Source organism: Coregonus clupeaformis, chromosome 9, assembly GCF_020615455.1.
Source record: "Coregonus clupeaformis isolate EN_2021a chromosome 9, ASM2061545v1, whole genome shotgun sequence".
In the NCBI taxonomy this organism is placed as follows: domain Eukaryota; kingdom Metazoa; phylum Chordata; class Actinopteri; order Salmoniformes; family Salmonidae; genus Coregonus; species Coregonus clupeaformis.
Genome location: NC_059200.1, coordinates 51,517,513 through 51,661,691, shown reverse-complemented (window position 1 = coordinate 51,661,691; position 144,179 = coordinate 51,517,513). Strand labels below are relative to the sequence as shown.

The window sequence follows — 144,179 nt, the reverse complement described above, 5'->3', positions numbered from 1 at the left end:
CCACACTGATTGGTAAAGTAATTTTAATGGTATAAAAAAAAAACTATTGCATTCACTGGTTTAAAAAAGGAAATGTTAACCGGTTATTTGGGGTGGGGTTGAACCGGTTCCAAACTTTATTTTGCTGGTCAGAACAATGGAACAACTTTTTTGGGGGATTCTGTACATTGTGAAACTATTGGGAAATAATTTCGGTTCCAACCCCTGGTAGAATGCATACTGGAGTTGCTTTGAGTTGGTATATTTGTAATGTTTTCGTAGGTGAAACAATTCATAAGCTTTCTACCTCTGTCGACTTTCCTAACGACTATAGGTTCAGATCGTTATGGCGATGGTGGTTCAAGTTTTCAGAGTACGACCGGGCACTGTGTGCACATGAGGGGGCTTCCTTACCGGGCAACAGAGACTGACATCTACAGTGTGAGCACCAGCACTAGTTACATAATATACACTCATCTGTTGACGGTCACTGATGGCAAGGTAAACTGGGAATGCTAATGGTCTCAATTTTCTCCCATGTAGTTTTTTTCGCCGTTGAACCCAGTGCGTGTGCACATCGAAGTTGGTCCAGATGGGAGGATGACTGGAGAGGCTGATGTGGAGTTTGCCACACATGAGGATGCTGTGGCAGCTATGTCAAAGGATAAAGCCAACATGCGTGAGTCTGCAGTAATTTGATGGGGGGGGGGGGGTCGTCATCATCACTTTTACATGATTTACTGTTCCTGTCTGGATAGTTGCATCCTAAATCCTTTGTCTTTTAATCCAATGAAGAAGTTTGAGGTAACTCCGCCCTCTTTCTCTCTTCCTCATCAGAGCACCGTTATGTTGAGTTGTTCCTCAACTCAACAGCAGGGGGCAGTAATGGAGGCTATGGTGGCCAGATGGGCGCTATAGGTGAGTATTTTCAGTTGGGAGTAGATGAAGGTATAAAAGTGCCTATTCTGGGCCAATGGGGGTAGAGTTCTCTGTGCAGAATTTGGCATTAATTGGACAAACACCATATTGTTAAGTTATTTTATTTGAGAGTTCTATTTTCCACAGCCAACCAATCTTCCTATGGAGGCAGCCAGCAGATGAGCGCTGGTTACACGGGGGGCTACAGCAGCCAGTCCAGCATGGGGGGGTACAATGATTACAGTAAGTGTCAGCTCTCTGCTGCCTGTCACAGGAGGGTTGTTACTAGGGCTGTTACGGTGACCTTATTACTGCGGTCACGAGTCACGACCGCAGTCAAATTCCACGTGACCGTTTAGTTACGGTAGCTAGGCTTCTCCAAGCTCTGCTGCTGGTCATTACTAGCCTACTAAACTTGCTAACTGCCGGGTACTCGGCACTGTTGTCCTGCTAATCACTCTGACATCAATGCAAATGTTTTCGAAAACATGCGCCACATTTCTATAGGTTATGCAATTGCGTGAGAACTGTTTTGATGGCCTCTATTAAAAAGAGGATCTCATCAGCTTTCTATAGGCTATTGATCAACATTCCTAATATTAAGCACATTGCTTTACAACAGGAGTATAGCCTACCTGGCTGGTATGGAAATGAACCATGGGAAAAGCGTCCTCCATTCATTATTTAAGTGCATAGATTACGTTTTTTTTTCTTCCCATGTCCCTGTTCCAAGACGGGTGCATGAAAATGGTCCATTCTAAATGAACACATTTCACACGTATATTATTTAGCATACAGTACCAGTCAAAAGTTTGGACACACCTACTAATTCAAGGATTTTTCTTAATTTTTTAAAACTATTTTCTACACTGTAGAATAATAGTGAAGACATCAACTATGAAATAACATATGGAATCATGTAGTAACCAAAAAAAGTGTTAAACAAATCAAAATATATTTTATATTTGAGATTCTTCAAAGTAGCCACCTTTTGCCTTGACAGCTTTGCATACTCTTGGCATTCTCTCAACCAGCTTCATGAGGAATGCTTTTCCAACAGTCTTGAAGGAGTTCCCACATATGCTGAGCACTTGTTGGCTGCTTTTTCTTCAGTCTGCGGTCCAACTCATCCCAAACCATCTCAATTGGGTTGAGGTCGGATGATTGTGGAGGTTGATGCAGCATTCCATTACTCTCATTGGTCAAATAGCAGTTACACAGCCTGGAGGTGTGTTTTGGGTCATTGTCCTGTTGAAAAACAAATTATAGTCTCACTAAGCACACCAGATGGGATGGCGTATCGCTGCAGAATGCTGTGGTAGCCATGCTGGTTAAGTGTTACCAGCAAAGCACCCCCACACCATCAAACCTCTATGCTTCACGGAGGGAACCACACATTTGGAGATCATCCGTTCACCTACTCTGCGTCACAAAGACCCAGAAGTTAGAACCAGAAATCTCATATTTGGACTCATCAGACCAAAGGACCGATTTCTACCGGTCTAATGTCCATTGCTCGTCTTTCTTGGCCCAAGCAACTCTTCTTTTTATTGGTGTCCTTTAGTGTTTTTTTGTTGTTGCAGCAATTCGACCATGTAGGCCAGTTGATGTTGATTCACGCAGTCTCCTCTGAACAGTTGATGTGTCTGTTACTTGAACTCTGTGAAGCATTTATTTGGGCTGCAACCTGAGGCTGGTAGCTCTAATGAACTTATCCTCTGCAGCGGAGGTAACGCTGGGTCTTCCTTTCCTGTGGCGGTCCTCATGAGAGCCAGTTTCATCATAGCGCTTGATGTTTTTTGCCACTGCACTTGAAGAAACTTTAAAAGTTCTTGACATTTTCCGTATTGACTGACCTTCATGTCTTAAAGGAATGGACTGTCGTTTCTCTTTGCTGATTTGAGCTGTTCTTGCCATAATATGGACTTGTTTTTTTAGCAAATAGGCCTATGTTCTGTATACCCCCCCTACCTTGTCACAACACAACTGATTGGTTCAAATGGTTGAGAGAATGCCATTAGTGTGCAAAGCTGTCATTAAGGCAAAGGGTGGCTACTTTGAAGAATCTCAAATATAAAATATATTTTGATTTGTTTAACACTTTTTATTTGGTTACTACATAATTACATATGTGTTATTTCACAGTTTTGATTTCTTCACTATTATTCTACAATGTAGGAAACAGTAAAAATAAAGAGAAACCCTGGAATGAGTAGGTGTGTCCAAACTTTTGACTGGTACTATATGTAAAGACAACATTCAATTAAGAATAGTGTGATGGGTGACAGTATTAGCCTATCACTTGTGAATGATGTATTATCACTTTTGAATGATGCCCAATGTGTGCAGTAAGGCAAACAGCTCATGCCTTTTTTTGCGACTTTCAAATCATAGTCACACGCATCATGTAGTCTAGTCCATAGGCCTGTATGTTTTGATAAGGTTTATCAGAACTAAAGTGGCCAAATAACTTCTTAAAATTAAGCACATTAATCCGTTTTACAGCCGGTGTGGAGCCTAACTGGCATACATACATACACAGCATGTGAGTCAAGTTTGGGGAAGATAATTTTAACAATAAAAATGTACCTTTTATAATTAAGCATACATGCATAATAGCATTTGCGGTGACTTTAGAGAAGTGTTTTCCCGCCAATTGATTGCATTTTGGAACATTCGTGCTTACAGCCTACTGCCGTGTGCGTATTGCTGGCTTATAATGTGAAGAAATGGCCTAATAGTTTATAAACACTTTAAGCTAAACGTTCTGATCTGTTGCATCAGCCTCATTGCTTTTAAAAGGTTTTTTAATGCGTGTGGTTGTATTAATTTGGGTTCTATCGCCAGCTGTTAATGCTTGACAATCACCGGCTGAATACATTTTATGCCACCACAGCCCTAGTTGTTACAAAAATTAAGCCCTAGTTAAACTCCATAACAGATGAGAATAACTCCTGGCACTACATAGTTCACTATTTGTATCTCTTACCAAAATACGTGGTCATATCGTTTGGAAAGTGGAGACATCATAGAACATCAATGTAAACATTGACACCTTCCTGTTTTTGAGACAGCGTCCCGTTTGCTATCAAAGAGATTTGCGGTCGGTAAATAACTGAATTGTTTCGCCCTATGGTTAACCAAGAAAAGTACCGCTGCTGTGTCAATGTCTCTGACTTTGTCTCCCACCTTGTTTACATTTGACCATTGTGATGTGCATCCATGCGTGTTGTTGCGTAGTTTTGTATTGGAGAAGGTAAGCCTGCGTCGGTCCTAATGTGGATATTTCTTTCTCCTGTTAGGTAATCAGAGCGGGATGAGCAGCAGTTACTATGGCAGCAGCCGCGGCTCCATGGGCATGAACGGTAGCATGGGAGCCGGATGGGGCATATAAGAGTTCCAGGGGGGTGCTCCGCTGTTGGCAAAATGTTTATTTTTTTGAGATGGTTACAGATTTTGTACAGATTGGGGTGGTTTAATTCTAATGTATGAAAGATGAGGGGAGGACACGTTTTTACCCCAGCCTTTCTTAAACTTATCATTGGAGCCAGTGTGTTATGTTTTTGGTATTGTGAATGAGATGGCATGGGGTGACGGATTTTGGTTCCACCCTAGTTATACCTGTAGTTCAACTCTGAATGACTGGATGCTGTTTGTGAAGCCACGTGTGCTTTTGTAAATATGGTAATCATGACTGCTTGTAATTACTCCTCGGTATCTGCAACAATGTTTTGCTCCTTTTTCATGGTTCCTATACACTTGGTTTGAGCCAGAGGGATTTTTATAATAAAGAGCATGTTGAATTTGCCTCTTTTTATAAACAGGATATTATTTTTGTTGACTCACTACAAATTGCTAACTGTTTTAAACATTAATGTCTCATCCCCGCTCACTGTTTTGATTCTGCTAATGAGATCGTTAATAAACATTTATTCACTGATTGATTATTTTGTCTCCTTATAAAGCAATATGTTTTGGGGCATTATATGGTGGTGTAGGACTAAACACCATGGGCTGGTTTCCCAGATGCAGCTAAAGGCTAGTACTGGAATAAAAAGGATGCTCATTTGGCATTCTACTGTTAGATTTTCAATTGGCCGAAGAAAGGCCTTTGTTCCTGTATCTGCCCCATTCTAACACTGGGTGGTGCTTTTGCCCTATTTTCCTCAGTTGCACTTTCTAGGCTAAACCATTCCCTAGGGCCATAATTCGACGCTATCTTACGCACATGTTCAAGAGTTTAGGAATACCATTCAGTAATGCAAGGTGCGTACCACCTAACACCTATCAGAACCTTGCAGAACACCTAAGCCTACAGAACACGCGCCAGTATTTGTGCCAATATCGACTGTAGGCCTACCTGTTGATGTGCCCACCTAGCTTGTCTAATCTTTTTGACTATTCCATCAACTTCTATCCTCAAAAACATTTAAAGTCTTCAAATGTAGATTTGTTGACTGTCATGATTATTAGGTCTACTGTAAAGGATTCCTTTATTATAGGATAACGCAGCACGGTACCTGTCATTGCGGTGGAGGCTGCGTAATGTCAGAAGTAACATTTGAATGTCCACTCATTGAATAGGCCTATATGATACAGTCCATGACCAAAAGTATGTGGACACCTGCTCGTCGAACATCTCATTCCAAATTCTTGGGCATTAATATGGAGTTGGCCCCACTTTGCTATAACAGCCTCCACTCTTCTGGGAAGGCTTTCCACTAGATGTTTGAACATTGCTGCAGGGACTTGCTTCTATTCAGCCACAAGAGCATTAGTGAGGTTGGGCGATTAGGCCTCGCTCGCAGTTGCCGTTCCAATTCATCCCAAAGGTGTTCGTTGGGGTCAGGGCTCTGTGCAGGCCAGTCAACTTCTTCCACACCCATCTCGACAAACCGTTTCTGTATGGTCCTCACTTAGTGCACGAGGGCATTGTCATGCTGAAACTGGAAAGGTTTTTCCCCAAACTGTTGCCACAAAGTTGGAAGCACAGAATCGTTTAGAATGTCATTGCATGCTGTAGCGTTAAGATTTCCCTTCACTGGAACTAAGGGGCCTAGCCCGAACCATTATTCCTCCTCCACCAAACTTTACAGTTGGCACTATGCAGAGGGGCAGGTAGTGTTCTCCAGGCATCCGCCAAACCCAGATTCGTCCATTGGACTGCCAGATGGTGAAGCGTGATTCATCACTCCAGAGAACACGTTTCCACTGCTCCAGAGTCCAATGGCGGCAAGCTTTACACCACTCCAGCCGACACTTGGCATTGCGCATGGTAATCTTAGGCTGCTCGGCCATGGAAACCCATTTCATCCGATGATGCTCATAGATGTTTCCACTTCACAATAACAGCACTTACAGCTGGCCGGGGCAGCTCTAGCAGGGCAGAAATTTGACAAACTTACTTATTGGAAAGGTGGCATCCTATGACGTCACAGAGCTCTTCAGTAAGGCCATTCTACTGCCAGTGTTTGTCTATGGAGATTGCATGGCTGTGCGCTCGATTTTAGACACCTGTCAGCAACGGGTGTGGCTGAAATTGCCGAATCCACTAATTTCAAGGGGTGTCCACATACTTTTGTATATGTAGTGTATCTGCCATGAAATTCATACTTTACAGTTTAGGCTCTGCCTCCGTTATTGAAAGGTGTGGCCATGGGTCATTGGATGGCAACATACATAGGATTATTGCGCCACAGGGGAATGAACAGTTATTTTTCAAAATTGTGTGCCAAGCACTGTGATAGAGAGGCCACTAACTGAGAAGCAGCGACACCTTTCCTGGACAGAGAAACTTAAAAAGGTTTATGGAGCATTGAGTTTATTATCAGTAGCTCCAAAAAAACAGCCATGAACATTGTATATCTCATATTTGCGCTTTTTATCTTCCATGGATCCGTTGAGTTAGTTGGGACTGTTAAAATGTTGCAGCGGTCTGTTTATCTTGGTGTAGATTATATTATATAGCCCAGTCTATAGTCATAACAATGTATAGGCTAATCATGGGCGTATATTCTAGGAATATATAATATATGATATATATAAACATTTATAACATGATTATAAAATAGGTGTATAGCCTAGTATTAAAATGTAAATTAACTGGAGTCAGAGCATATGTTTCCTCTGACTCTTTTTGCCTTGACTCGGGAGGGATTACTTTGTGTGGCTGCGTTCAATCTTATTCCCTAATAGTATTAAAAAAAAAGTTTCCCCATGTGTGTCTCCAGTGTCTTTCAGGCTATCCAGTGGTGCCAATGCCACTGACAGGCAGGAAGATAAGTCTCCTGCCCAGATATCTGTGGACAGTCTCCTCCACAATGATAACAAAATAACCGACGAACAGGTGGAATATGACAAGGAGGAGGGATACTATTATGAACACGGTGAAGACGACCATCGGTCTGGGGATTATGGAATGCAATTTCCAAGAGGTACAGTAGTTTACCACAGTTTATTAATACGTATTCATCAGCCTCTCTCATCTAAAACGTTTTGTGGGAAACTGTTTGCAAAGATTCACATAGTTTAGTAGTAAACCTATTTACAATGTAAAGGGATCTTATATACTGAGTATACCAAACATAAAGAACACCTTCCTAATATTGAGTTGCCTCAATTTGTCGGGGCATGGACTCTACAAGGTGTCGAAAGCGTTCCACAAGTTGGCTGTATGGCCTTTGGTTTGAGGACCATTCTTGATACACGGGAAACTTTTGAGTGTGTAAAACCCAGCAGCGTTGCAGTTCTTGACACAAACCGGTGCACCTGGCACCTACTGCCATACCCTGTTCAAAGGCACTTACATTTTTTTGTCTTGCCCATTCACCCTCTGAATGGCACACATACACAATCCATGTCTCAATTGTCTCAAGGCTTAAAAATCATTATTTAGCCTGTCTCCTCCCCTTCATCTACACTGATTGACGTGGATTTAACAAGTGACATCAATAAGGGATCATAGCTTTCACCTGGATTTACCTGGTCAGACTATGTTATGTAAAGAGCAGGTGTTCTTAATGTTTTGTATACTCAGTGTATATTATATTGTATAAATATGTTGTACATTATTTTACTTTCCTCTCTCCCGCTTATCTCCAGTGGCATTTTCCACCCAACCGAAAGATCTGCCGGTGCCCCCCTTCACAGACAGGAGAAGGCAGGGCAAGAGAAAGGGCAATGGTAAGAAGAGGAACCCCTGTCTATATGTGGATATATTCAAATAAACAACAATTTTGTACTATTTTTCTGCTACTGTATAATACATTTCCTAGTATTTTTCTCAATTCCCCAATGTCAGGTTGTTACTACTACTGCTCTACATACAGTGGGGAAAAAAAGTATTTAGTCAGCCACCAATTGTGCAAGTTCTCCCACTTAAAAAGATGAGAGAGGCCTGTAATTTTCATCATAGGTACACGTCAACTATGACAGACAAAATGAGAAAAAAATATCCAGAAAATCACATTGTAGGATTTTTAATGAAGTTATTTGCAAATTATGGTGGAAAATAAGTATTTGGTCAATAATAAAAGTTTCTCAATACTTTGTTATATACCCTTTGTTGGCAATGACACAAGTCAAACGTTTTCTGTAAGTCTTCACAAGGTTTTCACACACTGTTGCTGGTATTTTGGCCCATTCCTCCGTGCAGATCTCCTCTAGAGCAGTGATGTTTTGGGGCTGTCGCTGGGCAACATGGACTTTCAACTCCCTCCAAAGATTTTCTATGGGGTTGAGATCTGGAGACTGGCTAGGCCACTCCAGGACCTTGAAATGCTTCTTACAAAGCCACTCCTTCGTTGCCCGGGCGGTGTGTTTGGGATCATTGTCATGCTGAAAGACCCAGCCACGTTTAATCTTCAATGCCCTTGCTGATGGAAGGAGGTTTTCACTCAAAATCTCACGATACATGGCCCCATTCATTCTTTCCTTTACACGGATCAGTCGTCCTGGTCCCTTTGCAGAAAAACAGCCCCAAAGCATGATGTTTCCACCCCCATGCTTCACAGTAGGTATGGTGTTCTTTGGATGCAACTCAGCATTTTTTGTCCTCCAAATACGACGAGGTTAGTTTTTACCAAAAAGTAATTTTTTGGTTTCATCTGACCATATGACATTCTCCCAATCCTCTTCTGGATCATCCAAATGCACTCTAGCAAACTTCAGACGGGCCTGGACATGTACTGGCTTAAGCAGGGGGACACGTCTGGCACTGCAGGATTTGAGTCCCTGGCGGCGTAGTGTGTTACTGATGTTAGGCTTTGTTACTTTGGTCTCAGCTCTCTGCAGGTCATTCACTAGGTCCCCCCGTGTGGTTCTGGGATTTTTGCTCACCGTTCTTGTGATCATTTTGACCCCACGGGGTGAGATCTTGCGTGGAGCCCCAGATCGAGGGAGATTATCAGTGGTCTTGTATGTCTTCCATTTCCTAATAATTGCTCCCACAGTTGATTTCTTCAAACCAAGCTGCTTACCTATTGCAGATTCAGTCTTCCCAGCCTGGTGCAGGTCTACAATTTTGTTTCTGGTGTCCTTTGACAGCTCTTTGGTCTTGGCCATAGTGGAGTTTGGAGTGTGACTGTTTGAGGTTGTGGACAGGTGTATTTTATACTGATAACAAGTTCAATCAGGTGCCATTAATACAGGTAACGAGTGGAGGACAGAGGAGCCTCTTAAAGAAGAAGTTACAGGTCTGTGAGAGCCAGAAATCTTGCTTGTTTGTAGGTGACCAAATACTTATTTTCCACCATAATTTGAAAATAAATTCATTAAAAATCCTACAATGTGATTTTCTGGATTTTGTTTTCTCAATTTGTCTGTAATAGTTGATGTCTACCTATGATGAAAATTACAGGCCTCTCTCATCTTTTTAAGTGGGAGAACTTGCACAATTGGTGGCTGACTAAATACTTTTTTCCCCCACTGTATTGTATGGTTTGAAACTTAACGTAATATTTTCAACTTATAATACAGTTATTCAAATGTAATAATAACCAGCAACATACATAGTTAAAAACTGGTTTTGATAAAAAAGTAGGCATGAAATGTCAAACTGAAATTAATCAATCTCCACTCTACAAAATGATGAAAAATAAAAGATAATCATGGCTGCCTCTCTCCTGCATGAAGTTACCACATACAATAAGCCCTCTAGACCAGGGATGGCAACATTGATGGGGTGGGTGCCACAAATAAATCTGAACTCATCACGAGGGGTTGCAGTGGCTCTTGGGTCTGCGTACCAACATACATACCCGCACATGCAGTCAGAGCAAAACATTTTAGCGGCCCCCCTCTTGACAGCGGAGAGAAAAATTGTTTTAACTGCAATATGTTACTTTTTGGGTGACTTAACCAAATTCACATAGAAATGTGAGTTATCGATCTGTCATTCTCATTGAAAGCAAATCTAAAAAGTGGTAGATCTGTTCTATGTGTGCTATTTCTATGCAAAATACATCATAAGGGTATGCTTGCCTTTAAGAGTTTTCCTTTTACGTTTTGTTTTTGCATCTTTTACTTTTGGTTTTGTACACCAGCTTCAAACAGCTGAAAATACAAAATGTTTTGTTATGAAAAATATATTTCACAGCGGTTTAGATGGTACACTATACTTGCTTGTTTTGTCACATAAACTGAAATTAGGCGAACTATTAGAATTTTAGCAACCAGGAAATGGTGAAGCGATTTCTGCATATTGCATCTTTACGTTTTATAGTTAATTTCCTGCAATTCTACATATTTTGTCATGCGGCTTAGAGAAAATGTTGCAGTTTTAAATTACGTTTGTTGCAATTCTACACCTTTTGCCATGGAGTGGAGAGAGGATTTTGCTATTTTATAACTCATTTCATGCAATTCTACTTATTTTGCAATGGGGCAGAGAGAAAAGTGTGCAGTTTTACAGCTAATTTCCAAAAATTCAACATATTTTGCCGTAGGGTGAAGATAAATTTTGCAGTTTTTAATATGATATCTGAGTGAGAGTTACTAACAAAATCAATGGGGCCCCCCGGGTCGGTAATTCGACCATGATTACTACAAGTTTAGACAGCTGGCTAGACTAAATAAAAAAACTGTTAGCTGACATGGGCTAATTGAGTGAATACAACCTTGAGGACAATGAGGAGAAGGTCAAACTGAAGGCAGATGCACATCCCTGAGAATCTAGTGACAGAGTGAGGGTCTTTCTATTACGCAACGATAATGGCCTGATCAACTTTTTATCAGGGGTGTCAAACTCATTTTGCCCCGGGGGCCGCATTCGGTCTTCAATGAGGTCCGCAGGGCTGCACAATTTTTTAAAAATATTTCCTTGCCGTCAAAATAAAAAAATTAATAGTCCTCTATCCATCGTTTAATATCACATTTACATAAGTATTCAGACCCTTTACTCAGTACTTTGTTGAAGCACCCTTGGTAGCGATTATGGCCTCGAGTCTTCTTGGGTATGACGCTACAAGCTTGGCACTTCTGTATTTGGGGAGTTTCTCCCATTCTTCTCTGCAGATCCTCTCCTACCGCAGCCCTCATACTCCACATACAACCCCCGTTCTGCCAGTCACATTCTGTTAAAGGTCCCCAAAGCACACACATCCCTGGATCACTCCTCTTTTCAGTTCGCTGCAGCTAGCGACTGGAACGAGCTGCAAAAAACACTCAAACTGGACAGTTTTATCTCCATCTCTTCATTCAAAGACTCAATCATGGACACTCTTACTGACAGTTGTGGCTGCTTCGCATGATGTATTGTTGTCTCTACCTTCTTGCCTTTGTGCTGTTGTCTGTGCCCAATAATGTTTGTACCATGTTTTGTGCTGCTACCATTACATTTTAGTCATTTAGCAGACGCTCTTATCCAGAGCGACTTACAGTTAGTGAGTGCATACATCTTTTTCATACTGGCCCCCCGTGGGAATCGAACCCACAACCCTGGCGTTGCAAGCGCCATGCTCTACCAACTGAGCTACAGGAGGCCATGTTGTGCTGCTGCCATGTTGTGTTCATGTGGGGTTGTTACCATGCTGGGTTGTCATGTGTTGCTGCCATGCTATGTTGTTGTCTTAGGTCTCTCTTTATGTAGTGTTGTGGTGTCTCTCGTCGTGTTTTGTCCTATATTTTTAATTTTTAAACCCAGCCCCCATCCCTGCAGGAGGCCTTTTGCCTTTTGGTAGGCCGTCATTGTAAATAAGAACTTTTCTTAACTAACTTGCCTAGTTATATAAAATAAAATAAAAAAAGCTCTGTCAGGTTGGACAGGGAGCGTCACTGCACAGCTATTTTCAGGTCTCTCCAGAGATGTTAGATAGGGTTCAAGTCCGGGCTCTGTCCCGAAGCCACTCCTGCAATGTCTTGGCTGTGTGCTTAGGGTCATTGTCCTGTTGGAAGGTGAACCTTCACCCCAGTCTGAGGTCCTGAGTGCTCTGGAGCAGGTTTTCATCAAGGATCTCTCTGTACTTTTCTCTGTTCATCTTTCCTTCGATCCTGACTAGCCTCCCAATCCCTGCCACTGAAAAACATCCCCACAGCATGATGCTGCCACCACCATGCTTCACCGTAGGGATGGTGCCAGGTTTCCTCCAGATGTGACACTTGGCATTCAGGCCAAAGAGTTCAATTTTGGTTTCATCAGACCAGAGAATCTTGTTTCTCATGGTCTGTGTCCTTTAGGTGCCTTGTAGGAAGAGTCTTGGTGGTTCCAAATGTCTTCTATTTAAGAAAGATGGAGGCCACTGTGTTCTCAGGGACCTTCAATGCTGCGGAAATGTTTTGGTACCCTTTCACAGATCTGTGCCTCGACACGACCTGTCTCGGAGCTCTACGGACAATTCCTTTGACCTCATGGCTTGGTTTTTGCTCTGACATGCACTGTCAACTGTCGGCCCTTATATAGACAGGTGTGTGCCTTTCCAAATCATCTCCAATCCATTGAATTTACCACAGGTGGACTCCAATCAAGTTGTAGAAACACCTCAAGGATGATCAATGGGAACAGGATGCACCTGAGGTTAATTTTGAGTCTCATAGCAAAGCGTCTGAATACTTACGTAAATAAGGTATTTTTGTTTCTTATTTTTAATCAATTTGCAAAAATGTCTAAAAACCTGTTTTCACTTTGTCATTATGGGGTATTGTGTGTAGATAGATGAGGATTTTATTTTATTTAATCAATTTTAGAATAAGGCTGTAACGTAACAGAATGTGGAAAAATTATAATTTCTACACAGTTTTGATTTGGTTTTAGTAATTTTGCCATGCGGCAAAATTTTAAAGTATATGGATTTTTTTTTCTTTTCTCAAAATGTTTTTTAATACCCTGTGGACTTTAAGAGACAGCAGAGGGAGCACACCCTCAGCCACATCGATGGGGCCGCAGTGGAGAAGGTGAAAAACGTAAAGTTCCTCGGCGTACACATCACTGACAATCTGAAATGGTCCATCCACACAGACAGTGTGGTGAAGAAGGTGCAACAGCCTTCTTCAACCTCAGCAGGCTGAAGAAATTCGGCTTGGCCCCTAAGACCCTCACAAACTTCTACAGATGCACCATTGAGAGAATCCTGTCGTGCTGTATCACTGCCTGGTACGGCAACTGCACCGTCCACAACCGCAAGGTTCTCCAGAGGATGATGCGGTCTACCCAACGCATCACCGGGGGCACACTGCCTGCCCTCCAGGACATCTACAGCATCCGATGTCACAGGAATGCCAAGAAGATCATTAAGGACCTCAGCCACCAGAGCCACGGCATGTTCACCCCGCTACCATGTAGAATGCGGAAACAGTACAGGTGCACCAAAGCTGGGACCAAGAGACTGAAAAACAGCTTCTATCTCAAGGCCATCAGACTGTTAAATAGTCACCACTAGCCGGCCTCTGCCCAGTACCCTGCCCTGAACTTTAGCCACTGTCGCTAGCCGGCTACCACCCTGCACCTTAGAGACTGTACATAGTCATGGAACACTGGTCACTTGAATAATGTTTACATACTGTTTTACCCACTTCATATGTATATACTGTATTCTAGTCAAGGACTACCCTATTTAACTATTGCTGTACATATACTATTCTATCCTACATAATCTACAGATATACTACATATTCTATCCATATACTGTCCATAATGTCTATACATCCCATCATATACACTACCGTTCAAAAGTTAGGGGTCACTTAGAAATGTCATTTTTTTTCGAAATAAAAGCAATTTTTTTGTCCATTAAAATAACATCAAATTGATCAGAAATACAGTGTAGACATTGTTAATGTTGTAAATGGCTATTGTAGCTGGAAATGGCTGGTTTTTAATGGAATATCTACATAGGCCTACAGAGGCCCATTATCAGCAACCATCAGTCATGTGTTCCAATGGCACGTTGTGTTTGCTGATCCAAGTTTATCATTTTAAAAGTCTAATTGATCATTAGAAATCCCTTTTGCAATTATGTTATTATTATTATAATAAGTTTGCTAATTTCTAAAAACAATTTTTTGCTTCATCATTATGGGGTATTGTGTGTAGATTGATGAGTGGAAAAAACGATTTAATCCATTTTAGAATAAGGCTGTAACGTAACAAAATGTGGAAAAGGTCAAGGGGCCTGAATACTTTCCGAATGCGCTGTATTTATATTCTGGACTCTGACATTAGTCATCCTAATATTTCTATATTAATTAATTCCATACTTTTTAGATTTGCGTTTATTGTTTTGTACACATAGCTATTACTGCACTGTTGGAGCTAGGAACATAATCATTTCGCTACACCCGCAATAACATCTGCTAAATATGTGTATGCGACCAATAACATTTGATTTGATTTGATTCACAGGCTGAGTGCACTACCATCTGTACCATAAAGGTCTTGCCCTCAAGGCAGAGGCCATAGTACTCTCACATACAGATTACATTTATTACAGCTTTGCTGATGCTGACAAACTATGACAGTGTGCCAACCATAAACATTAAACCAAATGTTTTTCATCCATCTGTCAAATAACATTATGCATAATAAAAGTACGTCTCTGGGCCGGCTGTGCAATGCAGGAAGGGAAGGCTACTTTTATGGGCGTGGTTTGCTGTTACGTTCTCGTTGTGTTCAACATGGCGACCCCCATAGATTTAGAGCTGAAGAAGGTAAATCATTTAACCCTCTTTTAATTATTTATATTAAATACAATTGTAGAATAATTTAAGTTAACGGGGACATGATTCAAGTGTTTTCAAAATGATGTATGTGTTATTTATAACAAAGCGTTAAGATGTGATTGAGTCATGCTGCATGGCTTGTGCGCTAAGGTTAGCTAGCTAACGTTAGCTAGCTAGCCAACGTTAGTTTCTGAAATCATGCACTGTCAGTTAGCTAGCTAAGCTCGTGGCAGTTAGGTTAGCTATCTAGCTACAGTGTAGATACTAACTAGATGAAAATGAGATTTGACACAATTAGTCATCACTTTAATTTTCATCAGCCAATATTAGACCTAGCTGGTCAAACAAAACTAATACAAGTAAAAGCACAAGGCTGTTCTAGCTAGCCTGGTCACTAACGCTAACTGTAATGAGCAAAGATGGTTCCTCAGTGATAGGACAATGGGATCATCAATAATTTTGACCAGACCTAGGTTCACTATTTGCAATCATTTCAAATACTTACTGAAGCTATGCTAGTCTTGAGCTTGCCTGTTGCAATAGAACCAATAGAAAAGTGTAAACCCCACCCACCGAGCACTCCAGGCAGCCTAAAGCAATTGTTCAAACGATTTTTAAGACTTCAAATATGTGTTGTATTGGAACTCCGGTATGATTTTGAGGTTTGAAATAATGCTGTCTTATTTGTTCATGCAGGCCTTTGCAGAGCTGCAATCGAAAATGATTGACACACAACAAAAGGCGAAACTGGCAGATCTTCAGATCGACCAGCTCACTCGCATGAAGAAACATGCCAACCTGACACATGCAGAAATAAAAACCCTACCAGACAACACCCGCATGTATGAAGGAGTAGGACGCATGTGAGTAGTATTCTCTGGCTGTTTACTATCAGAATTCACTAAGAGAACACTTCCCATGAAGAAACATAGGTAACACTTTACTGTAGGTGTCCTTATGTATGCATTCATATAGCCTTTATGACAGATATATTACGCACTATAACATTTGTCATAACCTGTCATAAGTAGTTATAAATAGTTATGAGTAATGACATGAAATGGTATTTAAAAAAACTAGTTATAATGGGTGTTGTAGATCAGGGGTTCCCAAATCTTGTTGGTGGAGAGAATTTTGCACGTTTAAAGCGTATTTCCTGCAATTCTACACTGTCATGGGGTGCAAATAATATTTTGCAGTTTTATAACACATTTTCTTGCAATTCTAGGGGGCGAGCCCCACAGTTTGGGAACCACTGTTGTAGATTACTTTTCATCTTGTTGTCATATACTCTGCAGGGGTTCCCAAACCTTTTGAGCCCACGACCCCATTTTGATATCTGAAAATTCTCGCAACCCCGACTAGGGCTGTGGCGGGCCATGAAATTGTCAGCCGGTTATTGTCATGCAAAAGAAAGCCGGCCTCACGGTAAATGACAGTTAATTAACATGAACACGTTTAGCATCTCCAGGCCTCTAATGCACGCCTTTGGAACATCTACATAAAAAAAACTCTTAATAAATCAATTTAATATACACCATCACAATAAATCCATGATTTATTTTAGTCAGGTCTAAAGAAACATTGTGATATGAAGAAAATGTATTTCAGAAGAACAGAATATGAGTTGGCCTACTGTATGTTAGTTATCTGGCTATGCTCAATGCCATAGGCTGTAGGCTTGTTCATTTAGCCGACAAGATATGCTTATAAGTCCCGTGCCATTGTTTTATTTTATATGATTTTATAGTGAGAAGAATATAATTGAACTTAGCTGAATAAAATAGAAAGGATATTTGTCCCATTACGGAGCGAGTGCGCATATGAAGTGAGCGTAAAAGTGATCATTTGAAACATATATGCTAGATTTAGAGTTATTTGGCAACTTTAGTTGTGAATGATACAAACCTTAGAATGTCTTAGAAATCAAAACATACATTACATGACCAAAAGTATGTGGACATCTGCTCTTCGAACATCTCATTCCAAAATCATGGGCAATAATATGGAGTTGGTCCCCCCCCTTTGCTGCTATAACAGCCTCCACTTCTGGGAAGGCTTTCAACTAGATGTTGGAACATTGCTGCGGGGACTTGCTTCCATTCAGCCACAAGAGCATTAGTGAGGTCGGGCACTGATGTTGGGCGATTAGGCCTGGCTCGCAGTCGGTATTCCAATTCACCCCAAAGGTGTTCGATAGCGTTGAGGTCAGGGCTCTGTGCAGACCAGTCAAGTTCTTCTAGACCGATCTGGACAAACCATTTCTCTATGAACCTCGCTTTGTGCACGGGGGCATTGTCATGCTGAAACAGGAAAGGGCCTTCCCCAAACTGTTGCCACAAATTTGGAAGCACAGATTTGTCTAGAATGTCATTGTATGCTGTAGCGTTAAGATTTCCCTTCACTGGAACTAAGGGGCCTAGCCCGAACCATGAAAAACAGTCCCAGACATTTTTCCTCGTCCACCAAATTTTACAGTTGGCGCTATGCATTGGGGTAGGTAGTGTTTTCCTGGCATCTGCCAAAACCCAGATTCGTCCATCGGACTGTCAAATGGTGAAGCTTGATTCATCACTCCAGAGAACGTGTTTCCACTGCTCCAGAGCCCAATGGCGGTGAGCTTTACACCACTCCAGCTGACGCTTGGCATTGCGCATGGTGATCTTAGCCTTCTGTGCGGCTGCTCTGCCATGGAAACCCATTTCATGAAGCTCTCGATGAACAGTTATTGTGCTGACATTGCTTCCAGAGGCAGTTTGGAACTCGGAGTGTTGCAACCGAGGACAGATTATTTTTACATGCCTCAGCACTCAGCGGTCCCGTTCTGTGAGCTTGTGTGGCCTACCACTTCGCGGCTGATCTGTTGTTGCTCCTAGACGTTTCCACTTCACAATAACAGCACTTACAGTTGACGAGGGCAGCTCTAGCAGGACAGAAATCTGACAAACTTACTTGTTGGAAAGGTGGTATCCTTTGACGGTAACACGTTGAAAGTCACTGAGCTCCTCAGTTAGGCTATTCTACTGCCAATGTTTGTCTATGGAGATTGCATGGCCACGTGCTCGATTTTATACACCTGTCAGCAACGGGTGTGGCTGAAATAGCCGAATACACTAATTTGAATTTAAAGGTCATCTCATCCTCTCCACAGATCCCTGCATAAGTCTCACATCACAATGTGAAAACATTAGCCTGGATGTCAGGGGAAACCCACAACACATAGAGCCCTGAAGTCGCTGTGGTAACCGCTTAATGAAATGACCCTCCTCATATCCATGCCCTTGCGACCCATGACATTTCAGATGGTGATGGGGTGTGCAGAGAGGGGTTCTTACTCAGTTACCCATGCCACAAACCCTCATTCACGTTCACTACCTGTGTGTCTGTGGTGACCCTCAATTGGTCTCAATTCCCTCTACTTCATCAATGTCCTTTGTTGAGACTTGTATAGTTAGTGTACTGTCTTATCACTAAACCAGGGAAATGCACATTTGATGGGGATCGGGGTCACAAAAAAAACTGCTTGTGTGTCTGCGTACCCACATCCATACCCCCCTCCCACCTTGTGAGCAAAACATTTTAGTGTCCCCCTCGTGACAGCAAAAAAAAAAAAAAAAACCTTTAAAGTTGATTTTCTGCAATTCTACACATTTTGCCATAGGGTGGAGGCAAATGTTTGCCGTTTTTAATATGATAACTGATGATCAATGGGCCCCACCACGGTCGGTAATTCGACCATGCTTACTACAACTTTACATAGCTGGCCGCTAGACTAACTTACCAATCTAAAACAATTTAGCTGACATGGGCTAATTGAGTGACTGCTGATGCACAACCAAATGTATATTATTCTAACTCTCAACAGTAAGTTGAGACCCCGACTGAGTTTTTATTGGTCCTACAAAAGGGGGGCTGCGGGCATTCAATTGCCCATCCCTGCCCTAAACAATAGCACCTCAGTTCACCATTAGGCAACATGTTCACAACATTTTACTTCTCGTTTCTATTTGTGACCCAATTTATCTGGAATTCAATGTGTGTTGTTATTCCCTTTTGTTAGCATAACAAGGGTTTACGTAATTTTTTTCAAAATGTTTCATTGTTTCATTCGTGTGAAAGGCTTCTCCCCTCGCACCCTAGTCTCGAAAACCCGCCCCTAGGCAACAGCGGAGACTAGGGTCTGGTTTCAATTCCGGACTCTTTTGGCAACTTCGATAAGGGGAAGCAATTTTTTCCGGGGTGGGCCATCACAACAAATCACAAGGCAGAAACCAAAGTTTGCAGGCAAAACCTTTGCAGTGGTTTTAGTGAAGGTAGTTGATGCAAACTAGCCACTTGCAAAATGCACTCATTAAAAATGACCTCTGTGATCTCCATCGTGCTAGCTACTATTTGGTATTTTATTCAAGTGGATAAGGTAGTGACGTGAATTAGTTCCTCTATGCCAGGGGTCTCCAACGTTTTCTAGCATGAGAGCTACTTTTTTTTTTAAATGAACATGTCGCGAGCTACTAATTTTCTCTACCTTTCAAGTAGGCACATTCTTCTCTTCTCCTCTCCCCTGCAACTCTTCCCCGGGTCCTTAGTGTACAAGAGAAATTAGTGCACAATTTTTTCTGTCAATATACCTGGAAATAAATGGTTAATAGCAACTCTAATCGGGGCCCTATAAAATATTTGATTTTTTTCTTCTCCCAAATTATGTTTGATGTTTTTATTTTTCATGGTTTTAGATGTGTTTTGTTTTTCACTCAAAATTACAATTGTTCATAGAGAAAAAACTAAATAGGATATTCTGAGTCGTCCATGTCAATGCTTAACCCTCCCGTTGTCCTAGGGTCAAAATGACCCACCACTGTGTTGAACCAACTTTATTTAATTTTTATATTTTTGGGATCATTTGTGAGAAGGAGGCAGTGATACTTTCTTTAAAGTCTCACTGCCTCCTTCTCACAAATGATCCCCAAAATATAAAAATTAAATAAAGTTGGTTCAACACAGTGGTGGGTCATTTTGACCCTTGGACAACGGGAGGAATCACATTAGAATACCGTTTTTTAGGTCTTGAAGAAAACGAAGATTGCTATTTTTTGGTGTGTAATTCCCCTTTAAATGTGCATCTAGCGAATAGAAATGTGCCGGTCAATGGTTCTGTACGGCTGCTGCTCATTTCATGGCTAAGTTAGCAAATAACAAATAGTCGATACAAATGATATACTTCTGCCAGGTGAGCCTACTTTGCACTTAACATTTAATTGTTGTTTAAAGTATCACATCAACTGGCTACACACGGAGTGATAGACAAACGCATACACCACAGACGGGCAAAATTGCCGGAAATTAATTAGCAGATATTGTGTTATGTTTGGCTTTTTAAGCCAATAGTGGCTAACCAGGGGTGGGATAATATCAATGTTGCGTTGATTAGATAGTAGCTGGCAGCTTGTGGTGTCTGATACTTGTGAGATTTGTTTATAACAGTTTGCGGTGGAAAACATGAAATATTGCATGTACTTTCTGAATTGTTTGGCGAGCTACTCGTATGTGGGCTGAGAACTACTGGTAGCTTGCGATCGACCTGTTGGAGACCCCTGCTCTATGCTAAAAGAGACCGTCATTGAAACAAACCAGACCCTAGTCTTTGCTGTTGCCTAGGGTTGTGTTTTCGAGACTACTCGCACTCTGACTTCATGCTCTTCTCTCTCTCGCTCTCTCTCAGGTTCATCTTGCAGTCTAAAGAAGATATCAACACACAGCTGACTTACAAACAGAAGACAGCAGATGAGAAAATTAAGGAGCTTGAGGTATGCAGTAATATTGACACAGATAGGCCTATGTGTGCACACAGATCCATACACTTTTGAATATTTAAAAGGTTCAAGCCTTTATCTCTCCCACTTTGCTTAATGGTCTTGTAGTGTTGGGATCAATTCACTTTTAAATTCACTCAATTAAGGAAGTGAATTGAAATGCAACTCATGAATTGCAGTTTTCAATTAGGATTTTAAAATACACAAGTTGAATTTCCAGTCACTTTCTGAATTGACCCAAACCCTACTGTAGATGTTGTAGTCAATGCACGGTGTGTCCTAAAACCAGTTCTTGCATTATTTCCATTTGTGGAAAGCCGCTCTTTAAAAAAAATCAGAGACGGATGTTTGTTTTCTCTCTGCGGTCTCCAATATACCCTGTAGCATTTTCTGTACCATGTATGCCATTCATATTTGAGACCAGTCTAATTCAAATGAATCATGGCTTAAGGGCATTTTTATATCGGGTTGTAACAGATATCTGAAAAAACAGACTTCTCATGTTTGCCAAATACAAATGGTGCAAATAATATATAATTAACTTCTAAAATATACACGTGTTCTTCCCTTATGAAGTCTGTGGCTGTGTGAACGGCCCTGTGTCTATTTTAAGCAACTTGACAGTGACACTGGGTTATCAGGCCATGAAGGAAGAGACTGAGAAAAGCACCTCTCTATCGCAGCATGCATGGAATTCTCTCCCCTAAGTGTGTAGATATACAAAGTGACACCGAGACTTAAACACTCCCACAACTTCTCTGTAGCATCTTTAAGTGGAACTCCAAGAGCTGATCCTTACTCATGTTTTAGCAGACACAAATAGCTTTTCCTGGGTATTGAGTTGGGGTTTCATTCCAATTTCTCTATTTCTGAAGTACATAGAAATGCACTCCTTATTAGACGTTTAATGACCAATTCAACTAACATGGAATTTATTACCCTAACAACTAGTGTCAAAGACCTTGATTGAACCTGTGGTGTGAGATGTATGATGTTAGGGTGTCAGAATGACTTTCCAGCCTGGCCTGTCAAGAACATGGCCTGTGGGGACAAAACTCCCATACACCACCCTGTACCATAGGAAATATTGGTCACAAAGAATGGCGTCCGCTGGAACTTTTTTAAACAAATGCTTCTCACTGGGGTCCTTTGTCTGCAATCGACCAGAAGAGCAGTTCCTAGTTTCCTCCTTGTGGAAACAAGCATTGGGTTCAGTGGGATTTCCCTTTGTTATATCAATCAGCAGTTGGTTTGGTGCCACTTGTTGTTGGATCAATAGGCACCTTTCCACTCTTCAATGTAACATAAGTGCAAAGTTGAATATAACTGTATATTTCAGGGAAGGGATGTTGTGTCATGTGCTCCATTGGACCTTGTGTATCAAAGGACAAGGAATGATCATACAAGGGAGCTACTGTGGTTGTGTTCTACGCAAACAAAGGGAAGTGTAACTTCTGTGGACACCTGGGAGGTCCTGCTCGAAACAGTTGAGCCTGTCTTACTCCACACAGACCTCCTATGCCCCAGAACAGGAGCAGGATGACACAGGGACATGTCTGGGTATAAAAATATATATATTGCACTGATTTATAACTGTGGTTTTGGGCTCATCTGTGTTGATACAGTGCATTCCTAAAGTATTCAGACCCCTTCCTTTTTTCCACATTTTGCTATGTTACATCCTTATTCTAAAATTGATTAAATAAATAAAAAATCTCAATCTACACACAATACCCCATAATGACAAAGCGAAAACAGTTTTTTAGATATTTTAGCAAATGTATTACAAATAAACAACAGATACCGTATTTACATAAGTATTCAGACCCTTTGCTATGAGACTCGAAATTGAGCTCTGGTGCATCCAGTTTCCATTGATCATCCTTGAAATGTTTCAACAACTTGATTGGGGTCCACCTGTGGTAAATTCAATTGATTGGACATGATTTGGAAAGGCACACACCTGTCTATATAAGGTCCCACAGTTGACAGTGCATGTCAGAGCAAAAACCAAGCCATGAGATCGAAGGAATTGTCCGTAGAGCTCCGATACAGGATTGTGTTGAGGCACAGATCTGGGGAAGGGTACCCAACAAATTATGCAGATTGTTTTCTACACACAATCCCCCATAACGCTTGGCATTCAGGCCAAAGAGTTCAATCTTGTTTCTCATATTCTGAGATTCTTTAGGTGCCTTTTGTCAAACTCCAAGCGGGCTGTCATGTGCCTTTTACTGAGAAGTGGCTTCCCTCTGGCCACTCTACCATAAATGCCTGTGCTGCAGAGATGGTTGTCCTTCTGGAAAGTTCTCCCATCTCCACAGAGGAACTCTGGAGCTCTGTCAGAGTGACCATCGGGTTCTTGGTCACTTCCCTGACCAAGGCTCTTCTCCCCTGATTGCTCAGTTTTGCCAGGCAGCCAGCTCTAGTAAGAGTCTTGGTGGTCCCAAACTTATTCCACTGTCTTCTTGGGGACCTTCAATGCTGCAGAAATGTTTTGGTATGCTTCCCCAGATCTGTGCTTCGACACAATCCTGTCTCGGAGCTCTACGGACAACTCCTTCGACCTCATGGCTTGGTTTATGCTCTGACCTTATATAGACAGGTGTGTGCCTTTCCAAATCATGTCCAATCAATTTGAATTTACCACAGGTGGACTCCAATGAAATTGTAGAAACATCTCAAGGATGATCAATGGAAACAGGATGCACCTGAGCTCAATTCTGAGTCTCATACAAAATTATGTGGACACCCCTTTAAATGAGTGGATTCAGCTATTTCAGCCACACCCTTTGCTGACAAGTGTATAAAATCAAGCACACAGCCATGCAATCTTCATAGACAAACATTGGCAGTAGAATAGCCTTACTGAAGAGCTCAGTGACATTCAACGTGACACTGTCATAGGATGCCACCTTTCCAATAAGTCAGTTCGTCAAATTTCTGCCCTGCTAGAGCTGCCCTGGTCAACTGTAAGTGCTGTTATTGTGAAGTGGAAACGTCTAGGAGCAACAACGGCTCAGCCGCGAAGTGGTAGGCCACAAATGGCCACAGAACGGCACCGCCGAGTGCTGAAGCGCTTAGCAAGTAAAAATTGTTTGTCCTCTGTTGCAACACTCACTACAGAGTTCCAAACTGCCTCTGGAAGCAATGTCAGCACAAGAACTGTTCGGCGGGAGCTTCATGAAATGGGTTTCCTTGGCCGAGCAGCCGCACACAAGTCTAAGATTACCATTCGCAATGCCAAGCGTCGGCTGGAGTGGTGTAAAGCTCTCTGCCATTGGACTCTGGAGCAGGGGAAACATTCTCTGGAGAGATGAATCACGCTTCACCATCTGGCAGTCCGATGGACAAATCTGGGTTTGGCGGATGCCAGGAGAACGCTACCTGCCCCAATGCATAGTGCCAACTGTAAAGTTTGGTGGAGGAGGAATAATGGTCTGGGTTCAGGCACCTTAGTTCCAGTGAAGGGAAATCTTAATGCTACTGCATACAATTACATTCTAGATGATTCTGTGCTTCCGACTTTGTAGCAACTGTTTGGGGAAGGCCCTTTCCTGTTTCAGCATGACAATGCCCCCGTGCACAAAGTGAGGTCCATACAGAAATGATTTGTCAAGGTCTGTGTGGAAGAACTTGACTGGCCTGCACAGAGCCCTGACCTCAACCCCATCGAACACCTTTGGGATGAATTGGAACTCCCGACTGCGAGCCAGGCCTAATCGCCCAACATCTGTGCCCGACCTCACTAATGCTCTTGTGGCTGAATGTTCCAACATCTAGTGGAACGCCTTCCAAGAAGAGTGGAGGCTGTTATCGCAGCAAAGGGTGGACCAACTCCACATTATTACTCATGATTTTAGAATGAGATGTTCGACGAGCAGGTGTCCATATACTTTTGGTCATGTAGTGTACATCCCCCTATATGCTGATATAGGCCCATATGTTTCTGTGGAGCATGGCTGACTAGGTAGTAGTAGTAGCACTCTTTATTATCAATTGACTGGCTTTAGGCCTATAAGTTCATATAAACATAAATGATGTGCCCAGTCTAGAGCGTTGCTGTGTCAGTGACCATGTATTGAATTAATCCTAAACTATCAGTGAATGATGCTGTAAGTCCCTTTATGGCAGTGAGGCTGCCTGAGGGCGTGGGTTTATCTTGGCTGGCTGGTAGACTCTACGGCCGACTGGCTCTATCACTGGGTGTTTCACAACCACACTCTCTGACATTCTCTGACTCGCTCACCAGTTGTCCACACACCACTTAGATCTTAATGTAGAGTCACTTTTCATAGAAACTAGCTCCAGGAGTGGATATTTGGGTAGTTCTTTGTACAGAATGGGTAGTTCTTTGTACAGAAAGGTTTAAATGGTATTCCCCTCGATTTCACTTCAATTTCAGGAAATCCTATTTAGGATGTGTCTCTGTATGTAGGTCTCTTTGTGTGGGCATGTTCATGTACATGTATCCATTTCTGGTGTTCCCCAGTATTGTGAAGAGATCTGCCATCATCTCCAGAAATGAAAAAGGGAAATGATCCCTCTGAGGTCATGATGGGTAATTGAGTGGTTGACTTAATCTGTCCTCTGTCCTCTCCACAGCAAAGGAAGACATACCTGGAGCGCACCGTGAAGGATGCTGAGGACAACATTAGAGAAATGCTCATGTCTAGGAGGGCCCAGTGAGATATAAACACCAATACAAACTCATTGACAAATGCACACCTTCGCTAATTTGTGAATTCCCTCTGAAATTATGTTTATAACCGGCTACAAGAACACTTAAAAACTGACCAAGCAGGTGCTATTGTCCAAATGGAGTCTGTAGAGTTTTTCTGGCTTCTGTAACATCTGCCCTGTTACTTAAGATATACAATCTGAAGGGACTGTATCTTCACATTACCTTAGGCAAGTTAAATCATCCGCTTGTAAAGTGTCTTGCAATGTCATTTTAACTTCTCAGCTGTTTTTGTTTGTTACTGCTGCAGTTTGTTGATATGATAATAAAAATGGGTATTGTAACGAGAGGATTGTGCCATGTGTTTATTGTACTTCTTGGCTGCTGGTGTGACTGTTTAATCTAATCAGTCAAGGGTAGACTTGTTTGGTTCCTGTGTGCGTGTGTGTGTGTGTGTGTGTGTGTGTGTGTGTGTGTGTCCGCGTGCACGTTCGTTTGTTTGTTTGTTCCTTCCCATATGTCACTGGTTTCCTGTCAGGAGGTTTTGGGTTCCCTGATATCCTGTCTGCTCTCTCCATCTCTCTCTCTCTCCTTGAATTGTCCTCTTGCCCTCCTCTCCCCTCCCCCTCTCTCTGACATCACCACCCCACTCTGTATCACTCACTGATTGTGTGTCCGTCTGTCTGTAGGCGATGTCCTACTAAGGGTCATGACCTCCGTATTGGCAAGGTCTGCTCCAGATTTACCCTTTGACTTCCTCCAGACAGTCCTTCCTGTGTCAAGCCAGTCTAGTGGGTCCGTACACTTGTATGAGCAACGTGTGCATGTGTGTCTCTGTTTGTGAAGGTGTGTGTGATGCACAAGGCCGGGTGTGTCTTCTTGAGTAAAATCATGATTTTTAGAGGATGAAATGCATAGCTGTGTCTCTGGATTGTACATTCCAATCAAGATCAAGGGATACTTTACCTTTTCGATAAGACGCAGCAAGGCAATGGATACAGCAATGTGCGGTATGATTAAGCCCTTACTCTATTATAGAATATGAAGTCATGCCTTGGTGTCTCGACCTCTTGTGGTTGGTATGAGTCATGAGAGTTTGTGTAGTAAAAATAAATAAAAGTCCATTCATTTGTTGCCAGGTGGTTATTTTCCAGAATGTCTGTTTTTTGAACCCCCCCCACCCCCCTTCACCCACATACTGGAAGGAGTTAAGCATTCTGGATTTTATACATCAGTCTTCCTTATAAGATCTCATTATCAGTGGTGGAAAAAGTACCCAATTGTCATAATTGAGTAAAAGTAAAGATTGGTGGTCCTCTGTAGCTCAGCTGGTAGAGCATGGCGCTTGTAACGCCAGGGTAGTGGGTTTGATCCCCAGGACCACCCATATGTAAAAATGTATGCACACATGACTGTAAGTCGCTTTGGATAAAAGCATCTGCTAAATGGCATATTATATTATTATATTATATTCCATATTAATTACTCAAGTGAAAGTCACCCAGTAAAATACTACTTGAGTAAAAGTCAAAGTATTTGGTTTTAAATGTACTTAAGTATCAAAAGTAAATGTAATTGCAAAAATATACTTAAGTATTAAAAGTATAAATCATTTCAAATTGCTTATGTTAAGCAAACCAGACGGTACAATTATCTGTTTTTTTAATGTATGGATAGCAAGGGTCACACTACAACATGCAGACATAATTTACAAGCGAAGCATTTATGTTTAGTGAGTGCCGGATCAGAGGCAGTAGGGATGACCAGGGATGTTCTCTTGATAAGTGCGTGAATTGGACCATTTTCCTGTCCTGCTAAGCATTCAAAATGTAACAAGTACTTTTCGGTGTCAGGGAAAATGTATGGAGTAAAAAGTACATAATATTCTTTAGGAATGTAGTGAAATAAAAGTTGTCAAAAATATAAATAGTAAAGTACAGATACCCTAAAAAATGACTTAAGTAGTACTTTCAAGTATTTTACATCACTGCTCATTATTACATCAAATGAGACTATGGCAGTCTACTTGTATGTAGTCCATGCGGTCATTTAATTTTTTTCTTAACACCTTTGTGTAAACAGTTATAACATCAATGACAGCAACACTCAAGGACAAAGCCTAGATCAGGGGTACTCCAATACTATTTGAGAATGTCCGGTCACACAAATTTTTTTAGGTTGCAAAGGTCCAAATGGATATTGTAATTTTTCACCATAGTAACAAACCCTCACCGTTCACCCCATGCGACCCCAAACTTTTGTTGGCGGAGAGAACATTTTGTAGTTTTAAAGCTCATTTTCTGCAATTCTACACATTTTGCCCTGTCTTTTGTGTGTTCATGATACCTGAGGGACTCAAAATCAATGGGGTCCCCCTGGGTGTCGAGGCCATAGACAGTAAAAAAAAAAAAACAGGTAGAGGGCCCTGGGCATGTAATCTGGCCATGATAACTACAAGATTTAGATAGCTGGTTATTTACCTACCTAGCTAACATGGGCTAGTTGATCAACTGGACATTTCTGACAGGTCTGTCAGTGAATGAAATGACAAGAGGAAAACTGCCCATGCGCTACCAAATTTCTAAATTGCACGTTGCGCATTCCACTATTACAATTCTCAACAGCAGTATGTTAAAAGCCAGATTTTTTACGTAACATACAGTACCAATCAAAAGTTTGGACACACCTACTCATTCAAGGGTTTTTCTTTATTTGGACTATTTTCTACATTGTAGAATAATAGTGAAGACATCAAAACTATGAAATAACACACATGGAATCATGTAGTAACCAAAAAAGTGTTAAACACATCTAAATATACAGTTGAAGTCGGAAGTTTACATACTCCTTAGCCAAATACATTTAAACTCAGTTTTTCACAATTCGTGACATTTAATCCTAGTAAGAATTCCCTGTCTTAGGTCAGTTAGGATCACCACTTTATTTTAAGAATGTGAAATGTCAGAATAATAGTAGAGAGAATGATTTATTTAAGCTTTTATTTATTTTATCACATTCCCAGTGGGTGAGAAGTTTACATACACTCAATTAGTATTTGGTAGCATTGCCTTTAAATTGTTTAACTTGGGTCAAACATTTTAGGTAGCCTTCCACAAGCTTCCCACAATAAGTTGGGTGAATTTTGGCCCATTCCTCCTGACAGAGCTTGTGTAACTGAGTCAGGTCTGTAGGCCTCCTTGCTCACACACGCTTTTTCAGTTCTGCCCACAAATGTTCTATAGGATTGAGGTCATGGCTTTGTGATGGCCACTCCAATACCTTGACTCTTCGGCTTGCAAGCTACCCCCTTTTTCCTCCAAACATAACGATGGTCATTATGGCCAAACAGTTCTATTTCTGTTTCATCAGACCAAGAAGTACGATCTTTGTCCCCATGTGCAGTTGCAAACCGTAGTCTGGCTTTTTTATGGCGGTTTTGGAGCAGTGGCTTCTTCCTTGCTGAGCGCCCTTTCAGGTTATGTCGATATAGGACTTGTTTTACTGTGGATATAGATACTTTTGTACCTGTTTCCTCCAGCATCTTCACAAGGTCCTTTGCCATTGTTCTGGGATTGATTAGCACTTTTCGCACCAAAGTATGTTCATCTCTAGGAGACAGAACGCGTCTCCTTCCTGAGCGGTATGACGGCTGCATGGTCCCATGGTGTTTATACTTGCGTACTATTGTTTGTACAGATGAACGTGGTACCTTCAGGCGTTTGGTAATTGCTCCCAAGGATGAACCAGACTTGTGGAGGTCTACAATTTTTTTTCTGAGGTCTTGGCTGATTTCTTTTGATTTTCCCATGATGTCAAGCAAGTTTGAAGGTAGGCCTCGAAATACATCCACAGGTACACCTCCAATTGACTCAAATGATGTCAATTAGCCTATCAGAAGCTTCTAAAGCCATGACATCATTTTCTGGAATTTTCCAAGCTGTTTAAAGGCACAGTCAACTTAGTGTATGTAAACTTCTGACCCACTGGAATTGTGATACAGTGAATTATAAGTGAAATAATCTGTCTGTAAACAATTGTTAGAAGAATTACTTGTGTCATGCACAAAGTAGATGTCCTAACCGACTTGCCAAAACTATAGTGTGTTAACAAGACATTTGTGGAGTGGTTGAAAAACAAGTTTTAATGACTCCAACCTAAGTGTATGTAAACTTCCGACTTCAACTGTATTTTATGTTTGAGATTCTTCAAATAGCCACCCTTTGCCTTGATGACAGCTTTGCACACTCTTGGCATTCTCTCAACCAGCTTCACCTGGAATGCTTTTCCAACAGTCTTGAAGGAGTTCCAACATATGCTGAGCACTTGTTGGCTGCTTTTCCTTCAGTCTGCCGTCCGACTCATCTCAAACCATCTCAACTGGGTTGATGTCGGGGGATTGTGGAGGCCAGGTTATCTGATGCAGCACTCCATCACTCTGCTTCTTGGTAAAATAGTCCTTACACAGCCTGGAGCTGTGTTGGGTCATTGTCCTGTTGAAAAAAAAATTATAGTCCCATTAAGCCCAAACCAGATGGGATGTCGTATCGCTGCAGAATGCTGTGGTAGCCATGCTGGTTAAGTGTGCCTTGAATTCTAAATAAATCACTGACAGTGTCACCAGCAAAGCACCCCCACACCATCACACCTCCTCCTCCATGCTTTACGGTGGGAACTACACATGCAGAGTTCATTCGTTCACCCACACCGCGTCTCACAAAGACTTGTGTTTCTTGGCACAAGCAAGTCTTTTCTTATTGGTGTCCTTTAGTAGTGGTTTCTTTGCAGCAATCCGACCATGAAGGCCTGATTCACACAGTCCCATCTGAACAGTTGATGTTGAGATGTGTCTGTTACTTGAACTCTGTGAAGCATTTATTTGGGCGGCAATTTCTGAGGCTGATAACTCGAATTAACTTATCCTCAGCAGCAGAGGTAACTCTGGGTCTTCCATTCCTGTGGCGGTCCTCATGAGAGTCAGTTTCATCATAGCGCTTGATGGTTTTTGCGACTGCACTTGAAGAAACTTTCAAAGTTCTTGACATTTTCTGTATTGACTGACCTTCATGTCTTAAAGTAATGATGGACTTTCTCTTTGGTCATTTCTCTTTGCTTATTTGAGCTGTTCTTGCCATAATATGGAGTTGGTCTTTTACTAAATAGGGCTATCTCCTGTATACCTCCCCTACCTTGTCACAACACAACTGTTTGGCTCACACATATTAAGAAGGCAGACCTGTTAATTGAAATTCATTCCAGGTGAGTACCTCATGAAGCTGGTTGAGAGAATGCCAAGAGTGTGCCAAGCTGTCATCAAGGCAAAGGGTGACTATTTGAAGAATCTCAAATATATAATATATTTAGATTTGTTTAACACTTTTTTGGGTACTACATGATTCCATATGTGTTATTTTATAGTTTTGATGTCTTCACTATTATTCTACAATGTAAAAAATAGAAAAAATAAAGAAAAACCCTTGAATGAGTAGGTGTGTCCAAACTTTTGACTGGTAGTGTATATTCATTTATTGACTTTAGTTGGGACCCGCAGTCCATATTGACCCTGTTCTGGGTCCAGATCCGGACCACTGTCCGCCTATTTAATATGGCTGGCCTAGATGCCACAACCTCTTCTGATAAAATTAAATGCACAATTGGTCACATATCTCCTCGCTCATCAACTCATCCTTGTCCGCTGGCTATGTCCCTTCCATCTTCAAGAAAGCGAGAGTTGCACCCCTCCTCAAAAAACCTACACTTGATCCCTCTGATGTCAACAATTACAGACCAGTATCCCTTCTTTCTTTTCTCTCCAAAACTCTTGAGCGTGTCGTCTAAGGCCAACTCTCCTGCTATCTCTCTCAGAATGACCTTCTTGATCCAAACCAGTCAGGTTTCAAGACTAGTCATTCAACTGAGACTGCTCTTCTCTGTGTCACGGAGGCTCTCCGCACTGCTAAAGCTAACTCTTTCTCCTCTGCTCTCATCCTTCTAGACCTATCTGCTGCCTTTGATACTGTGAACCATCAGATCCTCCTCTCCACCCTCTCCGAGTTGGGCATCTCCGGCGCGGCTCACTCTTGGATTGTGTCCTACCTGACAGGTCGCTCCTACCAGGTGGCGTGGTGAGAATCTGTCTCCGCACCACGTGCTCTCACTACTGGTGTTCCCCAGGGCTCAGTTCTAGGCCCTCTCCTATTCTCTCTCTATACACCAAGTCACTTGGCTCTGTCATATCCTCACATGGTCTCTCCTATCATTGCTACGCAGACGACACACAATTAATCTTCTCCTTTCCCCCTTCTGATAACCAGGTGGCGAATCACATCTCTGCATGTCTCGCAGACATATCAGTGTGGATGTCGGATCACCACCTCAAGCTGAACCTCGGCAAGACGGAGCTGCTCTTCCTCTCGGGGAAGGACTGCCCGCTCCATGATCTCGCCATCACGGTTGACAACTCCGTTGTATCCTCCTCCCAGAGTGCAAAGAACCTTGGCGTGACCCTGGACAACACCCTGTCGTTCTCCGCTAACATCAAAGCGGTGACCCGATCCTGTAGGTTCATGCTCTACAACATTCAAAGAGTACGACCCTACCTTACACAGGAAGCGGCACAGGTCCTAATCCAGTCACTTGTCATCTCCCGTATGGATTACTGCAACTCGCTGTTGGCTGGGCTCCCTGCCTGTGCCATTAAACCCCTAAAACTCATACAGAACGCTGCAGCCCGTCTGGTGTTCAACCTTCCCAAGTTCTCTCACGTCACCCCACTCCTCCGCACACTCAACTGGTTTCCAGTTGAAGCTCGCATCTGCTACAAGACCATGGTGCTTGCCTACGCAGCTGTGAGGGGAACGGCACCTCCTTACCTTCAGGCTCTGATCAGTCCCTATACCCAAACGAGGGCATTGCGTTCTTCCACCTCTGGCCTGCTGGTCCCCCTACCTCTGCGGAAGCACAGTTCCCGCTCAGCCCAGTCAAAACTGTTTGCTGCTCTGGCACCCCAATGGTGGAACAAGCTCCCTCACGACGCCAGGACAGCGGAGTCACTGACCACCTTCCGGAGACACTTGAAACCCTACCTCTTTAAGGAATACCTGGGATAGTATAAAAGTAATCCTTCAACCCCCCCCCTACCCCACCCCCACAAAAAATAAAATAATAATAATAATAATAAATATATATTAAAAAATGTTATATATATATATAAAACAAATGAAAATTAAAAATATACTCTAGAAATAAAAAATAAAAAATTCAAGATAAAAAAAAAGAAAATGTTATGTGTAAAGTGGTTGTCCCACTGGCTATCATAAGGTGAATGCACCAATTTGTAAGTCGCTCTGGATAAGAGCGTCTGCTAAATGACGTAAATGTACATGTAAATATATCTATAACTACAAATGTAACCCTTCCGATGTAGTTTTTTCTGATAGCTATCCTGATTCTAGCATACTAGCTCTCATTCCAAGAAGTGTCTTCTTGACCCCTGGGTCCTTTACCTTTAGGTTTACAGTCTCAGCCTCTTGATCAGCACCAGTGGGTAAAGTCCGCCTCTGGGGCAGATTATTAACCTGGCTAATCTGGTCCCCTCTATCCCCATAAAATGGGCTGCACTTCTCCTGTATAGGGCTGAGGTCACACGTGTTGAGTTGAGAGAGCACAGAGAGAAGCACCCTTACCCAACAATCCATCACAAGGACCTGATGAAGCAGATGCAGCACACAGAGACACAACCAGACCACAAGGTAAACTCTTAATTTACTAGCATTTCAATACATTGATGCGTTTAGTTTTGTTGTTAATGTTTGTAAGTATACATTATCTGGCCTGACAAGATCATGATTATGGGATGATTGAGTTCACGTGTGGTGTGTAGGTCATGTGTGGTGTGCTATGGTTTTCTTTCTGTCAAGTGTAAAGTTGAGCTTGTTCGGTTATCCTGTTACTTCATTATATTCCCACAGTGTTTCTGTTTACTTTTGGGGTGAAATGACCCTGTGGGAAAAACTGTTTACCATGCTCAGACTAGGGTCCTTACTGCCATGATGTCTGACTGACTAACAACTGAACTTGTGGAGGTTCTGGATTGATATCTGAAACAACGCTTTTGCAGGGTATTTGTGGCTATTGACATGGGGCAGACACAATACCTCATGGACACAAACAAACAAATGTGGATACACTGAATTGTGTTTTACTTCCATGGTGTATGAGAGCCTTTGTCATCGATTATTCCCAGTGGTTGAACACGTCTCTCTGCGTTCAAGATTTGTGAATGCCAAGTTGCCAACCCAATCCAAAATCAGTTTAGATGTGTGAATGTCTCTGTCCTCCCTCAGACTCATGATGTCCAGAGTCAGACAGAGGAACAGGAGCAGGGTGCGGAGGGGGGGAAACTGGCTGCAGAGGAGCAGCAGCAGAAACAGCAGCCAGGCTTTGACATGATCTACACCATAGAGGATGTCCCGCCTTGGTACCTCTGTATTCTACTGGGCCTCCAGGTACACACATACACTTTCTTTCACACACACCTTGTTTTCATGAATGGTTTCATCAATAGACTCCACCTTCCTCTTGCTCTTTTGTGTGCTCTCTTTTCCCATATGTCTCTCGCCCCACTCTCTTTCTCTCTTCGTCTTTGATCGCAGCACTACCTGACGTGTTTTAGCGGGACCATTGCTGTGCCCTTCCTGCTAGCGGAGGCCATGTGTGTGGGAAAGGACCAGTACACAGTCAGTCAGCTGGTGGGAACCATCTTCACCTGCGTGGGAATCACCACGCTTATACAAACCACCTTTGGAGTCAGGTGTGTGTGTGTGTGTGTGTGTGTGTGTGTGTGTGTGTGCATGTGTGTACATGTGTATGTCGGCTAATGCTTATCATGCACCCGTGTTTCATCTTCGATTTGTAGGTTACCTCTTTTCCAGGCCAGTGCTTTTGCTTTCCTCATCCCTGCTCAAGCCATCCTAGGGCTTGATAGATGGAAATGTCCCTCTGAAGGTGCGTCCCTCAATCCCAACCTGTGTGAAAAGAATAGGGCCCAGTCACAGACAGAACCTCACTAATGGGCTGTTGTGTCTGTCTGTCTTTCCACAGAGGAGATCTATGGGGACTGGAGTCTTCCTCTGAACACCTCCCACATCTGGCACCCAAGGATGAGAGAGGTACTTCCTGCTTCTTATCAGTGGGCCTCCATCTTGTGGTCCATCCTTCTGAACTGTAGCATCTCTCACTTTGATTGACATTATCTGAGACATCATGTAGACCTAACTAGGATCCATCGTTTTTCCTGGTCAGGTCACATGGTGGTCCTCCACATAGGCTGCTGCTACTGTCAATGATCTATTCTGTTGCCTAGTCACTTTACCCCTACCTATATGTACATAGCTACCTCAATTACCTCGTACCCCTGCACATCAACTTAGTACTGATGCTCCCAGTATATACAGTGCATTCGCAAAGTATTCAGACCCCTTGACTTTTTCCACATTTTGTTACGTTACTGCCTTATTCTAAAATTGATTAAATAAATAAAAATCCTTATCAATCTACACACAATACCCCATAATGACAAAGTGAAAACAGGTTTTTAGAAATCTTTGCAAAGTTATAAAAAATTAAAAACCGAAATACCTTGTTTACATAAGTATTCAGACCCTTTGCTATGAGACTCGAAATTGAGCTCAGGTGCATCCTGTTTCCATTGATCATCCTTGAGATGTTTCTACAACTTGATTGGAGTCCACCTGTGGTAAATTCAATTGATTGGACATGATTTGGAAAGGCACACACCTGTCTATATAAGGTCCCACAGTTGACAGTACATGTCAGAGCAAAAACCAAGCCATGAGGTCAAAGGAATTTTCCGTAGAGCTCCGAGACAGGATTGTGTCCAGGCACAGATCTGGGGAAGGGTACCAAAACATGTCTGCAGCATTGAAGGTCCCCAAGAACACAGTGGCCTCCATCATTCTTAAATGGAAGAAGTTTGGAACCACCAAGAATCTTCTAAGAGCTGGCCGCCTGGAAAAACTGAGCAATCGGGGGAGAAGGGCCTTGGTCAGTGAGGTGACCAAGTACAGAGAGATCCTTGATGAAAACCTGCTCCAGAGTGCTCAGGACATCAGGACAACGACCCTAAGCACATAGCCAAGACAACGCAGGAGTGGTTTCGGGACAAGTCTCTGAATGTCCTTGAGAGGCTCAGCAAGAGCCCGGACTTGAACCCGATCGAACATCTCTGGAGAGACCTGAAAATAGCTGTGCAGCAATGCTCCCCATCCAACTTGATAGAGAAACTCCCCAAATACAGGTATGCCAAGCTTGTAGTGTCATACCCAATTAGACTCGAGTCTGTAATCGCTGCCAAAGGTGCTTCAACAAAGTACTGAGTAAAGGTTCTGAATACTTATGTAAATATCATATTTCCGGGGGGGGTGGTTTCCGCACTGTAGCCATGTTACTTTTACTAGTTATTGTTATTTATTATTTTCTGGGTATTTATTCCTTGTGTCACTATTTCTATTTTTATTAATTTTTTTATCTTTAACTCTGCATTGTTGTAAAAGGACCCGTAAGTAAGCATTTCACTGTTAGCCTACACTTGTTGTTTATGAAGCATGTGACAAATAACATTTGATTTGATTTGACATATCTAATGATAATAACAGTCGGTCTCTCTCCGCTGTAGATCCAGGGTGCCATCATAGCATCCAGTGCCGTGGAGGTGGTTATCGGGCTGGTGGGTCTCCCTGGTATCCTGCTGAACTACATTGGGCCCCTGACCGTCACCCCCACCGTGTCCCTCATCGGCCTGTCTGTCTTCCAGACCGCTGGGGACAGAGCCGGCTCTCACTGGGGCCTCTCAGCACTGTAAGAGCACAATTCATCCTCTGTCTATTGAATTCACTCCTTCTCTGTAATGTATCCTCCTACCTGATTTCCCTCTGCTCTTTCCATCTGATCCTCTTCACTCATGTGTACACTTGAGATCCAACAATGTTTTCTGAGTTGTATTACTCTCTAGGCCTAAGGCATGTTTTTCTTACCTCTGTTCCTCGCTTCTATAGTAGAAATTGATTATAATAATAATAATATGCCATTTAGCAGACGCTTTTATCCAAAGCGACTTACAGTCATGTGTGCATACATTTTTACGTATGGGTGGTCCCGGGGATCGAACCCACTACTCTGGCGTTACAAGCGCCATGCTCTACCAATTGACTTCGACTAGGGCTTGTGACTCTTTATTGTTTTAAATCCAAGGTCATTGAAGCTATTGAATTTAATCACATACTATTAACGTAGCCCTTAACACTCGTACCCATATACAGGTTGAAAATGCAGATTTGGGCACTGATAAACGCCTAAATTGGAACGCAGTGGCTGCACAGTAATGTGCTGTACATGACGTCAGAGCTCTGGCTCTACGCTTCCCAGCACTTCCCGGTAATTGGGCAACCTTTGCACATTTTTTGTTGTCTGAGTGAGGGAAATGCTGTACATTAAGATGAGTGTATGTATTTTGAAAGATAAGACGTTGAGGGTTATAATAGATACCGCTTTGATATCATAAAAGCTGTGAGTCCAAATGTGCACTTCACATTTCCAAATCATAAAACTCATGTCTTATACAGTACAGTGTCAACGTTTATGATCACTGTGCTTGATGTACCCTGGCGTCATACCCTGGGTTGTTCTGAACAGAATGAGCCTATGTTTGTTTATTGTGAAGAAAATTAGCCGCGGCACACACACACCTGAATGCACTCATGGCTCCTTTCAATGCACAGCAAAATTACGATCTGTTTCTCTGAATTGCCTTGTGAACGCCTAATACTGTAAGATCGTATTTTATAACTTAGCTAGTCATGTTTGCAATAGAACAAGCTTTCAAATCATGCCCACCTGACCCAGATTGGGATGTATAATGGACCGTTTTTGGATCACGTAAACAACAGTAATTGTGTGATTGCAGGGTTGTGTTCCTAACGAGTGTGCTTGTCTCACCTTTGGTCTAATAATTTTCCCATTATCTCCAAACTGTTCCCTTTCAATTGCTACCATGGTTATGCATTTCATATTTATTCTGTAAGAAACATTTCATTTTAGCCTTATCCATATAGGCAATTCCCACAAGTGTAAAGGGTTAATTACCTTTTCCCTGTTTGATGTCTTTGATTGGGTTATGTTGTAGCTATATCACTGCCTAACTGATCCTCTGTCTCTCCCCAGGTGCATCTTCCTCATTGTGCTGTTTGCTCAGTACCTGAGGAACTGGTCTTTCCCTCTCCTCACCTACAACAGGAAGAAAGGCTTCAGCACCGTCAGGTTCCAGATCTTTAAGATGTTCCCGGTTAGAACCAACAAACCACACATTTGTCTCACAGGGATGTTAAAAAGTCCTCCGATTCATACTAATCAGATGTTCCCATGTGGGGCATGAACTAATATTCATCAAATACACCAAGCTATTCATTCACAGCACTTATCATGTCATCCCAATCTTGAAAGGTATAATAAAGTCTAATTTTAGGCAGAATATATTGCATTTCCCTCGGTGTTACTGCCTTAATCAGTGCTGCCAGCCAGGTCATGGGGACACTGTCAAGGCCAGGCTATAGAAATGACTCACTGTGATAGATAGACACAGACCATGGGTAATTTCACCATAATGTTAATGCAAAGTATTAGCTTCCTGATGAAAAGGGCTGTAAGAATAGGTCTACATAATAAGCTCTATGATTACGTTGTATGATACAGTGGGGGAAAAAAGTCTTTAGTCAGCCACCAATTGTGCAAGTTCTCCCACTTAAAAAGATGAGAGAGGCCTGTAATTTTCATCATAGGTACAACTATGACAGACAAAATGAGAATTTTTTTCTCCAGAAAATCACATTGTAGGATTTTTAATGAATTTATTTGCAAATTATGGTGGAAAATAAGTATTTGGTCAATAACAAAAGTTTCTCAATACTTTGTTATATACCCTTTGTTGGCAATGACACAGGTCAAACGTTTCTGTAAGTCTTCACAAGGTTTTCACACACTGTTGCTGGTATTTTGGCCCATTCCTCCATGCAGATCTCCTCTAGAGCAGTGATGTTTTGGGGCTGTCACTGGGCAACACGGACTTTCAACTCCCTCCAAAGATTTTCTATGGGGTTGAGATCTGGAGACTGGCTAGGCCACTCCAGGACCTTGAAATGCTTCTTACGAAGCCACTCCTTCGTTGCTCGGGCGGTGTGTTTGGGATCATTGTCATGCTGAAAGACCCAGCCACGTTTCATCTTCAATGCCCTTGCTGATGGAAGGAGGTTTTCACTCAAAATCTCACGATACATGTCCCCATTCATTCTTTCCTTTACACGGATCAGTCGTCCTGGTCCCTTTGCAGAAAAACAGCCCCAAAGCATGATGCTTCCACCCCCATGCTTCACAGTAGGTATGGTGTTCTTTGGATGCAACTCAGCATTCTTTGTCCTCCAAACACGACTGAGTTGAGTTTTTACCAAAAAGTTATATTTTGGTTTCATCTGACCATATGACATTCTCCCAATCCTCTTCTGGATCATCCAAATGCACTCTAGCAAACTTCAGACGGGCCTGGACATTTACTGGCTTAAGCAGGGGGGACACGTCTGGCACTGCAGGATTTGAGTCCCTGGCGGCGTAGTGTGTTACTGATGGTAGGCTTTGTTACTTTGGTCCCAGCTCTCTGCAGGTCATTCACTAGGTCCCCCCGTGTGGTTCTGGGATTTTTGCTCACCGTTCTTGTGATCATTTTGACCCACGGGGTGAGATCTTGCGTGGAGCCCCAGATCGAGGGAGATTATCAGTGGTCTTGTATGTCTTCCATTTCCTAATAATTGCTCCCACAGTTGATTTCTTCAAACCAAGCTGCTTACCTATTGCAGATTCAGTCTTCCCAGCCTGGTGCAGGTCTACAATTTTGTTTCTGGTGTCCTTTGACAGCTCTTTGGTCTTGGCCATAGTGGAGTTTGGAGTGTGACTGTTTGAGGTTGTGGACAGGTGTCTTTTATACTGATAACAAGTTCAAACAGGTGCCATTAATACAGGTAACGAGTGGAGGACAGAGGAGCCTCTTAAAGAAGAAGTTACAGGTCTGTGAGAGCCAGAAATCTTGCTTGTTTGTAGGTGACCAAATACTTATTTTCCACCATAATTTGCAAATAAATTCATAAAAAATCCTACAATGTGATTTTTTTTTCTCAATTTGTCTGTCATAGTTGACGTGTACCTATGATGAAAATTACAGGCCTCTCTCATCTTTTTAAGTGGGAGAACTTGCACAATTGGTGGCTGACTAAATACCTTTTCCCCCCACTGTATGTCATGCTGTTCCCCTTCTCTGTTTAGATCATCATGGCCATCATGTTGGTGTGGCTGCTGTGTTACATCCTGACCCTGACCGACGTGCTGCCCAGTGACCCCAGCCAGTACGGACAGAAGGCACGCACCGACGCCCGTGGTGACATCATGACCCTCTCCCCCTGGTTCCGCGTCCCCTACCCCTGTAAGAGGCCAGCCTTACCGCCATTGTGTCTCACAATGTGGCAGTTTGGACACATGAGCTAGATCAAGGGTCAAGTTAAGAGAGAGGATGTCACTGGCCATTTATGATCAACTTTAGAATGGCCTTATACAGTTGAAGTCGGAAGTTTACATACACCTTAGCCAAATACATTTAAACTCAGCTTTTCACAATTCCTGACATTTAATCCTAGTAGGTCAGTTAGGATCACCACTTTATTTAAAAAATGTGAAATGTCAGAATAATAGTAGAGAGAATGATTTATTTCAGCTTTCATTTCTTTCATCACATTCCCAGTGGGTCAGAAGTTTACATACACTCAATTAGTATTTGGTAGCATTGCCTTTAAATTGTTTAACTTGAGTCAAACGTTTCGGGTAGCCTTCCACAAGCTTCCCACAATAAGTTGGGTGAATTTTGGCCCATTCCTCCTGACAGAGCTTGTGTAACTGAGTAAGGTTTATAGGCCTCCTTGCTCGCACACGCTTTTTCAGTTCTGCCTACACATTTTCTATAGGATTGAGGTCAGGGCTTTGTGATGGCCACTCCAATACCTTGACTTTGTTGTCCTTAAGACATTTTGCCACAACTTTGGAAGTATGCTTGGGGTCATTGTCCATTTGGAAGACCCATTTGCAACCAAGCTTTAACTTCCTGACTGATGTCTTGAGATGTTGCTTCAATATATCCACATAATTTTCCTTCCTCATGATGCCATCTATTTTGTGAAGTGCACCAGTCCCTCCTGCAGCAAATCACCCACACAGCATGATGCTGCCACCCCCGTGCTTCACGGTTGGGATGGTGTTCTTCGGCTTGCAAGCTACTCCCTTTTTCCTCCAAACATAACGATGGTCATTATGGCCAAACAGTTCTATTTCTGTTTCATCAGACCAAGAAGTACGATCTTTGTCCCCATGTGCAGTTGCAAACCGTAGTCTGGCTTTTTTATGGCGGTTTTGGAGCAGTGGCTTCTTCCTTGCTGAGCGGCCTTTCAGGTTATGTTGATATAGGACTCATTTTACTGTGAATATAGATACTTTTGTACATGTTTCCTCCAGCATCTTCACAAGGTCCTTTGCTGTTGTTCTGGGATTGATTTGCACTTTTCGCACCAAAGTACGTTCATCTCTAGGAGACAGAACGCGTCTCCTTCCTGAGCGGTATGATGACTGCGTGGTCCCATGGTGTTTATACTTGCGTACTATTGTTTGTACAGATGAACGTGGTAACTTCAGGCATTTGGAAGTTGCTCCCAAGGATGAACCAGACTTGTGGAGGTCTACCATTTTTTTCTTTTGATTTTCCCATGATGTCAAGCAAAGAGGCACTGAGTTTGAAGGTAAACCTTGAAATACATCCACAGGTACACCTCCAATTGACTCAAATTATGTCAATTAGCCTATCAGAAGCTTCTAAAGCCATGACATCATTTTCTGGATTTTCCCAAGCTGTTTAAAGGCACAGTCAACTTAGTGTATGTAAACTTCTGACCCACTGGAATTGTGATACAGTGAATTATAAGTGAAATAATCTGTCTGTAAACAATTGTTAGAAGAATTACTTGTGTCATGCACAAAGTAGATGTCCTAACCGACTTGCCAAAACTATAGTTTGTTAACAAGAAGGGGTTGAAAAACGAGTTTTAATGACTCCAACCTAAGTGTATGTAAACTTCTGACTTCAACTGTATAACATTTTGAATGGTTTAAATGATCTGAGTTGTCATCCATTGCCATTGCCTCTTCTCTTGCTGCGTAGGGGAATGATTCCGACTTGTTGTGTTTGTGTGTCCCTGAAAGGTCAGTGGGGGTTGCCCACAGTGACCATCGCCGGAGTGCTGGGCATGTTCAGTGCCACACTAGCTGGCATTGTAGAGTCTATCGGGGACTATTACGCCTGTGCTCGCCTCTCAGGGGCACCTCCGCCACCTGTCCATGCCATCAACAGGTGAGCATCAGTCTTCTACGCCAGAGTCTAGATTTCTAACATGGACCTAAGGCTCTGACATGAACCTATGTTTGAGAGTCCTCTATGGTCAAGCTTCAGTACCCTATTCTCTGTGTTGATGTATGTATGTGTCTGTATCATTCATTAACCTTCGTGTTATGTCTTTCCCATACTAGGGGTATCTTCACAGAGGGTGTGTGTTGTATTATAGCAGGACTGCTGGGTACAGGAAATGGCTCCACCTCCTCCAGTCCCAACATTGGAGTTCTGGGAATCACTAAGGTTAGGTTAGCCCCTCAGCCCCTCCCCAGTTTGTTTTCAGACATGTTGTCTTTAATCTATTTACATAAAACACATGAGTGTACATATGTAATCTCAGATGTTGTATTTATGTCTAGTTCAAGTTGGAATCAGCAATAGTACAGTGCCTTGCAAAAGTATTCATCCCCCTTGGCGTTTCTCCTATTTTGTTGCATTACAACCTGTAATTTAAATGGATTCTTATTTGGATTTCATGTAATGGATATACCCAAAATAGTCCAAACTGGTGAAGTGAAATGAAAAAAATTACTTATTTCAAAAAATTCTAAAAAATAAATAACGGAAAAGTGGTGTGTGCATATGTATTCACCCCCTTTGCTATGAAACCCCTAAATAAGATCTGGTGCAAGCAATTACTTTCAGAAGTCACATAATTAGTTAAATAAGTGTCACATGATCTGTCACATGATCTCAGTATATATACACCTGTTCTGAAAGGCCACAGAGTCTGCAACACCACTAAGCAAGGGGCACCATGAAGACCAAGGAGCTCTCCAAACAGGTCAGGGACAAAGTTGTGGAGAAGTACAGATCAGGGTCGGGTTATAAAAATACACTACCGTTCAAAAGTTTGGGGTCACTTAGAAATTCCTTGTTTTCCATGAAAACATACATGAAATGAGTTTGAATAGGAAATGTAGTCATTGACAAGGTTAGAAATAATGATTTTTAATATAAATAATAATTGTGTCCTTCAAACTTTGCTTTTGTCAAAGAATCCTACATTTGCAGCAATTATAGCCTTGCAGACCTTTGGCATTCTAGTTGTCAATTTGTTGAGGTAATCTGAAGAGATTTCACCCCATGCTTCCTGAAGCACCTCCCACAAGTTGGATTGGCTTGATGGGCACTTCTTACGTATCATACAGTCAAGCTGCTCCCACAACTGCTCAATAGGGTTGAGATCCAGTGACTGTGCTGGCCACTCCATTATAGACAGAATACCAGATGACTGCTTCTTCCCTAAATAGTTCTTGCATAGTTTGGAGCTGTTGTAGGAGGAAATTGGCTCCAATCAAGCGCCGTCCACAGGGTATGGCATGGCATTGCAAAATGGAGTGATAGCCTTCCTTCTTCAAGATCCCTTTTACCCTGTATAAATCTCCCACTTTACCACCACCAAAGCACCCCCAGACCATCACATTGCCTCCACCATGCTTGACAGATGGCATCAAGCACTCCTCCAGCATCTTTTCATTTGGTCTGCGTCTCACAAATGTTCTTCTTTGTGATACAAACACCTCAAACTTCGATTTGTCTGTCCATAACACTTTTTTTCCAATCTTCCTCTGTCCAGTGTCTGTGTTCTTTTGCCCATCTTCATCTTTTCTTTTTATTGGCCAGTCTGAGATATGGCTTTTTCTTTGCAACTCTGCCTAGAAGGTCAGCATCCCGGAGTCACCTCTTCACTGTTGACGTTGAGACTGGTGATTTGCGGGTACTATTTAATGAAGCTTCAAGTTGAGGACCTGTGAGGTTCCTGTTTATCAAACTAGACACTCTAATGTATTTGTCCTCTTGCTCAGTTGTGCACCGTGACCTCCCACTCCTCTTTCTATTCTGGTTAGAGCCAGTTTGCGCTGTTCTGTGAAGGGAGTAGTACACAGCCTTGTACGAGATTTTCAGTTTCTTGGCAATTTCTCGCATGGAATAGCCTTCATTTCTCAGAACAAGAATAGACTGACAAGTTTCAGAAGAAAGCTATTTGTTTCTGGCCATTTTGATTCTGTAATCGAACCCACAATTGCTGATGCTCCAGATACTCAACTAGTCTCAAGAAGGCCAGTTTTATTGCTTCTTTAATCAGCACAACAGTTTTCAGCTGTGCTAACATAATTGCAAAAGGGTTTTCTAATGATCAATTAGCCTTTTAAAATGATAAACTTGGATTAGCAAACACAACGTGCCATTGGAACACAGGACTGATGGTTGCTGATAATTGGCCTCTGTATGCCTATGTATATATTCCATAAAAAATCAGCCGTTTCCATCTACAATAGCCATTTACAACATTAACAATGTCTACACTGTATTTCTGATCAATTTGATGTTATTTTAATGGACAAATGGACAAAATCTAAGTGACCCCAAACTTTTGAACGGTAGTGTATATCCGAAACTTTGAACATCCCACGGAGCACCATTAAATCCATTATTAAAAAATTGAAATAATATGGCACCACAACAAACCTGCCAAGAGAGGGCCGCCCACCAAAATTCATGGTCCAGGCAAGGAGGGCATTAATCAGAGAGGCAACAAAGACACCAAAGACAACCCTGAAGGAGCTGCAAAGCTCAACAGCGGAGATTGGTGTATCTGTCCATAGGACCACTTTAAGCCGTACACTCCACAGAGCTGGGCTTTATGGAAGAGTGGCCAGAAAAAAGCCATTGGAATAGTTATGCACGCTCAAGTTTTCTGTTTATTTGTCTTATTTCTTATTTGTTTCACAATAAAAAATATTTTGCATCTTCAAAGTGGTAGACATGTTGTGTAAATCAAATGATACAAACCCCCCAAAAATCAATTTTAATTCCAGGTTGTAAGGCAACAAAATAGGAAAAATGCCAAGGGGAGTGAATACTTTCGCAAGCCACTGTATCTGTTTGAAACAGATAAAGCTTATTAACATGGTCTCTAGTGCAAGCCCTTTGCCACAATGGAAATCAATTGTTATTATTTCCACATAATTATTAACTAAGGGTCTACTCATCTTTACATATACTGGTATGTTAATCTAGTGTGGATGAATAATCAATGAACTGCAACTGATACTGGAGGTTGCACAGTTCACATTGAGTCATGTTGTACTATGTCCCTACACACAGGTGGGCAGCAGGAGAGTGGTGCAATACGGTGCAGCCATAATGTTCCTGTTAGGAACAGTGGGGAAATTCACTGCCCTCTTCGCATCGCTGCCTGACCCCATTCTAGGTGGCATGTTCTGCACCTTGTTCGGTGAGTCATTGGGAGAATCTCAATTGCATACTCCTCGTGTCCTTTCCCCTCGTGTCCTTCTCAAGGGAGGACACGAGGTGACCTCTGGTGACCTCTGGGTTTCTCCCACTGTGGTCTGTGACTTACTAAAACAGATTCCACACACAGCATCATCTCAGTCTCAGTCTCAGCCACCAGGGGGCAGTATGATTGCAGAAAGCTCACTATTTCAGAAGGGGGGTCATATTATGTTTCTAGCTAGAAACACGAATAATCAGTCAGAAATATGACAATAATAACCTTTTCAACCCCTCTGTTGTTTGTATTGACTATGCCCTGCAGGTATGATCACGGCTGTGGGCTTGTCCAACCTGCAGAGCGTAGACCTCAACTCCTCTAGGAATCTCTTTGTCCTCGGTTTCTCCATGTTCTTCGGTCTCATGCTGCCCAGTTACCTAGACTTGCACCCTGGCTGCATCAAAACAGGTGGGCTGCACATTTAAAAGGGTTTTATTGATAAGAAAAGACATCACAATCTGCTGAGGAAGTGTAGAAAGTTTAGAGTATGTGTACAGTTAGACTGGTATGCAGGTTTAGTATGGTTTTGCTGCTGGATATTATGTTGATGTTATGAATAATGATTAGGATCATTCATTTGTTAATAAATATTTCATTGCCCTCCTCAGGAGTTGCAGAGGTGGATCAAATCCTCACAGTGCTCCTAACCACTGAGATGTTTGTTGGAGGCTTTCTGGCGTTTGCGCTGGATAACACCATCCCAGGTATGCATGCTCTGTGAGAGTGCAACCTCATCTCATTAACAGATGTCAAATGTACAGAACCTCCTAGTCACCTCGTCACACACGGATCAAAGGGATCCGTTGCTTTGTGTTTGTTTACGTGTCACCACCATATCACTATGGGACACATCAATCCTTCAATTTAGCGCAACTGTTGCCTGTAACTACCAATGTTTGTTTATGTGGCATTGTGTGTGTGTGTTTTGTGCATGTACACTTGTGTGTGTGTGGTGTTAACAGGCACAAGGAAGGAGAGAGGGCTGTTGGACTGGAAGGCTGATGAGAGCAGTGGGGGAAGCTCAGCGAACATGCATACTACTTACGACTTCCCTATTGGAATGAGCTGCGTCAGGAAGATCAGCTGCCTGCGCTATCTCCCCATCTGCCCCAGCTTCCAAGGCTTCAGGCAGCGCAGACGGAAGGACAGCATGCAGGAAAACAAGGAGGATGAATTAAGAGAGAGGACTGAGAGTGTACGCATGGACACAACAATGAACTTGTCCTGCACCAAAGTATAGTAACAGTCCAATGATTCATCTTTATATTATTTTTATACTGAGCTGTGTTTTTCACAGCTATTTATTGTTTTGGACACTTACAGATATAATCGAGAAATTCAAGGTCTGCAATTGGAAATCAGGACCATGCACAATGATGGCGATGTTGTTTAATGGTGATGCATTGTTGTGACTGGAATATTATTTATTAGAGCACATTCCTCACCATTTATTTTGGTGGTTTGGTCTACCATCACCATTTTTATACTCACCACTACGTATTTACAGCGTCTTATGATTGATCTATGCTGAAGAACAAAGAGCCATATATTCAGAAGCATACTGACCCTTATGCTTGTATGTAGACTGTATCTGAAGAAGCAGAGACAACATTAGCAGTGTTTTTTTATTAAGTCTTTATTGTGTACAAAATGAACAAGTGATTATAGTGTATCTCATCTAATGATCTGAACACAAGCAAATCTGAGGTAATGCAAAACGGTTATGATATAAAATGAAAGTGTAATATATTAAAACATTCCTATTTTTGACTATGTAAAATGTTTGTTTACATTATTAAGGGATACAATAAAATGTTAAAACAGATTAGTGAGAGTAGAGCCGTCGATGAACATATTTACAATCTGACAAAAAACTGCTGTAAGAAAGAAAACCCACATGCTTCTAAGTCAAGTCAACATGGTAATTGTACTGTATTAGCTGAGAGAGACGGAACAACGACACTGCACAGATTGGAAGAAAAAAGGTGCAGACCAAGAGGCTAGCGTCTATTGATCTATCAAGGAAGTACAGGATCAGAATCTTTATGGCTGTTCAGTATTGATTTCAGCGTGACATGATGAAAGATGTTGAATTGAATTTCCCATCCACATTACAACCAGAGCCTTTGTCTGCCAGGGCCTCTGTCAATAGTGCCCATTGCAGTCTGCCCTGGCGATGAGTTTGTAATCTGATGACAGCTGCCCTCTCGGCTTGTTCAGGCCACTCTCCTCAAGTAAACAATGGTGAGATGGAAAAGATAACAAAAGCTTACAAAATAATTCACTCAGTGTAAAAAATAGCACCCACTCAAAATCTAATTTCTCCTTTGAAATTTGGAAAAGAAAATCTGTGTTTTTAAGAAAGTGTTGTTTTATCTATATTACACAACTAGACATGGCAAACATTATCACAAGAAAACTGTTTATGTTAGAAAATGAGATGATCAAGCATCTGCCCACAAAGACACAGTTTCAATAGGGAGGGAAGAGGAGGGTTCAGAGAACCACAGGTAAACACACTGTATGCATTTTAGTTATGGAAAACATTGCATACCTTAGCAGCCCTCTGTTCTCTCACACAAATATCTGACAACGTGAAGTCCCGGTAGTCTTAATGGGTATTGTCAGGAATTTTCAGATTCAGGTGAATCAGAGATGAGACACTGATTTTCATTACTATTATTGATACCCAAGATTTACTCAACCTGACAGTATGTAAGACACTCTGATCCATCGCTGGGTAGCCTTGAGCGGCCTACCCTCAGTCCTTACCCTCTGGACAGTGCAGTGTAGAGTCCTGTTGTAGTGTTAAGTGTTCTGCTGTTGCAGTCCGGTAGGCAGCAGTCTTAGGGCCCGGTGTGAGGCATCTCCTGTGGATGAGCCTGAACAGAGAGGCACTTGGGAGGGTACATGGCTGGGAATTGCAGTGAGTGGTAAGGTATGGCGCAGGACTGCAGTAGGCACCGTCTGCTGTGGCAGCAGCACTTCCACGTACTGGTAGGTCTCTGGATCGAACAGCATCTTGCGCTGCAGCTGAGGTGGAAGTTGGGCAACGTCGACGTAGAAACGTCTCCCCGTCTCCGGGTCCATCAGCATGTGTCGGGGGCCCTGTCCGTAAACCTGACCTCCAGCCATCTCAGGATATGCTAAGCCTGCACTGCCCTGCCAGTACTCTGTGCTGAACGGGGCCATGAAACCCTGTGTGCTGCACAGGTACTGCTGTTGTTGTGTGTCTGGGGAGGGCATTTTGATTTCTCCATTCCCTGCTGGCTGTGGGGTTGAGCATTTTTCTCCCCTCAGCAGTTGGACTGGCTGGTTTTGAGGTGGAGGCTGCATCAGGACAGGGGCCTGTATGAAACTCATCTTTCCAATGTGGGTTTGGATTGTCTGGTAGTTCATTGGGTTTGGTGGGTAGAAGAAGGGAGATATCAGTGGCTGTGGAGTCCCAGTGGTTTTCAGCTGTACACAGGCAGGGGAAGGTGTAGTTTGACCCTGGGATCTGGGAGGAGGGCCCTGGTTTTGGCTGCTATCCTTGGCACTGGAACACGTTGTAACTGAGGGCTGATACTGTTCTGGCTGGTACAAGTGTGCTGCTGATGAGTAATATGTTGGAACTAAAGTAATACTATTTGTGGCATTTGCTTGTGGTGATTTCTGTTTCTCATTGGTGGTGCCTGTTCTTTCACAGCGTTGCTGATTAGACTTACTGGGGGGCTCCACTGAAGACCAGGTCTGCCGAAGCTTCTCTGCTCTGTTTGGGTATTTTGAACATGTACTGGCACTACTACCCAGGTTATCAGACTGGTTGATATTGGGTTGGCTGCCTCTTTTCCCAATAGGCTTTCCAAGGCTTTGGGGTGTGATATTTGTAAATCCAGTGTTAGGAATTCTGTCTTGTGATTCATGGAGAGCTGCGGCTTTGGTTACATATCCCTTGGGGGTGGTGTAAAATGAAGCTGTATCCATGACCTTCAGAGGTGCCGGTGGGGACACTTTTTTCACAAACAGCTTTTCATTAGGCCCGGGAGCTCTGACCCCACAGGCTTCTCTGTGGCTGACCTGGTCATACGCAGACTGCTGATAGAAGGACAGGGAACTGTCCCCTTGTTCCAAAACAGTGTCCCCTGCATTTTTGAATGACAGGTTGTAGGTATTTTTCACCAGCCTCCTCACATCCCTCACCACATGTACTGGGGCCTTGGCTTTAAATGTCCCCTGTGTCCCTATGTTCCCAGACTGTCCCACAAACTTGACTTCTGCCCTGTCCTCCATCTCTATGTCCTTTCCTGAGACGCCTTCAGGAATTAGTGGCTGCTGACTGTCTTGACTGCCCCAGAGTGTATCAGTCCTCTGTAGTGCCTTAGGCAGGGGGTTCTGTTGTTTATGGACCCCTTGCCCCCTGTTGCATTCCTCTGGTGTGTTTTTCACCGGAGCCTGTTTGCCTCCAGATCTGCTTGAACCAGCACATGTGCTCCACGTTTTGCCCTTTGCTGAGTCACAGGATAGTCTGTCCCCTGGGCTCCGGTTAGCGTACGGCAGAACCCCATCCCTGGGGTTTTGCCTTTCTATTTCCTCACTCTCCAGAGTGGTGGCTATTTCAGCCCTCTTAGTGCTGGTGCTCTGAAACTCAGACCCTCCAAAGCTGCTCACAAGATAAATTGAGTTCTGTTTATAAAGTGGCTTTTGGTGTGTTTTAGTGCTCGCAACCTGATGGTATTGGATAGAGTGACTCTGTCTATGTGAATCAGCAGAGCTCATATCAGTTGTGTTGATCTCTTTGGCTGCCAGAGGGTTCCGGTGACAGTTCTTACCGTTATTCTGGACCTCTAGAGGTGCGAAGGCTCCTTCATTCACTTCAGAGTTTTGTAGATTCAGCTCACACTGCATCTTCTTTGACAGGACACTCTTGATGATACATGAGGCCATTTTGGTTTTTGTGGAGGTCTCGTCCAGGGACATCGACTTCTGGAGCCTCTGCTTTCGCTCGGCCTGAGCTGACCTGTTCTCCGACTCCATCCCATGTGACTCCTGGTGAAAGGCAGCCGGGGTGCTGTGCTGACGCATAAACACGTCCCTGCGGTGGCTGGCTGTACAGGGTGTACATTGGGCTTCATTTGTCACCTCTCCCTTATCGCTGTCTTGTGATTCCGCCGTGTTACGTCTCTTCAGTTGGATTTGCCTCTTGGGAACAGTTTTCGTTCCCCCTCTGTACACCTCACCCTGGTTTTCCATAACCACATCAATGCATTCGAAGCTGCCAGTTTCTGAGCATGCTGTTGTGCTTTGGATGTTAGCTGAGACAACCGAGGACAGCTGGAGGGAGATATCATCTTCTGACCAGTCGCTGACTGTGGACGGCTGGGTCAAGGACCTACAGCTGGAGTTGTAGACATCCAAGTAGTCTGCCTGGGGGCAGTAGTGTTTGCTGAAGGCCAGGTCTCTGTCTGCCTCATAGAACTTGGTGGTCATGGTGGATGGCTCACCGTTGTGTTGTAGAACCCCTTGGAGCCGCCAGGTGCTTCCACAGGGTTTCTGAGGGAGCGGTCTGGATCTCCAGGTGTCTTGCTGGCTGTCCGTTGGCAAGCTCTGGGATCCGGGAGGTTTCTGCCGTTGGTGTTGCTGCCCGGTTGCGAGGGAACACTCTGAATAACAACACGCCGGGATTCCTGACTGCAGCTCGCCGACTGTGAGTGTCGAGATGCAGCTTGCAGGCGCTTTTCTATTCCTGGCTCTGAGTGACAGCTCAGTCTGCTCCTCTCTATTGCTGGCCCCCATGCAGTCCAGCCCCAGCCCCTCACCCTCCTCCTCCTGACCACCATCCACGGGGTGTCTGCTAAGGAGTTTACTTTCAGTACCACAGATACTGGGACCCTTTCCGTGCTTTTTACCCTGTGTTGTGGAATCCTCATTTGGCTTTATGCCAATGTGTTCTCGTCCCCTGTCCTGGTTGTATTGGTTTACTTTGGGTCTGATCAAAATAGTATTGGAGGTGAATCTGGGTTGAGAGGTTCGGGGCCCCTCATTGGTGTCAGTATCAGTGAGGGTGCCAGTGACAGTGCCACTTAAGGTATCCCGTTTTTTGGGTGCAGAAGTTTTATCTGATGTGTCACCTGACCCGTCTGAACTCTTTCCCTCCTCTGTCAGGTTGGTTATACAGGGCTCAAGCAGTAGAGCAACATCACTATCTTGAGGTAAAGGTGGTGTTAGCGGGGCTGAGACTAGAGGTTGGGGCTCAGGACACGGTTTGTCATTTGGTTCTTCCACCTCGCCAAAATCACTTAGTGAACATAGGGCAGTGCAGTAGGAACTAGTCGAATCACTGACGTCATCAGTTGGCGTCAACATTCTATCCTCCTCCTCCTCGTCAATAATATCACATGGAGAGGTCTTTTCTGACATATCTCTACTGCCACAGTGCTGTATTTTAAATGCAGTGTAGGAGGTTGTCTTACTTTCTAAGTCACACCCTTAATAGTTTTTCAGGGTTCAAAGCTTGATTCAGTAGACATTTCTTTGTATCCTGCACCTTAATCAGAATTACAGAAAGAAAAAACATTATTATTCAGATGTTGGTGCCTTTGAATGAGATGTAATTACATCCTAACATGCAACTACATAGTTTTTAATCATGTTTTGTTTATGGGCAATTCAATGCTAACAGAGTGATGCTGTGACAAAGATTTTTCACTTTCAAATGTATGCCAAACAAAAATCAATGATTGCAAAGTTAAACAAACCATACAACTCTATGCAAAATAAATACTTGTAACTATTTCTACAAAAAAAAAATCCAAAAACACATTTACTTTAAGAACAGTGCAGACGCAAAGTTTGGTAACAACTTTGTGCTGTGTGTGCTGTCATTCTGTTACCAAACTTTGCATCTGCACTGTTCTTCAAGTAAATATGTTTTTATACCATTTTCTGTGGAAATGTTTTAAAGTAGTCCTTGTGCATGTCAGTATATACAGTACCAGTCAAAGGTTTGGACACACCTACTCATTCAAGGGTTTTTCTTAATTTTTTCATTTTTTTGCATTGTAGAATAATAGTGAAGACATCAAAACTATGAAATAACACATACGGAATCATGTAGTAACCAAAAAAGTGTTAAACAAATCAAAATATATTTAAGATTCTTCAAATAGCCACCCTTTGCCTTGAGGCCAGCTTTGCACACTCTTGGCATTCTCTCAACCAGCTTCATGAGGTAGTCACCTGGAATGTATTTCAATAAACAGGTGTGCCTTCTTAAAAGTTAATTTATGGAATTTCTTTCCTTCTTAATGCGTTTGAGCCAATCAGTTGTGTTGTGACAAGGTAGGGGGGTATACCGAAGATAGCCCTATTTGGTAAAAGACCAAGTCAGTATTATGGCAAGAACAGCTCAAATAAGCAAAGAGAAACGACAGTCCATCATTACTTTAAGACATGAAGGTCAGTCAATACGGAAAATTTGTGCAGTCGCAAAAACCATCAAGCGCTATGATGAAACTGACTCTCTTGAGGACCGCCACAGGAAAGGAAGACCCACCTCTGTTACCTCTGCTGCAGAGGATAAGTTCATTAGAGTTACCAGCCTCAGAAATTGCAGCCCAAATAAATGCTTCACAGAGTTCAAGTAAAAGACACATCTCAACATCAACTGTTCAGAGGGGACTCTGTGAATCAGGCCTTCATGGTCGAATTACTGCAAAGAAACCACTACTAAAGGACACCAATAAGAAGAAGACGCCTGCTTGGGCCAAGAAACACGAGCAATGGACATTAGACCGGTGGAAATGTGTACTTTGGTCTGGAGTCCAAATTGGAGATTTTTGGTTCCAACCGCCGTGTCTTTGTGAGACGTGGTGTGGGTGAACGGATGATCTCCGCATGTGTAGTTCCCACCGTAAAGCATGGAGGAGGAGGTGTTATGGTGTGGGGGTGCTTTGCTGGTGACACTGTCTGTCATTTATTTAGAATTCAAGGCACACTTAATCAGCATGGCTACCACAGCATTCTGCAGCGATACACCATCCCATCTGGTTTGGGCTTAGTGGGAGTATCATTTGTTTTTCAACAGGACAATGACCCAACACACCTCCAGGCTGTGTAAGGGCTATTTTACCAAGAGGAAGAGTGATGTAGTGCTGCATCAGATGACCTGGCCTCCACAATCCCCCGACCTCAACCCAATTGAGATGGTTTGGGATGAGTCGGACTGCAGAGTGAAGGAAAAGCAGCCAACAAGTGCTCAGCATATGTGGGAACTCCTTCAAGACTGTTGGAAAACCATTCCAGGTGAAGCTGGTTGAGAGAATGCCAAGAGTGTGCAAAGCTGTCATAAAGGCAAAGGGTGGCTATTTGAAGAATCTCAAATATGAAATATATTTTGATTTGTTTAACACTTTTTTGGTTACTATATGATTCCATATGTGTTATTTCATCGTTTTGATGTCTTAACTATTATTCTACAATGTAGAAAATAGTACAAATAAAGAAAAATCCTTGAATGAGTAGGTGTGTCCAAACTTTTGACTGGTACTGTACATTTTAAAGTGAAAAATCTGAGTCTCAGCATCACTCTGTTACCACCGAATTGCCCTTATCTAACTTTTGTAATCTATTTTTGTAAATTATATAAACATTTTAAAGTATAAAATAAAATGTATCTGGGTATTTAACAGTAAATGTATAATATCTACATTATCTTTGAAATCTCTATCAGGGTTGTGAAATTTTGTGAAAATTCATGTAGTTATTAGGTAAGTGAGATTCTGACGGTATCTGATCTGACTTGAAGGCATTCTCCAGTGACTGTGTGTTTATAGATGATAGTTCTTGTTGAAAGTGTCTGTAAAAGTGAGACCAACTGACACTTCCAGTAAGACATCTATGATCTACAGTTACCTTCATGTGAAGCAGAAGGAGGCTCCCCTCATGTCATGTCAGCCTGAGTCCTCTGACCAGATCCTAAAGCCCAGCCTGGAGAAAACTCTTCACACATCAACCACCACTCCAGTCAAATCCTCCTCCAACAAAACCTGAAACCAAAGAACCATACGCCTTTAAATGTCAAGAGATCTCAAATGTAACAAAAAATAGAACGAAAAAAAAAAATCACCAGGCCAACCTAAATAAATGGATGACTGGAGACTGGATGACTGCCTGACCTTCTTTTCTCTCCTCCTGAGGTTTGGCCTGGGGCTATGTGGTCCAGGCCCAGTGGGAGCTGAAATGACGGTGTGGCAGTTAGCTCAAGCAGCAGGTGGTGGTTGGGTTGTACTGGAGCTGAGCATACCACTGGAATCCACCTAGCATGGCCAGCGTACTCACTGTCACAGGGCTGGCTAAATATAGCCCCTGCAGCCCCATAACACTATCATCAGGGAGATAGGCCTGGGGTTCTGTGGGTGCGGTGCGCGGGGAAGTGCTGGGCCACTAAATGGCTCCTGTATATTGAATCTGTGTTATTTGATGGTGGGGATACTGTAGGTATAGGATGAACCTAGACGTTTCCTTAATAGGGTCGGACCTTTTGCATCCCTTTGATATTTTAAGTAGAAATTGTTCACCAATATTGAATTTGAAAAGGCTTTTATATTAAATGTAGTGCCCTTTTATACAGACCACATGTGTGTGTGTGGTGGGGGGGGGGGGGGGGTTCAGGTATTCAATTATTACTTTTTTTGACCAAAAATGTATTTATTTTGTAATTGTTTTCATTGAGGGGGTTACAGGTACATTATTTAAATTCATATTCCATTTATGGGCTTCCACTCAGAAGAAGAAAGAAAGAATAGAAAATAAAAAATACATTACAAAAAGTACATAACTACTAAGTATTGATCCTTTTCATCATATTTTAAAGTTGAAATAATAATAAATTCAGTATAAACAGGAAAAGAAAACTAAAAAGTGGGCCTCCACCCCCAACCTCCCATCCCATTTACCCAAACCCACCCAGCCAACATGTCTCCCCCCCTTCACTCACCACTCCCAGAAACCATGTGTTCCACCCCCCCTTGTCAGTCACCCCCCACCCCCCAGAGAAAACCCTCCCCATACCACCCCTTCCCCGTGGGCCTGAAAGCAAAGAAAGTAAAAAAATATGAATATACAGTACCAGTCAAAAGTTTGGACACACCTACTCATTCAAGGGTTTTTCTATATTTGGACTATTTTTTACATTGTAGAATAATAGTGAAGACATCAAAAGTATGAAATAACACATATGGAATCATGTTGTAACCAAAAAAGTGTTAAACAAATCCAAATATATTTTATATTTGAGATTCTTCAAATAGTCACCCTTTACCTTGATGACATCTTTGCACACTCTTGGCATTCTCTCAACCAGCTTCATGAGGTAGTCACCTGGAATGCATTTCAATTAACAGGACTGCCTTCTTAAAAGTTAATTTGTGGAATTTCTTTCCTTCTTAATGCGTTTGAGACAATCAGTTGTGTTGTGACAAGGTAGGGGGGTATACCGAAGATAGCCCTATTTGGTAAAAGACCAAGTCCATATTAAGGCAAGAACAGCTCAAATAAGCAAAGAGAAACAACAGTCCATCATTACTTTAAGACATGAAGGTCAGTCAATACGGAACATTTCAAGAACTTTGAAAGTTTTTTCCAGTGCAGTCGCAAAAACCATCAAGCGCTATGATGAAACTGGCTCTCATGAGGACTGCCACAGGAATGGAAGACCCAGAGTTACCTCTGCTGCTGAGGATAAGTTCATTAGAGTTACCAGCCTCAGAAATTGCAGCCCAAGAAAATGCTTCACAGAGTTCAAGTAAAAGACACATCTCAACATCAACTGTTCAGAGAAGACTATGTGAATCAGGCCTTCATGGTCGAATTGCTGCAAAGAAACCACTAGTAAAGGACACCAGTAAGAAGAAGAGACTTGCTTGGGCCAAGAAACACGAGCAATGGACATTAGACCGGTGGAAATGTGTCCTTTGGTCTGGAGTTCAAATTTGAGATTTTTGGATCCAACCGCTGTGTCTCCGCATGTGTATTTCCCACCGTAAAGCATGGAGGAGGAGGTGTTATGGTGTGGGGGTGCTTTGCTGGTGACACTGTCTGTGATTTATTTAGAATTCAAGGCACACTTAACCAGCATCGCTACCACAGCATTCTGCAGCGATACACCATCCCATCTGGTTCGGGCTTAGTGGGACTATCATTTGTTTTTCAACAGGACAATAACCCAGCACACCTCCAGGCTGTGTAAGGGCTATTTTACCAAGAAGGAGAGTGATGGAGTGCTGCATCAGATGACCTGGCCTCCCCAATCCCCCGACCCCATCCCAATTGAGATGGTTTGAGATGAGTCGGACTGCAGAGTGAAGGAAAAGCAGCCAACAAGTGCTCAGCATATGTGGGAACTCCTTCAAGACTGTTGGAAAACCATTCCAGGTGAAGCTGGTTGAGAGAATGCCAAGAGTGTGCAAAGCTGTCATCAAGGTAAAGGGTGGCTATTTGAAGAATCTCAAATATGAAATATATTTTGATTTGTTTAACACTTTTTTGGTTACTACATGATTCCATATGTGTTATTTCATAGTTTTGATGTCTTAACTATTATTCTACAATGTAGAAAATAGTATAAATAAAGAAAAACCCTTGAATGAGTAGGTGTTCTAAAACTTTTGACTGGTACTGTATATATTGTTTGTATGTAGGTGTTGGGCTTTATGGATTGTTTATTTGTATGTGTTAGGCTTTAGCTGAGATTATTCTTTACAGAGTTAAGTATATTTGTCCAGGCCTCAATTGTTCCTTGACTAGCACCATTCATTCTCGCTGTCGATAATTCTAATATTATAACTTCTAATAGTAACTGTATCCATTGGCGAATTGGGAGAGAGTGAGGTGATTGCAATATAAGAGCCAACATCTTTTTTTTGCGGCAGTGCTTGCCTGCCAGCAGTAATCATCTCTGATTCATTGAGAGATTCAAGGAGATATCATTGTTAAGTAACATAATAGATGCTAAGCATTGAATATTTACATTCATGCACTTTGAAATTATTTTGTAGCTTTGCCCTAGACGCATTTAACTGCAGGGCCCTCCCACATCATATAAAGAAACATGCCTACCTGATTTAGGGGACACAGTGATAATTTGGGAGTTGGGGCCAATTTAATCTTAAAACGTTTCCTTGGTGTTAAATACAGTCTGTGAACAAACTTAATATGTATAAGTTGATGGTTCGAATTATGGGTTTCCAATATCATATTTTTCCATATTCTGTTCCAGTTAAAAAGTTGTTCACATTCAATTTGATATGTGGACCATACTTTTTTAATGGCTAACTCAGAATATGCACTTTCCAAAAGTTGTTTATATATTATAGAGATCAGTCCTTTCGGGAGCCTAGATAATTTATTTATAAATCCCATCATTGGATGGGTTGGTAGTTGGTAGTTGGGCACAGCTGACCTAAGTTGGAAATAAAGGAAAAAAGGAGTTGCCTGGTAAAAAAGGAGTTGCCTGGTAATGTGTATGTATCTTTCAAATCTTGGAATGTTCTTAAACCATTACTGTCCATGATATCGGCAATGGTACAGAGTCCACATTTGGACCACTAGGGGGATACAAAAGGCCACCCAATAAATCCTCCGTAGCTCAGCTGGTAGAGCATGGCGCTTGTAACGCCAAGGTAGTGGGTTCGATCCCCGGGACCACCCATACAAAAAAAATGTATGCACGCATGACTATAAGTCGCTTTGGATAAAAGTGTCTGCTAAATGGCATATTATTATTATTATAAAGACTTGCTAAAGTGCCAAAATTCAGCATTTTGATATGTCCCTCCGTCAACCCTGATTCACTTCTAGGAAGATTTTAATACTGTTTTGTGGTGGAAAACTGAGCGGGTCAAGCGTAACACGTCAACCCTGTTACCCATAGATAGACAGGCTAGAAATGTTTTAACAATTAATTTCTGGGGGTGAAGCTTGCATTCAATTGCCACTCCTTGTTGCACACAACAAGCTTCCATTCTCCCTGTCATGAGGGGATTTATGGCCGATTTAAGAAGAAATCGTCAACCCTGTTACTTTATTTGGCACTTAATATGTACTTACTATAGTCATACGTTTTTACTTAACCTCTTGAGATGGGAATACCTGTTTTTATGAAGTTGAACATGTGCTCTTTATGACAGAATGTTAACATTTGTTTTAAAACGTTTTTTTTTTACCAAGTTACACTTCTCAAAAGGCACCGAATTGTTGGACGACCCAGAACAAGTTACATTTGTCAAAAGGCACCGAATTGGTGGAACGGCCCAGAACTTTGATTTTAAGTGTATGTAATAATTAGTAAATATATACGTAAGGACACAGTGGACACATAATAGATATATTAACTTTGATAGCTATAGTATAAGTGTTTATTTTTTGCACGTTTTGACTTCTTGACTGTTGTTGTAACAGTGCTGCTGTGGGATCATTAATCAGCAGCGGAGAAATCCCCCTGTGTTAAATTTGTCATGGTGCTGTGCCAAACGTCCATGCTGGGCCATGTGCCCGATGGTACACTACCATACCAACCATACCAAGAAGACAGGGAATGGACATATGGTCCAATTTACCATGGCAGCGCCAAATAGTTTGGTGGCATGGAATTCACAGCATTTCAAAGAGCGATCTGGTAGTGCTGTGTGTGCTAAAGACCCACTCTGCAAGATGTCTGTGGTGTGCATAGCCCCAGTCCCTGCAGATCAGCTGGGATCAACTGTAACACTATGGTGTTAACTTATGTGTTTGTATAAGGCTGTACCCTGTCTGGGGTGACTGAGGGGTCTGTATGTGGGAATGGCCCTGCAGTAATGGACAGGGTATGATTACTCCTGCATTCCTCACTCCTTATTAGTTTGCATGCACTCGTGCACTCTTCTAAACAAATAAAAACGAAAACAAATTGCATGAAATTATGCTGACCTGGTCAAATGGAAAATGCATGGTACATAACCCTACAGGTCATAAATGTTTAGGCTTATATGGCAACAGACTGTGCGATCATGGAAAATATGTATGTTGTTGCTGTGGAAATCCAAACAAATCAACCAGCCCACACACACACATACAGACACACACATGACCATTTCCTCAGCAATATCATGAAAGTATCTCTCTAAAAATGCATGACAGAATAAAGTATGTCCAGGATTATGAAAATGGATCCATGGCAAACATAGATTAGTTCATGTGCCACCTGTTGGTTAAATAGAGAAATGGCATAAGAATCACTGTGGTCGATGCCATTGTTCTACATACATGGTCTGATTGCATTGACACACTGATGCAGGTTTTGGTGTAATTCCTCTAGTTCACAAAAGATAGGATATAGATTATTATTATTATTGAAACATATTATTATGATAACTTTGTCCAGACATATAGGCCTACGACCTGTACCACCACCATTCAATAGCCTAATGTATTTTCAAATAGATCTCCCTAGACTATAAAACATGAAGTTCAAGACCTGTAACAATGTAGCCTACAAGTATGGATGTTACATAGAATATCCACGCTGTTTGAGGGCGCTTTCTTTATATACAGAGACCATTCCAGCTTTCCTCCATGCTAAGAGGGAGAGCGGCGTGTGGTTAGTTGTCTGACCGAGTTCCATTGAGAACAAGGATCACATCACAGGGGGCGAATGAAGAGGGGCGTAAATAAAAACAAACATAATTCAACCACAATATCCTGGTCTTTAGGTTTGAGACGATTAAACTAGGAGTTGGTTCTTTTGATGTTGTTGAAGGTGTTTAAATGTGTAGGGAAACTGTCGGCGAAGGATTTAATCTCAGATTGCGGTTGGTTTGAAACAAAGGGGTCGGGGGTTCCGGAGTGTTGCAGTGTTCAGTGGTAAAAGCAGGTTGAAAGGTAACGTTTAAGTAGATACTAGCCTACAATCCAGCATGTAACTAGTTTTGCACGTTGTAGGCTAACCATTCCAACAGTTTCCGTTGTACAGTCATGTTGCGTTGAACAATTCTCAGAAATATCCGATTGGTTGTTCATAACTTTCTAGCGGTTAGGTGAATTGCCACGCGTGGTAAATTAAAACAAGTAACAATTTATGTGAACGAAGCCGACAATTCACATGTATCTGAACATTAGCATACCTTTTGCAATACCGATGGCGATTGTGAGTGAGGTGCTTGGTTTTTAGATTGGCTACATATTAATTGAATTACCCAAGTGTAATGAAAACTGCAATCCGCTATAGCACCTGGTTGTCTCTGAACTCTTAACTCGATGACTACACACGTCCAACACACTACTATGACAGTTTGAGTGCATTATTTTGCTTCAACATCCAAATGATATGGGTACCACTGAAATAACGCATTAATTAATACAACAATTCAAGTTAAACTTGTCAGTTTCCCTAAATGTGCCTTGATGAATGAGATGATACCAGTGATGTAGATTAGTTGGGGCAGGGATCTAATCAGTTTCTGGGCACTGCTTGATGTTTTCCTCAGGGTGGACCGTGGGCACGACTCACTACTGGCAAGATGGAACGCGAGGGGCAGTGGCGGAAGAGCCAGCTCGCTGCAGATATCCACACGTCTCTACGAATAAAGGTGAATGTCTCATTCTTATGCTCTGATGGTTCTTGAAATCTTTTTCATCCGCAGTTAGTTGAATTACACAAATACCGTAACAATAACAAAAAACAAATTCCAGTAGTGAGCTCATCTATTCCTTGCTGTTTTCGATGCTAAGGTGTGAAATGTCACATGTCCCCCTGTAACGATTGAGTTGGTTATCCCTGTCTGGTCATCAGAACCTCTACCACAGCCTGGGACACATCTTATGTAAATGGTCAGATAGATGCACTTATATGACTCGTGTTATTCTATTTTGTAGACCAGGATTTCCACCATCTATCAGGGATTGACACTTAATCTGTGAACAATAATAAACCCCAAAACGTCTTGAAATAGAGATGTATTGATGGGTCATCATAATTGGTAATTAGTCAAATTGACAATGCGTATTGTGAGCAAATGCTGCGCATATGAGCTGATGCCTCCAGCTAAACTAAGAGGAGATCTGTGTGGTGGGCGGATGGGTGGAGGAGGTTTGTTCAGGGCAAACGCTGGGTTGTTGTTTGTCTGTGTTGACTGGATTAGGGAGGACAGAGGACCTGACTACTCCACTCTGCTGCTTTTCAACTGTAACACCAGTGTGTTACACTTAAGCAATAAGGCCCGAGGGGGTGTGGTATATGGCCAATATACCATCGCTAAGGGCTGTTCTTAAGCCGTGGTTTATTGGCCATGTACCACAAACCCCCGAGGTGCCTTATTGCTATTATAAACTGGTTACCAACGTATTTAGAGGAGTAAAAATAAATGTTTTGTCATACCCATGGTATACACTCTGATGTTATACTAGGGAAATTGTGTTTCAATAGCTAAGGCTGATAGTGAGGACTTGTGAAGAGCAGAATCAACAACCTCTGCATAATCAAAACAGTTGCTTTGTGAGAAGGTGTTAAAGTTCACAGTTAGCCATTGTTATGTAAATGCGGCTGAAAAGTACCAGTGGCCTTGCCTTGGCACCAACTTAGAGCAGGTCCGCCAGAGCCATGGCCCAGTGAGACACGGGTGCCGGACCGCGTAGATGGAAACAGAAAAGTCTAAGCCTTTTAAGTAAAACACCAGGGTAAATCCTCAGTGGAAATGCGCCAACATGGCTCGCTCTGGCTGTTTGTGGTTGTTTATGCCCCGGCTGTATGTCATGCCCACTTCCTGTAGGAACTGCTAAGTGGAAGCTCTTTGGCTGGACGTGGAGCGTTTGCGTTTATCCTGATTTCAGGACTACTCTCTTGCCAAAGACTCAACATTATTATACTGAACAAAAATATAAACGCAACATGTAAAGTGTTGGTCCCATGTTTCATGAGCTGAAATAAAAGATCCCAGAAATGTTTAATACGCACAAAAAGCTTATTTCTCTCAAAGTTTGTGCACAAATTTGTTTACATCCCGGTTAGTGAGCATTTCTCCTTTGTCAAAATAATCCATCCATCTGACAGGTGTGGCATATCAAGAAGCTGATCAAACAGCAGGATCATTACACAAGTGCACCTTGTGCTGGGGACAATAAAAGGCCACTCTAAAATGTGCAGTTTTGACACACAGCTCAATGCCACAGATGTCTCAAGTTTTGAAGGAGCGTGCAATTGGCATGCTGACTGCAGGAATGTCCACCAGAGCTGTTGCCAGAAAATGGAATGTTCATTTCTCTACCAAAGTCGTTTTAGAGAATTTGGCAGTATGTCCAACTGGCCTCACAACCGCAGACCACGTGTAACCACGCCAGCCCATGACCTCGACATCCGGCTTCTTCACCTGTGGGATCGTCTGAGACCAGCCACCCTGACAGCTGATGAAACTGAGGAGTATTTCTGTCTGTAATAAAGCCCTTTTGTGGGGAAAAACTCAGTTTGATTGGCTGGGCCTGGCTCCCCAGTGGCTGGTCCTGGCTCCCAAGTGGGTGGGCCTATGCCCAATCATGTGAAATCCATAGATTAGGGCCTAATGAATTTATTTTGATTGACTAATTTCCTTATATGAAGTGTAACTCAGTAAAATCATTGAAATTGTTGCATGTTGTTTTTATGTTTTTGTTCAGTATAGATATGAAGTCCCTCTCGTCCTGCCTGTTACCCAATAGCTAACCTTAAACACACTGATCTAAAACAGCGACAGATAATGGGGCTGAAGTGATGTATGACTTTATGCTGACATTCCTTGTTCATCGTGAAGGAATGCAGTCTCCAGAGCTTTGATGTTGACACTTTCTTACACTGCCCAAGTTTGAAATAATTTACACTCTGGCAACTACTTGCCAGATCAGATTTTATCACCAGGTATTCAGAAATAGAATGTGACAGGCATAACCTCACATACAGTATTTGCTTAATGGAATAAATACTTCAGCAAATGGATGCATCAGAGCTAAACCAGGTGCTTTTCACAAGGACAGTGTAAAGTGACGAATTACAGCTACTCTCGTTACTGTAATTACAGTAGTTTTTCAGAGTACTTGTAATTTTGAAAGTCAGTAATTTTACTTCTACTTGAGTAAAATTGTATGTAAGTAACAGTATTTCTACTTGAGTATGAAAAAAACAAAAACATGTATGCACTCAATAACTGTAAGTCGCTCTGGATAAGAGCGTCTGCTAAATGACTAAAATGTAAATGTAATATCTCAGTACTCTTTCCACCCCTAATTTGAATTGCTTTGAATGTTTAAACCCTGTGAAACTGCAGCAACCTTGTACTTGTTCATATTAATTATATTTTATAACTACACGTACAAAGAGAACTGCGATTGAACAATAGAACTAACAGGTCTGAGCTTGCTTTACGCAGGCTTGCATCGGAAGCCTTTGCATCTGTAATTAAAAAGTAACTCACACAATATGGTGTTGATTGATTAATTCCAGTCAACTAGTCCAGTCTAGTTTGGGATTGAAAAGGCCTAGGTAGCCTAGCCACCCGAAGTTTGAATATAAACCAAGTTTCATCACATTCACATTTTCTATTAGCACAAATAAATGGGCCTATTTTAGGCTATAATTACAGTACATAGCTTAGGCTATAAATACACGATGTTACCGCTTCGTTTCCACTGGCCAGAGGGGATCAGAGCGCATAGGCTTCCCTAGGCTACCTGCAGCTGTGGTTTGTATCAGTAATCTACAGTTGATCAGACTGAAGTAGAGGTTAATTGTGCACGAGTTGACAAATCATGAGGAAAATTCATAAAATTGAATGTGCACAATGCAGAATATGGTCTTATTGCGTATGACCACTAGTTAGCAATGAAGTTCTATCTACCGCAGTCATTGGCTGAATCTCAAACCGAACATTTGTCCCTTTGTCGAGTGGCCACTTGCTGTTGTATTCAATAGTGATCACTCGAGTCTGCAAGTGTTTTGGCCAAAATGAGCATTGAGATGATGCGCACTCGACGTCCCAACTGACACTTACCAATTTTCTACAATTCTAAATCGATTTGTGAACGTTGTCACCCACGACCTGTCACTCACTATGAAACACGGGCACTGGGGCAGACACAGACACTAGAGTCTGATAGACAGTGAGAAAGTAAAAACAAAACATCTCTCTACTGCTGTACCAGGATCTCAGCGATCACTGCCTTATTGCCTGCGTCCGTAACGGGTCCGCGGTCAAACGACCACCCCTCATCACTGTCAAACGCTCCCAAAAACACTTCAGCGAGCAGGCCTTCCTAATTGACCTGGCCCAGGTATCCTGGATGGATATAGATCTCATTCCGTCAGTAGAGGATGCCTGGTTGTTCTTTAAAAGTAATTTCCTCTCAATCTTAAATAGACATGCCCCATTCAAAAATATAGAACTAAGAACAGATATAGCCCCTGGTTCTCCTCAGACTTGACTGCCCTTGACCAGCACAAAAACATCCTGTGGCGTACTGCATTAGCATCAAATAGCCCCGCGATATGCAACTTTTCAGGGAAGTTAGGAACCAATATACACAAGCAGTTAGGAAAGCAAAGGCTAACTTTTTCAAACAGAAATTTGCATCCTGTAGCACTAACTCCAAAAAGTTTTGGGACACTGTAAAGTCCATGGAAAATAAGAGCACTTCCTCCCAGCTGCCCACTGCACTGAGGCTAGGAAACACTATCACCACCGATAAATCTACAATAATCGAGAATTTCAACAAGCATTTTGCTACGGCTGGCCATGCTTTCCACCTGGCTACCACTACCCCGGCCACCAGCTCTGCACCTCCGCTGCAACTTGCCCATGCCCCCCCCGCTTCTCCTTCACACAAATCCAGACAGCTGATGTTCTAAAAGAGCTGCAAAATCTGGACCCCTACAAATCATCTGGGCTAGACAATCTGGACCCTTTCTTTCTAAAACTAGCCGCCGAAATTGTCGCAACCCCTATTACTAGCCTGTTCAACCTCTCTTTCGTAACGCCCGAGATCCCCAGAGATTGGAAAGCTGCCGCGGTCATCCCCCTCTTCAAAGGGGGTGACACTCTAGATCCAAACTGTTACAGACCCATATCCATCCTGCCCTGCCTTTCAAAAGTTTTTGAAAGCCAAGTCAACAAACAGATCACCGACCATTTCGAATCCCACCGTACCTTCTCCGCTATGCAATCCGGTTTCGAGCTGGTCATGGGTGCACTTCAGCCATGCTCAAGGTCCTAAACGATATTATAACCGCGATCGATAATAGACAGTACTGTGCAGCCGTTTTCATTGACCTGGCCAAGGCTTTCGACTCTGTCAACCACCGCATTCTTATTGGCAGACTAAATAGCCTTGGTTTCTCAAATGACTGCCTCGCCTGGTTCACCAACTACTTCTCAGATAGAGTTCAATGTGTCAAATCGGAGGGCCTGTTGTCTGGACCTATGGCAGTCTCTATGGGGGTGCCACAGGGTTCAATTCTTAGGCCGACTCTTTTCTCTGTGTATATCAATGATGTCGCTCTTGCTGCTGGTGACTCTCAGATCCACCTCTACGCAAACGACACCATTTTGTATACATCTGGCCCTTCATTGGACACTGTGTTAACAAACCTCAAAACGAGCTTCAATTCCATACAACACTCCTTCAGTAGCCTCCAACTGCTCTTAAACACTAGTAAAACTAAATGCATGCTCTTCAACCGAACGCTGCTTGCACCCGCCCACCCGACTAGAATCACTACTCTCGACGGGTCTGACCTAGAGTATGTGGACAACTACAAATATCTAGGTGTCTGGTTAGACTGTAAACTCTCCTTCCAGACTCACATTAAGAATCTCCAATCCAAAGTTAAATCTAGAATCGGTTTCCTATTTCGCAACAAAGCCTCCTTCACTCATGCTGCCAAACATGCCCTCGTAAAACTGACTATCCTACCGATCCTTGACTTCGGCGATGTCATTTACAAAATAGCCTCCAACACTCTACTCAGCAAATTGGATGTAGTCTATCACAGTGCCATCCGTTTTGTCTCCAAAGCCCCATATAATACCCACCACTGTGACCTGTACGCTCTTGTTAGCTGGTCCTCACTACATATTCGTCGCCAAACCCACTGGCTCCAGGTCATCTATAAATCACTGCTAGGCAAATCCCCGCCTTATCTTAGCTCATTGGTCACCATAGCAACACCCACCCGTAGTCTGCGCTCCAGCGGGTATATCTCATTGGTCATCCCCAAAGCCAACACCTCCTTTGGCCGCAATTCCTTCCAGTTCTCTGCTGCCAATGACTGGAACAAATTGCAAAAATCTCTGAAGCTGGAGACACTTATCTCCCTCACTAACTTTAAGCATCAGTTGTCAGAGCACCTTACCGATCACTGCACCTGTACACAGCCCATCTGAAATTAGCCCGCCCAACTACCTCATCCCTATATTGTTATTTATTTTGCTCATTTGTACCCCAGTATCTCTATTTGCACATCATCTCTTGCACATCTATCATTCCAGTGTTAATACTAATTGTAATTATTTTGCACTATAGCCTATTTTATTGCCTTACCTCCATAACTTGCTAAATTTGCACACACTGTATATTATATGTATTTCTGTTGTATTTTTGACTTTGTTTTGTTTTACCCCATATGTAACTCTGTGTTGTTGTTTTTATCGCACTGCTTTGCTTTATCTTGGCCAGGTCGCAGTTGTAAATGAGAACTTGTTCTCAACTGGTTTACCTGGTTAAATAAAGGTGAAATAAAAAAAATAAAAATAAAATATCAGTTGCCAGTGATTTCATCAGCTGCCTGCTGCTAGCTCGCTTCACTGACAAACACAGGGATCAAATTTTAGCTAGCTATCTGATGTTGGCCACTGCACTGATAAACAGCGTGTAGCTTCAGCTTGTAACTTATTTACAATAGTTTGACAACTTGCTGATGAAGTTGTAGACATGTTCCCAGCTGTCAGTCCATACTTCAGCATGTTTCCAAAGCACCAATCGCTACGTCATAACGTTGGTCGGCTAAAAGAACAGCACAGCAGCAGACTCGATATGGGCAGAGCATTTTTCCAACTTAATTACATTTTAGTAGACGCTCTTATCCAGAGCGACTTACAGTTAGTGAATACATATATATATATTTTCAAACTGGTCCCCCGTGGGAATCGAACCCACAACCCTGGCGTTGCAAACGCCATGCTCTATCAACTGAGCTACATCCCTGCGGGCCATTCCCTCCCCTACCCTGGACAACGCTAGGCCAATTGTGCGCCGCCCATGAGTCTCCCGGTCGCGGCCGGCGGCGACAGAGCCTGGATTCGAACCAGGATCTCTAGTGGCACAGCTAGCACTGCGATGCAGTGCCTTAGACCACTGCGCCACTCAGGAGACTACTTAATGACGATGACGTGCAGATTGCGTATATCCGTGGCAAATCATTTTAAAGATGCATATCTCCTACTAACGTAACAGCATTTTTACGTTAAGTATTTGTCACATTTTTATGTTTCCATTTATTATGATGTTCGGGACCTGTTGGTGGTAGTTTTGTGATAACTGCAATGTGATTTACATTTTGTGGAAGAAAAAACAACAACAGTTTTTCGGTTAGGGATTTTTTCTTAACGTTAATGTCCCAATTTCGTTAAAACGTTCACACCCCTAGTCTAAACAATAGTACTTTGTCCCTCTTTTCAATTTTTTATTAAACCAAATCAAAAGTGCTGGGGCAAAAGCCAGTTCGCCACATGTTTGACGGCGGCCCTGTTATGCTGATCTCTGCAACGTGGATAGATTTAAATCGCCACACAATGCTACAAATTAAGAAACATATCCTATATGTATGATCTTTTGAGACAGTATCTTGACATTTTAGATAGTACAACATTTTAAACAAATGTTTGTTGGTGGGAATGGGTAGGATATTTCAATACTCGTTCTACCCCTGCTCAAAGGCATGGTGTTTTATGAGAGCTTAATGCCTCTCCAGGGTGGTTGTATGAAAAAGGGCACAAACCATTCTTTCCCACTGACTGTTGCTATGGAAGCCTTTACCTGTGTCCTCAGTGCTCACCAACTGATGTTCAATGTATTAATAGCACTTCTCTGCAAGAAGAGTAGCAGTTTTTTTTCTGCTGGGTTGTACACTACATGACCAAAAGTATGTGGACACCTGCTCGTCGAACATCTCATTCCAAAATCATGGGCATTAATATGGAGTTGGTCCCCCCCTTTGCTGCTATAACAGCCTCCACTCTTCTGGGAAGGCTTTCCACTAGATGTTCGAACATTGCTACAGGGACTTGCATTCAGCCACAAGAACATTAGTGAGTTCGGGCACTGATGTTGGGCGATTCCTCCTCCCCCAGCTTTACAGTTGCGTACTATGCATTCGGCAGGTAGCGTTCTCCTGGCATCCGCCAAACCAAGACTCGTCCGTCGGACGGCCAGATAGTGAAGTGTGATTCATCACTCCAGAGTCCAATGGTGGCGAGCTTTACACCACTCCAGCCAATGCTTGTCATTGCGCATGGTGATTTTAGGCTTGTGTGCGGCTGCTCGGCCATGGAAACCCATTTCATGAAGCTCCCGACTAACAGTTCTTGTGCTGACGTTGCTTCCAGAGGCAGTTTGGAACTTGGTAGTGAGTGTTGCAAACGAGAACAGACTCGGCGGTCCCATTCTGTGAGCTTGTGTGGCCTACCACTTCGCAGATGAGCCGTTACTGCTCCTAGATGTTTCCACTTCACAATAACAGCACTTACAGTTGACCGGGGCAGCTCTAGCAGGGCAGAAATCTGACGAACTGACTTGTTGGAAAGGTGGCATCCTATGACAGTGCCACGTTGAAAGTCACTGAGCTCTTCAGTAAGGCCATTCTACTACCAGTGTTTGTCTATGGAGATTGCATGGCGGTGTGCTCATTTTTTATACACCTGTCAGCAACGGGTGTGGCTGAAATAGGGTCCCCTGTAGCTCAGTTGGTAGAGCATGGTGTTTGCAACGCCAGGGTTGTGGGTAAGAGCGTCTGCTAAATGACTAAAATTTAAAATGTAAATGTGAATAGCCAAATCCACTCATTTGAAGGGGTGTCCACATACTTTTGTATATATAGTAGAGATTGATGCTTCTTTTGTTGCCACTCTACTTATTGCATTTTCACAATAATGCAGTTCACAAGATTGAAAGTGGAACAATTGAAAGTGGAACAATAATGTTAGTGATTTTGAATTTCCAATTCATTCATAAATTCCATTCCACAATTCAACAATAATTTTGTGTAAGTATGATGATGTTATCAAACCCATCAGAATCTTTCATAATCGTATCACCCACTACCCTAGAGAAATTCCTCCTGGAGAAAATGTAATACTGAGAATCATGCACAGGAGAATGTTGACCCAATTGGAACTGCTTGTTGCATAAGATCATGCCTTTGGCTGATCAGGAAGTAGCTGTAGAGTTCCCTAAATTACAGCCGTGCTCCACAAAGGGCCCTGTTCAGATGGTCAGGCCCCAGCCCCTCACCCCCAGGGGGACATATGGCTGTGAGACATGCAGCCTGGTTGGGCCTGAATAACCATGGGTGACTCCCTGGTTCTCACAGCTGTAAGGCAGACTCCCTGGTTCTCACAGCTATAAGGCAGACTCCCTGGTTCTCACAGCTATAAGGCAGACTCCCTGGTTCTCACAGCTATAAGGCAGACTCCCTGGTTCTCACAGCTATAAGGCAGACTCCCTGGTTCTCACAGCTATAAGGCAGACTCTTTGGTTCTCACAGCTATAAGGCGGACTCAATTGTTCTCACAGCAATAAGGCAGACTCCCTGAATATGAGATATATATATAGATCTGAGATACAGTATGAATACTTGGATTTGGATCTTCTGTGTCTTTCTTTGCCTAGCAACAGAGTGACCCTGCCAGACACAAAATTAAATAGAGATAATAGGGCGGCAGGTAGCCTAGCGGTTAGAGCCATTTATAATGGCAGACCCTGACCCTGACCCCTCTCTCCGAGGGTGTCTCAGGGAGAGTTGGGATATGCAAAAAATACATTCCCAAAATAGGACAAATATAAGCACCCACCAACTTATTTATTAGTATTTTATTTATGTCTATGCTGGCATATATAAAGTGCATTTTCAGCATTCGAAAAGTATTCAGACCCCTTGACTTTTCCGCATTTTGTTATGTTACAGCCTTATTCTAAAATGGATAAAATAGTTTTTTCCCCTTATCAATTTACACACAATACCCCATAATGACAAAGACAAATGTATTACAAATAAAAAACCGAAAATATCACATTTACATAAGTCAGACAGTTTACTCAGTGCTTTGTTGAAGCACCTTTGGCAGCGATTACAGCCTCGAGTCTTCTTGGGTATGACGCTACAAGCTTGGCACACATGTATTTGGGGAGTTTCTCCCAGATTCTCTTCTCTGCAGATCCTCTCAAGCTCTGTCAGGTTGGATGGGGAGCGTTGCTGCACAGCTATTTTCAGGTCTCTCCAGAGATGTTTGATCGGGTTCAAGTCCGGGCTCTGGCTGTGCCACTCAAGGACACTCAGAGACTTGTCCCGAAGCCACTCCTGCATTGTCTTGGCTGTGTGCTTAGGGTCATTGTCCTGTTGGAAGATGAACCTTCACCCCAGTCTGAGGTCCTGAGCGCTCTGGAGCAGGTTTTCATCAAGGATCTCTCTGTACTTGCTCCCTTCATCTTTCCCTCAATCCTGACTAGTCTCCCAGTCCCTGCCGCTGAAAAACATCCCCACAGCGTGATGCTGCCACCACCATGCTTCACCGTAGGGATGGTGCCAGGTTTCCTCCAGACGTGACGCTTGGCATTCAGGCCAAAGAGTTCAATCTTGGTTTCATCAGACCAGAGAATCTTGTTTCTCATGGTCTGAGAGTCTTTAGGTGCCTTTTGGCATACTCCAAGCGGGCTGTCATGTGCCTTTTACTAAGGAGTGGCTTCGGTTTGGCCACTCTACCATAAAGGCCTGGTTGGTGGAGTGCTGCAGAGATGGTTGTCCTTCTGGAAGCTTCTCTCATCTCCACAGAGGGACTCTGGAGCTCTGTCAGAGTGACCATCGGGTTCTTGGTCACCTCCCTGACCAAGGCCCTTCTCTCCCGATTGCTCTAGGAAGAGTCTCGGTGGTTCCAAACTTCTTCCATATAAGAATGATGGAGGCCACTGTGTTCTTGGGGACCTTCAATGCTGCAGAAATGTTCCCCAGATCTGTGCCTCGACACAATCCTGTCTGGGAGCTCTACGGACAATTCCTTCGACCTCATGGCTTGGTTTTTGCTCTGACATGCACTGTCAACTGTGGGACCTTATATAGACAGGTGTGTGCCTTTTCAAAATCATGTCCAATGAATTGAATTTACCTCAGGTGAACTCCAATGAAGTTGTAGAAATATCTCAAGGATGATCAATGGAAACAGGATGCACCTGAGCTCAATTTCGAGTCTCATAGCAAAGGGTCTGAATATTTTAAGTAAGTAACCTGTTTTTGCTTTGTCATTATGGTGTATTATTGTGTGTAGATTGAGGATTATTAGTATTTTATTTTTTCTTAGAATAAGGCTGTAGCGTAACAAAATGTGGAAAAAGTCAAGGGGTCTGAATACTTTCCAAATGCACTTTATTTATTCTCCATGCTGCAAGATCTGGAATAGGATAGGTTGTTCACTTGGCTGTCTGTGGGATGCTAATTAATACATTATTCAGAAAATATTTAATCAAGGGTAGTGTGTTACTTTAATGTTTTTCACTTCTCCTGTTTAATTTCCCTCCAACATTAACGTTAACAATGTACGTGAAGAAGAGGCTTTTATAGTTGGCAACTGGTCTGGAGGAAAAACAAGTTGCATAGTTACAAAGAAAATCAATCTCTACTATATATACACAAGTATGTGGACACCCCTTCAAATGAGTGGATTTGGCTATTTCAGCCACACCCGTTGCTGACAGATGTATTAAATCGAGTACACAGCCATGCAATCTCTATAGACAAACATTGGCAGTAGAATGGCCTTACTGAAGAGCTCAGTGACTTTCAACGTGGCACTGTCATAGGATGCCACTTTTCCAACAAGTCAGTTCGTCAAATTTCTGCCCTGTTAGAGCCGCGAAGTGGTAGGCCACACAAGCTCACAGAATGGACTGCCGAGTGCTGAAGTGCGTAACGGTGTGGAAGAACTTGACTTGCCTGCACAGAGCTCTGACCTCAACCCCATTGAACACCTTTGGGATGAATTGGAACGCTGACTGGGAGCCAGGCCTAATCGCCCAACATCAGTTCCCGACCTCACTAATGCTCTTGTGGCTGAATGAAAGCAAGTCCCCGCAGCAATGTTCCAACATCTAGTGGAAATCCTTCCCAGAAGAGTGGAGGCTGTTAAAACAGCAAAGGGGTAACCAACTCCATATTAATGCCCATGATTTTGGAATGAGATGTTCGACGAGCAGGTGTCCACATACTTTTGGTAATGAAGTGAATTTCACAGAGTTTATTGAGCAATATTTTAGGCCCATGGTCAAGAATGGGCTGCAGTTTCTTGGCTGTGATTGACATTTGAAAGTGGAGTCTTTGCTCATGCTCTCACATACCTCCTGACACAGTGCTGTGTTTTTTCTGTATACGCAATTCAACTCTGCGGTCTGCAATATCCTTACTCCCTTTCATCCTGTCTCCTCTCCTTGCCTCCTTTCCTCAGGAGCTGAAGTTGCCCACCTACAAGTCCCACTCTCCTCAGATTGGGATGCGGCGTTACTTTGCTGACCTGCTGGCTGTCCTCAGTAACCGCTACCAACTGTGCCCAGCGGCTCGCCACCTGGCCGTCTACCTCCTGGACTTGTTCATGGACCACTACGACGTGGCAGTCCGCCAGCTCTACGTCATTGCCCTCTCCTGCCTCCTCCTAGCCAGTAAGTCACCTACTGAACCGCTAACAGTAAATCTGGTAAAGATGGAACAGTAGTAGGAGTATCTCTAGAACGCTTCATATTATAGTGACAAGTTTCAGATACTTCAGTTACAATGTCCTTCTTTTTGAGTAGATTCTGTTTGTTTATCCCGCTCTTTTACAGAAAGCTACATGTAAATGTTTTCCACTACATGTGCATATACAGTACCAGTCAAAAGTTTGGACACACCTACTCATTCAAGGGTTTTTCTTTATTTCTACTATTTTCTACATTGTAGAATAATAGTGAAGACATCAAAACTATGAAATAACACATATGGAATCATGTAGTAACCAAAACAGTGTTAAATGAATCAAAATATTGTATTGACTGACCTTCATGTCTTAAAGTAATGATGAACTGTCGTTTCTCTTTGCTTATTTGAGCTGTTCTTGCCATAATATGGACTTGGTCTTTTACCAAATAGGGCTACCTTCTGTATACCCCCCACACACCTCCCTACCTTGTCACAACACAACTGATTGGCTCAAACGCATTAAGAAGGAAAAACATTCCACAAATTAACTTTTTAGAAGGCACACCTGTTAATTGAAATGCATTCCAGGTGACTACCTCATGAAGCTGGTTGAGAGAATGCCAAGAGTGTGCAAAGCTGTCATCAAGGCAACGGGTGGCTATTTGAAGAATCTCAAATATAAAATATATTTTGATTTGTTTAAAACTTTTTTGGTTACTACATGATTCCAAATGTGCTATTTCATAGTTTTGATGTCTTCACTATTATTCTACAATGTAAAAAATAGTACAAATAAAGAAAAACCCTTGAATGAGGAGGTGTGTCCAAACTTTGGACTGGTGTATGTTTTTAAAAATCATATTTGATGTGAAAAGGAAAGCAGGAAGAGTGAGCAGCGCTGCAGCCTGTAGTTGTGTGGTTTGTCGAAAAATGTTTGGTGACAGCTGTGTGTATAAGAGGCAATGCCCTCCCCCCCGCTAGCCCCCAGACCTCTGTCAGTCACCAAGGGAACTTATCACATGTACAAACCATAAGGCCTGCCTTACCCACATCCCTTGCCTGCATAGTAATTAAAGCTGTTGGAGAGAAGAATAAAATAAAATAAAATGTGCCGAATACAACCTTACCGTAAAATGCTTACATACAAGGCCTTAACCAACAATGCAGTTTTAAGAAAATTGAGTTAAGAAAATATTTACTAAATAACTAAAGTAAAAAATAAAATAAGTAACACAATTAAATAACAATAATGAGGCTATATACAGGGGGTACCGGTACCGAGTCAATGTGCTGGGGTACAGGTTAGTCCAGGTAATTTGTACATGTAGGTAGGGGTAAAGTGACTATGTATAGATAATAAACAGCGAGTAGCAGCAGTGTAAAAACAAAGAGGGGGGAGGGAGGGTGTCAATGTAAATAGTCTGGGTGGCCATTTGATTAATTGTTCCGCAGTCTTATGGCTTGGGGGTAGAAGCTGTTAAGGAGCCTTTTGGACCTAGACTTGGCGCTCCAGTACCACTTGCTGTGTGGTATCAGAGAGAACAGTCTTTGACAATTTTTTGGGCCTTCCACTGACACTGCCTAATATATAGGTCCTGGATGGCAGGAAGCTTGGCCCCAGTGATGTACTTATGGTCAGATGCCGAGCAATTGCCATACCAGGCGGTGATGCAACCGGTCAGGATGCTCTCGATGGTGCAGCTTTAGAACTCTTTGAGGATCTGGGGACCCATGCCAAATCTTTTCAGTCTGCTGAGGGGGAAAAGGTGTTGTCGTGCCCTCTTCACGACTGATTTGGTGTGTTTGAACCATGGTAGTTTGTTGGTGATGTGAACTTCAAACTCTCGACTCGCTCCACTACAGCCCTGTCGATGTGAATGGGGGCGTGTTTGGCCCTGCTTTTCCTTTAGTCCACAATAATCTCTTTTGCCTTGCTCACGTTGAAGGAGAGGTTGTTGTCCTGGCACCACACTGCCAGGTCTCTGACCTCTTCCCTATAGGCTGTCTCATCGTTGTCGGTGATCAGGCCTACCACCGTTATGTCGTCAGCAAACTTAATGATGGTGTTGGAGTCGTGCTTGGCCACGCAGTCGTAGGTGAACAGGGAGTACAGGATGGGACTAAGCACGCATCCCTGAGGGGCCCCCGTGCTGAGGGTACCACACAGCGTTGAGATTGCCTGCAATGACAACAAGCTCAGTCCGATGATGCTGTGACACACCACCCCAGACCATGACGGACCCTCCACCTCCAAATTGATCCCGCTCCAGAGTACAGGCCTCGGTGTAACGCTCATTCCTTCGTCGATAAACGCGAATCCGACCATCACCCCTGGTGAGACAAAACTGCGACTCGTCAGTGAAGAGCACTTTTTGCCAGTCCTGTCCGGTCCAGCGACGGTGGGTTTGTGCCCATAGGCGACGTTGTTGCTGGTGATGTCTGGTGAGGATCTGCCTTACAACAGGCCTACAAGCCCTCAATCCAGCCTCTCTCAGCCTATTGCAGACAGTCTGAGCACTGATGGAGGGATTTTGCGTTCCTGGTGTAACTCGGGCAGTTGTTGTTGCCATCCTGTACCTGTCCCGCAGGTGTGATGTTCGGATGTACCGATCCTGTGCAGGTGTTTTTACACGTGGTCTGCCACGACGATCAGCTGTCCATCCTGTCTCCCTGTAGTGCTCTCTTAGGCGTCACACAGTACGGACATTGCAATTTATTGCCCTGGCCACATCTTGCAGTCCTCATGCCTCCTTGCAGCATGCCTAAGGCACGTTCACGCAGATGAGCAGGGACCCTGGGCATTTTTATTTTTGTGTTTTTCAGAGTCAGTAGAAAGGCCTCTTTAGTGTCCTAAGTTTTCATAACTGTGACCTTAATTGCCTACCGTCTGTAAGCTGTTAGTGTCTTAACGACCGTTCCACCGGTGCATGTTCATTAATTGTTTATGGTTCATTGAACAAGCATGGGAAACAGTGTTTAAACCCTTTACAATGAAGATCTGTGAAGTTATTTGGATTTTTACGAATTATCTTCGAAAGACAGTGATGAGGTGGTGGTCCTGAAAAAAAGGTATGTTTCTTTTTTTGCTGAGTTTATATATTTTATATATATTTTTCCACTTTGTTGATGGTGTGTTCACTTATCAGTGTTGGCTGCTAACTTGGCCCTTATCTTAAATAGTTCACTTCTGTGTTGGGAGGCATTGGATCTGTCCGCCGAGGCTGCCTCCCCTCCTTGTTCGGGCAGGTTTCGGCGTTCAGCGTCACCAGCTTACTAGCTACTGCCAATCCATTTATCATCACTCCATTTGTCTTGTCTTCAATCACACACACCTGGTCCTTATTCCCTCATTAGTCATTGTATAAGTGTTCCCTCTGCTTCCTTGTCTGTTTGGGTGATTTGTTTATTGTGGAGGTTAGTGAAGCTCGGTGGAGCTCGTGTATTTTGTATCGACGGGAATATTTCCTGTGTGCCTTGTATTTTCCAGTGCGCCTGTTTTTGTGCCCTGGAGTGTGTTTGACGCATTTCTGCGTAAAACCTGTATTTTGCGGATTAAAGTCCGTTATTCTGTGATTTACCCTCCTGCGCCTGACTCCTTCAACACCACCTCATCACAGAATCACCCACCCGCTATGGAGTCAGCGGGAGAGATGCGCATGCCTGGAGTCATGGAACGGGTCCAGGAGCATTCAACTATGCCACCCAGCTTGGGTGAAGCGATGGATCGGGTTCTTCAGGTCGTCCAACGCCTGGAGAGGAGAGAGCCCGATCCGTCGAGACCAGCTGGCCAACCGGATCCCACCACCTACACCCCAGCACCCAGAGGGATCCAGATATACCGACCAAGGGAGTTCGACGGGACAGCGGCGCTGTGCCAAGGATTCCTTCCCCAACTGGAGCTCTACTTCTCCAGCATCCGGCCGGTCCCATCGGAGCGGGAGAAGGTGGCCGCCCTCATCTCCTGCCTCTCAGGGAAAGCCCTGGAGTGGGCCAACGCGGTGTGGAACGAAGGAGGAGCCACTTTGGAGAACTACGGGGAGTTCACGAGCGGCTGGTCCACCTGAGGCAGGGGACGAGGACTGCGCAGGACTTCGCATTGGAGTTTCGAACTCTGGCAGCTGGGTCCGGGTGGAACGAGCGGGCCCTGATCGACCATTTCCGGTGCCATCTGCGAGAGGACGTCCGACGTGAGCTAGCCTGCCGTGACACCATGTTGTCCTTCTCGCAACTGGTGGACATGGCCATTCGTTTGGACAACCTGCTGGCATCCAGAGGACGTCCTGGAGGAGGTCCGTTTCCATCGCTGCCGACTCGGATCCAGAACCGATGGAGATGGGTGGAGCCGCTTGCAGAGAGAGCGGAGGACGACAGCGCCAGGGCCACACTGATGGCGTGAAGGGACATTTCACCACACGTTTTCGTCAACACTCTTCTGGGTTTAGAGGCGGCAGGCAGGGCACTCTCGCATCACCCCAGGTATCGAACACCCACACTCGTTCAGAGCCCTCTGCTGCGCACTGTAAAATCTCCTTTCCTGAGCACATGGTAGTTCCCCAGTGTAAGGCGCTAGTCGATTCAGGCGCAGCTGGGAACTTTATGGACAGGGCATTCACACACCGTATAGGCATTCCATTGATTCCCCTATCCATTCCACGCCCCATCAGAGCACTTGATAGTCAACCATTAGGGTCTGGGTTGGTTAAGGAAGTTACTGCACCAGTCACCATGATTACCCAGGAGACTCATTGTGAGCATTTTACTATTTGAGTCTCCTGCTTTCCCTGTGGTATTAGGTATCCCTTGGCTAGCACTCCACAACCCCACCTTCTCATGGCCGCAGAGGGTTCTCACGGGGTGGTCGCGAGAATGTCAGGGTAGGTGTCTAGGTGTTTCCGTTGGTGCAACCACGGTGGAAAGTCTAGACAGTACCTCCACCGTGCACATTCCCTCTGAATACCTGAAGAAGGACGGAGGTCTGCGCCCGTGCATTGATTATCGACCACTGAACAGGGAGACGATAAGATTTAGTTATCCTCTCCCCCTCATTCCTTCAGTGATTGAATCAATGCATGGGGCACGATTCTTCACCAAATTAGATCTCAGGAGTGTGTACAACCTGGTGCGTATCCGAGAGGGAGATGAGTGGAAGACAGCATTCAGCACAACAACGGGGCATTATGAATACCTGGTGATGCCCTATGGTTTGATGAATGCTCCCTCAGTTTTCCAGTCCTTTGTGAACGAGGTGTTTCGGGACATGCTTGGTCGCGGTGTAGTGGTCTACATCGATGACATCCTGGTGTATTCCGCTACACGCGCAAAGCATGTGTCCCTGGTTCGCAAGGTGCTGGCCCGACTGTTGGAAAATGACCTTTATGCTAAGGCAGAGAAGTGTATGTTTTTCCAGCAGTCCGTCTCCTTCCTTGGATACTGCATTTCCACCTCAGGTGTGGAGATGGAGGGAGATCGCATTTCAGCCGTGCGTAATTGGCCGACTCCAACCACGGTTAAGGAGGTGCAGTGCTTCCTTGGCTTTGCCAACTACTATCGGAGGTTTATCCGGGGCTTTGGCAAGGTCGCAGCTCCCATTACCTCCCTGTTGAAGGCTGATCTGGCCTTCAGCAAACTGAGGGGTCTGTTCACCTCAGCCCCAGTACTGGCCCACCCCGATTCATCACTACCGTTCGTAGTGGAGGTGGATGCGTCCGAGGTTGGGATAGGAGCTGTCCTGTCTCAATGCTCGGGTACGCCACCCAAGCTCCGCCCCTGTGCGTTCTTCTCGAAGAAGCTCAGCCCGGCGGAGCAGAACTACGCCGTTGGTGATCGGGAGCTGTTGGCTGTTGTCCGAGCCTTGACCGTGTGGAGGCATTGGCTCGAGGGGGCAAAACACCCTTTCCTCGTCTGGACGGACCACCGTAACCTGGAGTACATCCGGGCAGCGAGGAGACTGAATCCTCGCCAGGCCAGGTGGGCCCTATTCTTCACCCGGTTTGACTTCACTCTATCATACATCCTGGGTACGAAGAACTTGAAGGCAGACGCACTGTCCCGGCTGTATGACACAGAGGAGAGGCCCAGCGACAACACTCCCATACTGCCGGCCTCCTGAATTGTGGCGCCGGTAGTATGGACGCGGATATAGAGCAGGCATTATGCACGGATCCCTCTCCACCTCAGTGTCCAGATGGGCTACAGTATGTGCCTGCTCTTATCCGTGATCGTCTGATCTACTGGGCACACACGTCACCCTCCTCTGGTCACCCAGGTATCGGCCGTACAGTGTGCTGCCTGACCAGAAAATACTGGTGGCCTACCTTGGCTGAGGATGTGAGGATGTATGTCTCCTCCTGCTCAGTGTGCGTCCAGAGTAAGGCACCTAGGCACCTCCCAGCTGGTAAGTTACAACCTTTACCAGTTCCACAACGACCATGGTCTCACCTAAGTGTTGATTTTCTAACTGATCTTCCCCTCTCTCAAGGTAACACCACCATCCTGGTCGTTGTGGACCGCTTTTCTAAAGCCTGCCGCCTCCTTCCTCTGCCCGGTCTCCTTCACGGCACTGCAAACTGCGGAGGCCCTGTTTACACAAATCTTCCGGCACTATGGGGTACCAGAGGATATAGTGTCTGACCGAGGTCCCCAGGTCTGGTAGGCGTTCATGGAACGTCTGAGGGTCTCGGTCAGCCTGACCTCTGGGTTCCACCCTGAGAGTAATGGGCAGGTGGAACAAGTAAATCAGGACGTGGGTAGGTTCCTGCGGTCCTACTGCCAGGACCGGCCCGGGGGAGTGGTCGGTGTTCTTGCCATGGGCAGAATATGCCCAGAACTCTCTCCGCCACTCCTCCACTAACCTAATGCCTTTCCAGTGTATTCTAGGTTACCAACCGGTTCTGGCACCGTGGCACCAGAGCCAGACCGAGGCTCCTGCGGTGGATGACTGGTTTCGGCGCGCGGAGGATACGTGGGATGCTGCCCACGTTCACCTCCAACACGCCGTGCGTCGTCAGAAGGCCAACGCTGACCACCACCGCAGTGAGGCCCCCGTCTTTGTACCGGGGGATCGGGTCTGGCTCTCGACCCGGAATCTGCCCCTCCGCCTACCCTGCCGGAAGCTGAGCCCACAGTTTGTGGGGCCGTTCAAAGTCCTGAGGAGAGTAAACAAGGTCACTTATAGGTTATTACTTCCCCCTGATTACCGTATTAACCCCTCGTTTCATGTGTCTCTCCTCAGGCCGGTGGTAGCTGGTCCGCTCCAGGAGTCTGAGGTGCGGGAGGTCCCTCCACCTCCTCTGGACATCGAGGGGGCCCCGGCGTACTCTCTCCGTTCCATCCTGGATTCGAGGCGTCGGGTGGGGGGCCTTCAGTACCTCGTGGAGTGGGAGGGGTATGGTCCGGAGGAACAGTGCTGGGTCCCGGTGAGGGATATCCTCGATCCCTCCATGTTATGGGATATCCACCGTCGCCATCCGGCTCGCCGTGCTCCGCGTCCTCCGGCCGTCCCCGAAGCTGGGGTCGGCGCGCGGCAAGGGGGGTTACTGTCACGACTTCTGACGAGGCTGCCTCCCCTCCTTGTTCGGGCAGGTTTCGGCGTTCGGTGTCACCGGCTTACTAGCTACTGCCAATCCATTTATCATCACTCCATTTGTCTTGTCTTCAATCACACACACCTGGTCCTTATTCCCTCATTAGTCATTGTATAAGTGTTCCCTCTGCTTCTTTGTCTGTGTGGGTGATTGTTTATTGTGGAGGTTAGTGAAGCTTGGTGGAGTTCGTGTATTTTGTATCGACGGGAGTATTTTCCCGTGTGCCTTGTATTTTCCAGTGCGCCTGTTTTTGTGCCATGGAGTGTGTTTGATGCTTTTCTTTTTCATGTCAAAGATTATATAAAATAAAAATAGAAAATGTTTGTTTTATCTTTTACCAGATCTATTGTGTTATGTTCTCCTACATTAATTTCATATCTCCACAAACTTCAGTGTTTCCATTCAAATAGTACCAAGAATATGCATATCCTTACTTCAGGTCCTGAGGAGTTGGGTTAGCTGACCTAAGTTGTAAATATCGAAAAAGGAGTTGCTTGGTAATGTGTATGTATCTTTCAAATCTTGGAATGTTCTCAAACCATTACTGTCCATGATATCGGCAAGTATACGGATTCCACATTTGGACCATTGGGGGGTGTGCAAAATGTCGACCTCCAGATCACAAGGCATTATTGTGAAATATTGGAGTATGGGCATGCAATTTTGATTCCAAGTCCAAATAGAAATTGCGTGAGCAATAATAGGACCAAAGCACAGTTTACATTGTTTAAGGGATATATCAGTGAATACCACCTCTTTCAGGGTAATAGGAGACACCATATTTCTCTCTGTACTCTGCCAGGGGCAGAATAATCATGTCTAAACCAATTTAGGAAGGGGTGAAATGCCTGGAAATACAATTTAAAGCTTAGTATGGATAGTCTTCCTACGTCTTTCCCTCTTTGTAAGTTTGTTAATTTTCTCCGGGATCGTTTACCTTAACGCATACATTTTGAAACCGCACTATGAATTTTATCCCAAAAGCCAGAAATGGGAGCCATGGGAAGCATTGAACTACAGAAATTCAGCCTTAGCAATATATTAATTTTGACAATAGATATTCTGCCGGTTAAAGCAACTGGGATCAGAGTATGTGAGTGGAGCTGGAGGGGAGCGAGTAGCGGAGCGTGCCCAATTTGACTGGAGCGTGGTGCGAGATTCCCAAAGGCTGGAGTGTCGGCCTTCTTGCCCGCTCCAATTTTGCTCCAGTAGCGCTCAGTTCACGAGCTCAGGGCATGCTGGGCCCAGCATGCATTTGTAGTCTACTTGTGTGCTGCTATAGCCCCTCGCTTTACACACAGGTGCAAAATCAAGGTGACTTACAACGATGAGGACCAAGAGCAAGAGAGGGAGTGTGGTGATGTAGTGTCCACAACTAAATAATCATTGTGGAATCTGAAAAGACGCATATCCCGAAAGCATGATAGTGTACATACTATGTGCACATGCTAAAATAAATTAACGAGGTGGGTAGCTAATTAAGTGTGTCATTGTAGCAAAGTATTTATAAACAAAAAATCTGATCTCTTAAAAGTTTCCTTAATTTTTGTTCTATTATCTATATTATCTAGGCTTGCCATATTCCAACTTTCAAGGAGCTTTCCGTTTTGATTGGGTTATTTTGCCTAAAAAACTCTGCATCCCTGCCCAGCCTGGCAAGAGTGGCCAAAGGGTGTTTAGCATCCCCAGTGGCTCTGCAAGCACGGAGAGGATATTCTCCGCTGCTGGCCTGCTCTCCAGACACCATTGAATGAGCCTGAACCCACAGACTCTGGCCAAACTGGTGTTTCTAAAAATGAATTAAAAGGCACTGAGCCTAATAAGGCAATTTTTTTGTTAATCACAGCCTATATGCACAATTTATAGACTATAATGATTTAATACAACAAAATGTTGTTTAAATGCTGAGCGCTTAATGTCCCTGACTCCCTACCAGCCTAGTGTGTCACACGCAAATGCTTCACAATGTATTTCTTTGTAGGCTATAGCCTTGAAATAATTTAAATAAATAGCCTAAATAATTAATTTCCGTTCCTTTGTAGGCTCCCTGTCTGTCTCCTGACCTATTTAGAGTGTTTATATGCTGTTTAATATGACATGTAGCCTATTTGAAATGATGAGCGCTTCTTACATTCACCTTTTCATGTTTATTAAAATACTTTTCTTTCAAATCATATGGTTTGTTGCTCAGTTGGTAGAGCATGGCGTTTGCAAACGCCAGGGTTGTGGGTTCGATTCCCACGGGGGCCAGTATGAAAAAACAAAACAATAATAATAATAATAATGTTTGCACTCACTAACTGTAAGTCGCTCTGGATAAGAGCGTCTGCGAAATGACGTAAATGTAAATGTTTGGTTTCAATACTTCAAAACCAAATGGTAGGTCCAGGTAGTCACAAAAATAGATGGTTGTTTGTTAAATTGTGATTTTAATGAATGGAGCGAATTTGTAGTGGCATTTTGTTTTCCTGTGAGCGCGGAGCGGTTGAAAAGGACGTGGAGCGCCGGCCCACAGCTTGATGAGCGGAATTTCCAACAGCTCAACTCTACTCACATAATCTGATTGGGATATTATTCCATCTGAGGTCGGATTTAATTGATTTGAGCGTTCTGTTAAAGTTTCTGCCAATGGTTTTATCTAAGGGAGGAAATATATCTAGTCCAAAGTATTTAAAATGGGAAACAATTGGGATTCCATAAGCAGAGATGGAGTCCTCCATCAATGTCTTAAGAGGCAGTAGGGCTGATTTGGGTAGATTCATTTTATAACTTGAGATTAAGCTGAATTTATCTATGATCTTTAATGCGATTGAGATACATTGTCTAGATAAAGTAAAATATCATCTGCGTATAATGAGATGAAGTGATCAGTAGATTTGAGGGAAATTGGTGTTAAAGGGGGCGATAGTGACAACACTGGGTGGCATCCTTACCTTTTTTTATTAAAGCGAAATTAGTGCTGTATTCATCTCTCTCCCAAATTAACCTTTGTGAATGGCTGTGTTAATCATTTTGAGCAATAGTGCACTTCATTGATTCCAAATGTTTAAATAGGAGGAATACCATCCCATCCAGGTGATGTACCTTTATTTATGCTATCCAATGCCCTTTTGTGTTCATTGAGAGAGATTTGGGCTCCCAGCGAGGTGGCTTCTTCTGTTGAGAGAAGAGAAGTTCTTAATTATTTTAGAAAGGATTTAGTCTGGTTTGGTGTTGATTTACTATCAGAGGTGTACAGTTCTTTATAGAAGGAGAATCTGATTAATTTGGGTTCTGATAGTAACTCCCCTCTTTCAGATTCAATAGCTAAATCAGCTAATTGATCATTACTGGCTTGTTGGCCAGTAAATGACAAAGACGATCTAACTCGATGGATGGCAAATTCTGCTCTCTGTCAATAAATTAAGTTCTGTCTTGACTTTGGCAAGGGTAATAGCTACCTGGTCTGAAAAGTGTTTGTTGAGAACACTCAAATGCAGTTAACAACATTTCCAATTCTGACATCTTCTTTAATTGTGATTTATTCAACCCAGATGCAAATGCAGTTGCGTTACTTTTATAAAACCTTTGGTGGCATCCCATAGAATCAAGTTTATTGATCATTGTTAATTAATTTAGGTACATTTCAAATTGATCACAGAATGTAGGATTTTGTAGTAATGAAACGTTGAAACACCATCTTGTGGCTCATTTAGTAGATTCTAAGATTTGAAGTTGGCAGTAGTAAGCGTGGTGGTCAGACAAGCTCATATATCGAATTTCTATTTTCTTGATTAAAGAAAGTAGAGGTGTAGATAATAGCATAAAATCATTCTGGATAATTTTTTATGCCTGTTTGAGTAGAAAGTGTACTCTCTTGCTTTCGGATTATGTGCTCGCCAGGCATCAATGAGCTTGTAATCAGAAAGTAGTCTATATGCTGGAGAGCCTTGGTTGCGTGTGGTTTGTTGTTGGTCTTGTTAGATTTGTCTTGCATGTCCAAAATGGCATTCATGTCTGTCCCAATAACCAGATGGAGTTCAGTTAATTCTAACAATATGCTGTTCAGAGAATCAAAAAAGTAGGATCAGATGAATTTGGAGCGTACACATTAATAAAGGCATCTTTTCTTCCATTATCGATACATTTAAGGAAAGTGATTCTGCCTTCTTGGTCTTCGCCTTCACCAAAGTTGGTGATTTTGAGTTTATTATGTATCATTATGAGTTCACCTTTTAGTTTTGTTTGGGGCTGATGAAAAATAAGGCAGTTTGTATAAAGGGTTCTGCATTCTATGTACATCCTTATGGAGCAGATGTGTTTATCGGGCATTGCTATAACAGGATGGTTTCTTGCTAGGATATCAAGACAGCTGGAATGTTTAATAGGACAATGTCTGCCTTTCAAATTCCAAGAGAATAGCTAGCGTTGCAATTGTTTTTCAGAAAGGAATGTTTCAGAAAGTATTCACACCCCTTGACTTTTTCCACATTTTGCTGTGTTACAGCCTGAATTATTGTTAAATACATAACAAATTAATTAAAATGAAAAGCTGAAATGTCTTGAGTCAATAAGTATTCAACCCCTTTGTTATGGCAAGCCTAAATAAGTTAATGAGGGAAAATGTGCTTAACAAGTCACATAATATTGTATAATACTGTACTGCTTAGAGTGTCATTGCGATCTATAGAGTTGCTGTTTTCTCGAGTTTTCTCGTCACTTAACTCGTGACATTCCTGGATTACTCATTATATGAATAAAGTCGTGACTTCCGTCTCGCTTCCGCATTGTCTCCGTACTGCTGTGCTGTTAGTTGCTACTTGGCTACCTGCCAAACTATTCACGTTTTACTTTTAATAAACGTTTAATCAATCTTTGTGTTCAACAAATTTACCAACTTTTTAGTTTTGTCCTCACTCATCTTTTTTCGTTAAACTTTTTCACCCCGGACGTTTATCCCGAGACAGAAGAGTCATTTTCCTGTGCGTTTTAGCTGCCAACTTTACGTTATTTTCCTTTTTCCATCGCAACTTTTTTCCCTTATTCAACTTTTTCACTCCGGACGCTTTATCTGGACATGGTTCATCAACATCTTCAACAGCCGAAGCTAAGTAGTAACATTAACATGATGTCTTCTAATTGCAGTCGCTGTACTCATAATATACAGGAGAACGATCGCCTTACGGCGAAAATAGCTGTGCTACAAGCCCAGCTTCAGACGCAATCGTTAGGCAAGGGTAATCTCAGTGTAGGAAAGGAAGAAACAGCGTCTGTGCCACCAGTAAGTACAGACAGTAACGTTAGTATAAATCCCCCCGCACAGTCCCCGCAGCCGGACAACTTTCTCATGGCTTCTGGAGGGAAATACTGTTGGAATGCTCAACCGGTGTCGCTCATTCAGCCGACAGAAACCTTCAACCGGTTTTCCCCATTATGTAGCGAGTCGGAGTCTGAGTCTGAGTCTTCTCTAGTCTCTACTCCTCCCGTTACGGGGTCTGAGACGCCGAAGGCTCCCACCATTAGCTCTGACAAATTGAAAACCCTAGTCATTGGCGACTCCATTACCCGCAGTATTAGACTTAAAACGAATCACCCAGCGATCATACACTGTTTACCAGGGGGCAGGGCTACCGACGTTAAGGCTAATCTAAAGATGGTGCTGGCTAAAGCTAAAACTGGCGAGTGTAGAGAGTATAGAGATATTGTTATCCACGTCGGCACCAACGATGTTAGGATGAAACAGTCAGAGGTCACCAAGTGCAACATAGCTTCAGCTTGTAAATCAGCTAGAAAGATGTGTCGGCATCGAGTAATTGTCTCTGGCCCCCTCCCAGTTAGGGGAAGTGACGAGCTCTACAGCAGAGTCTCAGCACTTAATCGCTGGTTGAAAACTGTTTTCTGCCCCTCCCAAAAGATAACATTTGTGGATAATTGGCCCTCTTTCTGGGACTCACCCACAAACAGGACCAAGCCTGACCTGCTGAGGAGTGACGGACTCCATCCTAGCTGGAGGGGTGCTCTCCTCTTATCTACCAACATAGATAGGGCTCTAACTCCTCTAGCCCCACAGTGAAATAGGGTGCAGGCCAGGCAGCAGGCTGTTAGCCAACCTGCCAGCTTAGTGGAGTCTGCCAATAGCACAGTCAGTGTAGTCAGCTCAGCCATACCCATTGAGACTGTGTCTGTGCCTCGACCTAGGTTGGGCAAAACTAAACATGGCGGTGTTCACCCTAGCAATCTTATTAGGATAAAGACCTCCTCCATTCCTGCCATTATTGAAAGAGATCGTGATACCTCACATCTCAAAATAGGGTTACTTAATGTTAGATCCCTCACTTCAAAGGCAGTCATAGTCAATGAACTAATCACTGATCATAATCTCGATGTGATTGGCCTGACTGAAACATGGCTTAAGCCTGATGAATTTGCTGTGTTAAATGAGGCCTCACCTCCTGGTTACACTAGTGACCATATTCCCGTGCATCCCGCAAAGGCGGAGGTGTTGCTAACATTTACGATAGCAAATTTCAATTTACAAAAAAAAATGGCGTTTTCATCTTTTGAGCTTCTAGTCATGAAATCTATGCAGCCTACTCAATCACTTTTTATAGCTACTGTTTACAGGCCTCCTGGGCCATATACAGCGTTCCTCTCTGAGTTTCCTGAATTCCTATCAGACCTTGTAGTCATAGCAGATCATATTCTAATTTTTGGTGATTTTAATATTCACATGGAGAAGTCCACAGACCCACTCCAAAAGTCTTTCGGAGCCATTATCGACTCAGTGGGTTTTGTCCAACATGTCTCTGGACCTACTCACTGCCACAGTCATACTCTGGACCTAGTTTTGTCCCATGGAATAAATGTTGTAGATCTTAATGTTTTTCCACAAAATCCTGGACTATCGGACCACCATTTTATTACATTTGCAATCGCAACAAATAATCTGCTCAGACCCCAACCAAGGAGCATCAAAAGTCGTGCTATAAATTCTCAAACAACACAAAAATTCATTGATGCCCTTCCAGACTCCTTCTGCCTACCCAAGGACGTCAGAGGACAAAAATCAGTTAACCACTTAACTGAGGAACTCAATTTAACCTTGCGCAATACCCTAGATGCAGTTGCACCCCTAAAAACGAAAAACATTTGTCATAAGAAACTAGCTCCCTGGTATACAGAAAATACCCGAGCTTTGAAGCAAGCTTCCAGGAAATTGGAACGGAAATGGCGCCACACCAAACTGGAAGTCTTCCGACTAGCTTGGAAAGACAGTACCGTGCAGTACCGAAGAGCCCTCACTGCTGCTCGATCATCCTACTTTTCCAACTTAATTGAGGAAAATAAGAACAATCCAAAATTTCTTTTTGATACTGTTGCAAAGCTAACTAAAAAGCAGCATTCCCCAAGAGAGGATGGCTTTCACTTCAGCAGTGATAAATTCATGAACTTCTTTGAGGAAAAGATCATGACCATTAGAAAGCAAATTACGGACTCCTCTTTGAATCTGCGTATTCCTCCAGGGCTTAGCTGCTGAATTTAAGTATGCTCTCTCTAATTCTCTCGTTCTCTCTTTCTCTCTGAGAACCTGAGCCCTAGGACCATACGTCAGGACTACCGGGCATGATGACACCTTGCTGTCCCCAGTCCGCCTGGCCTTGCTGCTATTCCAGTTTCAACTGTTCTGCCTGCGGCTACGAAACCCCTACCTGTCCCAGACCTGCTGTTTTCAACTCTTTAATGATCGGCTATGAAAAGCCAACTGAGAGACCTGAGCCCTAGGACCATACGTCGGGACTACCGGCCGTGGTGACTCCTTGCTGTCCCCAGTCCGCCTGGCCTTGCTGCTATTCCAGTTTCAACTGTTCTGCCTGCGGTTATGGAACCCCTACCTGTCCCAGACCTGCTGTTTTCAACTCTTAATGATCGGCTATGAAAAGCCAACTGAGATTTATTCCTGATTATTATTTGACCATGCTTGTCACTTATGAACATTTTTGAACATCTTGGCATGGTTCTGTTATAATCTCCACCCGGCACAGCCAGAAGAGGACTGGCCACCCCTCATAGCCTGGTTCCTCTCTAGGTTTCTTCCTAGGCTTTTGCCTTTCTAGGGAGTTTTTCCTAGCCACCGTGCTTCTACACCTGCATTACTAGCTGTTTGGGGTTTTAGGCTGGGTTTCTGTACAGCACTTCGAGATATTAGCTGATGTAAGAAGGGCTATATAAAATAAAATTGATTGATTGATTGATTGACATAATAAATTCCATGGACTCACTCTGTGTTTTATAATAATGTTTAACATGATTTTTGAATGACTACCTCATCTCTGTACCCCACACATACAATTATCTGTAAGGTCCCTCAGTCGAGCAGGGAATTTTAAACAGATTAATGTTATGATTTAACTGGATAGAACCCAAATGCAGACAAGTACACCAAGCCAGAGAAGTTTTAACAGGTTTATTATAATGTTCAATAGTCCAGGTTTCCAATAAATGGGGAAGAGCAAGTCCAGGTTACAGTGAGGGTACAGATCCAGGTCAGGGCAGGTGTGGTACCGTAATGTCCTAGTGTCCGTGGGGAGTCCAAAGGAGAGGTCCGATAGTGGAGAGCAGGATGGTGGTGGCAGGAGTGAAGCGGAGGCAGGAGTCAGGTTCCAAATATCTGTGGCACAGGAGAAAAAGTAAATAAACAGTCCAAAAAACACAAGAGCGAAAACAGACAGGTTGAGTCGGCAGCGAGACTAACATGGTTGTCTTGACTATGATCTGACGATGAGTGGCAAGTTTGACCGGGTCTTAAAGGGCTGAGGTGATTATGGTGAATGAGCTGCAGCTGGAACCCTGACTCCCGCACACCAGACTTCACTCCTGCAATCAAGGACAAACAGAGGGGAGGGGAAGAGCAGAGAGAGAGCTACCTAGCAGCAGTAGGCCTAACAGTACCCCCCCCTCTACGGACGCCACCTGGCGGCCGACAGGGTTTATCGGGATGTAACCGGTGAAATTCACGGACCAGAGCAGGATCCACAATGAAGCTCCTGGGCACCCAGGAACGTTCCTCAGGACCATAACCCTCCCAATCCACCAGGTAATGGAAACCACGACCCCGGCGGCGAACATCCAGAAGTCGCCGGACAGTGTAGACAGGACCCCCACCCACGATCCGGGGCGGAGGAGGGGGACGAGAGGGCGGGCACAGAGGGCTGACAGACACAGGCTTGATCTGGGATACATGAAAAGTGGAATGAACCCGTAGGGAGGCAGGAAGCTGTAGCTTAACCGCGCAGGGGTTAACAATAGACAGTATCTTGAACGGTCCTATAAAACACGGCGCCATCTTCTTAGATTCTACTTTCAATGGAAGATCACGTGACTTAAGCCATACCTCTTGACCAGGAGAGTAACCGGGAGCCTGGGACCGGTGACGGTTGGCTTGCCTCTGCATGTATGACGAAGCTCGGGACAGAGCTACCCTGGCCTTCCTCCAGACCTTGAAGCAGCGGCGCATGTGGGACTGCACCGAGGTACCGCCAGTTCCCTCTCTTGAGAAGGGAACAGGGGAGGTTGATAACCCAGAGCACACAGAAAGGGAGACAAACCAGAGGAAGCGTTAGTCAAGGTGTTATGAGCATATTCCACCCAGGGGAGCATGGAGCTCCAAGACCCAGGGTTAGACCCTGTGACACAGCGGAGAGCGGTCTCCATCTCCTGGTTCGCTCTCTCGGCTTGCCCGTTGGTCTGGGGGTGATATCCAGAGGACAGGCTGGATGTGATGCCCAAAGCTTTACAGAAAGCTTTCCATACCTGGGAGACAAACTGGGGACCCCTGTCGGAGACAATATCAGTGGGCAGACCATGAGAGCGGAACACATGTTCAACCAAAATATCAGCCGTCTCTCTGGCAGTGGGCAGTTTAGGTAGGGCCAAAAAATGAGCAAACTTAGAAAAACGATCAATCACAGTAAGAATGACAGTCTTTCCAGACGAGGGGGAAGTCCAGTGACAAAATCCAAAGCAATGTGGGACCAGGGCCGACTGGGTATTGGCAGAGGTCGTAGATGACCAGCGCTGGCCTGGGTGGAGTTCTTATTTCGTGCACAGACCGTACAAGCAGCAATGAAGGCTCGAGTGTCCGCCTCCATCCTGGGCCACCAGAACTTCCGTCGCACAAAGTCAAGGGTCCGAGTAACTCCAGGGTGACAGGTAAGGGGAGACGAGTGAGCCCACTGAAGTACCTGGGAGCGAACAGACTCAGGGACAAACAACCGGTTAGGAGGACCGCTCCCAGGGTCAGCTTGATGATGTTGAGCCTGTCTAACAATCCCTTCGATGTCACATGTAATGGCCGCAATACTGCAGGTAGGAGGCAAGATGGGTTCAGGGTTACTACCAGTATCAACAGCAGAATGAACACGAGACAGGGCGTCAGGCTTGACGTTGCGTGACCCAGGACGGTAAGACAGAGAAAAATTGAATCTCCCAAAAAATAGTGCCCACCTGGCTTGACGGGGATTGAGCTGCTTAGCTGACTGGATGTATGCCAGATTCTTGTGATCCGTCCAAACGATGAAGGGTTGTTCCGCCCCTCCAACCAATGCCGCCACTCCTCGAGAGCCAGCTTAACGGCGAGCAGTTCACGATTGCCAACATCATAATTCCTCTCTGCCTGAGAAAGCTTCCGTGAAAGAAAAGCACAGGGATGCAGTTTGTTATCTTCAGGAAAACGTTGTGACAAAACCGCACCTACCCCAGTGTCGGATGCATCCACCTCCACGACAAACTGGCGGTCTGGGTCCGGCTGCATCAGAATGGGAGCCGAGGCGAAGCGATGTTTCAGTTCTTCGAACGCTGATTCGGCCCCTTCATTCCAAGCGAACGGTAGTGAGATGGAGGTGAGAGCGGTGAGTGGTGCCGCAATGCGGCTGTAGTCCTTGATGAACCTCCTGTAGAAGTTCGCAAACCCCAGGAATCGTTGAAGTTGTTTGCGGGTGGAGGGGGCTGGCCAGTCCGTGACTGCAGAGATCTTAGCTGGGTCCATCCGCAACTCCCCCTGAGCGATTATGTAACCCAAAAGAGGTCTCAGACACATGAAATTCACATTTCTCCATCTTCACAAATAGTTTGTTCTCCAACAACCTTTGCAACACCTGGCGCACATGTAGTTCATGTTCCTGGGAGGACTCTGAGAAAATCAGGATATCATCCAGATAGACAAAAACAAAACGATTCAACATGTCCCGAAGGACATCATTCACGAGTGCCTGAAAAACAGCAGGGGCATTAGACAAACCAAAAGGCATGACCAGATACTCAAAATGTCCCAAGGGTGTGTTGAAGGCAGTCTTCCATTCATCACCTTTACGAATGCGCACCAGGTGATACGCATTTCGTAGATCAAGTTTCGTAAAGATGGTAGCACCATGAAGGAGGGGAAAAGCAGAATTAATCAAAGGCAGAGAATACTTGTTCTTAATGGTGATATTGTTAAGTCCACGGTAATCAATACAGGGTCTGAGGGTCTTATCCTTCTTAGCAACAAAAAAGAATCCTGCTCCTACAGGTGACGAGGAAGGACGCATAATACCTGCCGCCAAGGAGTCCCGAATGTAGTTCTCCATAGCCTCCGTCTCCGGCCGGGGAGATTGTACAGGCGACTGCTGGGGAGCGGGGCTCCTGGCTGGAGGTCAATGGCGCAGTCATAAGGCCGGTGAGGAGGAAGAGAAGTAGCTCTGTGTTTGCAGAAAACGGATGCCAGGTCATGATACGCGTCAGGAACAGCAGAAAGATCCATGGACTCCAGTGGAGGTTGAGGCACAGTACTGGCAGGAGTCTGAGCAGAACACAAACAATTCACATGACAAAAAGTGCTCCATGAAACAATGCTACCTGTCACCCAATCAATGTGTGGATTGTGTCTTATGAGCCAGGGGGATACCAAGGACCAGGGGGTCTGTGGGCAGTCGATAATATGGAATTGAATGTTCTCCTGATGATTTCCCGACACTCTAAGACACACAGGAACAGTCTGATGGGTAATACGGGTCAACAATTGTCCATTTAGACCCTTAGCCTGCAGCGGACAGTCCATAGGAACAGTCTCCAAATCCATCTGTTGAGCCCACTCTCTATCCAAAAGCTTTCGCCGGCACCAGAGTCAATCAGCGCACTAACCGAGAAATTCTGAGACTGCCACTGGAGGGATGCCTGGAGCAGAATGCGGGGAGAAGAGGAAGAATCCGCTGCTCGGCTCACCAAAACTTCTCCCATTAATGATGAGCCGGGCCTTTTCCCCGGACGAACTGGGCAGGAAGGAACGAAATGACCAGCTTCTCCACAATACAGGCAGACCCGAGCCTGAATACGACGTGCACGCTCCTCTGAGGACAACCGTGCACGACCCACCTCCATGGCTTCGGGTTCAGTGCTCCTCGTATCGACTCGGGAAGACACGGCTTTCTCCGTAGGGAAGATGCAGGGAGGAGTTTGTTGATGACAGACACTCCTCTCCCGGCGGCGCTCCCGAATCCGATTATCCAACCTGATAGTGAGTGAAATAAGATTATCCAGCGTAGGCGATTCATCATATGACACCAATTCATCCTTTAAAGTCTCAGACAAAGCATTGATGAACACTCCTTGTAATGCCTCGTCATTCCAACCACTCACTGCTGCTAAAGTCCGAAACTCCACTGCCATCTCCGCCACACTACGAACCCCCTGCCGAAGAGAAAACAACCGTTTCGCAGCCTCCTTGCCTCGTACGGGGGTGGTCAAAAACCTTCCTCATCTCCGTGGTGAAGGCCACGTAAACGTTGCAAATGTCCGACTGACTCTCCCAGACCGCGGATCCCCAGGCACGAGCGGAACCGCTAGTAGAGTTGATAAGGTAGGCAATACGGGCTCTTTCTGAGGCGTAGGTGAGGGGCTGTTGTTCAAACACTAACGAGCATTGAGTCAAAAACTCGCCACAGGTTCCCATGTTCCCGTCATAGCGCTCTGGAGCAGGAACAAAAGGCTCTCTGATCTGGGCTGAAGGGGTAGTAAGGGCAGACACTTGATTGGTGAGTAATTGAACCTGATTAAGCAGCACCTGACTGTCCTCAGCAATCGTCTTAAACAGGGTATCATGTCGGCCAAGTAAAATGCCCTGATTGTCTATGGCAGTCCAAATTTGAGTGCACTCTGGGGTGGTATCCGAGCTACTGTCTGCTGGGTTCATGTTGGTCAGATCATACTGTTATGATTTAACTGGATAGAACCCAAATGCAGACAAGTACACCAAGCCAGAGAAGTTTTAACAGGTTTATTATAATGTTCAATAGTCCAGGTTTCCAATAAATGGGGAAGAGCAAGTCCAGGTTACAGTGAGGGTACAGATCCAGGTCAGGGCAGGTGTGGTACCGTAATGTCCTAGTGTCCGTGGGGAGTCCAAAGGAGAGGTCCGATAGTGGAGAGCAGGATGGTGGTGGCAGGAGTGAAGCGGAGGCAGGAGTCAGGTTCCAAATATCTGTGGCACAGGAGAAAAAGTAAATAAACAGTCCAAAAAACACAAGAGCGAAAACAGACAGGTTGAGTCGGCAGCGAGACTAACATGGTTGTCTTGACTATGATCTGACGATGAGTGGCAAGTTTGACCGGGTCTTAAAGGGCTGAGGTGATTATGGTGAATGAGCTGCAGCTGGAACCCTGACTCCCGCACACCAGACTTCACTCCTGCAATCAAGGACAAACAGAGGGGAGGGGAAGAGCAGAGAGAGAGCTACCTAGCAGCAGTAGGCCTAACAATTAAACCACAAAGACCAGGGAGATTTTCCAATGCCTCGCAAATAAGGGCACCTATTGGTAGATGGGTAAAAATAAAAAAGCAGACATTGAATATCCATTTGAGCATGGTGAAGTTATTAATTACACTTTGGATGGTGTATCAATAAACCCAGTCACTACAAAGATACAGGTGTCCTTCCTAACTCAGTTGCCAGAGAGGAAGGAAACCGCTCAGGGATTTCACCATGAGGCCAATGGTGACTTTAAAACAGTTACAGAGTTGAATGGCTGTGATAGGAGAAAACTGAGAATGGCTCAACAACATTGTAGTAACTCCACAATACTAACCTAAATGACAGAGTGAAGAGAATGAACCCTGTACAGAATAAAACATTTCCAAAACATGCATCCTGTCTGCAATAAGGCACTAAAGTAAGGCTGCAAAGAAAGTGTGGCAAATAAATTAACTTTATGTCCTGAATACGAAGCGTTATGTTTGGGGCAAATCCAACACAACACATCACTGAGTACCACTCTTCATATTTTCAAGCATGGTGGTGGCTAGATCATGTTATGGGTATGCTTTTCATCGGCAAGGACTATGGAGTTTTTTTTAGGATAAAAATAAACAGAATAGAGCTAAGCACAGGCTAAATCCTAGAGGAAAACCTGGTTCAGTCTGCTTTCCAACAGATACTGGGAGACACATTCACAAATTCAGCAGGACAATAACCTAAAACACAAGTACAAATATACACTGGAGTTGCTTACCAAGACGACATTGAATGTTCCTGAGTGGCCTAGTTACAGTTTTGACTTAAATCCATCTTAAATCTATGGCATGACTTGAAAATGGCTGTCTAGCAATGATCATCAACCAATTTGACAGAGCCTGAAGAATTAAAAAAATAATAATGTGCAAATAACGTACAAACCAGGTGTGCAAAGGTCTTAGAGACTTACACAGAAAGACTCACAGCTGTAATCACTGCCAAAGGAAATTCAGTGGTGTGAATACTTATGTAAATGAAATGTTTCTTTATACCATTTTCATTAAATTAGCAAAACATTGTAAACACATATTTTCACTTTGTCATTATGGGGCATTGTGTGTAGTGAGAACCCCCCCCCCCTTCCCTAGCCCCCAGTCCCCTCCCCATTCCCCCCGCCCCGTACTATCATTACAGGGTTGCAGCATAACGGTGAGTAGCAGCCTTACACATGAAGTCTCTTAGCAGCATATTTTTTAGGTCTTAAGGTATTCAAAAATAAATAAAGTAGAACATAAAATAAATAACCCTTTTCAGACCTTTACAGTTTAGTTAGCAGACTTGGATTAGTTTGGGTGGGTAATGAAGAAAAAATGAAATACAATAACATTTACATTTTAGTCATTTAGCAGACGCTCTTATCCAGAGCGACTTACAGTTAGTGAGTGCACACATAATTTTTTTCATACAGGCCCCCCGTGGGAAACGAACCCACAACCCTGGCGTTGCAAACGCCATGCTCTACCAACATCCCTGCCGGCCATTCCCTCCCCTACCCTGGACGACGCTGGGCCAATTGTGCGCCGCCCCATGGGTCTCCCGGTCACGGCCGGCTACGACAGAGCCTGGATTCGAACCAGGATCTCTAGTGGCACAGACCACTGCGCCACTCGGGAGTACAATAACAGACATGCAAGCCTAAAGTGACAGCATTCTGACAAACTGACAACATTCACTTCTGTATCGTACCATCTGTGTTTTGAGATGTCACATTGTACAGGTATGTTTCTGCTTTCTGAAACAATGATTACCCCTTCACCTCCCTGAGAGAGGAAGGGCTGTAGGGATGAAGCAGGTCCCTGGCCCTCAGGTGAGATAATAACTGTCAAATCTGCATGTTGGATTTCCCAGGATGGCCAGGCAAGCAGAGAGTTTATGCTAACTAGTTCAGGGTTGGTGTTTACCAAAACAAAGCATGTCAGAGGAGGATGCCGATAGCATGAAGTTGCATTCACTGAGCGAGTAATGTAGCATTTACAAATAAAGGTTGCTGCATTGTAGCATTACTATTGCTCCATGCAGATAATTATGCAAGTTTATGCAATAGTATTTGAATTATGTTGTAAATGTTGGCTCTGTCTGAATACATTTTGCAAATGGATGTGATCATGAGGACTGGAGGGGAAAGTTTATGTTGAAATACTCCGTAAGATTCCTGATATTTCGATTAGCGAGACAGAAATCCCCTTGAGGTTTATTGATGATCCGAAGGAATTAATACGCCCACAGATAATTATGAAATGTATGTGTTCATTGTGGATTTCAGTGAAAGTCCAAGTTTGAGATGTTCCAAATGTTAGAGCGTTAGAAAGATCCCTCTTGTAAAAAGATAAAGAAAGAAAGGACGTACTGTTGGGCCTTTTCAGTTAATGTTTCTGAGCTGAAATATTTGCATTACAATGGAATGTTTAATGACTAAATAAGAAAAAGTGGGGTAATTATTTTACCCCTTTGAAAACATACACACACCCTCCACTGATCTGAGGAGGGGGCCTCTGCCTGTGTGCCCAGGACTGATCTCCAGAGGTCAGGGGCCAGGGGTCCTGCATTGTTGGAGCATCTGACTCCAGGGGGAGATACATGAGGATTTAGCTGTGACCAGTTTCACACCCAGTGAAAGGGAAGAGTGGGGCGGGAAGGAGAAGAAGTAGAATCCTCAGTTGTTAATTGCATATATTGTTTATCATAATGATTCCTGTAATAAAGGTGTCTGTCCTGCCGCTTTACCGGCCTGTTTTGCTGGGGCCGGTTGATGTAATGAGCGAGCCTCTCACACTCTCTCTTCCCCCTTGTGTCCCCCTTGTGTATAACATTTCAAAATGCAATTGTGGGGAAAAAACGACTTTGGAAGCAACTCGTTTTCCATATTAAAGAGAAGAGGGTCTCAGCTTTCTGTAGGTATAATTTGTATTTCTCAGTTATTATTATTGAGCTCAAAGCACACTGTTTTACAATGAAGATATCTGATATGGCTTTGAAATACGGAGCGTGCGATCAGCCATCGCAAGTGCCCAGGCCTGATCTCCAGAGGTCAGGGGCCAGGGGTCCTGCATTGTTGGAGCATCTGACTCCAGGGTGAGATGCATGAGGATTTAGCTGTGACCAGTTTCACACCCAGTGAAAGGGAAGAGTGGGGGGGGGGGGAGAATAAGAATCCTCAGTTGTTAATTGCATATCTTTAAGGTTAATTTGTCGCTAGGGTCACACCATAGACCATATAGGAATGTATTTTGTTTGCACATATACAAAACTTACGAATAGTTTGTGAATAGTGAATAGAATGTGTAATATTTAAGCAATAAAGCTCGAGGGGATGTGGTATATGGCCAATATACCATGGCTAAGGGCTTTTCTTCTGTACGACACAATGTGGAGTGCCTGGATAAAGCCCTTTGCCGGTGTATATTGACAATATACCAACATAATTAGAGCAGTAAAAATACATGTTTTGTCATACCCATGGTTTACGTTCTGATGTACTACGGCTTTCAGCTAATCAACATTCAGGGCTCGAAAAACCCAGTTTATAATTAGTTGTGAAGTATACATCTATAAGCACTCTTATCAACAAAAAAAATCACACCATCTACAAAATGTGTTCAATTTTCACTCACCGTAACACCATCTCCCCTCTAGGTAAGTTTGAGGAGAAGGAGGATCGTGTACCAAAGCTGGAGCAGCTAAACTCTCTGGGCTTCATGTGCAGTCTGAACCTGTCCCTGAGCAAGAAGGACCTGGTCAAGATGGAGCTCCTCCTCTTAGAGACGTTTGGCTGGAACCTGTGCATGCCCACGCCGGCCCACTTCATAGACTACTACCTCCATGCTGCTGTACAGGAGGGAGACCTGCACAATGGCTGGCCCCTCTCCTCCCTCAACAAGACCAAAGCCTTCATGGACAAGTACACACACTACTTCCTGGAAGTCTCACTGCAAGGTGAGGATGAGATTGGGAGTAGGGCTGTGGCGGTCATGAAATGTTGTCAGACGGTTATTGTCATGCAAAAGACAATGAGAGTTGGCCTACTGTATCTTATCTGGCTATGCTCCATGCCATAGGCTGTAGGCTTGTTCACTTAGCTGACAAGATATGCTTATAAGTCCCGTGCCATTATTTTATATTATATGATTTTATAGTAAGAAGAATATGATTGAACTTAGCTGAATAAAATAGAAAGGATATTTTTCCCATTCCGGAGCGAGTGCGCATATGAAGTGGCTATGTTGAGCGTAAAAGTGATCATTTGAAACAGGTCCGATACCCTAGATTTAGCAACTTTGGCAACTTTAGTTATGAGTGATACAACCCTTAGAATGTCTTAGAAATCAAAACATGCATGTATATGGGCTGCATGATGAGACTATAGGCTATTGATGATTTGAGAAAGTCGCAAAAAAAAAATGTGCGCTCTGTTCCTTGCTTCAGGCTTCACACACTGTTCTCTCATTAAGTGATCATATTTTCACCAATTAGACTATTCTCAATTTAATCAAAACTCTGCTTTCACACGGGTTTATAGAAATGTCTGGGCTTATAAGAACACTTATTTCACTCCATGCATCAACCACTGTTTGAGGAGCATGCGCTCGCTGCGCGACAGGTGATATTTCGCCCAAACTCTGTATGCCATGGGCTCTCCAACCCTTTTTCTGCAGCTACCCAGAGCTTAATTTGGGAAACCAAGTGAAATCCGTTTGGGAACATCGATAGTAATAAGTTTTCACAACAAAACATACTTCATTAAACGGTTGACAGCCCCTCTGCGTGCTCGAGAGAGGAATGAAGAGGGAGATGGAAATGTACAGTGGTGAGCTATTCTATATAGCTAAAGGTAATGTGTATTTTTATTTGTATTTATTATGGATCCCCACTCTTCCTGGGGTCCAGCAAAATTAAGGCAGTTCATAAAGCCATAACACATACGTTTTTCCATTAGCAGACTATGATCGATAATGTCAAAAGCCACACTGAAGTCTAACAAAACAGCCCCCACAATCTTTTGATCATCAATTTCTCTCAGCCAATCATCAGTCATTTGTGTAAGTGCTGTGTTTGTTGAATGTCCTTCTCTATAAGCATGCTGAAAGTCTGTTGTCAATTTGTTTACTGTAAAATAGCATTGTATCTGGTCAAACACCATTTTTCCTAATAGTTTACTAAGTGTTGGTAACAGGCTAATTGGTTGGCTATTTGAGCCAGTAAAGGGGGCTTTACTCTTCTTAGGTAGTGGAATGACTTTTGCTTCCCTCCAAGCCTGGGGGCACACACATTCTAGTAGGCTTAAATTGAAAATATGGCAAATAGGAGTGGCAATATCATCCGCTATTATCCTCAGTAATTTTCTATCCAAGTTGTTAGACCCTTGTCATTGTTGATATACAACAATACTTTTTTCACCTCTTTCACACTCTCTTTACGGAATTCAAAATTACAATGCTTGTCTTTCATAATTTGGTCAGATATACTTGTATGTGTAGTGTCAGCAATTGTTGCTGGCATGTCATGCCTAAGTTTGCTAATCTTGCCAATGAAAAAATCATTAAAGTAGTTGGCAAATTCAGATGGTTTTGTGATGAATGAGCCATCTGATTCAATGAATGATGGAGCTGAGTTTGCCTTTTTTCCCAAAATGTAATTTAAGGTGCTCCAAAGCTTTTTACTATCATTCTTTGTGTCATTTATCTTTGTTTCATAGTGTAGTTTCTTCTCATTTTTATTCAGTTTAGTCACATGATTTCTCAATTTGCAATACGTTTGCCAATCCGTTGTGCAGCCAGACTTATTTGCCATTTATTTTGCTTCATCCCTCTCAACCATACCATTTTTCAATTCCTCATCAATCCACCGGGATTTAACAGTTTTTACAGTCATTTTCTTAATGGGTGCATGCTTATTAGTAACTGGAATAAGCAATTTCATAAATGAGTCAAGTGCAGTGTATGTTTGCTCCTCATTACACACCACGGACCAACAAATATAAATCACCCAGAAGGTATACCTCCATATTGATATCATATACATTATCAAGCATTTCACACATGTTATCCAGATACTGACTGTTAGCACTTGGTGGTCTATAGCAGCTTCCCACCAGAATGGGCTTTAGGCGAGGCAGATGAACCTGTAGCCATATTACTTCAACAGTATTTAACATGAGATCCTCTCTAATCTTCACAGGAATGTGGTTCTGAATATAAACAGCAACACCTCCACCATTGGCATTTCTATATTTTCTGTAAATGTTATAACCTTGTATTGCTACCACTGTATCATCAAAGGTATTATCTAAGTGAGTTTCAGAGATAGTCAGAATATTAATTTAATCTGTTACAAGCAAATGACTGATTTCATGAACCTTGTTTCATAAGCTACATATGTTAATGTGGGCTATTCTAGGATGCTTATTTGTTTTTATTGCTTTACTGGGAAGCTTAGCAGCAGTAGATGTGCTCATGTTCTTTATGTTAGTGCAGGGTGAGCTGCACACAGTGGACTTCCTCCTAGGGCACACTGGCTCAGTGCTAACAGTATAAATATGGTTCTTAGGCACATGATTACTGCATACAAATGATGTAGGATCAGCAGAGGCATTCAGGGCATTGGAGAGACATAAACTAGGTTACTTATATTGTGTCTACCGACACCCCTGGTGTAATGTACATTTGCTGAAGCATTATGACAACTCTGCATCACAATGGTAGGGATTAGCTGAGCTGGGCATGGGTCATTGATAAGTCATTGTCTCAACGCAGCCTTATAATGCTGTGAAAGGATCCAGGAACCCAAATTATTTGGGTGGATCCCATCCTCCTTATAAAACGTGTTTTGTTTCCAAAAGGTATCGAAATTGTCAACAAAAATTACAACCATTGAGCTGCCATAATCATGTAGCAAGTTGTGAAGAGCAAGAATTCAGATAAAGCGTTCAATGCCACGATTCAGAGAGGGCACAGGGCCAGATATGATGGCTTTTTTGTTAGTGTCTAGCAGAGTCAATCAGCTCTTTAAAATCCAGTTTCAACTGTTCAGAGCTGCCCTTCATAATGTCATTAAAACCCACATGGACTACGATAGAATCGATTTCCACGTCCTGACGTAATACATTCGGAAGCAGCGTAGTAATGTAATTTACTCGAGCTCCGGAATAGGACATTGTTTTTGCACCAGGAACGGTCACATTTCTTACCATGGAGCTGCCCAAAATCACGGCTGGTGAGAAGGACGAGGAAATCCGCCCTATTAATCAGCCTATTAATAATAAAATATAAAAAATGCCCTATTACTAGGCTATTAAAAATCAAATACAAATGCACTATAATTGTAGGATAACTGTAAGCCGCCCTGCACAATCAATGAACCAACAGCATCACCTAGGGCTCTATGTTCTCTCCCAAACTCGTGGATAGAAAGTTTGGAGTGTAGTGTACTGTCCACACTCAAAGGCGATTACTAGAATTTGTTTAATTTTGTAGTATAGGCTAGACCAATTATGTACCAAAGACAAATCAGTTTTAAATCAGTTTTGTTTCATGTTTTTCTGCCATGTGTAATATGCGGTAGGCTATGTATTGTATAATGGCACAATCGTTATTTTTTTCGGCCTTATATATAGGCCTATGCGTATAAACCTGTTGTTGAACTTCTTTCTTCAAATTGATCATCACAATTGATCATCACAATACGGTCACCGCAACAGCCCTGATTGGGAGTGCCCAAGAATGGAAGTCCATAAAGTGACTGCAGAGGGTGGTCTAATGGGCAAGACAGTTGGTCTCAATGGTGGGGCCATTCGTTGTTGAGTAAATGAGTGAGACTGATGATTTCTGTGTTTGTGTGTCTCAGACCATGCCTTCCTGAGCTTCCGGCCGTCCCAGGTGGCAGCAGCCTGCATTGCGGCGTCCCGCATCTGTCTCCAAATCACCCCAAGCTGGTCCACCGTTCTCCACCTGCTCACCGGATACTCCTGGGAACACCTCACTCAGTGCATCAAGCTCATGCTGCTGTAAGACTCCACTACTGCTTTACATAATGTGCTGTACACACACATTAATCTGGTCACAAACCAGGGGTGTATTCATTAGTCAGATTCCGTTACAAAAAGTTTTTTGCCTACTAGCAGTAGGTGTTATATTTAGAGTTAGAGATCTAGCTAATGTGTTTTGAGTTTACACTTCATCAGGTAGTGAAGAAGCACCAATTGAATTAGGACTATATACAATATTAGTGCACAAAAGAGGAAGGCAAATTCATCTCTATTGAACAAAACAATCAGAAAATTCTGGAGCCCTATTTTGACATGTTAGATGTAACAATTTATTGTGAATAATTTTATAATGACTTTATATGATGATGACTAAAATGTATTCTGTTGTGTGACGCGTCCCAAACTTATTTTGTTGGGTGCCACCAAATTTACATTTACATTTTTACATTTACGTCATTTAGCAGACGCTCTTATCCAGAACGACTTAAATCATGGGCTTGTGCCACCAACTAAAGAAGTTGGGAAAATGTTAGTCTGGAGCCCTGAACAGACAAAACATTTTGCTATGGAATCCAACTAATGAATACACCCCATGTTTACTGACATCTGCTTACACTTAGTTTATCCATTTCTAAACTGTGGTGTTGAATGCTTCCCATGTATGCACTTCTCCTCCATTTTAATGCAATTTGAGTATTGAGGTTCTACAGCTTTTTCATAATGTTAATACCATTGACCCTTAGTTATTACCTCTGTATGTTGATGTTTATGTTCATCAGCTAAAGGTCGTTAAGTAATCATTTTCACTGTTTTTCTCCCTCTAGTGCCCATGACTACGATGTGAAACAGGCCAACAAATCCAAGTCCAACTCTCCGTCTGTCCAGAGTCCTCTCCAACCCCAGGCCCTTTCCTCAACCTCTACAGTCTCTGTCTCCACCCTGAAACAACCCTTACCTACCTCCCAGCAGCTGCTCTTCCAGACAGGTGGCTACCAGCAGCACCTCACCCAGCACTCCACTCCCCTTTCCCAGCTGCACATGCTAGGTGAGTCCCAGGCTCTGGGCCCTGTCAGGTCTCGGGACTACCTCCAAGCCCACCAGACAGGGCTCCTCACAGGCTCGGTTTCTCAGGGTGTCTTCCCCTCCTACCCCAGCCTGGCCTCAGGGCTGCGCTCCTCCCTTCCCCTGCAGGGACCCATCTCCATGCAAGTGGCCCTTGCTGCAGAGCCCCGTCACTGCCTGTCGTACGGGGGAGGCTACCTGGGCTCCCATCACACCTTCACAGCAGGCTGCTTCGACAGGTGACACCAGGAGAGGGAGGATAAACGGAACCTGGGGCAGTCAGTGTCCTCCTCCATCCGTCCTGACCTCATCCACTGGGGACAAAGGAAACCAAAACAAAGAAGCAATGTCAATGCAGATGTTGCTGAGGTCATAGTATTGACCTAACAAAGGCCCTACCTATTTGAAATGAGACACTATTTGTGATGAGCTGTTTACATACAGTACATACTGTTCCCTTCACGTGACTGCCTGCTCTATGCTGAGAGACTGTGAGGCTGGTTTGGCCACTGTGATTCTGCTATCAACTGTGGTTGTGTGGAGCCCCTGCTTCCACGTCAGTTCTCTCAATGTGGGACTGCTGTTTTTTATACTATTATCTTTCAATGCGGCTGCCTTAAACAAAATGATGACTTTATGATCATGAAAGTAGTCTGTCCTAGCTATTGTTTACATGATCTATACCATATCAGGGTTTGAAGTATTACTTGAAAGAATATGTATTTAAACAGCTGTGTAAATTCATTTCTTTTTTGATGTTGTGTTTTTAACTTCTACTGGGTGAAAATAGTGTGTATTGTAATGTAGGAGATGCCTCGCTAGGATTTCTGACCCATCTTTGGCCTTGGCTGGTGTAGAGTAGACTCCATCTTGTTTTGCCTTTCTGGTGCCCCTGGAAGCAGATGGAGCCATGGTTCCCAGGGGAACAGCCACATCAGTCCTCTCAGCACATCAAACCACAGGGGAGGAAGTGATGCTTTACTAGCTAGTCCCCAGGGGGGCAAAGCAACACTTTCTCCTCAGTTCATGTAAATTCTCCTGACTGGTACCATTTCATCTGTGTGTCTTTGACTGAAACCCATGAAAGTCACACAACCCTCACTGGAACAGCTACTGTTGCTCTCATTGCCACAAGGACCTTGAGCAGCTAATGACACCATGATCACGTTGGGAAGGCTTCTGCACAGGATAGCTTGTAGTTCAATTTCGCTGACATTCTCATCTGGTCATACTACTAATACTACTACTGATGTCCTACCACACTCTCCAGGGGGGTTGCTATTTGTGTAGTTTTACTGCAATTTACTGTACCTGTAAAATGGACCTTGCTTGATCAGATGGAAAGAGTGCCACCAAACATGATACATCCTATAAAATGAGCGAAAGTATAGTTGACCTTAAAGCTGGAATCCTTAAGGGTGAAAGTGCCATGTCTGTTTGCGATATTACAACAAAGAAGTTACTGCAAACAGCAAACACTTTTTTCCCCCTTGGACACCATTGCACACATGATAGAACAGCAGCATACAGTGCATTCGGAAAGTATTCAGACCCCTTGACTTTTTCCAATATTTTGTTACGTTACAGCCCTTTTCTAAAATTGATTAAATAAAACCAAATCCTCATCAATCTACACACAATACCCCATAATGACGAAGCGAAAATACGTTTTTAGAAAATTTTGCAAATTCTACATTAAAATAAACACATACTATATTTACATAAGTATTCAGATCCTTTGCTATGAGATTCGAAATTGATCTCCGGTGCATCCTGTTTGCATTGATCATCCTTGAGCTGTTTCTACAATTTGATTGGAGTCCAACTGTGGTAAATTCAATTGATTGAACATGATTTGGTAAGGCACACACCTGTCTATATAAGGTCCCAGAGTTGACAGTGCATGTCAGAGCAAAAACCAAGCCATGAGGTCAAAGGAATTGTCCGTAGAGCTCAGAGACAGGATTGTGTCGAGGCACGGATCTGGGGAAGGGTACCAAAATAGTTCTGCCTCATTGAAGGTCCCCAAGAACACAGTTGCCTCCATCATTCTTAAATGGAAGAAGTTTGGAACCACCAAGACTCTTCCTAGAGCTGGCCGCCCAGCCAAACTGAACAATCGGGGGAGAAGGGCCTTGGTCAGGTAGGTGACCAATAACTCAATGGTCACTCTGACAGAGCTCCAGAGTTCCTCTGTAGTGATGGGAGAACCTTCCAGAAGGACGACCATCTCTGCAGCACTCCACCAATCAGGCCTTTATGGTAGAGTGGCCAGATGGAAGCCACTCCTCAGTAAAAGGCACATGACAGCCCGCACCTAAAGACTCTCAGACCATGAGAAACAAGATTCTCTGGTCTGATGAAACCAAGATTGAACTCTTTGGCCTGAATGCCAGCCGTCACGTCTGGAGGAAACCTGGCACCATCCCTACGGTGAAGCATGGTGGTGGTAGCATCATGATGTGGGGATGTTTTTCAGTGGCAGAGACTGGGAGACTAGTCAAGATCAAGGGAAAGATAAACGGAGCAAAATACAGAGAGATCCTTGATGAAAACCCGCTCCAGAGCGCTCAGGACCTCAGATTGGGGAGAATGTTCACCTTCCAACAGGACAACGACCCTAAGCACACAGCCAAGACAACGCAGGAGTGGCTTCGGGACAAGTCTCTGAATGTCCTTGAGTGGCCACGCCAGAGCCCGGACTTGAACCTGATCGATCATCTCTGGAGAGACCTGAAAATAGCTGTGCAGCGACGCTCTCCATCCAACCTGACAGAGCTTGAGAGGATCTGCAGAGAAGAATGGGAGAAACTCCCCAAATACAGGTGTGCCAAGCTTGTGGTGTCATACCCAAGAAGACTCAAGGCTGCAATCGCTGCCAAAGGTGCTTCAACAAAGTACTGAGTAAATGGTCTGAATACTTATGTAAATGTGATATTTCAGTTGTTGTTTTTTTTACAAATATGAATACATTTCTAAAAACCTGTTTTTGCTTTGTCATTATGGGGTATTGTGTGTAGATTGATGAGGGGTGAAAAAAACAATTTAATCCATTTTAGAATAAGGCTGTAACGTAACAAAATGTGGAAAAAGTCAAGGGGTCTGAATACTTTCCGAATGCACTGTAATATTTCCTTGATGCGCGACGCTCCCCCAGCGCTCCATACCTCTGCTTGTCAACAGAACAAAAACAATAACAATGGTCGTGGGGCAGACAGTGGCGCTGTTTCCCATTACTGCGGATTCCATCTTTAAGCTGTTTTGTGATTAATGGTTACCTTGGATACAACCCACTGAATGTCAGTAGGAATATCTCAAACATTAAAGAACAAAAGTCAAGTAACTAAGAGAGTGTATGACTCGGGCTTAACAATGGCATCAGCTTTTTTCTTTGGTGCTTATATGGAATATGAGCTTGATGTCTGTGTCATGAGTCATGATGCTGTCATATAGTGACGTCTAAATCCAGGCAGGCCATACATGCTGTTACCATTAGCCAAGTATATGTGGGTCCAGTACACAAAATATCTCAGGTTTGATGGGGTGAGGATGGAGGAGTAATGTAATCTTTTCCACTGATCACATCCTGACCACAATGTCTATCTGCTTCCCCTACTGCTGACAGATGGTATGAAGGGGCCATGGGCCTGTAGTCTACTGGGTCTCAGACAACAAAACCATCCTCCTGCATACCTTAACGTTTACCTACCTCAATATATAGTGCAAGCTATGTTTATTATTTGCAACTTTTTTCATTAGACCAAATGTACATTTAGTTGACTTTATATTTGATATGTACAGTGCCTTGCAAAAGTATTCATCCCCGTTGGCGTTTTTCCTATTTTGTTGCATTACAACCTGTAATGTAAATTGATTTTTATTTGGATTTAATGTAATGGAGCACCATTAAATCCATTATTAAAAAATTGAAAGAAAATGGCACCACAACAAACCTGCCATGAGAGGGCCACCCACCAAAACTCATGGACCAGGCAAGGAGGGCATTAATCAGAGAGGCAACAAAGAGACCAAAGATAACCCTGAAGGAGCTGCAAAGCTCCACAGCGGAGATTAGAGTATCTCTCCATAGGACCACTTTAAGTCGTACACTCCACAGAGCTGGGCTTTACTGAAGAGTGGCCAGAAAAAAGCCATTACTTAAAGAAAGAATTAAGCAAACACGTTTGGTGTTTGCCAAAAGCCATGTGGGAGACTCCCCAAACATATGGAAGAATGTACTCTGGTCAGATGAGTTAAAATTGAGCTCTCATCACCCCAAGAACACCATCCCCACAGTGAAGCATGGTGGTGGCAGCATCATGCTGTGGGGATGTTTTTCATCGGCAGGGACTGGGAAACGGGTCAGAATTGAAGGAATGGATGGATGGCGCTAAATACAGGGAAATTCTTAAGGGAAACCTGTTTGTCTTCCAGAGATTTGAGACTGGGACGGAGGTTCACCTTCCACCAGGACAATGACCCTAAGCATACTGCTAAAGCAACACTCGAGTGGTTTAAGGGGAAACATTTAAATGTCTTGGAATGGCCTAGTCAAAGCCCAGACCTCAATCCAATTGAGAATCTGTGGTATGACTTAAAGATTGCTGTACACCAGCGGAACCCATCCAACTTGAAGGAGCTGGAGCAGTTTTGCCTTGAAGAATGGGCCAAGCTTATAGAGACATACCCCAAGAGACTTGCAGCTGTAATTGCTGCAAAAGGTGGCTCTACAAAGTATTGACTTTGGGGGGGTGAATAGTTATGCACGCTCAAGTTTTCAGTTTTTTTGTCTTATTTCTTGTTTGTTTCACAATAAAAAATATTTTGCATCTTCAAAGTGGTAGGCATGTTGTGTAAATCAAATGATACAAACCCCCCCAAAATCAATTTTAATTCCAGGTTGTAAGGCAACAAAATAGGAAAAATGCCAAGGGGGGTGAATACTTTCGCAAGCCACTGTATATTTGATGTTTTTTTCTCACAGTATCTGCACATGTGCACGGGTTTGCTTCACGCTGTTACAGCATGGTAGCCACGGGACAAAAACAGCGGAGAAGTTGAGCCTTGCGCTTCAAAGCTCTTAGTAGTTGTGGAAATTGACCCACTATGCTGTTTACTTTCTGCATTTACGTCATTTCACTGACTCTACCTGTAACTTTTTTTTGTTTTATGTTGGAATATATGAAGAGCTCAATGCACCATCAAAGACCAATCTATCTTGTGTGATATGTAGGCTAATGATTGGTCACTTTAGTTAAGATTACTTTCAATCACACCGCCATCTTATTGTGTTTTTAAGCTCACTTTGTCTTTCGTTTTTGCAATTGCTTTGTAGTACTTTTAACTGCTTAGAACGGCAGTGGATTTCTTTACCTAAATGAAAATGTTGCACATTGAAACCACCTACAAGCCTCAACTCTTGAAATCCAAGTGGACCAACGACATCCACCCTGATGGATCAATGATAACGGCTATGTGCATTTGTGCAGGAGAAGCGCATATTGGGGAAGGGGAATCAAAAAGTGTTTACTCTGTCAATTGAGTTGCAAATAAAACAACATTTTACAAAAGCCAGACTGGCAGTATCGTTTCTCCACCCTTAGTTTTTCATCTTTGTAGAGAATATACTGTAGATGTGTATAGCAAGCCTCTCTGAAGTCGATTAGCATATCCCAGGGGGAATAGTTTAATATGAATGTTTCAACTCATTGCACATGAAAAGCTCTTCAACGGGGGAAGAGGAGCTCCACCCTCTCTTGACCACTAACCCCAGCCTCCCCTGATGCTCCCTTCCTCTACAGACCTCAAGACAATGAAGGAGATTCCTATCCCTCATTTTTACCCTCCCTTTGCCACTAAACAAATAGTTAAGAAACTGGAGACTATCGATACTGTAGGCCTTACGGAGGAGATTTGTATTACAATGAAAAGGCGAATGTGATGAAGTGTAAAGAAAAACTGTGTACAGAATCATTGCAAATGAAGAATTATGAAAACATGTTAGTCTCTCGAGATACAAACCACGGCTGAAAGACAAAATAAGGAAGTACAAGCAATGAAAAAAAGATATATATAAAAAAAACATTTGCACTCACACATTTCTGGGATATTTTGTAACATCCTTTGTGTCCTGTATTCATTTCACAGATCATAAAGTTGTGCAACATTTTTCATTAGTGAAAAAACGTGGGAGAGGAAAAGTGATTTATAATCCGAGTTGATTACCAATGATAGGAAAGGGAGGTTATAGTAGCCCCCCTTTGGACGGATCGGTAGGGGGTACTGAAGGCAGCCCCAGGAACTGCGAAGAGGAGACTCTGGAGTGGGCAAAGGGGTTGGGTAATGGATCATTCTCGCTAGCTTTGTTTACAAAGCAGAGAGGGGAGGGGCTGGCTAGCATGGTCCTCTGGTTACCCAGAGAGGGGGGGGCACTCATTCACACCGAGACATCCCCTCATCTACCAATTGTTTTGTTGTGACTACCCCAGAGAGCTTAATGGCTATTAACGCAGTGTGGCACAAACATGTTATTTGCTTGTTAATGTTTAATACTAAAACCTAACAATGTACATCTATCAAGGTGGAAATGAAAAATCTAACTGGTTTCCAGATTCTATTCTACTCAATGCTTAATCTTGATGTTATAGGGTGTGAATGTGTCTAGCAAACTCTCGACTATTCTTTCAACCTTTTATTAAAGTTGCTTCTGAAATGTACTGTGCTTAAAGATAGATTTCCCTCTAGTGGTTGTCCCATGATAAATGTAGTGACATTTGGCAAGACAGGTTTTCCTTTACCGTTATGTGGCAAATGTCATCAAGCATAGGAGAGACACAAAGACTAAAGCAGCAGGTTGGCTGTGCAGTCTTACTTTATTTACTAATTATTCAGTTTGAGTTTTTTTGCTAATATCACAGTTACAATGTCTTTAGATCTTCTTGCTGGTTCTTTTCAGCACGACTGAGCCCGCGATTGAGGTCTAAACAGGGGGAAAACACATACAACATTACTTGAACTGCCTAAATGTATTTTTTCTTCTCCCCTCTAATATACACCTTCTTCTGCCATAAGTGCCACTTTTACTTACCTCAATCAGCTTTCCTCCGCTGATTTCAGATGTGTGGTGGTAGTTAGGGAACTTTGTGCTCAGCTTGCCCCCCTCCATTGTAACTGTGGCCTGAAATGGATGGACACAAAAATGCTTTTTATTCATGCTAGAATTTATTCAACCAACAATCTCAGTTTGTTTCATCTAGATGTCTTATAATACATGCATCCAAGTTCCCCTAGACATAGATACTTTTTTACTCTAGTGACTTTTGTCTGAAGAAGCTTACACAACAGACACCAGCATAAACCCCCCCCCTGATCTAAACTTTGACTGAAAGTTGTATGAGACATCATACAGATTCTTACCTTGAACTTTTTCCCTCCGATAGTCTCCATGTCACATTCCTGGTCAATAACAAACTTGTTGCTGATGGTCTTGTTGGTGGGATAGAGCTGGGACCATGAGAACTCATTGCCGTTCTGCACCACCTCAGTAATGAGCTTGTAGTCGCGACCCTTCTCAATGATGTCATCAGGAATGCCTTGGATTACAAGAAAATATGTAGTTAGACTAGGGGTAATTTTGAATCCTATTCTCATATGTCTGAGCACAGTTGGAGCACCGTCGGTTTTCTATACTGATACTGCTAATCCCCAATGAATGTGCAGTGATGTGAATACATCCCTTTCAATACATTGCATAAACCAATTGAATTCAAGATGTCAAGACAAAGACTAAGGTTTTCATAGTTTCTGTAGGCTATTACTTTATACAGGTGGTTATTAAACTTGAATAAATGTCTTACCAAGGAGCTTGCAGAATTCATCGTATCCTTCCTGGGACTCGGTTTCCCACTTTCCAGCGAAGGCCATGGTGTACAGAGAGCTGATGGGTAGAGGAGAGGAGAACGAAAAGCAGTTAGTTCCAAGGCAAGCAGGGAAGAGTAAGGTACTGAGTGACAACCTGTCCTTCTTTAAATAGACACGGCCACCATCTCCACCCTTCTTTCATGACACTGGGTACATCACTACCATTACTACGCCATAAACTTTTATGGTGCCATCGGGTATTATGGCGAGTCAGAGAGTTGGTGACCATGGGGTCACTCACCTTTCGCACATAGGCTACTATTGTATGGGGGGAAAAACCCACTGCACCTACCTGATTGACAGTAATACTACATCAATGGCAACATAGAGGTCCAAAGTCCCCCAGAACAGAGGACAAGATTGGACCATGCAACTCCTTCTTTAATTTGTTAGTCAACAGTGAATTACTTGGTGAGTTTACGGTCTGCCTCAGTCTGGGCCCTAAGGCTGCCTTACATAGAGATGACACAGGCTCTGAATCAACAACCGTTTCTCCTTGTCTGTTTAGTTATCCTCTGTCATTAGGAGTGTTGTCGTGATCTCTATGACAGCTACATACAGTGAGGGAAAAAAGTATTTGATCCCCTGCTGATTTTGTACGTTTGCCCACTGACAAAGACATGATCAGTCTATAATTTTAATGGTAGGTTTATTTGAACAGTGAGAGACAGAATAACAACAAAAAAATCCAGAAAAACGCATGTCAGAAATGTTATAAATTGATTTGCATTTTAATGAGGGAAATAAGTATTTGACTCCTCTGCAAAACATGACTTAGTACTTGGTGGCAAAACCCTTGTTGGCAATCACAGAGGTCAGACGTTTCTTGTAGTTGGCCACCAGGTTTGCACACATCTCAGGAGGGATTTTGTCCCACTCCTCTTTGCAGATCTTCTCCAAGTCGTTCAGGTTTCGAGGCTGACGTTTGGCAACTCGAACCTTCAGTTCCCTCCACATATTTTCTATGGGATTAAGGTCTGGAGACTGGCTAGGCCACTCCAGGACCTTAATGTGCTTCTTCTTGAGCCACTCCTTTGTTGCCTTGGCCGTGTGTTTTGGGTCATTATCATGCTGGAATACCCATCCACGACCCATTTTCAATGCCCTGGCTGAGGGAAGGAGGTTCTCACCCAAGATTTGACGGTACATGGCCCCATCCATCGTCCCTTTGATGCGGTGAAGTTGTCCTGTCCCTTTAGTAGAAACCCCCCCCCCCCCCCAAAGCATAATGTTTCCACCTCCATGTTTGACGGTGGGGATGGTGTTCTTGGGGTCATAGGCAGCATTCCTCCTCCTCCAAACACGGCGAGTTGAGTTGATGCCAAAGAGCTCGATTTGGTCTCATCTGACCACTACACTTTCACCCAGTTCTCCTCTGAATCATTCAGATGTTCATTGGCAAACTTCAGACGGGCCTGTATATGTGCTTTCTTGAGCAGGGGGACCTTGCGGGCGCTGCAGGATTTCAGTCCTTCACGGCGTAGTGTGTTACCAATTGTTTTCTTGGTGACTATGGTCCCAGCTGCCTTGAGATCATTGACAAGATCCTCCCGTGTAGTTCTGGGCTGATTCCTTACCGTTCTCATGATCATTGCAACTCCACGAGGTGAGATCTTGCAGGGAGCCCCAGGCCGAGGGAGATTGACAGTTATTTTGTGTTTCTTCCATTTGCGAATAATCGCACCAACTGTTGTCACCTTCTCTCCAAGCTGCTTGGCGATGGTCTTGTAACCCATTCCAGCCTTGTGTAGGTCTACAATCTTGTACCTGACATCCTTGGAGAGCTCTTTGGTCTTGGCCATGGTGGAGAGTTTGGAATCTGATTGATTGATTGCTTCTGTGGACAGGTGTCTGTTATACAGGTAACAAGCTGAGATTAGGAACATTAGATTGTTGTTATTCTGTCTCTCACTGTTCAAATAAACCTACCATTAAGATTATAGACTGAACATTTCTTTGTCAGTGGGCAAACGTACAAAATCAGCAGGGGATCAAATACTTGTTTCCCTCACTGTAACTGTACTCTGCATTTTCCACCCTTGAGCAAAGAGCCTGGAGCTATGATGAGACCAGACCTAGAACTTGGCAGCACACAAGATCAGCTCATGGTAGGACAGTAAGCTCGTTACACCATCACCAGAACACCAGAGATAATCGTCAGGGGTGGACAGTCTGTTCGAGCACATCGGAAACACACATACCCACACACCTAGCCTCTGAGACCTTTCCAAAAAATGCACGCCCACAAATGCAATTCAGTGTACCACTTGCACATCAAACTTCCTACGGCTCCTATTTTTAGATACTACTCAGAGCAAGTCCCAACACTTGCCAAAAACGATGCAGAAATACACACACACACCAGTTTTTATTTCAGTGCGTTTTGAAATTAAAATGGCGTTTGTGAGGAAGCAACACATGCAGGTCAATACCCTTAAAGCCATAAGGGTAAAACCCACTGCTTGTCATAGAACCTCTCCTGAAGAGTATGACCTTTCAAAATGCAAGCCACAAGACTGAATACATCTCACACTTTCGCATTTCCTGTAGCTCCAAATCTGTATGTAGGTTTACTTTAAATAGTAATCTCCACTGATCTGTTTTATTGAAAGCTTGACGGGTTACAGTAAGATCAAATAGAAATATCAAAGAAACCAATGCCCGATCAAGTCTCTCATTCTCCCCACATTGGGCTGCAGGGGTAGGTCTGTTAATGCAAGTTTTGAATCACCCAGATTCTGGGGGGGATAAGTTACAGTAACAGGCTATGTAACCCCTCTAGTCTGAGATAGTAGTTCTCCGCAGTGCAGAGGCCCATAGATCACAAGATATTTAGGAGATAATGTGCAGAAATAGTAATTATTTATAAAAAAATGTTTATACTTTATTTAACCAGAAAATATTTAAGTGCCTTTGAACAGGGTATCGTAGTAGGCACACTGGTTTGTGTCAAGAACTGCAACGCTGCTGGTTTTTCATGCTCAACAGTTTCCGTGTATATCAAGAATGGTCCGCACCCAAAGAACATCCAGCCAACTTGACACAACTGTGGGAAGCATTGGAGTCAACATGAGTGCAACTCAATCTAGAGGATGAGCTATACAGTGCAACTCAGTATTAGGAAGGTGTTCTTAATGTTTTGTACACTTAGTGTATTTCCAGATAATAAATTATACAATCCAGTGGATGAGCTATACAGTGCTTATGGCATGGGCAGAAAGTCACAGTAAATATTGTACACATGCTTGATGAGATGGTGCCATAAGTGTTGACTGTACATACTTGAATAACTTATGTAATAAGATCCTAATTTCTATACCTAGCCTACTGTAGGCTACTGTTTTTGATAGTTCATCGAATTACATAATGCTCTTCTAAATGTAAAAAAATGCTAATGTGAAATGCTTAAAACATTTAGATGAATAGGTAAGTAAGTTTATTCAGGTATTGGTTACTCATTGACTCATACTGTATTACCTTTGATTTCATCACATGAGTCGTTGTTGTACTATGCTATGAGAACACATAAAACTCTTTCATGATTTTATGCTCAACAGTGTCCTTCAGCACAGAGCTAAATCATTTTATTCCCTCTCAAGGGTTGAATCAGTTTGAAGACTGTAAAACACACTGAAACATAAACTTTTATAGTGCACCATACTCCTTCAAAGTACCCCTTACCAATGACAAATGTCATACTTGACAAATGTATGTCAATGTCATAAAAATCAAATGTCATACAATCTTTCTCTGTTAGAAGTCATTTTTGTAAGGCGGTACTCTCAAAAGGGGTACTACTGTATCTCTTATGGATAATCTCTGATTCACACAAAGGACACACCTGTAACACAAATGCTCTTCCTCAACTGAAAATGTATTTCAGCTGCCTTGTCAAGTAATACTATTATCTCCCATCCACCCCAATATAATATCCAACGGTATTTCCTGCTGAGCTGCTTTGACAGTGCCTTCCAGAGGAACCACCCAAAGCTCCCAAAAGGAAGTTTAGGTCAAAAGTTTCACTATGAACACATTAGGCCTAGGAGTGTCTGCTATAGCCCAAGATCTATATCAGGGGTGTATTTCAGACACTGCCGGCGCTGCTATAAAAATCCTGTAAAGTATCCATTGAATAATATGGAGGAGGGATATAGCAATGCATTGTATTTCTAGAATTGATCCATTCAGACACAGCTTTTATGCAGACGTAAATGGATGCAGACCCCTCGTTTTTGGATCCTGTCTTCAGAAACTGAGAAACTGTAAAGCTGTAGCATTCATAGACCTACCGGCAAGTTTGGTTTCTAAAGGAGACAAAGATAATGTGAGAATGAAATAGCAATGTGCAATTGTGGCCTAAGACTTAAACCTTATAAAGCCTTGCACCAGACCAGTCAGCAATCGTGAAGCTGAAGGCTATGCCAAGGACCAAAGCCATTAATTGTGCCTGTTGTTGTTGTCATTTGGACAGTAAGACAAGGCTGCTCAAACCGAGGCTCCCTAAAAACATGCTACTTAGATAGAGCTACAACTGGAAGTTACTTTTTCGTAACAGGTTAGGAGAATTTACGCAGCAGGTCAAGATAATTGACTTTACATGCATTTATTGTATAATGTGTTTGCTTGCCTCATATGAGACATATAATGACACAGTTATGCATAGTTTATACTAGTGAGTCACCTCCTGACGAATTCGAAGTGACTAATAAGTGTTAAATGCAATGCATTGTGTGTTTCCCAGACAACATGTTTGAAGGGAGAGATAGAATTAGAACCAAAGACAAAAGGTCCAAAGTCAATATAGCTAGGCCTACTGTAGATTTTGTAACATCTCTGCTTGAACCTCGTTGATGCTTGAAAGACAATACAATATCGCCCCTTGTGGCAAAGGTTCACAAAAGGTTTATTTTATGCCTGCTATGTTAGGTGATGGTTAGACAAAGGGAGCCAATTACAAAAGTGTTTCCATGGGTTTCCTTTGAATGACGTGGATATTGACAACTCAACTACAACTTTATAGTTCGCTGGCCTATCAAGTGTTATTGGCTTTCAAGTGGGCGGGCTCTAGCGCTATCACAGGCAGAGGACGGGACCTGGCCGTAGAAGCAAAGCGGAAAGAAAATGGCGGCCGTGGCTGCGGAGCCAGGAGCTGATGCAGCATCAACAACAACAGCGGGGGACGGTGGTGAGCGCGAACCGGTGCCAGCTGTGCCGGGGGCCAAACTCGACTCCGATGCAACGCAGGAGTACGTGCCAGTAATGGACCTTGTTCACCAACTCAAGGATGGAGATGCAGTTCAGGAATGCAGCCAGGTCCAAATGGAGGTAGTGAGCAGGCCAGACCAAGCCGCGGGAAAAGCCCTCGCTGCTTGTGCAGAGGATGAACACATCGATACAGGCTGTCTCAGGGTCGGCGTAGAAAATACCGAGAACCATGCTCGCGAGGGCTATGGTTCGAAATACACCATGTCGAGGGCAGAACGTTTGAAACAGTTTTTTTCGCCGAATGTTGATCCTGCAAACGAGGTCAGTAAGCACGAGCCCTACGCCTGCCATCAGAATAGCTCCATCTCCGATTCACAGCCATCGGTGATCTTTTTGCATTCGTTCCCTGCGCATCCTGTGGCTACGGAGGCTGGGCTGTCGTTGGCAGAACCAGCAGAGCCCATGATCGATTACTATCAAAACACAGAATTAACCCAACCTACTATTATCGAGTGTGACTATAGAGCTTTAATCAAACCGTCTCACGAGACTGAACTGGAGCCCGAACCCGCAGATGATGCTCCTTCTAGTACCGAGTACAAGGCTGAGTCTTTGGAAGATGCCTTTCTTGAACATCCCCAGGACATAGACCATGTCGAGACTCTGCCAGTTCTAGAGACAGAGACACTCCTTGGAACACCCATGGAGACTGGATACATTTGTGACTTTTCGAGCATCACAACCCAGAACTCTCCGAGTCCCGAGCTTCCTGTAATGGCAGTGGGTCAGGTTCCCTCCTCAGCAGAACTTGGGGACTGGTGCTCACCACAGCGGAGTTTGGAAACAAACTTCCACGAGAGCGAGACAGTAATGAAACCCAGTCCCCCCATGTCCGTTGCTGAAACTGAGGAGGTACAGCCCGAGTCAGTGGACAACCTGATACTTGGTTCCGAAGTTCGAGTATCTCTGGATCACATCATCGACGACGCACTGGTGGTGTCCTTTCGGTTAGGCGAGAAGATCTTCTCAGGGGTTCTGATGGACCTCTCTAAAAGGTATATTATGATCCTTCTCAGAAATGTCTCTTATATTTAGTTTTTTACCACATTTGTTTTTCTATGTCACTTCCTGACACTTTTTCTGTCCCTTAGCTTACTTCTGGAAACACACCACTGATTTTTGTTTACTACTGATATCCACTGCACAATATGCACATACAATATTACACTACAATTCACACCTGAAAGATGTGGTGCTTCCTCATTCCGACTTGTCAGCTGTCAACAAAGGAAACAGACCTTGTGCTTTGCAAACCCCTGCCCCATCCTTCTGACCTAAACCGACAGTTTTCTACTCTTGCCAGGGGTCGAGGGGTCAAGCTCCGTAGTTTGACAACTCATCACAAAAATACAGAGGAACTGCTCTTATCCCCAATTATGTGAGCAGTGCTTTCGGTTTCAGTCTTTTCAGTTTACAAAACTAAACTTTGTTTCTATTTAAGAAGTCCAGGTATATCAGAGGTCAGCTGAAGAGGGTGATCACAGGCTCAGTCTGTAGTGTAAGGTCAGACTTAGAGAATGATGCAGTTGGTAGGGTAGTTGGTGGCTATGCCACTATCAACAACCCCTTTCGGATTCTATTTTATATCCTCCTTGTAATTTGTCTCCCGTCTCATCAACACCTTTCCTCCATCCCTCCCTTCTCTCACATTATCATCTGCAGGTGTATATTTTGGTTCATAATTAAACTTGCTGATATGCCTGGGAACTATGTTGAATATCTTCATTATGTTTAGCAAAGATGACATCAGCACACACAAAACTTTACCAAACTATCAAAAAGGAAATCAACACCTTGTTGTGATTTAGTTTCCCTCACAAGCTGCTTACAGCTCATTATGGAGTTGCTCTTCAGGACTTCATATAATTTCAGGGTATTCTTCTGGTGTTATACCATATACGCTATTAATACATGGCAGAATTTGCTATAACTTGGAAGCCACATTAGTGTAAGTTGCTATGATAAGATCCTGAGCAGCAGTCATCCCAAAGACAATGGCCAGTTCATTGCAATGACAAGATGGAGGCCACTCAAACCTTACTGCTTCATTTTCTATAGTACTGTAGATAATCAACATCATCCCCTCTCTACAAACAAAAGACTCAATTTTTAGATCGTCATTGTTGAGTCTAAGGGATCGGTTTATGGCTTTTGTTTTCCAACAGTCCCCTGAGTGCAGGCCTTGTCCCTGTGATTGGCCAGAGTCTGTTCCATAGCATAGGTCATATGGAATCATTGTTTTTCCCATTGGATGTGTGCTCAAGATGAGAAATGAGTCTTTGTCTTTGGTTTAGACTAACTCGCCTATAGACGTCGACCTGGTCCTAAAATAACATCGACTCTACCCGTCCCCTACTAAGGCACTTGTGTATGTATCTGGAAAGATGGGTATTAGCAACGATATGGTGGAAATTCCACCCACCTATCCTATCAGAGGGAAAGTTGGAGCTGCTACCATATTGTATATTTATCAAATTCTTTCAAATCTATGAAGTGCCAAGGGGGTAGGGGCTAGCTGTTGTTTCTGGCCCAGGCCGACTTTTTGCCTAGCTGACGGTCACCTGGTGTTGATGAGGAAGGAAAAGATGGTGGTTGTGTGTTAATGAAAGGTGATGGTTGATAAGGAGGCTGCTGTGAGAAGCTGTGATGGAAAGGCAAGGCAGTGGTGAGAAAAGGCATGTTCCTCTCTTGCTGTTGGCTGTTTCATTCATTGTGATCAGAGTGAGACACTCACTAATCCTTAACTCTCCAGTGCAATTTTACACTTGGTTTTGGCTGTCACAGAGGAATCTGCATCTTTCGGCGGTTTCAATTATGTTTATAAGTAGCAATGGAGGGGCTCATGGCCAGATTAGTTCTAGGCTACTTGCTTATGGGCATTTCCATCAAGAAGAACCCATGAGCACCATCATGTGAAGTTCATAGGAGCATGTGAAATGAAAGCGAAGTCTATATTTTGGGGAAATATACATTTTTCAAAAATGTTTAATCTAAAATATTAGGCATAAGTAAAGGCAGATGGAAATGGAGTCTTTTTACATTTACGTTTTAGTAATTTAGCAGACGCTCTTATCCAGAGCGACTTACAGTTAGTGAGTGTATACATTTTTCATACTCTTAGAAAACATCTACCAGAAAAAGTCTTAAAAGGTATCAGAAATACATCAAAACACAATGTTGACGTAAAAACACTGCCAACTAATATCAACACTTATTTAGTTTTGGAGAAATGGTTTACCTTCAAGTTTATGAAATATTGCCTTGTAATTCCGTTACCAAAAACACACATCTTTAAGACATTTTGTAATTTCGGGTAATGAAAGTTCACAGAAGTAACCAGTAATGGTAAACCTACCAATTTAGTATTTTACCGATATCAATTTTGTTAATGAATTAAGTGATTAAAACTCGTAATTCCATTACGGAATTGGTAAAGGAATTACCAAAAAAAATGTAACGTAATTACTGTAACTGAAATGGCTACAATGGAAAATCATAATAGTCAAACAGGTGGATCACATGCTACTGTCCTCCCTTCCACTGGCATACTGTTATGTTCAGCTTATAACGGTTCTCTTTCTCTTTGTAATTTGGTGGTCAAACCAAGAGTGATAAAACAGTCTGACTCTGGACAACCCCTGCCTCTCCCTTTTTCCTCGCTCTCTGCCCTTTTCTCTCACTCTCCAGTTAATGTCACCTCTCCCAGCTCTTACTGACACCTACCCATGAGCCCCCTGTAACCAGCATCCTAACCCACTGAGCACCGACCAACACCGGATGTCCATGGATGTTGAAAAGTAGTTTATTTGGTCAGTCCACCCTTACGTTGATGGTAACGTCCACAGACTGACTGGACCAAATCTGAACCTATCATAGACATATGTTTCACAAGTTTGGATAGTACAGTACAGTGAGTAGAGCACACAATACGGTACAGTCCATTACTGTAGTACAGTAGAGTATTGTACTGTACTCTACTGAACTATATTGCACTGTACTGAACCCTACCCTACTCTGCTTTGCTGTATTGTATTCTACTGTGCTCTCTCTACTGCACTGTGATGTCCAAACTTGTTAAACATGAGAATCAGGGGTCGCGTTAATAGTTCAGAAATCTGCATTTTCAAAAGGCAGACCATCAACAAAATCTGTGTTTTAAACCATACCACCTGCATTTTATATTGACAGTCAAGTGTTTTGCTTCAATAGAGTACTCAGGGGCGTGCAACTATAGTTTTCCTTCACAGAAAATACATTAGTGCAACACATTCGGCAGAAAATAGCTTAATTTTCATCAGATGACAAAAGAAGTGCAAAGCTATTTGGCTAGCAGCCACACAAGTAAATGAGCGTACAATAAAAAACGATGCATGGCCATTTCTAATGTTTATCATAGAAAGAATGTAGCCAGCTACATTTCCTAATGTTATGCTTGAAGTTAATCTGACATTTTACTGGAGAAAAGTAGGCTACACCGAGAAAAGTACCAGAGAAAAGTAGCTACACATTAGTCAGCACTGTCTGTTGATAGAATGCCCATTTTGTGAATTCTCATCTGAGTGTAGAAGTGCAACTGAAGCACAAAATTAGTCTGATGCCAAGCAGAACTTACAATATGAAGCATTTTAGATCAGCGTTTACAAAATGCAGCAAGATGACGCATAAGAAATAGGCATATCTTTTTTAGCGCAACCCCTGAGAATGACATTCATATCCATAGTTATGCATTTCTGGGTATTACAGATCAGGGACCCATGATGTAATTCCGTTACCGGGTCCGGATGTAAATCCACTTCACTTACAGACATCTTTGAATCTTAATTCGGAGCAGATCGTTTTTGGGAAATGTGGTTGCATAAAATCCTGAGAGAGATTTTACCGAAATTCCGTTACCAAAGTTTGCATCTGCATCTATCCACTAAATTAGTTTTTGTAACATTTTCAGTGGAAATTGTTAAAAGTAGTCCTTGTGCATAGAGTTATGGTTTATTAAACTTTTAAATCAATGGTTTTTGTTTGGCATACATTTTAAAGTGGAAAAAACGGAATCAAAGCGTAAATCCGTTACCGTGCAATTGCCCTTATGTAACTGCTAGGGAAACAATTAATTTTGAACCGCACACATCCCCTCCCATTTAAATAGATTGAACGTTTGAATGTAGGCCTAATTGCAGTAATTGAGTACAAGCATCCCAAACCTCGTGTTTAATATTATGCCCTCCAAAAATTGAGCTCAGGTGCATCCTGTTTCCATTGATCATCCTTGATGTTTCTACAACTTGATTGGAGTCCACCTGTGGTAAATTCAATTGATTGGACGTGATTTGGAAAGGCACACACCTGTCTATATAAGGTCCCACAGTTGACAGTGGATGTCAGAGCAAAAACCAAGCCATGAGGTCGAAGGAATTGTCCGTAGAGCTCCGTGACAGGATTGTGTCGAGGCACAGATCTGGGGAAGGGTACCAAAAAATGTCTGCAGCATTGAAAGTCCCCAAGAACACAGTGGTCTCCATCATTCTTAAATGGAAGAAGTTTGGAAAGACCAAGACTCTTCCTAGAGCTGGCCGCCCGACCAAACTGACTGGGAGACTAGTCAGGATCGAGGGAAAGATGAACGGAGCAAAGTACAGATAGATCCTTGATGAAAACCTGCTCAGGACCTCAGACTGGGGCGAAGGTTCACCTTCCAACAGGACAACGACCCTAAGCACACAGCCAAGACAACGCAGGAGTGGCTTCGGGGCAAGTCTCTGAATGTCCTTGAGTGGCCCAGCCAGTGCCCAGACTTGAACCCGATCGATCATCTCTGGATAGACCTGAAAATAGCTGTGTAGCGACGCTCCCCATCCACCTGACAGCGCTTGAGAGGATCTGCAGAGAAGAATGGGAGAAACTCCACAAATACAGGTGTGCCAAGCTTGTAGCGTCATACCCAAGAAGACTCGAGGCTGTAATCACTGCCAAAGGTGCTTCAGCAAAGTACTGAGTAAAGGGTCTGAATACTTATGTTTTTGCTTTGTCATTATGGGGTATTGTGTGTAGATTGATGAGGGGAAAAAAAGAATTTAATCCATTTTAGAATAAGGCTGTAACGTAACAATGTAGAAAAAGTCAAGGGGTCTGAATACTTTCTGAATGCACTGTATGTCACGCCCTCTGCATCCATTTTGCTGTCACGTGTTCAGAGTTAGTTATAACCCATTTATTGATGTGATTATGATATGCTATAGGTCAGGCCCCATTGGTCACGTGCATGCGATGCATACATGTGTGGCATAAAGAGAGCAAGTCAAGGGTTGAGGGAATATAGAATGTGTTTCCTTAACATAATGAGGTATTTCGTTAACAGAACTTTTCAGTCAGAAATGGCTGTAATTATGTTGCAGCTTCAGCAACACAGACAGCGCGATAAACACTTGAAGTTCTGTATTGGTCGCTGCAGCAGGGAGGAGAGCGAGACACCGGGTGCTAGTCACACAGTCACTCGCTGTCATTTCTTTTTAACAACACAGCGCAGCAAGTCTGAGCACAATCAAATCAATTAAGGTTGGATTCCCTCTAGTCATTTGTGTGTCTTAATTATTTAATCAAACAGTGCGCTTAAAGCATCAGACAAGCTCAGTGCATATAGTTGATTTGATTATCACACATAGGATGTTTCTATATATGGAAAAATACACATTTAAACATTTTTACAAATCGATTGGTCGAAAGAACAGACGACTCTGTCTACCAACATTTTTTTTAGTTGGGGACAGCCCTAAGGTACACAAAGGTAGAAATATGCAATATCTTTCTTTTGCATATTTGGGTATTTTTCTACACACTGGTTATTATTGTAATGAGCTCCGCCCCCAAACAAGACCTAATTTGGTTGTTCCGGACTAGACCAAATCTGAAACAATCATAGACGTATATGTTTCACAAGTTTGGACATCACAGTAGAGTTCAGTACAGTACAGGGCCCAGACGCCAAAAGCATCAAGGCTAAGTTCATCGTTAGAACCTTCATAAGAGCATCTTTACATTTCAGAGCCGTTTCCCAAACCGTCTTTATTAACATTGCACTTGCTTGACTGCTGTTTGACAAATACAAATATTCTCTTATCCATAATAATCTCATCATGTAGACTAACCTACCCACACATCCTATCCACACTGTATCTGCCAGCTATTGGCTCGAGCGCAGGTGCCAAGACCAGAGTAGGCACATATTTAACGCAACAGTTTGTGACAAAACTATAATTAGAGTTGAAAATACGAAGGAAACACATTGAACTTTAGATTTTTATTCGGTGCATTTTGTGTGCACTACGTCATCACGCACTGATTGTTGGCTGAAACACCACTGGTGGGTAAATGCGCATATTTTCTTCTGTCGCCAGTTGGATGGAAACCTAGCTATTGATCCATTGTTTTGTTGGTGGTTCGGTCCAATAGAGTTAGCATATGATAAATCTTGTCCTGTATTTGCGCTTGATGCACTCACTAATGCAGCATAGGGACACATTTACCCAAGGCCATCTATCTCTGTATAGCTCTGATCTCTGTATAGCTCTGTCATCTCTCTGTGACATAGGGATTATTTTAGGAGGTGCTTTGGTAGGAAACATAGTGTACTGCATATGATATCTCAGCCTAGAAACGAGCTAAACTAGGCCTATGTAATGGTAGTTGAACCTCTTGACCTATAGTATCTGGAGAATGTTCAGTAGGGTCGGCAGTTTTAAGATTTTGGTTGAGCTGAAGTTGTCATGGTGTATAGGGGTTCTTCTGGGGTTAAAAAATATATTCTGCCATGGTAACAACTGAGCCACCCCTGAAACTTTTATAGGCTTATTCAGATTTGTTCATTTTTGGTTCATGGTAGCGTTGAATTTAGGCTAGGCCTGCTTCATTGGAAGTGAGTGATCATATAGGCTATGTCTGGTTTGCTTTGCTTTGCTTTGCATGGCCCACATCTCTACACCTCCTTCTGGAATTTCATTTTGAAGAACACTCAGTCAAATAGAGAAAACAAGGCTGTTGTTAGACAGGCAGCGCAATTCAGATTTTTTTTCCCATTAATTGGTCTTTTGACCGATTCAGATCAGGTCTGAAAAAGATCTGATGTGAAAAGATCTGTGATTGGTCAAAAGACCAATTAGTGTAAAAAAATATCAGAATTGTGCTTCCTGTGTCAACGCAGCCCAAGAGATGTTGAAATGTGTGTCAGTTTCAACCCAAGAGTCAGTTCTGATCCCAAATCGTAGGGTTTGATTAACACAGTCATGGAGTTTCTGCTGCCACTTTCACTTGTAGCTGCCTTATTAAAACATTATTTGTCTCACTTTCTCTTTTAATGAATAAAGCTGTAGGGAAGTTGAGCATTAATATTGTAAACAAGGCTTGTTTTTTTCCCTTTGTTTTTAGGGCCTTGTGCACTCTAGTTACCTATGGTGATTTTGTGTTTTAGGCTGTGGGAGCTCCTTTGATCTTTTGCAACACTTAATTTAATCTTTCTTCTTTGAATGTTCAGGATCGAATTGCTTTAAATTAATGTCCTAAATGTACCTATATAGGCCTAAATGAGAAACATCTTGAATTAGCATGAAATCTTTGAGGAATATAAGACAAACAAAAAACAAGTTTAGAGTTTAGTTTTGACAGTTTCTAAATCCTCTAATTTTTCTCTTCTCAGGTTTGGACCCTATGGAATTCCAATCACTGTGTTCCCAAAGAGAGAATACAAGGATAAACCTGAATCTATGCAGCTTAAGACAGAACCATTCCAACCAGAGAAGGTGGAAAAGCCAGTCCAGGAAAACCCTGACAGCCAAGTCGTCGCAATCCCCGAACCAAACCCTGACCCCCAGCCTGAGCCTAACCCATGGACTTCAAAACCTCCGCCGCTGTTTCAGGAGGGAGCCCCTTACCCTCCGCCATTGTTCATCAGGGACACCTACAACCAGTCGTTACCTCAGCCGCCCCCCCGCAAGATCAAGCGGCCCAAGCGCAGGCTGTACCGCGAGGAGCCCACCTCTATCATGAACGCCATCAAGTTGCGGCCCCGCCAGGTGCTCTGTGACAAGTGCAAGGGGGCTGTCACGACCGTGGACAAGAGGGAGCCACGCAGAGGCCCTGGGTCGGACTCTAGGGGCGAGGACGCCAAGCGGAGACGCAACGACAGTGCAGCTACTGTCGGCAAGCGGCCACGTAATGACCCTCGCTCTGAGGAGAAGCGCCGTGCTGCTGAGGCATCCAAACGGCAGGCCTCAGGGATACAAGTCTCCTCTTCCTCTTCTCTGGGCCAGGTGAAGGGCGGAGCTGGAGGGAACAGGGTTCTGAGGGCAACCTCCACCACAACATCACCACCGGCCAACAGCAGCTCCAGAGTCCAGCTCAATGCCAAGAAAGTGCTGCAGAGCAAAAATGTTGATCACTCCAAGGCACGGGAGGTGCTGAAACTGGCCAAGGCGCAGAAGAGGCAGCGAGAGACTACAGTGGTCACTGGCAGCAGTGGCAACGCCAAAACCATGACGAGGGCCGCTGCCCTGCAGGAGGCCCACGCCCACCAGAAGGTCCACTTCACCCGGCGGCTGCAGCAGATCAGCGGGGTGGGACCAAGCAACGCCACCCCTCTCCCACCCAGGATGCGCATCAAGCCCCAAAGGTACCGTAATGAAGAGAATGACTCTTTTACATGTAAGCAGCTTTGCCTCGAGAATGTGCCGGGAAATGGCCGTTTGTCCCCTCCAAAGCCATGCGCGCCCCGCTGTACCTCCACACGCTCCTCCTCCTCCTCCTGCTCCACAGGCGAGGCCACTGCTGCTGAAAACCAGGGCCCAGATAAAGGGCCAGAACCTGAGCTCAGTCCTCAGCCCCAATCCCAGCCCCAAGTGGAACCCCCCACAGCCAAGGAGCACAGCGACCCCAAGGCGGAGCCAGAGGAGCAGGGGGGGCAGGAGGGGAGGCGGGAGACGCGCGGCAGCAAGGCTGGCAACCTTGTGGTGTACATGACCCTTAACCCCAGCCAGCCTGACTCCGCTAATACCTCCATGTGCAGCGTTGATAGTGCAGACGACTTAAAGTCCTCAAACTCAGAGTGTAGCTCTACCGAGACCTTTGACTTTCCCCCTCCCGGTGATTTGCACTCGCCCCCCGCCCCTGGCACGTCCTCAGCAGTCACTGACCCCTCGCCTGCACCTACGGAAGAGAAAAAGCCCCATAAATCTCAGAAAGTGTTTTCCAAAAATGTGTCTAAGTGTGTCTCTCTGGACGGCAGGAGCATTTGCGTAGGGGACATCGTTTGGGCCAAAATATATGGTTTCCCTTGGTGGCCAGCCCGCGTCTTAGGCATCCAGGTCAGCCGCAAAGATAATGGGCTCTTAGTCAGGCAGGAGGCCCGTGTCGCCTGGTTCGGTTCACCCACCACCTCCTTCCTGGCACTTGCACAGGTCGCCCCCTTTCTAGAAAGCTTTCAGTCACGCTTCGACAAGAAGAGAAAGGGCTTGTACCGTAAAGCCATCACAGAGGCAGCCAAGGCTGCCAAGCAGCTCACTCCCGAGGTTCGCGCCTTGCTTACGCAATTCGAGACGTGAGGTGGTGTGCTTTGGGGAAAAGGAAAGGTAGGCAAACATGCCCCCCCCTCCCCTCCCCTGCTAGTCACCTGCCATGACCCTCACCTTCCAGGGAGAAAGAAACTAAATATTTCAGGCAAGACAACCAGGACACAAAAAGGGACCGACTGGGTTGGTCTTATACACATTGCTGCATATATAAAGATGGCAGTGTATTTTTATTTTATCCTCCTTATCAAATTTCACTTATTTATCCAACCTGGTGGAAATCTGGTCATTTTAGATTTTTTTACAGAATGGTTGGTGATTGGAATATTCTCCTTATCTTAAATTGAGGCCTTTAAGTTTCACTCTATGTGCAAAGAAGCTTATGTCATCTTCTAACACCACGGGTTCATAGGTTTGCTTGATTTGCTGCCAACTGTCAATCTTAAGAGACAAAAAGTGTATTTCTTTCAGTCTATGCAACAAACGGTTCAGTTTCAGATACTGTGAACGGAAAGTTGCAGGATCTGAGCAGCAGTAAACATTATGTATCTGTGCTGGTGGAAGACATGTACTGTAGCTGTGATGTGACGAGGAAGTGGACCCTGGTGGATGGAAAGACCGAGCAGGCATAGGGGCTTAGGTACCTGCGGTATCTCAGACAGAGCTGACTGGCTGTGGGAGCGAGCTGGCAGGCCGGTAAGCTCTTGATCACCGTGTGGCACACTGCCAGCCAGGGCTTTCCAGACAGTTGAGCCGGGGTTGTGAGGATGTGCCTGTAAGCCAAAGTCACCTCAAGTGCCGGTGAGAGGAGGATGGTGCGCTGCTTCTAATCCCCCTCTGAAAGCAGAGATGGCCGCAGGGCAGTAGATACAGTACTGAGAGCGTGCCCGCTCACCTCCACCCCCCCTCATACCTCCCCAGTGCTACATCATTTGGTCCCCTTGGGCCTCTTATAGGCCTCCTCACCTCTCCCCCTGCCCCTGCCCCTTTATCGCTCCTCATCTGACTATGTCCTGTCTGTAGTCTCTATACCTAATGCTCCTCTGAGTTAACCAAGAATGTTTTAGTACTCTCTGGTCTTCCTATCTAGCTCCTTGATTTTGCATGCTGTTATACATAGAATGATGCCCAATTGGCCAATTGTTTTAAATTCACTGATTTTAATTGTCTGCATCGGGACATTTTAAACAAAAATGTTAGTTGATGCAACGATGGCTTACTATGAAAATGATATTGAGTCAACTAGCATTGACAGAGGGAAGCCATTTTAGTTACTCCTCTCATATACGTGTGGTATGGCACATTACAGGGATTGACTATTTTTGCTCAGTTATTTTGTACAACTTTTACTATGGGTTTGCCATGTCTTGTTGACTTACTAAGTAGTTCAGTGATTTCTCAGAGTCCAGCTGTTACTCAACCCTATTTGAGTTGGAATGTGTTTGACTTTATTTGGTGTGTCTGAACATTATCTTCCATCACTTCACTGCTTGGCTGATCTCATACGACTGCGAATCTTGATTTTATATATTATGTACAGTACAAACTGTATCAAATTATTTTCAATGGATTTTTATGATAAATAATGGAAAAAGGGTTTCTTTTGTTTGGCTGAAGGGTTGTGAGGAAAGGTTACCTCTCCTGTTCTGTAATTATGGGTTCACTTCAGATTTGACCATTTCATCACCAAACTGATGACTAATTACATTTCCTAAAGATGTTCCTGTTCATTTACCTACCTACCTATCCACTCTGACTAAATATTAAGGGACATACAGTAAGACCAACATCGCCTCACCTTTTCCCTTTTGGCCCGAACAGGTAGAGATCTAAGGCTTATTGCTTGGTAGAGCACACTGACATGACCATTGTTACAAGCAGAGAGAAAGTGTATTATTATGACGGTTGGCTGTTTCTTTCTGACTTCTATTTTGGACTTATCATCCGTTTGCAGATCAGAGAATGCTGTATAGGGGACAAAACTGTTGAAAAAGTAACAGTTGAAGAGTACTTGTGTAAATGTTTTCTGATGTTTTTAAAAAGTATTATAAATAAAATGTCAACTTCAAGAATCTTACCTAGTTGTCTTCATTTTAGTGCTCCAACTTCCATTAACACCTACAAATCCAATGCCATTTATAAGCCTTCAGTTTCACTTTGAAACAAGCTGGAATAAAAACATTGGTCATTTGGAATGAGATATTTCTATTGTCCCCTTTGTACTAAAATGGGGGCATTTTAAGTTGACAATGACCATGCCTTTTAATTGTGGCTTGTGGTCTTTATAATAGCTGCCATTAACTGCAAATGTGTGTGGGGCTTTTATGAAATAGCAGACCTGTAGAAAAATATTTGCCAGTCAAGCCCGTCTACCACTTGAGGCTATTGGTACATTAACAATAATGAGAGGAAAGGGCTGAATGTGGAGCATTTTTTGGGAGTAAAATCATTCCTTTTATTGAACAGATTTTCTTACCTGCAAACAGACATAGGTCATTGACATCATAGGCTAAAAGAAGCCATTGTTAGATGGATGTCAGTCAGTGGATCCAAAGCAATGCATCTTTGACTGGCATCATGGCATTTAACATTTAGGGGGAGTTTGATGGTTCCATCCTCTAATTGTTTGGTTGTAAATGAAATAGTACTGAGTTTTTGTTTGAAATACAAATGAAAAAGGCTACGTACACTGAGTGTACAAAACATTAGGAAAACCTTCCTAGTATTGAGTTGTACCCCCTTTTGCCCTCAGAACAGCCTCAATTCATCGGGGCATGGACTCTACAAGGTGTTGAAAGCATTCCACAGGGATGTTGGCCCATGTTGACTCCAATGCTTCCCAGAGTTGTCAAGTTGGCTGGATGTCCTTTGGGTGGTGGACCATTCTTGATATACACGGGAAACTGTTGAGCGTGAAAAACCCAGAACCGTTGGCAGTTCTTGACACACTCAAACCAGTGCGCCTGGCACCTACCATCATACCACATTCAAAGGCACTTCAATATTTTGTCTTGCCTATTCACCCTCTGAATGGCACACATACATACACAATCCATGTCTCAAGCCTTTAAAAAAAAATAATCAATCTTTAACCTGTCTCCTCCCCTTTATCTACACTGATTGAGTGGATTAAACAGGTGACATCAATAAGAGATAATTGCTTTCACCTGGTCAGTCTGACATGGAAAGAGCAATGTTTTGTACACTCAGTGTATATATCCATGTTCGGGAGCAGCATCCACATAACATTACGTAAATAAAGGAGCCGATCCACACAGCAGCAGCATTTCAAGGTTACCAAGGTTGAATATCAAGGACATTTGAATAATCTGTAGAGTGAATGCATGGCAGACCAGCACACTGCTGAAACGTTATCACAGATTACGATGACTCATTTGTGATGTATATCTTGGTTTGCCACTGTCAATCAGATACTTGTTAGGCTGAGGCATCCGTGCAGCAGAACTCAGGTATAGATCCCTCATTGAGACACACAGGACCTCTCCCAAAATGCCTTAGGGGTGTCCTTGAGCCCAGAAATGGTGCCATTGCAACATGAACAATGTACCGTTAGGAGTAGGAGGTTAATTCCTGATTTCACTCAAGATCACTGGAGTCCCCTCAAAAACCTTATGTTGTTGGCAACTGACCTACAGCCCTTATTCAGTGAACATTTTAGTATTTGTAGGAGTGCACTTCCTGTCATGTACCATAGCGTCTGCATTTTCAATGTCTCAGTTTTTTGATAAAAAAGCTTTTTTAATGGCATGCACTAAAACCTTTTGAATCTGCTTTGTTCAGGCCAAATACAGAAAGAACATGGATGAAAAGGTCCCTGATGTGTTCATTTCTCTCTCTGTCTTCTCTTCCAGTGCTGCAACGCTGAAGGGCTGCTGATGGGTCCTTTACACTGCCATTGGTTGAGAGACTGTCGGATGGAGACGTCAGCGACATAATTATTTTTATTTAAGTATCGGAAGAAGGAACATTTATATATTTATAATGAATTGCAGACCTACTCCACCTCTGGGCCTGTCCATCATGCTGAATACCATTTGATTTGTTTGAGCAGGCGTCCATGTCCACAAGCATGTGACCTTAGTTTGAGTGAGTACATCTGCAGAGTAGACGAGCACACAGGGTCTCTGACCATTATAGATATCTATTACATTTGTATTACATACATGTTGACAGGACACAGGATTTTGCAGGGTTTTTAGTATGTTGATCAGTGATCTTGAAATGCAAAGACAAAAAATGAATAAAAACAATACTATGTAAAAAAAATAAAATATTAATGCAATAAAGATTGCATGTGCTATGCTATTACAGTGCATTTGCAGAAGGCTGTGCTTTGTTGTGTTGATGCGGTCTTGAAAAATAATACTGGTGTCTCAAGCCCCGTTTATACCTGGTGCTAACTTGCGTCCTGTGTCCTGATCTTGTCCACATTCTGATAGTGTCCACATTTTTCAAGAGAAGTGATTGTGATCAGCTCTACCTGACCACCTCAGGAGGTAGTCGGGGACACGTAGCTAGATATCTTAGAAGTGTAAACAGATCTGGATTATCAAACCATTTAAATCGTCCCTCTTGACTCAAGGCAATATTTGTCTTAACATAGAATAGAAATTAGCATTAATACGCTGAATTATACCTTTTTTGAGAAAGGGGATGGGGAGGATTAGAACCTGTGACCTTCTGGCACTAGCTCAAGTCTCGTCACATATTTAAAGCTGTTCAGTCAGAAAGTTTGTAGATTAGAAATGTGATGTTAAAAATGTTGGTTAAGGTTAAAAAACAAATCTCAACTGGGGTTTGAACTGGCAACCTTGCGGGTCGCAACCAATGATACACACACACTATATATATATATATATATATATATATATATATACACACACACACACTAGATGACTGAGGGGGCACTGTTTGAAGCCACAGCGCCTCCATCTTGGCACTCCCCCACCGTTATAACGAATATTTTGAAAGCTTTAGAATTACAAATGGATTTTTCTTCATGTCTACATTTGTTTTATTCTATTACAGACACCTTAATGCATACTTTCAAATTATATTATGTGAGCTAAACATAAAAATAAATTAAGTACTTATGCCCCCACTACAACAAAATCCTTGAAAACATGCAATTGAAATACTGTAGAATTCCATTAATTCCTATTGAAGGTTGCTTCTTCTGAGTGCCAATATGGCCGACCGGTGGCTTCAAAGCCTCTCATCGCCCAATAAATAGCATCAGCAATCTAGGGTTTATATACATAATTTGTCGCAAACCGCATTTAACGCCCTCCATCCACCGCCAACCTACCTCCCTAAGGGCGTATTTCTATTTATTTTTCTCTCACCTGTAAGTCCAACCACTGACGTTCTAAGCTTTGCCCATTGAGCGTTAGGCCTAAATTAAATCAGATCAAGCGTTAACCGGCGATAGCCGACACCCACATAGCTGATGTTTTGGCGGTGTCGGAGGTGGAACTGCGTTGGAGCTGTCAAATCGGTGAGCAGCTGCTCTTAATCATTGCCACGAATCCACACCCGTCCCACTTGCATTAGAAGTTCAGAACAAGAAACTATAGGCTATAGTGCATTCGGAAAGTATTCAGACCCCGTGACTTTTTCCACATTTTGTTACGTTACAGCCTTATTCTAAAATGTATTAACATGTTTACAAATCCTCATCAATCTACACACAATACCCCATAATGACAAAGCGAAAACAGTTTTTTTGATAATTTAGCAAATGTATATTAAAAATATATTTATATAAACTCAGCAAAAAAAGAAATGTCCTCTCACTGTCAACTGCATTTATTTTCAGCAAACTTATAAATAAATATTTGTATGAACATAAGATTAAACAACTGAGACAAACTGAACAAGTTCCACAGACATGTGACTAACAGAAATTGAATAATGTGTCCCTGAACAAAGGCGGGGTCAAAATCAAAAGTAAGTCAGTATCTGGTGTGGCCACCAGCTGCATTAAGTACTGCAGTGCATCTCCTCCTCATGGACTGCACCAGATTTGCCAGTTCTTGCTGTGAGATGTTACCCCACTCTTCCACCAAGGCACCTGCAAGTTCCCAGACATTTCTATGGGATTGAGATCCTGGCTTTTTGCTGGCCATGGCAGAACACTGACATTCCTGTCTTGCAGGAAATCACGCACAGAACGAGCAGTATGGCTGGTGGCATTATCATGCTGGAGGGTCATGTCAGGATGAACCTGCAGGAAGGGTACCACATGAGGGAGGAGGATGTCTTCCCTGTAACGCACAGTGTTGAGATTGCCTGCAATGACAACAAGCTCAGTTCAATTATGCTGTGACACACCGCCCCAGACCATGACGGACCCTCCACCTCCAAATCGATCCCGCTCCAGAGTACAGGCCTCAGAGTAACGCTCATTCCTTCGACGATAAACGCAAATCCGACAATCACCCCCCGTGAGACAAAACCGCGACTCGTCAGTGAAGAGTCCTCTGTAGCTCAGCTGGTAGAGCACGGCGCTTGTAACGCCAAGGTAGTGGGTTCGATCCCCGGGACCACCCATACACAAAACATTTTTTTATGCACGCATGACTGTAAGTCGCTTTGGATAAAAGCGTCTGCTAAATGGCATATTATTATTATTATTATTAAGAGCACTTTTTGCCAGTCCTGTCTGGTCCAGCGACGGTGGGTTTGTGCCCATAGGTGACGTTGTTGCCGGTGATGTCTGGTGAGGACCTGCCTTACAACAGGCCTACAAGCCCTCAGTCCAGCCTCTCTCAACCTATTGCGGACAGTCTGAGCACTGTTGGAGGGATTGTATGTTCCTGGTGTAACTCGGATAGTTGTTGTTGCCATCCTGAACCTGTTTCGCAGGTGTGATGTTCGGATGTACCGATCCTGTGCAGGTGTTGTTACACGTGGTCTGCCACTGCGAGGACGATCAGCTGTCCATCCTGTCTCCCTGTAGCGCTGTCTTAGGCGTCTCACAGTACGGACATTGCAATTTATTGCCCTGGCCACATCTATAGTCCTCATGCCTCCTTGCAGCATGCCTAAGGCACGTTCACGCAGATGAGCAGGGACCCTGGGCATCTTTCTTTTGGTGTTTTTCAGAGTCAGTAGAAAGGCCTCTTTAGTGTCCTAAGTTTTCATAACTGTGACCTTAATTGACTACTGTTTGTAAGCTGTTAGTGTCTTAACGACCGTTCCACCGGTGCATGTTCATTAATTGTTTATGGTTAATTGAACAAGCATGGGAATCAGTGTTTAAACCCTTTACAATGAAGATCTGTGAAGTTATTTGGAATTTTACGAATTATCTTTGAAAGACAGGGTCCTGAAAAAGGGACGTTTCTTTTTTGCTGAGTTTATATACACACCTTACTTACATAATTATTCAGACCCTTTGCTATGAGACTCGGAATTGAGCTCAGCTGCATCCTGTTTCCATTGATCATCCTTGAGATGTTTCTACAACTTGATTGGAGTCCATCTGCGGTAAATTCAATTGTTTGAACATGATTTGGAAAGGCACACACCTGTCTATATAAGGTCCCACAGTTGACAGTGCATTTCAGCGCAAAAACCAAACCATGAGGTCAAAGGAATTGTCCATATAGCTCCAACACAGGATTATGTTGAGGCACAGATCTGGGGAAGGGTACCAACAAATGTCTGCAGCATTGAAGGGCCCCAAGAACACAGTGGCCTCCATCATTCTTAAATGGAAGAAGTTTGGAACCGCCAAGACTCTTCCTAGAGCTGTCCGCCCGGCCAAACTGAGCAATTGGGGTTGAAGGGCCTTGGTCAGGGAAGTGACCAAGAACCCGATGGTCACTCTGACAGAGCTCCAGAGTTCCACTGTGGAGATGGGAGAATCTTCCAGAAGGACAACTATCCCTGCAGCACTCCACCAATCAGGCCTTTATGGTAGAGTGGCCAGACGGAAGCCACTCCTCAGTAAAAGGCACGACAGCCCGCTTGTAGTTTGCCAAAAGGCACCTAAAGGACTCTCAGACCATGAGAAAACAAGATTCTCTGGTCTGATGAAACTAAGATTGAACTCTTTGGCCTGAATGCCAAGCATCACGTCTGGAGGAAACTTGGCACCATCCCTACAGTGAAGCATGATGGTAGCAGCATCATGCTGTGGGGATGTTTTTCAGCGGCAAGGACTGGGAGACTATTCAGGATCGAGGGAAAGATGAACGGAACAAAGTACAGAGAGATCCTTGATGGAAACCTGCTCCAGAGCGCTCAGGACCTCAGACTGGGGCGAAGTTCACCTTCCAACAGGACAACGACCCTAAGCACACAGCCAAGACAACGCAGGAGTGGCTTCGGGACAAGTCTCTGAATGTCCTTGAGTGGCCCAGCCGGAGCCCGGACTTGAACCCGATTTGAACATCTCTGGAGAGACCTGAAAACAGCTGTGCAGCGACACTCCCCATCCAACCTGACAGAGCTTGAGAGGATCTGCAGAGAAGAATGGGAGAAACTCCCCAAATACAGGTGTGCCAAGCTTGTAGCGTGATACCCAAGAAGACTCAGTCCTTCAACAAAGTACTGAGTAAAGGGTCTGAATACTTATGTAAATGTGATCAGTTTGTTTGTTTTAATAAATTTGCTAACATTTCTAAAAACCTGTTTTTGCTTTGTCATTATAGGGTATTCTGTGTAGATTGATGAGAACAATTTTAGAATAAGGCTGTAACAAAATGTGGAAAAAGTCAAGGGGTCTGAATATTTTCCAAATGTATCGTAGAAATAATGACGCTCAAATTGAAAATCATCAAACAAAAGATTGAGGATTTCTATCAGCATAATCAAGGTGTAGATTACATCTCACAGTCCAGTGTTAGAATTTGTGAACAAGGCTGCATGGGATATCTCTTAATGCGACTCCGTAGCCAATGTCCACTTTAGGTATAATGCTGGGAGTTGCTTGTGGATTTAACTCAGTTCCACCTCCGACACCGTCAAAATTCAGCTATGTGGATGTCGCCTAAAGTGGATGTGATTGAATCAGGCCATTAATCCAACAAATCAATTCCTCCCCAACTACCTCCGGAGGAGGATCACCATCAGTTCTTTTGATCGTCTACACCCGTCTAAAAATGTGGGCCCAATCAGAATGTGGACTACATCAGGACACACGTTAGCACCAGGTATAAACAGGGCTTCAGTTTGCCCCAACCTTACACCAGCTCCTGTAATCCTGCAGTGAGCTACCCGCTGAGCTACAAGCAGCCTTAAAGAACAGGACTTAGCTGAACACCTCCAAATGTCTAGACTGTTCCTGGGGAGTTGCAATACTTAAAAAGTGTGTAATCTACAGTTGACCGGCAGATACAGGAAAACAAAGATATCACGCTCCCCACTCAGTGTCATGTAGGTCTCCATTCAATCTGTTTCACTGAAGCATAAGAAATGTAAAGGTAATTTCCTTATGAGCTGACATATGCAGCGTTGAAGGTGAATGCAGTCTCCGCTAACGCGGGAACATTTCCTTTAAATTTCAATCACGCTGTAACGCTTAACCCCCCCTCATCCAGCTCATAGATTTTTTGATGACATGAAATTGAATGTGCAAATTTAAGCATACATGTCATTTTCCTTGCCAGCTGTCCCTCTTCACTCACTCTCTAGGGTTAAAACCACAATCTTCCTCCCTGACTTTCCTCCTCACTTCAAGACATGTAGAGCCAGTTGACTGGACCCTGGACCCATTGTGTGGTCACAGGCAGGATTGGGGATTCCCAAAGGGAAACAAACACATGGTCAAGTCAGTCAGGAGCAGCTGAAGAGAGCCACAGTGACTGAATCAGCTGTGGCTCATCTCCCGCTCTCTCTATCTCGTGTACATGTATGCGTTTTGATACAATCTAATAATGTCTTGACTTAACATAGACTGGTGGTTGTGGGAAATCCTGTTTTGTAATTTCTGTATATCTCCTAAAATCAGTAAATCTGCTTTTTGCCTTTGTACTTGTGTGTGTTTTTGTATATTGTACTGAAATTCACCACCTGACACCAATATGCATATCCTCTGAATATTTACGCAAATGAAAAAGGCCTACACAGAGTAGTTAATCTTTTCAACACAATTTAACAACTACACTCTGGCCCTGTACACACTGAGGTACAACTCATTTGACAAAAAGGTGTGATACCACAGATATTCTTGAGAAGCTGTCAAATGTGTTGTACATCAGTATAAACTGAGTGTTTATGGGGCCAATACCACTTTCAATCCTCACATCCTGACCTCAAAGAAGTGGCAAATGAAATAGCTCTATTAAAACAAGGACAACGCTGCAAAGTAACAGTCATTGATAATTGAATGGCTCTACCCTTAGGAAACACAGTTGACTTTTCAGACTGTTAGACAGTACACACTCTCACACACAAATACACACACTATCACATCTTATTTAACCAAGAAAGACTCATTTGTCGTATGGATTTCAAACGGATCCCACTCAGACCTCTGACCCACCAGTGGAGGGTCCTGACTGTCAGTCTCTTAGCTCTGGGGATGGAAGGCCAGCCAGGTGTGATGGCTCTCAGACTGCCTTGTCATGCTGTTATCGGTTGTTATTTGGACTCTGAACAAAGTTGACGGAGTAGGATCCAGTGCCCGAATCCTGGTTCACCTGGAAGTTTGAGGTGGACAGACCAAAAGGCCGTAGGAACATATTGCCCAAGTCCTTCAGCTTGCCTATGGACAAACAGACAGGGAAAGGCTAAATACATGAAGGCTAAATTATGACAAAAATTGTGATGAAAACAATTAAATGAACAATAACACATGAAAACATTTCCATTTAGGTCAGTATTGTCTACTGACAATTGCAAATGAGAGAATACTACAATATACACTTATCTCCGTCCTACTACACAGCCTTAGTACATTAGTACTGAGCAGTTTTTCCCAGCACAGCTCCAAGGCTCTTACTGTAGTAAAATCAATTGGAAATGTTGGTTAAACAGCCTCTCTCCTGCTTTGTGGTCAATTTCAATTCCAAGCATTCAATCTGTTTCACACTTCCAGCCTAGTGAGTAACAGCTGGATCCACACGACCTTATAGGTGACCACGATGGAACAGAACCACCCTAACACTGAACTGGTATGTTGGGGCTACCCTCACCTGCTAACAATTTGATTGAACATATCACAGTGCACCATTCAGTGTTTCTTGCTGATCAGTGAATGCACTTTAGTCTCTAGCCTTTTGAAATGTTTCCCTGGGGGTGCAATCTACACAAAGCAAGAGAAAAGCAGTAGATGAAAAATACAAAAAAAGGTCTCATACCCATCATCTCTTCCTTCAGCTTCTCATTTCGCTCGTGGATCTGTTGTGGAAGCCTCTGTATGGAGGAGAGGGAAAGAGACAGTCAGTCAAGGTGAATGACTAGCCATGTGGCTGGTTACCACTATTCTGTGGCCCATCGTTTCACACACAGAACAGTGCACAGCAGATTTAATTTAGCTTCCTCTGATCTCACAACAACCTTTATTTGTTTGGAATGGAACTTCAAGGATATGGTGCTACTACTTTACCCCGTGGTTGTCTTGACAACATCACTGTGGTGGGACTATTGCATTACACTTGTCCTTAACCCCTGGACTAGAGCTAGTAACCTCAGACGTTGTAGTGGCAGGGAGGTAAACAGGTTTTCCCCACCAATCCATCACAGTAATTTCTCATTATCCACCTCAGGTCAGAAGGACCCCTTTACTCTGCTTTGTAATTACTGGCATATTATATCTAGGGTGCTGGTCTATACAGCATGCCTCCAAGGACATACAGCGCCTTCATAAAGTATTCACACTTTTCCACATTTTGTTGTGTTACAGTCTGATTTTAAAATGGATTAAATTGAGATTTCTTGTCACTGGCCTACAGTGCATTGAGAAAGTATTCAGACCCCTTGACTTTTTCCACATTTTGTTACGTTACAGCCTTATTCTAAAATGGATGCAATAGTTTTTTCCTCCTCATCAATCTACACACAATACCCCATAACAACAAAGCAAAAACAGGTTTTTAAATAAATAACTGAAATATCACATTTACATAAGTATTCAGACCCTTTACTCAGTATTTTGTTGAAGCACCTTTGGCAGCGATTACAGCCTTGAGTCTTGGGTATGACGCTACAAGCTTGGCACACCTGTATTTGGGGAATTTCTCCCATTCTTCTCTGCAGATCCTCTCAAGCTCTGTCAAGTTGGATGTGGAGTGTCGCTGAACAGCTATTTTCAGGTCTCTCCAGAGATATTCGATCAGGTTCAAGTCCGGGCTCTGGCTGGGCCACTCAAGGACATTCAGAGACTTGTCTCAAAGCCATTCCTGCGTTGTCTTGGCTGTGTGCTTAGGGTCGATGTCCTGTTGGAAGGAGAACCCATCGACCCAGTCTGAGGACCTGAGAACGCTGGAGCAGGTTTTCATCAAGGATCTCTCTGTACTTTGTTCCGTTCATCTTTCCCTTGATCCTGACTAGTCTCCCAGTCCCTGCCGCTGAAAAACATCCCCACAGCATGATGCTGCCACCACCATAGGGATGGTACCAGGTTTCCCCCAAACATGACGCTTGGCATTCAGACCAAAGAGTTCAATCTTGGTTTCATCAGACCAGAGAATCTTGTTTCTCATGGTCTGAGAGTCCTTTAGGTGCCTTTTGGCAAACTCCAAGCGGGCTGTCATGTGCCTTTTACTGAGGAGTGGCTTCCGTCTGGCCACTCTACCATAAAGGCCTGATTGGTGGAGTCCTGCAGAGATGGTTGTCCTTCTGGAAGATTATCCCATCTCCACAGAGGAACTCTGGAGATCTGTCAGAGTGACCATCGGTTTCTTGGTCACCTCCCTGACCAAGGCCCTTCTCCCCCGATTGCTCAGTTTAGCGGGCGGCCAGCTCTAGGAAGAGTCTTGGCGGTTTCAAACTTCTTCCATTTAAAAATGATGGAGGCCACAGAAATGTTTTGGTACCCTTCCCCAGATCTGTGCCGACACAATCCTGTCTCGGAGCTCTACGGACAATTCCTTCGACCTCATGGCTTGGTTTTTTCTCTGACATTCACTGTCAACTGTGGGACCTTATATAGACAGGTGTGTGCCTTTCCAAATCATGTCCAATCAATTGAATTTACCGCAGGTGGACTCCAATCAAGTTGTCAAAACATCTCAAGGATGATCAATGGAAACAGGATGCACCTGAGCTCAATTTCGAGTCTCATAGCAAAGGGTCTGAATACTTATGTAAATAAGGTATTTGTTTTAAATTTGTTACAAATTTGCTAACATTTCTAAAAACCTGTTTAGCTTTGTCATATGGGGTATTGTGTGTAGATTGATGAGGAAAAACATTAATTTAATCAATTTTAGAATAAGGCTGTAACGTAATAAAATGTGGAAAAAGTCAAGGGGTCTGAATACTTTCCGAATGCACTGTACACACAATACCCCATAATGTCAAAGTGGAATTATCTATTTCAAATTTTCTACAAATGAATTAATAATGAAAAGCTGAAATGTCTCGAGTCAATAAGTATTCAACCCCTTTGTTATGGCAAGCATAAATAAGTTCAGGAGTAAAAATGTGCTTAACAAGTCACATAATAAATTGCATGGACTCACTCTGTGTGCAATAATAGTGTTTAACCTCTTTTCGCTTAAAATGACATACACAAATCTCAGGACCTGAAGCAAGAATATACATATTCTTGATACCATTTGAAAGGAAACACTTTGAAGTTTGTGGAAATATGAAATTAACGTAGGAGAATATAACCTTAGGATGATAAATCAGAGCAAGATTACTGAATGTCAGTATATTATTTACCTTCAGAGGTGAATGTATCAAACCAGTTGCGGTGATACGTTTTTGTTGTTGTTGTGCACTCTCCTCAAACAATAGCATGGTATTTTTTTCACTGTAATAGCTACTGTAAATTGGACAGTGCAGTTAGATGAACAAGACTTTAAGCTTTCTGCCCATATAAGACATGTCTATGTCCCGGAAAGTTTGCTGTTATTTACAGTCATACTAATCACATTAGTGCACGTTAGCTCAACCGTCCCGTATATGGGACACCAATCCCGTAGAGGTTAACAAGATTTTTGAATGACTACCTCATCTCTGTACCCCACACATACAATTATCTATAAGGTCCCTCAGTCGAGCAGTGAATTTCAAACACAGATTCAACCACAAATACCAGGGAGGTTTTCCAATGCCTTGCAAAGAAGGGCACCTAATGGTAGATTTAAAAAAAGAACCAAAAAAAGAAGCATACATTGAATATCCCTTTGAGCATGGTGAAGTTATTAATTACACTTTGGATGGTGTATCAATACACCCAAAGATACAGGCGTCCTTCCTAACTCAGTTGCCGGAGAGGAAGGAACCGCTCAGGGATTTCACCATGAGGCCAATGGTGACTTTAAAACAGTCACCGAATTTAATGGCTATGATGGGAGATAACTGAGGGTGGATCAACAACATTGTAGTTACTTCACAATACTAACCTAATTGACAGAGTTAAAAGGAACCCTGCAGAATACACATATTCCAAAACATGTATCCTGTTTGCAACAAGACACTAAATAATATAATAATATGCCATTTAGCAGACGCTTTTATCCAAAGCGACTTACGTATGGGTGGTCCCGGGGATCGAACCCACTACCCTGGCGTTACAAGCGCCATGCTCTACCAATTGAGCTACAGAGGACCACACCACTAAAGTAATATTGCAAAAAATGTGGCAAAGCAATTTAACTTTTTGTCCTGAATACAAAAAATCTACGGAATGGAGCTAAACAGAGGCTAAATCCTAGAGGAAAATCTGGTTCAGTCTGCTTTCCACCAGACATTGGGAGATGAATTCACATTTCAGCAGGACAATAGCCTAAAACACAAGGCCAAATCTACACTGGAGTTGCTTACCATGAAGACAGTAAATGTTCCTGAGTGGTAGTTACAGTTTTTATTTAAATCTACTTGAAAATCTATGGCAAGACCTGAAAATGGCTGTCTAGCAATGATCAACAACCAATTTGACAGAGCTTGAAGAATTTTGAAAAGAATAATGGGCAAATGTTGCACAATCCAGGTGTGGAAAGCTTATAGACTTACCCAGAAAGACTCACAGCTGTAATCGCTGCCAAAGGTGCTTCTACAAAGTATTCTCAGGGGTGTGAATACTTATGTAAATGATATATTTCTGTATTTCATTTTCAATAAATTTGAAAATGTTAAGAAAATGTCTAAAAACAATTCACTGTCATTATGGGGTATTGTGTGTAGATTGGCAGATAAAAAAATATATTTAATCAATTTTTAATTCATGCTGTAACAAAACAACATGTGGAATAAGTCAAGGCTCTGTAACTGAAGGCTCTGTAACTGCTCTCATCTCGCATTATCCATTCTAGACCAAACAAAGGAAATGTGGAGCTGTTGGGAGGAATGGAGTTGATTCTCTGGTACGTGTGTGTGTATGTGTTGGGGCCGGGGGAGATAGACTAGACAGAGTATTTTGAGACCATTTAGTGTCTGCCGGTGTATTTTCATATGAAAGGAAGCAAAGCCTAAGTAACTGCACTATACTCCTTCCTCTCCGCATTTTATCAGTCTTCTCCTTGCCTCGATCTACTCTTCTATTTCAGGCCAGGCCAAGATGGGCCGACCGCGTTCCAAATGGCACCTAATTCCCTATAACGTGCACTATATTGTGCCCTACTTTGTAGAGCTGGGCGATATGGTCAAAAATGCATATTGCGATAAATTGCCTGAATTGATGCGAAAACGATAAATAGAACGATACGTTTACAACATTAACGTCGTGCACCACAGTTCTTTTTATTATTATATTTGAAACTACTACTACTACTAGTTTGATGGTTGTAGCCAACAATTGTCCCATTAACAACTACCCATATTAGCAAACGTACAGTGGGGGAAAAAAGTATTTAGTCAGCCACCAATTGTGCAAGTTCTCCCACTTAAAAAGATGAGAGAGGCCTGTAATTTTCATCATAGGTACACGTCAACTATGACAGACAAATAGAGAATTTATTTTCCAGAAAAACAAATTGTAGGATTTTTTATGAATTTATTTGCAAATTATGGTGGAAAATAAGTATTTGGTCACCTACAAACAAGCTAGATTTCTGGCTCTCACAGACCTGTAACTTCTTCTTTAAGAGGCTCCTCTGTCCTCCACTCGTTACCTGTATTAATGGCACCTGTTTGAACTTGTTATCAGTATAAAAGACACCTGTCCACAGCCTCAAACAGTCACACTCCAAACTCCACTATGTCCAAGACCAAAGAGCTGTCAAAGGACACCAGAAACAAAATTGTAGACCTGCACCAGGCTGGGAAGACTGAATCTGCAATAGGTAAGCAGCTTGGTTTGAAGAAATCAACTGTGAGAGCAATTATTAGGAAATGGAAGACATACAAGACCACTGATAATCTCCCTCGATCTGGGGCTCCACGCTAGATCTCACCCCATGGGATCAAAATGATCACAAGAACGGTGAGCAAAAATCCCAGAACCACACGGGGGGACCTAGTGAATGACCTGCAGAGAGCTGGGACCAAAGTAACAAAGCCTACCATCAGTAACACACTACGCCGC

The 144,179-nt window shown here is 43.3% G+C and overlaps 7 protein-coding genes and 1 long non-coding RNA gene across 13 annotated transcripts in view; 6 read left to right on the top strand and 2 right to left on the bottom strand.

Annotated features, from left to right (window-relative positions):
- Positions 1 to 4,837, top strand: part of LOC121574072 (heterogeneous nuclear ribonucleoprotein H) — a 10,548-nt gene extending 5,711 nt beyond the window's left edge. For 2 of the 5 annotated variants that reach the window (XM_041886646.1, XM_041886645.1), the window contains exons 7-11: positions 314 to 420; positions 523 to 658; positions 817 to 897; positions 1,045 to 1,140; positions 4,200 to 4,837. In XM_041886646.1, coding sequence (XP_041742580.1) covers positions 314 to 420; positions 523 to 658; positions 817 to 897; positions 1,045 to 1,140; positions 4,200 to 4,291 — 512 coding nt within the window. In that variant the 3' untranslated portion in view covers positions 4,292 to 4,837. Of the gene's footprint in view, positions 1 to 313; positions 421 to 522; positions 659 to 816; positions 898 to 1,044; positions 1,141 to 4,195 lie in introns of all 5 variants that reach the window. The other 3 variants (XM_041886647.1, XM_041886648.1, XM_041886649.1) reach the window with 3 other exon arrangements.
- A 2,296-nt stretch (positions 4,838 to 7,133) lies between these two features.
- LOC121574454 lies at positions 7,134 to 8,140 on the top strand. Its single transcript, XR_006002202.1, has 2 exons — positions 7,134 to 7,331; positions 7,999 to 8,140. It is a non-coding gene; the product is annotated as an uncharacterized LOC121574454 (long non-coding RNA).
- A 6,801-nt stretch (positions 8,141 to 14,941) lies between these two features.
- On the top strand, positions 14,942 to 25,888 carry pfdn1 (prefoldin subunit 1). The gene is made up of 4 exons (XM_041886644.2): positions 14,942 to 15,036; positions 15,745 to 15,911; positions 20,768 to 20,852; positions 25,464 to 25,888. The coding sequence occupies exons 1-4, from the start codon at positions 14,965 to 14,967 to the stop codon at positions 25,545 to 25,547; spliced, it is 408 nt and encodes a 135-aa protein (XP_041742578.1). The 5' UTR covers positions 14,942 to 14,964; the 3' UTR covers positions 25,548 to 25,888.
- Positions 25,889 to 33,166: 7,278 nt separating this feature from the next.
- LOC121574070 (solute carrier family 23 member 1) lies at positions 33,167 to 47,208 on the top strand. Its single transcript, XM_041886643.1, has 14 exons — positions 33,167 to 33,287; positions 33,882 to 34,043; positions 34,191 to 34,348; positions 34,454 to 34,542; positions 34,639 to 34,706; positions 36,233 to 36,414; positions 37,777 to 37,897; positions 39,922 to 40,078; positions 41,899 to 42,046; positions 42,223 to 42,328; positions 45,197 to 45,326; positions 45,648 to 45,791; positions 45,992 to 46,087; positions 46,346 to 47,208. The coding sequence occupies exons 1-14, from the start codon at positions 33,246 to 33,248 to the stop codon at positions 46,621 to 46,623; spliced, it is 1,881 nt and encodes a 626-aa protein (XP_041742577.1). The 5' UTR covers positions 33,167 to 33,245; the 3' UTR covers positions 46,624 to 47,208.
- Positions 47,209 to 60,534: 13,326 nt separating this feature from the next.
- On the top strand, positions 60,535 to 105,349 carry LOC121574249 (cyclin-J-like). Its single transcript, XM_041886875.1, has 6 exons — positions 60,535 to 60,543; positions 60,884 to 60,985; positions 73,124 to 73,334; positions 98,369 to 98,668; positions 102,575 to 102,734; positions 103,541 to 105,349. Exons 1-6 carry the CDS (start codon positions 60,535 to 60,537, stop codon positions 104,019 to 104,021), a joined length of 1,263 nt encoding a protein of 420 aa, XP_041742809.1. The 3' UTR covers positions 104,022 to 105,349.
- Positions 105,350 to 110,631: 5,282 nt separating this feature from the next.
- On the bottom strand, positions 110,632 to 111,793 carry fabp6 (fatty acid binding protein 6, ileal (gastrotropin)). The gene is made up of 4 exons (XM_041887075.2): positions 111,635 to 111,793; positions 111,195 to 111,370; positions 110,866 to 110,955; positions 110,632 to 110,757 (listed from the first exon to the last, which is right to left on the bottom strand). The coding sequence occupies exons 1-4, from the start codon at positions 111,699 to 111,701 to the stop codon at positions 110,707 to 110,709; spliced, it is 384 nt and encodes a 127-aa protein (XP_041743009.1). The 5' UTR covers positions 111,702 to 111,793; the 3' UTR covers positions 110,632 to 110,706.
- A 4,742-nt stretch (positions 111,794 to 116,535) lies between these two features.
- pwwp2a (PWWP domain containing 2A) lies at positions 116,536 to 132,097 on the top strand. The gene is made up of 3 exons (XM_041886642.2): positions 116,536 to 117,958; positions 125,647 to 127,573; positions 131,386 to 132,097. The coding sequence occupies exons 1-2, from the start codon at positions 116,820 to 116,822 to the stop codon at positions 127,544 to 127,546; spliced, it is 3,039 nt and encodes a 1,012-aa protein (XP_041742576.2). The 5' UTR covers positions 116,536 to 116,819; the 3' UTR covers positions 127,547 to 127,573; positions 131,386 to 132,097.
- Positions 132,098 to 137,616: 5,519 nt separating this feature from the next.
- LOC121574068 (tetratricopeptide repeat protein 1-like) overlaps positions 137,617 to 144,179 on the bottom strand; it is a 16,340-nt gene continuing 9,777 nt past the window's right edge. For both annotated transcript variants that reach the window (XM_041886640.2, XM_041886641.2), the window contains 2 exons: positions 138,844 to 138,898; positions 137,617 to 138,248 (listed from right to left, as the gene is read on the bottom strand). In XM_041886640.2, the coding sequence (XP_041742574.1) occupies positions 138,115 to 138,248; positions 138,844 to 138,898 (189 nt within the window). In that variant the 3' untranslated portion in view covers positions 137,617 to 138,114. The remainder of the gene's footprint in view (positions 138,249 to 138,843; positions 138,899 to 144,179) is intronic.

Excerpts from the sequence above, each read along its gene's own strand:
- pfdn1 (XM_041886644.2), top strand. The coding sequence starts at position 14,965 with ATGGGCGTGGTTTGCTGTTACGTTCTCGTTGTGTTCAACATGGCGACC. Across the intron at positions 15,037-15,744 it reads TAGATTTAGAGCTGAAGAAG|GCCTTTGCAGAGCTGCAATC; the intron begins GTAAATCATTTA and ends TTGTTCATGCAG. Across the intron at positions 15,912-20,767 it reads TATGAAGGAGTAGGACGCAT|GTTCATCTTGCAGTCTAAAG; the intron begins GTGAGTAGTATT and ends GCTCTCTCTCAG.
- LOC121574070 (XM_041886643.1), top strand. The coding sequence starts at position 33,246 with ATGAAGCAGATGCAGCACACAGAGACACAACCAGACCACAAG. Across the intron at positions 36,415-37,776 it reads CACTGGGGCCTCTCAGCACT|GTGCATCTTCCTCATTGTGC; the intron begins GTAAGAGCACAA and ends GTCTCTCCCCAG. Across the intron at positions 46,088-46,345 it reads GCTGGATAACACCATCCCAG|GCACAAGGAAGGAGAGAGGG; the intron begins GTATGCATGCTC and ends TGGTGTTAACAG.
- LOC121574249 (XM_041886875.1), top strand. Across the intron at positions 73,335-98,368 it reads CTCCTGCCTCCTCCTAGCCA|GTAAGTTTGAGGAGAAGGAG; the intron begins GTAAGTCACCTA and ends TCTCCCCTCTAG. Across the intron at positions 102,735-103,540 it reads TGCATCAAGCTCATGCTGCT|TGCCCATGACTACGATGTGA; the intron begins GTAAGACTCCAC and ends TTCTCCCTCTAG.
- fabp6 (XM_041887075.2), bottom strand. The coding sequence starts at position 111,701 with ATGGCCTTCGCTGGAAAGTGGGAAACCGAGTCCCAGGAAGGATACGAT. Across the intron at positions 110,956-111,194 it reads TCGGAGGGAAAAAGTTCAAG|GCCACAGTTACAATGGAGGG; the intron begins GTAAGAATCTGT and ends CATCCATTTCAG. Across the intron at positions 110,758-110,865 it reads GCGGAGGAAAGCTGATTGAG|ACCTCAATCGCGGGCTCAGT; the intron begins GTAAGTAAAAGT and ends CCCCCTGTTTAG.
- pwwp2a (XM_041886642.2), top strand. The coding sequence starts at position 116,820 with ATGGCGGCCGTGGCTGCGGAGCCAGGAGCTGATGCAGCATCAACAACA. Across the intron at positions 117,959-125,646 it reads CTGATGGACCTCTCTAAAAG|GTTTGGACCCTATGGAATTC; the intron begins GTATATTATGAT and ends TTCTCTTCTCAG.